The sequence below is a fragment of the Chamaea fasciata genome, unplaced genomic scaffold (genome assembly GCF_029207755.1).
Source record: "Chamaea fasciata isolate MVZ Bird 193981 ecotype frontalis unplaced genomic scaffold, bChaFas1.0.hap1 SCAF_5, whole genome shotgun sequence".
NCBI lineage: Eukaryota > Metazoa > Chordata > Aves > Passeriformes > Sylviidae > Chamaea > Chamaea fasciata.
In genome coordinates this window covers 52,102,174-52,246,352 of record NW_027094090.1, presented here as the reverse complement: position 1 = coordinate 52,246,352, position 144,179 = coordinate 52,102,174, and the positions used below count along the sequence as shown (strand labels likewise).

General features: G+C 41.6%; 1 protein-coding gene and 1 long non-coding RNA gene across 10 annotated transcripts; one reads left to right on the top strand and one right to left on the bottom strand.

Moving 5' to 3' along the window:
• The first annotated feature begins 48,644 nt into the window (after positions 1 to 48,644).
• LOC136290259 (uncharacterized) lies at positions 48,645 to 49,965 on the top strand. The gene is made up of 3 exons (XR_010721062.1): positions 48,645 to 48,807; positions 48,899 to 49,032; positions 49,803 to 49,965. It is a non-coding gene; the product is annotated as an uncharacterized lncRNA (long non-coding RNA).
• A 3,665-nt stretch (positions 49,966 to 53,630) lies between these two features.
• On the bottom strand, positions 53,631 to 126,007 carry SHISAL1 (shisa like 1). Of its 9 annotated transcripts, XR_010720834.1 has the most exons (8): positions 125,356 to 125,559; positions 119,547 to 119,637; positions 92,152 to 92,250; positions 85,956 to 86,169; positions 79,021 to 79,338; positions 72,453 to 72,596; positions 71,478 to 71,629; positions 70,528 to 70,886 (listed from the first exon to the last, which is right to left on the bottom strand). XR_010720834.1 is itself a non-coding variant. In XM_066183663.1 (7 exons), exons 4-7 carry the CDS (start codon positions 92,216 to 92,218, stop codon positions 75,710 to 75,712), a joined length of 615 nt encoding a protein of 204 aa, XP_066039760.1. In that variant the 5' UTR covers positions 92,219 to 92,250; positions 119,547 to 119,637; positions 120,251 to 120,319; positions 125,356 to 125,559; the 3' UTR covers positions 75,681 to 75,709. The 9 variants fall into 9 exon arrangements, 7 of the variants coding, with proteins under 7 accessions (XP_066039764.1, XP_066039762.1, XP_066039761.1 ...); XR_010720835.1 differs by lacking the exon at positions 71,478 to 71,629; XM_066183663.1 differs by lacking the exons at positions 70,528 to 70,886; positions 71,478 to 71,629; positions 72,453 to 72,596 and adding exons at positions 75,681 to 75,725; positions 120,251 to 120,319.
• Between the last annotated feature and the right edge of the window lie 18,172 nt (positions 126,008 to 144,179).

The window sequence follows — 144,179 nt, the reverse complement described above, 5'->3', positions numbered from 1 at the left end:
CCTAACTTTTCTTCATCATCTAGCCATTGCAGTCGTGACAGAAGTGACTCCATGTTTATGTTGCCATAGCCAAATTTTATTACGTGCTATTCTTTTTTATCTTTGGAAGTCCGCATGGTTAATTCTGCTTGGCTGAAGTAGTTTCCACCTGGCTAACTGGCCAGTACCTGCCCATGTCCCCCTCGGTCCAGATCTGCTCCCCAGTGGTCCAGACTGGTCAAGTTATATAATTAAAGTAGTTATTACAATGGCCCAGCCTCGTTACGTTATATAATTAAGGTAATTATTACATTTCAGTTTTAAAATTGTAATTTGGATTAATTATATTTGTAAGGCCTCCAGGCCAGCTGTTAGCCACTACAATCAGGCCCTTTCCCCAAAAATTTGTTGTTTTGATTTCATGGATACTTCACAGGCAACTTTGTACATCAGTTGAAACATATATGGGGTGAGAAGCTGTAACACCTGTACTCTCAGAACAGGCAATATGAAATTACACCACAGGGCAAGAATCGCTCTGAACAGGTGACAGAACTGTCATTATGGACATGTTGCAACCCAGATCTCACGGTCATGCTGAATATTTGTGTCCCCCTAGGAAGAATACATGTGTGGCTGTTTGCCCACAACTTGGGATGTGGGCTGGTGGGGAGTGTGGGATCTGCACACAGATGTGGCCCAGAAGTTCAAACCCTTAATGTGTTACTGTCTCCTGCCAGCCAATGGAGAAGGAGTGACTGGGAGTCTTAAAAAGAAATGAAAAAACATATACATTTTAGGGGCAAGTTTCTTTTTAATGAAATTCAATAGTGATTGACTATTTAATTAGGAAATTAAAACTAATTTGGCTGGAAATAGGATTTTGAGGTGAATTGCTGTAAGACAATGCTTTACAGTGTACTAATCTTCTACTCATTTCTCTTCTGGATTTCTTCTGTTTTGTTAGTGCAACAGAAAACTAAATCTCTTCTGTAGAGAGAAATCACCCAGGCAGTGTGGTTGAAATGTGCCTGGAATCACAATCCCCTATTATATCTGAGCTGATTGTGGTACTTTATCAAATTTCTCATGCAAATAGATATTTTCTCCAATATCTGTTTGAAACAGTCGTTGTGTGATTAACTACAGCATTAACAGTGGCAAAGGCAAAAGGGATACAGACATAACCAAAGCCAGTTCTGCCTGTTTGACCTTGTTTTCTTTGGTGCTCAGCCTCTGAAGTGAAAAAAAAAGTCTTTTTCAGAACCTATTCGCTCTCAAGGGCTTAGGCACTGAGTTTTGTCCAGTTCCTTTCCTACTTTTTGGTAAAATGGTGGAAAAAAAATTCCAAGTGCATCTGTTTCCTTAGCCTGTAAACAGATGAACTTTAAAGGCCTTTCAAAAGGTGTTGGCAATTGGAGTTGCTACTTCTGAAGTTTTTGAGATTTTCCAGGTAACATCAGAAACTGTTTATATTCAGTTCACTTGTGTTGCTTTGTAGATTTCTGATTTCCACATAACTTGAATAACAGTGAGAGGCATTGTTGGCATTCAACAAATGACTGCCTCTTCTCACTGCAGGACTATCTCTCCATCTCCAAAAGGACTCCCTTCTGAGTAGATTTAGGCAGGAAAATGTGCTAAAGCACAGCTTTGGATGCCTCAAACACTTCACTCCCATGCTATGGAATCTTTCCAGCTTGTTGGCGTATGCTCAGTTGTAATCCAGGGAAATCACTGCAGCAGCCAAGGGCATATTTCCACGATGATGCCTTATGCCTGAATGAGGACAATCCTTTGGAGTGCTCTCCGAATCTGCTGTCTTATGGAACCGAGTATTTAAAAATGTGCCATGGAAATAATATCTCGATTTGGCTCTCTTTTCTGACTCACTTCTGCAAAATGGCTGGAAGAATGAAATGTTTGCATGCTGACAGATATTACAATCTAAGAAGCTACAACCTGGGAGCCCCAGGCTTTTCTCCCACTAAATTCTCAGGATCTCCTCAGTTCTGTAATGACTGGTAGAAATCTCAGGCACCTGTGGATCAGCATGGAAGTCATTCTGTGAATCCTGACAGCCATCCAGATGACCCCATTCCTAGTCTGGAAGTTGGGGTGAACAGGACCTTGAATCCATGGCATGCCCTTTATGCAATCTGTGTGTTACCAAACATGGATTTTTAAAATTTATTTATTTATTTATGCATATTTTTTTTACCATACACATACATATGTGCAATACAAATACTTCAGATTGATATTTTTCATCTGAAATCAAGGTCAGTTTTTTCCCCTGACTAATAATTGTGAAAGCAGTGAAATTTTGGAACAGGTGGAGCGTATTGAGCTGTAGAGGTTCAAAGAGAGGCAATGATATTCAACTTGGTAGGAAGCAAGGTTTTTTTAACTTCAGCTTTTAGAGTTGTATATAGCTGTTCTTTCTCTGCCTTTCTTCACACTGAGTCTGTGGTTGCCTGAGGCACTGAAGAAAGTCTGAGTATCAGAAACCTGTTCTGCAGGATGAGGAGGATCCTTTAATGGAGACATCTTGATATAATGCCTCCTTCTTTTACAATTTTGTTGAAAATTGATAATTTTAATTTTTTTAACATCCTGGGAGTTTCTCATTTATCTTTTCCCCATAAAAATCACCAATAGCTTCAAAACCAAACTAGCCAAGACCCTTTATTAGAAATAACAGACTTCATTAGGAAGCTGCAACTAGTTGCAGAGAACAATGTATGCACAAAAAGGTTTAAAACCAAAAACTCCTAAATCTTCAAGGTCAGGGAATGCTATTGTTTAGAAAACTTTCTCAGTTAACACCCTGTCTTTTGCATACAAACTACAGAAAGCTGCCACCATCACATCAGCATTTCCCACTTTTTGTAAAATGTATGGAATCTGGCCTTTTCCATGGCAAAACTCTGAAAGAGCTTAGTTTTCATGGGTTTTGATATTAAACCTGTTGAGTTCTTAGTGTGAAATTATACTTTTATTTAAAAATTGAGTTTGTTTTAAAGGCATTTAAAAGGTCTCTAAATTAGTTATACTGTTATAAAATTAACAGGTTTTTTCCTATCTGAAAGAAATGCTGCCGGTTGATTGGAAATTCATTTTTTATTGTTGAAAAATTTTACACAGCTTTTTTGTGGTTAAACCAAGCCACCCTGTGTATAGAAAACCTAGCTCTGTTAACTAAGTTGCAATAATAGTAATAATAACAACCATACACAAATAGCTTTCCTTGTCCATATGTGTTCCTATCTGATCCCTGGTCCTGTAAAACCAGCTTTTCAGTGGCGATCATTAATTACATCCTCACCTGAGGCTCGGGTATCTGGACTTGCAGATACACTGAGCACAACTGGAAACAAGCTAGGCTGTGTGTGTATCCATTTTTTGATTTGTTCACTGGGTAGAGGCTATTTATTTAAAAATAGGTACAGCACCATTGGTAATAGTGTCATAGAGGCCGTATGTGAAAAGCTAATTGCTCTGGTTTCAGAAGAAATGTATGCAGCAGGCAGTAAAGAGAGATGGGAGCAGAGTGTGCAGAAGGAGGAGGGCTGTCCATGAGGGGTGTCCTGGGTGCAGAGGCCCTTCAAGGCACCCTGTGGAAAACCTGCTTGTGGTCAGATGTTTAAAAAGTGTGTCTTCATGTATATGTGTAAGGGAAATGAATTCAGATCCCCCTCTATGCCTTCAGTCCTACACATCTCAGATGTTGGCTGCCTGCTGCTCTGCCTTGGATATGCTCTGACTTTTAGTATGTTTGTGTGTGTTACCTGAAGTTGAGAGAAAGAAAATCATACTCTAGAATCACAGAATCAGCTGAGATGGAAGGGATGCACAAGGATCATTGAATACTCCTGGCCCTGCCCAGGACATCCCAACAATCCCACACTGCATCCATTGGAGGATTGTCCAAATGCTCCTGGAGCTCTGGCAGCCTTGGGGCTGTGACCATTCCCTGGGGAGCCTGTTCTGTGCCCCACAACCTTCTGGGGGAAGAACCTTCTCCTGACATCCACCCTAACCCTCCCCTGACACAGCTCCAGCCGTTCCCTGGGTCCTGTCCCTGGTCACACAGAGCAGAGATCAGGGCCTGCTGGTCAGCTCCCTCAGGAGGGTGTTGAAGAGCACAATGAGCTCTGGCCTCAGTCTCCTCTTCTCCAGCTGAACAGACCAAATGCCCTCAGCTGCTCCTCACATGGCCTCCCCTCCAGACCCTTCCCCATGCTCTTGGCCTCCTTTGGAAGCTCTTTAACAGTTTAATGTCTTTTTCATATCATGGTGCCCAAAGCTTCTCCAGAACTTGAGGTGAGGGTGCCCCAGCACAGAGCAGAGTGGGACAATCCCCTTCCTGCTGATTGTCTCATTCTTATCCAGCCCAACCCAATCTCCAGATCCCAAACTTCAGATTTGGGATGCACGCAGCCTGGCTGTCCTCCGCCAACAGGCGTGAAGCCTTCCCGAGGTGGGAACACACTTGGTGGCAACAAGCAGATGGTGAGTTTGTTGGCAATTCAGCCCTGGCAACTCTGTCAGACAAAATGGGGCTAAAGCTTTGGTGATTTTTCAGTTCTCATGTCGTAACTCTTCTGCTGATGGAGAAAACAATATGGGATCATGGAAAGCACCTACTGCCCTCTTCCAGCTGCCACCCTCATACAGAAACTAGCAGCTTCTCAAAAAGATTAGCAGAGAAAAACACATTCCTGTTCACAGGCCCACATTTTCTGAAGCAAGTAAATTATCCTGTCTGAAGGTTTTATTCTGAAAAAACATAATCTCCTGTAAGGAAGACATCTAACATCTCTCTAGATGGCTAAAGTGAGGCATGGTTCTGAAAGCAACCACAAGCAGGGCTCTGTGCAGGCATTACTGAGCAATTTCAATAACTGTTGGTATTATCAGCCCTGCCTCCAAAAGAATTGAATACATAATGTGAGATTACAGAATAGCACTGTTATTCAGCTGCTGCTGAGACATGGGGAGAGACTAGTGTTATTACGCATTTAAATTATGGGGCAGGAAGAATAATAATGTGCAAATTAGCTGCATTCTATTATGAGTAATTTTTGCTTTCATTTGCCACTATCATCCCCCAATGCCGACATTGCCTTACTTTTACGATGTTCAAATGGTATATTAAATACCAAATAACATATCGACTCACCTAATTTTCCATGCTAAAAGGCATTAAATGCAGAGAAAGTTTTTGCTTCTGTGAACCTCTGCTGCCCCTTTGTCAACTATTGCTATCAGAAAACATTCACAACGTGCAGCTTGCTTTAAATTTCAGGGCTTTGGGACCATCTATTATTCTTTAGCTTTTCAATTAGAGACAAAGTATTAACTCAGTCTGCAGGTTGTTCTGCCTTCTTGGTAATTCTCACCATATCATTATCGTATAATCATTTTCTGTTTGCCGCATTCCTTATGGCAAAGGGATTTTTTTCCTGGGGATTGTTAAAAAGATTTACTGCTTTGACTGTCACAATGTAGTATTTCTTCTACCAGGCACTTTTTACCTTGTAATGCATCTACAAAGTGTCAGCAGTCACTTCCTTCACTCTCTGGTTATGTTGTCTCTAGCAAACACATTTTCTCATTAATCTCACAGTTAAACCATTATTTTTTTTCTTTTAATATCATGGCAGATAATGTGAGTCCATGTATACACAGTTTGATAATTCCTTAGTTTTTTATTCTAATTTTTCTTTGTAAAGAAGTGTCTTGCTTTTAGAAAATAATAATTAATTTCAGTGGGACCACATAGGCATAAGAACTACTCAACCCAGTTGAGGTTAGCAGCATCTGTTTCCTTATGCTGTAAGTTTTAAAACAAATAAAAAGAGTTAGCTGATGCATATCCTGCACGTCATAAGAGAAAAGAGAGTGCTTTAGATGTTAGTGTGTTTTTCGCAGCTCTGATATTTTGTCCTGAGCATTTTTCTACCCTGCAGCCAGAAGTACCTGAGTGCTGGCAGTGGGTGAGCCCCTCTTAGCCCCAGCTTGCTTCAGATGCTGCACACCTGCTGCACAGCATCTCTCCTCACCTCTGGAGCTGACAGGATTCCATGATGGATCTTTGGATTTCCTTTGCCTCTGCTCCCTCCAATCCAATATCACCCACACAAAAGCTGTGTGCAGCTGCTTGGCCCCTGGCTGGGTTTGTCCCTGCACTCCTCCTCCCTGCCTGCCCTCCCTTGGTGTCAGGAGCTGCTGGGCTCGGGGATGGGGCTGCATCTCTCCGGAAAAAAATAACACCCCAGGGAGCACAGGGGTGTGGAACAATGTCTGTGCTCTGCCCCTCAGCCCACCCTTGGACTGGGACATTGCACTGGTTTGGTGGGGTTTAAAATCGCAGAGTTGCAGCACAGATCAGAGTGTGCACATATCAGAGCTCAGGAATTCTCGCAGGACTCAAAGCATGAAGACGCTGAGCTGAAACTTGCCAGCTCTTCTGTAATTCGAGGTAATGACTTTTAAAAGGCTCTGACCAAGTTTAGAGGCCTCTTTCAACCCAGCTGTCTGTGGGTAGTGCAGCTTTTAAAACGGCTCTGACTTAGGTAAGTCACACTTCTTAGGGGCAACAAAGGAGAAGAAGAATATCTCCTGGTATTTCTTTTATGCATTAGACATAAGACTATAATTAAGGCAGGAAAGTGTTAGCTCAGAGAAATCTGGAATGTAGTTAAGGCAATCTTTTAATGAAAATTGTTTTAGGCTGTGAACAATCCAGGAGTATCTACCTGAAACACTGGATCAGAAGTGATAATGAACTTAATACTTTTTCTTTAAAAAAATGACCTGGATTTAATACTTAATTTTAACTTTATGAATTTCAAAAAATTATATTTTATTGCCCTGGCTATAGTAAGTTCTGTACCAGGATTTTGCTAAATGATCTTCTAAAGAAGGAAATATTTTCCATTCATAAGATGTGCTGCTGCCAGAAGTTTTAGAAATATGCTTCCACCAATGCTTATGCGCTCATGGAGGTACTTTGGTTGGAGTTGCCAGTTTAGAATCTCATTTACAATGTGCTGTGATGATCTGAACTACCTGCTGTTTCTCAGTGTATGTTTTACCAAACAAATGGTTTGCTGCAGCTGTTTGTAGGGTAGGAGAGGGTGTGGGGTGATGCCTGAAAATGTGTGTAACCTCTGAATTCAAGAACAAAGAGTGTAATATCTTTAGTAATGCCACTTTGAAGTTGCTTGCAAAAAACCAAAGAACAAAAACTCTTAACATGAACATTTCCTTTAGTCACCTGCTGAACAAACTTTTTCTCCTTTGGTTTTCACCTGAGGCTGGATGTGAGCATTGCCATACTGCCTATTAATCTGAAGTAAGCAGCAGATGGCTGCCAGTCAGGAGTTATAGTTCAGTACTTTTAGATTTTAATTTCTGTTTCTTCCTTAAGTTCAGTCAGTGTTTGAAAGTCCTACAGGCTGTGTGGTGATACCTGACATTCCCTTCATCAATGGATGTTGTGTTGTCAGAGCTGTGTCTTCTTCTGTCAGTAACAGAAACTCATTTTTGTTACTGCTGTTTGTTTCTTTGGGCCCTGAGGGACCAAACCAATTGAAAAAAGTGAGTTGCATGATGCATTTATGAGTTTTAGTTGCAGTCTAATTATGAGTAGATGTAGGGTAGATTTAGTTTTATGAGTAGTACAGTCTCTAAAAAGAAATTGAGTGGGCATCAGATCACAACCTTTATCCCGAATTGCTGATACCCAAAATCTGGACTATTGGGCAGACTAGAGAGAAAACAGATTGTGGTGGTCAGAGACAGGGTTGCTATTTTGTATGATGTTAGGATGGGCCTCAGTCCTGTACATTGGTATTTTTAAATTAACTTTTTAAATGTGTCCAATAAAGAAAAATCCAGAGCGAAGCCAGGCAGACAGACCTGAGGGCTTTCTAAGAGTAAATGACAATTTTTTAATATATAGATTCCTGAGAGGGAAAAAAATAAATAACACCTGGTGCCAGTCAGGCTTGTGGGATGTAAAGTCCAAAACTTGCCCCTTCAGGAGCACTCCAGATAAACCAAGTAACTTCTCTCAAATTAGGGTAAATTACTGAGATAATGTTTCTCTGTAATGTTCGAATTAGCTTTGGTATATATGTCAGTGTTTCTGTCAGCTTCAGAAGGAACAGGATTGGTATGTATGGAAGTATTTTTGGCAGTTGCTTTGTCATGTTTTGATTTTTTTACTTCTAATCTGTGATCTTATTTCTACTTACACCACTGGAATCCCGTGCTATTTGTTTGAGTAAGGGTGAGTATACCCTTAGAAGAGCTGATACCTGCTGAATTAATAAATCAAGGAGGATAAAATAGAGCCATAATTGGAAACAATCCTGTATGAAAGATCAGTGAGAGCACCAGCCTGAACCCTGGCCTGGAGCCTTTGCACCATCCTGCCTGGGTCAGAGCTGGAGATTTATGGATGCACAAACACATGAAAAAAGCCTCTAGCTTGTTATAGGGAAGGGTTTGGATTTTGACCAAAATATTCTTCCTCTGATGAAGTGATGGTGATATTCTGCACAAGAGAATGAAATGAGCATGGGTTTGGAGCAGCTTCTCCCATTAAGGATTTGCTCCCTCTGTTGAGCTGTGGGTGCTGCCAAGGGGCGTGTCTGTGCTTCCTCCTCAGAAGTGTAAGACGACTCTAAACTGTATCTCATGGTTTTTACACGACTAATGCGTTAATCTCATGTAAATTTGCACTAATGAATATATCTGCACTCCCCCCACCACTATACATTCAGACATCATGCAGGATAAACAAGCCAAATACAGTTATTAGCGTTTTAAATTTGACCATATTGTTAAAATGTCAAAATATTAGCTGGGAAAATTAATTCCTACAATTTAGCATATGGTTTTCCTGAAATGAAATCAAGGGTATCACTCATCTCCCTTCAAGTCCTCCCACAACATTTCTAGGGAAATCTTTTCCAAAAAATTCATTTGAAATACCCTTGTGCATTTTGCTGGCAGGAAGTCAGAAAACAGTTGTATTTCTACATCCCTTTCCTACTTTTCTTCCTAGTGAAAAGTCAAATAGGCAGGAGGATATCTGGGTTGGTGGTGGTACCTCAGCAGTGGCTGGATGATGCCCTCAGACACCTAAAAGCATTTCATGAAGCATAATATTCAGTTTTGTTGTATTTTTGCTGTCGTAGCATTTGGAACAGTCTGCTTCTTTCAAGGCTCTGTTCCAGGACTTGGAGAGCTGAAGGTGAAGTGGCATCCAAAGAGAGTTTCTGGCCCCTCCAGGGTTTGGTTTGTGTCTGGAGGATATATGTGGTGTTGGAGGGGAGATGGATGCTTTTTCCTCCCAGTCAGGAGCGTGAATGGAAGTGTTAGGTGTGAGGAGTTTCTCTGCCTTCCACTGGCACAAGCCACTGCACACACCCACGCCTGGGTCTGTGGGACTAAACAGCTCCTGCCACTGCACTGCTGTGCAGTCTGATGGGGCACTGAAAGAAAGAACTGGGCCTCATTCCTTTTTCATACAGATGCGCTTGGCAGTTCTTAGAGAGCGTTTTTCTCAGAGTACGTAATTTCTTTTTGGGTCAGATGACAAACCCTTTAAAAACTATGTATTCATTTGTTTCTTTTCTGTGCAAATATCACAGCTATTTCAAAGTCCTGAAGGTGTCATAAATATGGATTTTTCTGTGTGTGTCCATCATTTACTGTGATGAGTCAGTATTTTCAGAGGATGTGTCTTGGATAATGCATTAACATATTACAATATTTAAAGTTTTTGCAGGGTTTATGCATGATTTGGGACAATGCCTGTTGCAGGGGACACTTAGTGCGTAACCTTTACTAGACCTGGCACCACTGAACATATTGTATGGCAGCAGCATTGCAACATCGCCAAGCACAGAGGAGTCCCTGTGAGGGGAATAACACGGTGCCAGCTCCATGACAGTTCTCTGGCGTGTGCTTGCTTGCTTGAGCACTGAGCAGAGACAGGGCTCTCACTGATGCTGAAAGGGTTTTTTTTTTGTCCCTGAGCTGCTCTGTTTTCAGATGTACACGATATCAAGGGTCTCTTAACAGCTGGTGGTCCTCACGTGTAGGAGGCTTTCTGGTGCACGCACGTTTTAATGACTAAGGCACTTGAGCTGTGTGGTAAACTTGTCCATGGGGTCATTTTTGTTTCAGAAAACAAATTATCAGAATCTCTTTCAGGAAACACTTCATCACCCTGCTCTCCTGGATTATTTTTATCCTCATCTGTATGTAAGCACAGCTGAAAATAGGGTGCTCCTTGGAGGCTTGCTGTGAGCATCAGAGCAGTCCTAATTGTTCCAGGTAAAAAAGGAAAAGACTGAGGGCTGTTTTGGGGAATGCAGTGAGAGATGTGAAGCAAGTTCTATCCAGGCAGGAAATGGGTGCCATCTCACACCTGTGAGATGCAGAGCTCAGCCTCTGCCAAATTGAATTTACCAGGACCCGAAGGAAAATCATATAAATGAGTGATTTTTATATTGGTATCTAAACATTTATATTCAGTGTGAATACAGTCTTTGTGCCTCTAGATTCCCTTAATATCTATGACTATTACACAGCACCATGCACCTGCTCTTCTGCCCCTGAGAATGAAATGTCCATCCATTTCCCCATAGAACTTTAAAAAACCTACTTTTGTTGGTCACAAACAGCAGGAGCTTTGAGTTGTCTCCTCTTAAAACAGGGGTAATGTTGATAGTAGCACATGTACTTTTTCCTACTCCTCTTTTTGTGTTTCTTCTTGGAGGGTTTTCAAGCCGCCTTTTAACTTTTCTGGGAGTAAGTGATAAGTTAAAGGGTCCAGTGCTGCCATACTGGAAGGCAGTGAGCTGGAGATCCATGCAGAGTTTGAATTAATGACACTTAATTTCAAGGACTGGAAGAAGAGAGTAAAGAATGTCAGCATCCTACTGCTCCTCTGCCTTTACACACTATTACTTCTCTGCTGTAGCTCTGAAACTTTGCCTTCCGAAATCAGGTTTTCACTGGAGAGACAGGCAATGATAAGGAGAGTCCAAAAGTCCAATCAAAACTAAACCACTGCTTGAATGAAAATCATGGCTGAAAAGCATCTGGACAAATTTGTAAATACAATGCTTTGTTTTTTAATAACCATTCAAGGGCAAGGGATGAAAATACTGATTAAAAGAGTATTTTGTTGGACATTTTCTACTCAGTGTGCACAGCAACACCATCTGCTGCTTCGGGTTCACTGTTCTGCAGTTCCTCCAGGAAGGTTTCCTGTGTCCAAGGTCTCTTGGACACGGATTTTCTCATTTTCCTCTTTCTCCTGTATTTGTAACAAGTGATACAGATCTTAATTCCTGAAGGAAGATATTTACACAAAATTCAGTGATATCACCTGAGATACTTCTTTTGAAGAACTTATGGGAAGTGTTGAAAGGTCCCTGAGAAGGAACCTTTCAGGGACAGGCGGCTGAAGAATTAAGAACTCAAACTCCAAACTAATTGGAGCTAATCAACTGACTGTGTGTCTGATAAGCACAAATTACCTGACCCTGTGATTTTTATGGTTCACAAAACTATTTATCTCTACAGAATGGTTTGCACTCGAGAAAAGATGTACGTTCCTTTCCAAAGCCATTACAGCTCATCAGCAAAATTGTTCAGTGGAGTCAGTGGCTGCTCAAAATCCTTGTACAACACTGAGGACTATTGTGTAGCTTCACTGCTGGGGAGGAGCTCCCAGGATGCAAAGAGGTCTTAAATATTGGTGCTCAGGTACAAGGGGGAAGGCAATGTGGGTGTGTTCCTGTGATGTTGTCCTAGAGAGAGCAGGAGCGAGGAGGCAAGAAGGGGTTTTGAAAGAAAATATGCTAGTTGAGCTTCATTTGTTGATTCTGTTGTTATTTAGCATTTCTTTTAGTGGTATAGCCAGAAAAAGTAAGAGTGCATTAATGGAATTGCCTCTGACACAAAGCTGGGAGTATTTCTCTATGTGGGGATGTAAGAGTAGCAGGCATCAGGAAGGATAAGAGCTGTTTGCCCTGATAGAGCAGTAATGCAAAAAGTAACAGGTGTTTGTGGCCTGGCTGAAAATTCTGTGGTATCCAGCTGCTAGAAATATAACATTTTGAAGTAAACCTTGTTTAAGGGTAGTAGAGGAAAAACTGTTCTTGAGACAGATGTTGCAGAGCTACAAAATTATTTACACCATTGCCTGGTAGTAACAGCCTTGATGATTTTGGAAGCACTCCCAGCATTTTCACATTGTCTCAGCTCCACATGTGAACACTGCACTTTGGAGAAGAAATGCAGGTAGGAAAGCTGGATTTTCCTTTGCAGGCCTGTGACAGAGTAAACCAAGAGTAAATTATATGCTTAGGGAGTGTAGCTGTTGAAATCTCTCTCTCTGTCAAGCAGGTCTAAATTATTGTATTCTGAGATGTGTTATTAGCCAAGTTAGTATTGTGTTTTGCCAGAGGGGCAAAGGCACGGCCAAATACTGAAATAAGCTCTGAAAATTCATAAAATTATCCTTCAAAGAATGTGTGATAACATGGAATCCATGATTTCTCAGTAAAACAGTTTTTCAAAATTTTAAATAGTAAAGCAATATCGTGTCTGTCCCCCCCACCCTGTCTGTGCTAAAGAGCATTATTGTTTTTGTAGCATTCCTAAAGAAGTTCAGAAGTTCACTCTCCAGTGCTCTGCATTAAATTAATTTGTTCATCAGGGAAAGCCTTTTAATAAGATGAGTCTCGCTACTTGATAAGTAGCCAGAAGTAGTATCTCCCCTACTTGATAAAAAGAGGAGGAATTTTTGTCTTGTATTTATTTATCAGTCACCATCTTTTATCAACTCCGTGTCATTAAGAAGGAAAAACGTTGAGCTCCTATTGCCCATCTAACACCTTCCAAAGATACTAAGACCTACAGGACTAAAGAAAAACATTAATGTCAACTATCTCTCACTGCTTGGTTAAATAGGGATAGAAAGGGAAATAAGCATAGATGTTATACTGGCTTGAAGATCAGAGCACCGATAGAAAAACCTGGATGACTTGACTTGTTGAACATGAGAAGGGAAAAGCAGAAGGAAAAAAGATTTAAGGTAAGATTAGTTTTATTATTTCTTCTAATTTCTTATGTGCCACTGGGGGCCATTACAGAAGATGGGATCTATTCGTCTTTGCAATGATAGCACCTGTGTGCCAAACATTAGGGAAACCACTCTGAAGTTGCTGTAGTGGACAGGTCTGAGGAAGAAAAAGGTGCATAATGTGGTGCTCAGCTCAGGAACCCTCTGAGTAAGTGCAGTTCAGGTGGGTCAGAAATGTCTGAAAATTGAACTGCAATCTTTGGATGTTTTGTCATGTAGCACCAAGTCCTGTTTGAAGACTCTTGAAAATGTTAAGTTGCTCCAGGGGGCTGCTTCTGCATGTCCTGGAGCTTTGCTTCCCTGGCTACAAAATGAGATGATTTATTTATGCTTTCCTGCTTTCCTATATTTAGACTATAGCAAGGAATATTTTTAACTTTGTGGATTGTTGTGATTGCTGCACTGAGGCCCTGATTGAAGCTGTGATTTCTACATGCCATTGTATTCCAATACTGTAATAATATCAGAGAATTATGGGAGTGATGAGGGGGAATTCCCACATGCTTGGTGTGGAAAGAAAACTGATTTTGGGAAAAATAAAAAAAAAAAAAAAAAAAAGACCTTGACACGTACAAGATGCTGAAGGCTGTGTGCTAATTTTTAAACCAAACCATTTTGTTCAACAGTCAGGTAGATTTAATAACCAAAAGTACAATCTACCAAATCTCTTATATATGGGAGGACCCCACAGACTGGTTCTCTCTGTCAATTCATTTCAGCATTTGGATACCTTATTTAAGATAGGAACCTCCCCCTGAAGGAGTGAACATCTGATCATGGTATTAAAACTGGTTCAATCTAGCTAGAAAGAAACTATTAAAAAGGTGGGGGGAGAAGGGGAAGAAGAGAAATTAGAAAAAAGACAACCCTTGTCCTCTCTGAGCTAGATGCATGAACTCTAAAATTATAATAACTAGGAAAGGTAGAAGACATTCAAATGTTTGTCAAGACTTCCAGTTTTCAGCTTGGTAATGGTGCACCAATCAGCCTTTCCAAATTCAGTAGCACAGGAGACCATCTGGTCTCCACAAAAGGATGTTTTACTTAACTTCCTTGACAGCCTGACCCTTTCCGTATTTTTTCTCTAATCTGTGATATAAATTCTTGTCTGCTAGGACATTTTAGCTCTTTTTCTGAATGCAGGGTGTCACTATGTGTCAATTTTTCCTCCTTCACACGGAGGTGATATAGGGACTAGAGATATTAGGACTTTCTGCACAGCTAAGCTTTCTAAATCTATGACTTTCATCGCATTTTTATCTGACTTCTGTATTTTTTCATCCTCAATAGGACAGCCTAAATGCTATGCCACCATTTTGTGACATTAGCCAATAGGCTATTCAGAATGATGGTTTCAGCACTACTTTTTTTTTTTTCTTTTTTTTTTTTTCTTTTTTCTTTTTTTTTTTCTTTTTTTTTTTTTTTTTTTTTTTTTCTTTTTTTCCTGGCCTGTATCTGCAGGTTATGGCCATTTTTTTAGTTTAAATAGGACATTCTAGTGTGGATGCACTGGGTAAAGTATAACAAGAATGTCTGAATATCCCTTGAGGCCTCCTAAGGAGTGCAGAGATTTTAAAGCTACTGGGAAAGCAAGTTCACAGATTTTCTGTAAGAAACACAAACCCCTCAGTAATTAATCCCGAAACAGAGGTTTTGTTTGAGTGTGTGGGCGAAGCACAGTCTGACCTGCATGTGCTCCCACGTGGGCTGGGTGCCTCCTCTGGGCTGCTGTCACTGTGACCAAGAAAGAGCAAATCCCGATAACCACCCAGCCCCTTGGAGATGAGAGGGAGCACAAAGCCTCCACTCCCACAGGGCCTCTGCACAGTCCTGAGAGGAAAGACATACAGTCCTTGGGTTAAATACTTTATTTTATTTAACATTAATGCTCTGGAAAACACTGTGAGCAACTTCTTGTTTTTTAAAATATGTCGAGTTTGTTTGCCCCATGTAATGGAGCACAGAGATGGCAAGCTTTCATGAAGAGCAGGTTTAGGAGGCTCCTGCTGATGCTGAGCTGGGAGAAAACTTTCCCCTCTCCTTGTGAGCAGCAAGGAAACTCCTCTTCAACTCTGATGGGGATTCTAACCTCTCGCCCTCTCTAACTCAGTGGATTATCTCACCCCTCACACAACTGCTTCTCTGTAATTGTTCACACCAGAAGCAAAAGGAAAAGATCTTGCCACCACTGAGTTTAACCTGCTGTAAACTTAGACCACTGGCAGCTCAGGCAGTTTATCCCCTCATGGCCTGAATGAAGGGAGGGACATTTCAAAGCAAACTGGTTCCACTTCTGCTGCTGGCAGGGGAATCACCCCATCGTTTGCACCAGGCTGGTTGACTCAACTCCTTTAAAGAGTGTGCTTGGATTGCCCTGTACAGGGCTGCAGCTTACAGCATAAGTATACAGAATATGTCATCTACTTTTTTCCCTTACCTAACTGAAGATTACTGATACATATATTCTACACTGTATTTGTTCTGTTTTGTTTGCTCATGCCATTTTCATTTTCTTTCGTAAGAAGATTAGTAGATGGAAAATAATGGAAATTTTCCTTTTTTTTTTAATTATGAGAAGTTGAGCAACACCTGTTGACAAAGGAAACCTGGCTAATGATAATGCCTATGTATCTAGAAAAGAAGAAATCGTATAAGAATTTTGCACCCACCACATACAACAGTGTGGGAAGTTTGCATGAAATGCTTACCTAGGTCAAGGAGGCTTATCAGAATTTCTTCTGAGAGCATGTCTGGCATTTCCCCTGACAGGGAGAGGTGATTTTCAAGTACATCAGGCTGCACGTTATGCAAATTGTGTTTGCTGGTGTTGACAGTCCGCCCACTCCCTTCTGTCTTCTGCCCTGTCCTGTTCCTGTGCTGCAGCTCACTGTGGAGACAAGATGTGCTCTGATAACACCTACAGCCTTTGTTGCTTTCTCCCATGGCTCTTCTGCAGCAACTCTTCTTGCTCTTCAATAAAAAGTGTTTCTAGGATTTTCCTCTAGTCACCAAGCCATCTGCTGCTTTTTAAATGTCCTATTGTCTTTGGATTTCATCACTTTCGTGTGACAACAATGTCGTTATATTCTGGCTCTGTACTGGAGGTGTGCTGCCTGTGGAGTGACAAATATCACTGGCCCCCAAAGAGTTTGCCTGAAAATAACCAAAATGAAGCAAAGAGCTGAAGTCTGATGTGTGTCATCCCTCAAGGGACATTTGAGTTGGGATCAGGACCTATTTCTGACCTCCAGCCCAAGGTACCAAGTCAAGTCTCATAGAAGCTCTCTTCCACTGGGCTGATGTCTGTAAGAGCCCAGTGTTTTTGTTACCTGCCTGGTTTGTGGTTCCTACTATCTCTTCACAAAAAATCAAATTCAGTTTCTTTGACAGCAGTTTGTCCTTCCCTCGTGTGATCAGGAAATGTAACAGTGGTTGCAGTGCAATCTTCAGTCTCTGCTTCAGTTTTAACTGTGCTGCTTTCTCCTCTGCTTCTCTGGGGATGCTTCCATCTGTCTCATCTCAAAGGCACTTTTAAATATTCTTTTTTTTCCTTTACTCTTGGTTACCCTTTGCTTTTTTTATTTTTCCAAATTGACCATGGTACAGAGCCACCCACCACTGTTGGTCTATACCCGTTCATCCCCATTTAGCAATGGAAAAGTAAATGTCAAACACAGTGCTGTAGCAAGGCAGCAGGCTAGTGCTGTTGTCAGTGGTTGTATTTAGAAGTAGATCTGAGATTTTTTTCAAAGGAAAAAACTGTCTCTTGAAGCTGGGCACCCTGTCTCTCTTCTGTAAATACCCGAGCCTATTAATCTCTTACCACGAAATATCTTTTTGTCAGTGCTCTTTGTTGTCTGCCTTTCCATGGCAAAGTCTTTCTGTCCTGCTGTGGTTAATTTGAAGCTCAGTAACAGATCTTTTGGATCTAAATATGCAGAGAACCAGTAGCCTTTAGCTTGCTGAAGCTCCTTAGCTTGCAGATTAGGAGGCGTGTTTAGTCTGGCAAATATCGTCAAAGATAGTGATGTGAGAAAGGGAAACAACTAGAATCACACTTGAAAATGGTTCTAAATATGTAGGGGAAAAAACCCAGCAATGCGTTCTATGTGATTAAAATAAAAAAGAACAGGATGTAATGAAAATAGGATGTGACAGTATGGTCCTCCTGGGAAAAACAGGCTCAGGTGGAAGGACAGGAGGATTTGAGTTCGTGTCTGGACACCAGAGCAGAGTGACTGCACAGGCTGTTTGCAGGAGCTGCAGTGGGTGCTCACAGCTGGGAAGGGCTCTGAGTTACACAGTGGTTTCACTGCCCACAGAGACAGGCTGCACCTTGGGTTATTCCAGACACAGCTGGGTAAGAATTGGCAGGGGTGGTTTTGTTGTGGTACGGCCAGAGTATTACTGATTTTGCAATTCTGCTGGAGCGTAAATGGAGTTAAGGACTTCCGTTGTCATGAGGCTCTTTGCTATTATGTTGAATGGTTCTAATCTTATCAAAAATCAGATTGCTTTTAACTGATTGTGGATATAGTCTCCATGGTTTTGGATGGTTGTTTTTCTTAACCTAACCTTGATTTATCATCGACCTTTTTATTTTGTTTTTCCTTAATTTTTGTAGGGGGAAGGGTTGAGGGTGAAGATTAGCATGGATTTTGAAGCCCAGCTACATATAAAGCTAAATTTTTCCCTGCCACCTGCTTGAACATTTCTTACAGCTCCCATAGGGATTTATTTTATCCAATTACCACAGCTGCTGGGCAAAGCTAATTTTGAGACAGACTCTTGGACTGGGGAGAAAATGCCTCCCATTGAGTCCTTGAAAATCTCTTGGAACATCAAGACAGATAGTCCTGCCAGACCTTGTCTCAGTCCTGATTAGACCCTGCCTCACTTTATCATCTTGTTTGCAGTGAGATCTTCCTTAGAAGGAAGACTAAATCAAACAGCTGCTTTTCTATCAATTTTCATTTGGGAAAGGTAGTGCTGGATACAGATATTTTCAAAATTAAGACCAGAAGATCTGCTTTCAATTCCCAGTTCTGCTTTTCATTCCTTCTGAACTCAGGCAAATCACACATTCTGCTTCCTTTTTTTAAAACCTTTTTTGTTGTTGTTGTTGAGTTTTTGATTTTAACTTTCCCCAGCTTTCTCTTTTATCTGTTTAGGTGCTGTCTTCAACAGTGTGCAATCAGTCCTGTTTCGCAGTGAAAGAGCTGAAGCACTGATGGTCCCCAAGTCATGGATTCTAAAGCGATTTCATTCCCAGTATGATTGAGAGGTGTTTCAAGAGGTGTCAAGGCACCTGGTTCTTCCTGTAATCAGGGGAACATGTTAATAACCTCTCCTATGGGAGCTGAAGAATGACAGTGTGTGAATTGGGTAGAAAGATGTATTCCCAAAGCCTAATACCTCAATTCAAAACTACCTTCAAGGCAGCATGATGGATTGCCAGCAGAATTTAATCTTTAATGAGCTTTTGTCTCTGACTTCATAAAACCTAATGTGGCTTAATATTTTTTATTATATTCGGTTAAAGCACAGCAACCCTTTGAATGAAATTAATATTCAAGATAAGAAGCTAAGGTTTTTTAATTCAAAGTGGTAAAGAAAAGCAGGGGTTTGTTTTCCTTTTTTTATTTTTTTAAATTTTTTATTTTTTTCACTAGAGGTGTAAAGCAATACATGAAACAAATTCCTCTTAAAGCAATAATTTTTATTGCAATTCACTCTCTCCAAATTTGGTTCAAATCATCCCACAACTACCACAATAATTTCTATGACTCTTACATTTGCTGTTGTTGCTACTACTATTATCAAAATTACTTCAAATCAAATGAATATGACATTCTGACCTGCTAGATAGGAAACTCTTTTCTCACCTTTTTAATTCTTTCAGTTTCTGGAGTTTGTAGAAGGGACTTGTGGGGGGGAGGGAGGAAATGGCATCAAATAATCAGGAAATGGAGTGTTTCCCAAAATTCTTCTAAAAATGCTAATCAGCCATTTTGAAAGGTCTCTGAAAGGAGAAATATTAATCAGTGGCTTAAAGGATCAGTCATATACTGCAAACTGCAAAGAGCTGACAGAATGTGATGCACTACAGCAGTGGCTGGTGAGAGTGAGGGGTCTGTGTGTGGAAATACCTGACATGAAGCAAACTAGCAAAGCCCTATGTGCCACATATATTCAGCAGCCCAGGACTCAGTGTATCAGTGCTATTGTGGGGAGAGGTAATTTGTCATGCAGACAAAGAGAGATTTTTTTGAAAGCTTTGCTCCTTGCAGTATGTTCAACAGCTTATATTATATTCATAAGCTGCTGTTCTAATCAGAGTACCTGGGCTGTGAGCTGTTTTGTTATTGCTAATGGAGAACTGTGACAGAAGGAGAGAGAATTGTAAAGCTAACACATTTTCAATAAGTATTGTAATTAAATTCTCCACTATCCCTGTCTTTGTGATGAGGAAAAAAATACTTTTGCCCCTAATTAAATACTAGAATGTGCACGGCTGTTTTCATGATAATGTTCTTTGTTGTAAAGATGAATAATATTTGCGTTTTGATGGAAAAGGAAAACCTCTTCTGAGGTCCAGCCCTTCGCTCTTCAAATTTTATTAAACTTTGTCTCTCAGGGAGTGGATGACATCCTGTCTATTGCTGGTGTGCTACAAGGCACAGAGGCAATTTAAATGGTGACCTTTTAGCCATTCATACTTTGCAGGACCAGCCATTTCAGACTAACACACATTTATCACTCTGATACTAATTTGAGTACTAGCAGAAATATTTTTGACTGAGCAGTAGCTTTTTTGATAACATCTGATGGATGTTAGTCTAATGTTTTATACCTACAAACTATTGAGTAAATTAATGTTTTAGATGGGGAAATAAAAATGAGAGCATGCATGAACATAAGAAAAAGGGAGAGAGAGCTTTTTTTGTGTGAACATACTTTGTAAACAAGTAAAGGGAAAGAGGATTAATTATTCTGCATATCTTTTCTCACTCTAAGACAATCTTCTTTCTGATCCAGCTTTACCAAAAGCAGCTGGTGGAAGCAGACCAGATAGGTAGATCTCATTTCTATAAATATATCAGCTTGTGAATGACTCAGTCTGGGTTTTCCACTCTAATTCTCATTAGTTCTGTCAGAATAATGGCCAAATATTTCATTAGTGCTGTGCAACAGTGCTGGTATAGTGAGGGCTTGCCTTATTGCTGGACATCTCCAGAAAAGCAGAGTATGTTCAGAAAAGGCCAGGAAAAGGGAAGTCACTGAGATTTCATGCCTCACTTGACACCTTCTGCACCAGCCAGTCCACGCAAGCAGGCAGGGAAGGAAACCTGCCACCATCACCTTCTCCAATGCCATTTGCAAAGGGAGTGACAGTGGTAGAGAGTTTTTTGCTAACTGGCAAACCTGTTGCATCACAACTACAATTTTTAAAGATATTTCACAAAATGTAGTAAAATTTCCTATTTGAGAGGCTAAGGGAGCAAATGATTCTTCATTAATAGTGACAGAGTAGATGGGGTGAATTAATTTACAGGAATTATTGAGAGCTTTTAGAGATGCTGCTTTCATGTTGAAGACCTCAGAAAGCCCCACTGATGCCAACCCTTGAGTCAAACTCATTGTAATCCTGATGGTAATCAAATGACAGCATTTACTTCACCATTGCTCCTCACAGGAGCCCAGGTTTTATAAGTGTTCTGTTCAGTGCCTGCAAAGTGTGTGGTAAAGATGGATAGAACATCTTGGTACAGAAGAAGCTGCTTTTAGGAGCCATCTGTGTTTTTATTGATGAGAATGAATTTTAACTAATGAAAATTTCAGTGGTGAATGTTGAGCATATAGAAGAAACTACTCAGTGTGATTAAGTTTTGTGTAATAAGGTAAAAAGAGAGGTGGAAAATCCTGCAGACCATGTGCCTTGAGGTGCAGTTGAGTGGTGGCCTTTTTTTTCTGCCCTCAGTTCTGAAGTGATACTTGCAAAATTTTCAGGTAAGTTTTTCAGAAAAGAGAAAATGTGCTTGAAGGTATGGGTGGTCATATCCTTGCCAGAAGTGAAGTGATCTATGATAGTTATGGTCAGGATTGGCAATTATGTGCTCAAAATCTAGCGACCTAGATTTCTTTTTACAGTGCTGTTTACAAGAGCCCGTTTAAAAAAAAAAAAAAAATCGTGGACAAAGGAAATCCTAATGAGTGATTCTCCTGTATATGAATAACTGTTCTGGAATGGTTGGAGGAAAAAAACCCAAAACATGAGGAAAAGTTTAGGTTTCATAATCTCCATTCTCTGTGAAGGGAATGATGTTTTGATCATATACTCGGGATTCAGGTTCTTCAAACAGATTTGACTTCACTTTCCAAACACAGGGTTTGTGGAAATATCTGCCAGGTGCTGACAACCTGTGCCCACAGCCTGGAAACCTCCACAGGTGAGATCTCAGCTAAGTTAGGGACCCCAAGTACGCATAGCCTTGAGCTGCCCTTCTGCAGGAAATGCATCTCTGCCTTCTGTGGGCATCCAAAATTCTGCCAGGGCACGCCAGACAGCAACCGCTGATTTCCCTGCATCAATTGTCAAAGGATGTGGGTGTTAGACCAGAATCCCATCTTGACTTCCTACCCCTAGAGTGGGGTGATCTGGCTGCCTTCATTTTCCTGGAAATGAAAAAGGAGATCCTTTAATTCCTTTCTTAACCTGGATATAATTTGACAGGAGAGATTAGAAGAAGCTATTTCCCCTCCCCCCCCCCCCCCCGACATTATTTAATTTCATCTGTGATGGCACAACATTATAGAAATAGTAACAAATGCCTATAACTTATTTCAATTTGTTCATGTCATGATATTTTGGTTCCTGGTTATGGTTTGGTTCCTGGATATGACTGCAATAAACTCTTTTCTTGCTCTACATAACCTTCTGTAATTTATTGCTTTATATAAAAAACCCCAACCAACTGGTCTGTTCTGTGTGTTTTTGGATAACTGCAGCTTGTCTGAACATGAGGTAGAAAGGAGTGAAATAAATGTGATTTCCAGCCCTGAACACCTGGAAAATGTTGGATGTTTAAGAAACAGTATGAGGAACTCTTGATTCTTCATCTGAGCCTTTGAGCATGTACATTATTCTAGCTTCCCTTTTCGGGAAATACTAGAGGGAAATGTTAAATGCTTTTTTTTTTTTCCCATTTGAAAGAATGAAAGTCTAAGATATGGTATTTAGGAAAGACATCAGATATACTGAGACAACTACATGAGGGTGCAGGTTTGCTCCATCACATGAGAGATATCCTGGATCCAATCCCTTTGCACATAGCTCTTTTGCACTGTTGTTCTTCTGAGGTGCTGACCACCATCATAGCAGCCAAGAGTTTCATCCATTTTCATAGCAACTGGCTATCCTGAATGTCTTAATTTTCAGTGTGCAAGTATATATGTAATTGGTATGGCAAATTCACAGTCTTTCTACTCTTTGAATTTGCCTGCAGCTGCTGTTTTCTGCCACAGTAATTTGATGTGGTCCTTCACAGGAGACCTTTTCTGAAAGAAGACAAAAATAAAGCTGGAAGGGGGAGGATGTCCAGCAGATATAGCTTTTACTTTTCTTAGCTCTAAATGACAGGGGAAGATGTGTGGAGAGGAAAGAAGTCAATATGTTGAATTAAAATAAATGTGCTTGCACAGGGACCTGGCCACCGGTATCTAAACCCCAGCACTTCAATACTTCAGACTTAAGGGTTTGGATAAACACAATTACCTCCACAAGTCTTAAAAATTATGAGTATTTTGTAGGGGGATTATAACACATCATTAAAGATGAAAGGTTATGTCCAGAGCTAAGTTTTAAATTGCATCCTTAGAGACCAAGAATGACCTTTTAGTGAGCTTTGGGCAGGCAGCGGTATTCAAAAGGTGGATCAGCACGAGGCAGCTGTGCAATGATGCCTCTCATGGAGGGGCAATAGATTATTACTGGGGTCACTTAGAGTTTCATGTCATTCAACTTTGAAATGGTTTTCAATACTCTCATTATCTAGCTTATTCTTCAAAAAGAAAGAAGTACAGAAAGGCTTCTGTTAAAAAACATTATGAAATTGTTAGAGACTGAATATACATATATGTGTTAAGCTAGGTATTTGCTCTGAAGGAACCTGTGCAGCTAATTCTAAATAGTGCCCAGAACTCTTGGTTTTAAACAAATGGCATTTGTATTTCTAGCACCTGTTTTCTTACTTTTTCTCCTTAGCAGGAGGTATCTCCTGGCAGCACTATTTCCCCCAGTAAATCTTTCAGCTTTTCAATTGCCGAATGTCCTTTGCACTACTACCGAAATCGACAGACACGTTGCTTTTGTGTAACTACATAGTTCCCAGACTTACTCAAACACTTCAACCCTTCATCCACACCTTTGCCCACTGCTGCTGGCACTTCTCCTGTGTGAGAAACCCGGGGCTGCCTGGGTTGTGCCAGGCCGTGCTGCAGCGTGGGCCGAGCGCTGCTCCCGCTGGCACTGCTGAGCACCAAGCATAGCTCCCAGCCCCACGAGGGAGGCACGGAATTCCTGCCTTCTGACTCCTTACTGGCACTCAGAATGTTTTTCCCACCTGACAGCATCGAGTTCCTTCCAGGAAAGGCAGACTAACTGCATCTGACTGTGCTGTTCTGCATTCTTCATATACCTAAAGGGTGTCAGGGTTCTGTGATGGAGCAGATTCTATCTAATTTCCATCACATATATCTGCTGGCTCACTCACCACAGTAATTCTGTTGTAGAAATATTTTGCAGGGTGACAGGGAAATTTAGGAGATGACAAGGAAACAGAACTACCCTCTTCTAATATTTTGTTGTGCAAGGATGATTTCCTAGGCCTTAAACTTGGAGGGATTTTCTTCTAATCCTACCTTTATGAATGGCTTCGTTTTCTGCTGTTATAAATTGCCAGAACTTTGGGCAAGACAATGGCATACTATAAATTCTCATGAAGCAACTATCCCTTACAATTCAGAAGTAGAATGATAAATAATTATGGGGAAAATCATGCTCTATAGGGTAAGGATACTACAGTTTTTCAAGCTTTTCAAGCATTTTATACTGAATTTTACAAAGAAAGGCTATGTCTGAGAAGGAGAACCTCCTTACTCATGTATTAGGATGCTCTGAACTGAAAGCCTTACATTTTAAAACCTTCTCCTCATTTTGGGACTTGTGGTTTTAAGTTGGGAATTGTTGATGTGAACAGAGTTGTCAAAACAAAAAGTCCTCACGTGCACATTTTCAGAGCTGACGTTGTGCACTGGCTCAGCTTTGTCTCTAGAGCTTAAGGGCAGCACCTTGACATTTTCAAAGAGGCATCATGAGTGTGGTGAATCTGTTTTCCCCATGTGAACTCTGCATCTATCAGCAACTCTGTGTGCAGACCATTTAGCTGGCTGTTGAACTGTCTTTTTTGTGCCCAATAATGGTGCTTATAATTAGGAGGCATAAATAGAGATGCCCTTTGAAAAATGTGCTTTTCAGCATCAAAGCAATGTGACAAACGGATCCTTTTTTTTTTTTTTCTGTTGCCAAAATGAGCCTGAATCTGGTTATGCTTGCTTGTCATGATGCTTTTTGAGTGCATTTTGCCCAGGAATATGTGTGGCACCTGAATACCTGGAATCGAGGAGATGTGATACATGCCAATATACTGCAATGCTACAGGAAAATAAAGACAGGGAGCAAAGGTGTCTTTCCAAACTGAAATCATATAAAGTGATTCCCAAGGGGCAGTGGAGGGAGGAAATAGTCAAATTAGAGGCAAAACAGAAAGCTGGATAGTCCTGTTTTGAGAAGGTTGCCAGGGGATCTTAACTACCACATGAGGACAGAATCGTGATTTTTCTGTCTCAGACAAAACAATTCCCTATCACTGCTGCCTGCACCAGAAGGTTTTTTTCTTTGGTGATCTCTAGCCAGGATTTAAAAATTCTGACTCTTTCTGAAAGCCTTTATATGGGTCTGTTGAATGTGAGCAGTTTGACATCATCTATTCTTGCATCCACCTGATTTCAACATCTGGTTTCTCACAGGCTCCTCCAATTAAAGATTAACCCTATGTGCTTTTTTTCTGAGGACTGATTTTTCTTGCATTTTTCAAAGGAAAAAACCCTGAATTTCCCATACTTAGGCAATCCCAATTCCTAAAAGTGTCACAACAGAATGTTTAGCAGAGCCTAATATAACCAGAATAAATTTTAAGGCTTAATATTTTTAGGATGTCAGAACTAGAATACAATTGGCTGTTTGTTTTACAATGGTGATTAAATTTATCTTTGCTTTCTAATAGATCTGAGGTTTTTTTAGTTATTAGGAATTTAAAGTGAATTTAAAGTGGCCCTGCTCTTAAGATAAATACGTTAATATTGACCTTGAACTGAGCCAAATAGAGTGAGTCCCAGAATCTGACCCGATCAAGATTACGGTCCTATTTTTATGTTAACTTTGGTTTATGGGACAATGTTCACGTTTTATGGAACTGCTCAAAGCCAGGATGGACAGGACCTGGAGCAACCTGGGATAGTGGAAGGTGTCCCTGTCCATGGCAGGGGGTTGGAACAAGGTGAATTGACCATGGTTAAATTTAACCACTCCATGATTGAATTCTGCTTGGGCAAAGGAGGCCAGTTCCTTATTTGTATCCATCTCTATTTTTATATTATCCAAGGGGTTCTGTTCCACCCCTGCCTGGTTTTTGTTATTGGACAGGGTCAAAGCATTTGCTGGCCTGTGTTGTCGGAGAACACACTGTGTGAGATAGTCACTGAGGGGAGTCATTTATTCAAACGCAGAACATGTAAGGGAAAAAAATTTGGGTGAGCATAAACAGATTTCCAAGGTCCCTTACATGTCTGCAAAAGAGAAAAATGTTCATCATCCAATATCGTGGGCCAAATTTAATGGAATCACAGAATATGCTGAGTTGGAAGGCACCTGCTAGGATCATCAAGTCCAGCTCCTGGCCCTGCACAGACACCCCAATAATCCCACCCTGAGGGAGCGTTGTCCAAACACTTCTGGAGCTCTGGCAGCCTTGGGGCTGTGACCATTCCCTGGGGAGCCTGTTCAGTGCCCCAACACCCCCTGGGGGAAGAACCTTTTCTGGTATCCAGCCTGAACTTCCTGTGACACAGCTCCAGCCATTCCCTGGGTTCTGACCCTGGTCAGGAGAGTGAAGAGATCAAGGATTTCCTTCACAGGGGTGTTGAAGAGCACAGTGAGGTGGCCTCAATCTCTTTTTCTCCAGTTGAACAGACATGTGCCCTCAGTGACTCCTCATAAGGCTGCCCTACAGACCCTTCCCCACCCTCCTGCCCTCCTTTGGACATTTGCCAACAGCTTAATGTGCTTTTTATGTTTTTTGTGCTGTGGCACCCAAAACTGCCCTGGCACTTGAGGTGAGGCTGCCCCAGCCAGAGCAGAGCAGGACAGTCCCTCCCTGGCCTGGCTGGCCATGCTGGGCCTGGTGCCCCCAGGACAGGGATGTCCCTCCTGGCTCCAGGTCACTGCTGGCTCATGTCCAGCTGGACACAGCCTAGAACCCCCAGGTCCCTTCCTGCAGCTGCTCTGCAGCCTCTCATTCCCCAGTCTGTCTGTACAGCCAGGGTGCCCCAAACCACGGGCAGAATCTGGCACTTCCCCCTGTGGAACCCCACAGGCTGGGGACTGCCCAGCCCTGTCATCTGTCCAGGGCTCTCTGCAGGGCCTCTCTGTCCTCGAGGGAGTCAACAGCTCCTCCCATTTTAGTGTCATTGGCCAAATTACTGAATGTTCCTTCAGATCATTAATGAGGGTGTTGAACAGCACAGGGCAGAGGATGGAGCCCTATGGGACCTCACCAGTCACCATTGCCAGTCACTGTCACCACTGTCACTGTCACCCTTTGTGCCTGACCCCTGAGCCATTTGCTCACCCATCACAGGATGTGTTTATCCAGGTGTGGCTGGACAGTTTGTCCAGAAGGATCCTGGGAGAAGCAGTATTGAAAGCTTTGCTGAGGTCCAAAAATGTTACATCTCCTGGCTTTCCTAGATCAACCAGGTTGTAGAAGGAAACCAGGTTTGCTGGTATCCTTGCAGTAAGCTTTACACAAGTTACATGGGGAAAGGGTCTATTACGCAACTTCAAAATCCACTTTTCTTCCTTTAGGTAGGTGTTGGAAGGGTCTGGTCCTTGCTCTGAAGACTTGTCCATCAGATTCAAAATAATTGTGTAAAAATGGTAAAATATGACCCTGAGAGTCATGCTTTACCCTCACACTGGTCCTCTTCCTTAGGTAAATGGTGGACCCATTTTTTTCCTGATCAGAGCCAGTACCTTTTCATTGAGAGAGCTGATTTTTCTGCCTGTGCTTGACTGAATCCCAGTCCTTGAGAGCACCTCTGCCTGCATGGCTTTGCTCCCTGCTTTCTAATTTCAGCCCCTGTGTACAAAGTAATTTCATCCAAGTGATCTTCTGTCAGGTTCAGTCGATTTGATTGTCCATTCCTAAATGCTTTTGCCTCATCGGACTGCCCTGACTTTGTCAGGTAGCTTCAAAAACAGCTTAAATTTGTCTCTCAGTGTTAGCCATACTGCCCTGCTTCTCACACTTGTGACTGGACTACCTACTGGCTGAGACTCTGTAGGAGTGATTCATTTATCCTTTATGCATGGTCATGCTGAGTCATTTCCAAATTAATGCTAATTGCATTACACTGCTATCCCCACAACAATAATTAGTTTTATGATGCTGATGTCCTCCAGTGGGCTAAAAAGTCTTATTTGAGAAGAAAACTCTGGGTTTTTTACCTTCTAACAGTTATGTTCTGTGTTTTCTTGGAGCATATTTAATGTGTGCTGTTTTCCCAGCAACTGGAATGTACGAGAGCTTTCTTGCTTTACCTTTCTTTATTCTAAGGTATTAAAATTTCAATATACTCTTATGGTGCCATGGGCTGAGCCTTTGAGCAATGTTCCTGGCCTGTGCATCCTACAATACAGTGTTCCCTAATTTTGGTGCCTGTTTCTGGAACGTTTTAGAAGTGCACAAATAACCCCGTGACCTCTTTGGTACCCTTTCCCCTTCATCCCTTTGACTCTGGAAAAGATGCCTTTATGGTTTATTAATTTTATTTACTGATCTCTTTCTCTTTCTTCTACAAAGGTTATGCTAAAGTGTATCTTTAAAAAGAAATTAAGTACATTCAGCACATTCAAGTATAAGAGTATTTGCTTTCACCTGAGAAAAGATATTTCTGCAGGAAAGTTTACCTACTTGTCTAGTGGCCAAAATAAGGTGCAGGAGCTGTCACCCTCTGGAGAGCCAAAACAGGGGAAAGGAAAGAGAATGGAGTATCTGCTCCCTGCAGTAAACAGAATTTACAAAAAGATTGGGGCTGCTGTGAAGAGACAGCCCTATGAGGAAAGAAAAGCAACTTTCTATTGGGACACCTAAAGGAAGGAAAAAATGATAAATTACAAACCCGCAGTGCTTGGGAATGGTTAGGGGAGGGACAAAATAGATTAAGTTTGGCTGTGGACCCCAGGAGAGACGCTGCCATTTGTTGCTGTGACATTGGGCAACAGACTAATGCTGCCTCACACAGAATTGCTGTATAATCCTGAAAGAAAAAGGTTTTCTCCAGTTTCACTAGATAGATGCTAAAAAAAAAAAAAAAATCCTGCTGCTCAGCACAGAAATGCTCTGAGAGGGCCTTCCTGAGTGCTGAGGGGGCCTTCCTGAGTGAGACACTTGGCCCAGGGGTGAGGTCTGAAGAGCTGTAGGATCCCTGGTGGCAAGGTGCAGTGCTGTGATAAAATCCAGATGGTACCATCTGGAAGTTCTAGTGTTGAAAGCAAGGCAAAAGTCTTGCTGTTCATAAGGCATGGTTGAACTTGAAGGCTTAAGAAACAAAGCTGAGGAAGTTAATTCTTAGACCCCCACGGACAATTTGGTGTTGCCCACCAGACAACACCTGCAGGCTGTTCTCATTTTGAAGCTGTGAAGGTGCTGTCGCAGCTTCGTCCCTGTCCTAGGAAATGTGTGGTCATACTTTGCTCCCCTGGACAATCTCTGTGCCAAGGGCTCTGCAGGGATACCTTTCAGTGCTGTTTGGATACTCAGTCTCCAGTCCTGGGGCTGGTACTGTCGAGTGGGGTTATGGGGAGCAGGAGGGCTTATGAAGTGGTACTTAACTGTGTAATAACTACCTGAGAGTCAGTTCTCAAATCTCCAGCACATTAATATTTGTACCCACCAATGTCCTGCTTGTTTGTGAATGAAGTCCCTGATCCAATTGATGTCACTAGAGCTGCATTGAACTTGCACATTGGTGACCTTTTTTGTCACCAGACATATGGGGAAGAATAGGATAAAATATGTCTGATAAACATGTTATGTGACAAAGCTGATCTGAGAAAGCTGTGGTTGAACATAGCTGTCATTGACTCAGACATCCTGGATGTTGTTTTCCTTATGAGATAATTACAGGAGTTACAAATGGAGAGAAACGAAGTAATTTTGTCCCTTCCCTGGCAACACAGTGCTCTTATCCCACTCTTTCCTGGTTTTCTGCACATCCACAAGCTCTTAGCCATGGGATATTACTTAGCTAAAATTAATCCTCAACTTTATCCTATCCTTCTGAATGCGGATAAACAACATTTAGCTTTCTAATGGTTTTGGAAATAGATGGATTCTGGTATCATAGAGGGTGGAGGTAATCTGGCATAAAAAAGGAGGGAGTTCTGCCATCACAAGTGATGGAGGGAATGTGGCACCATAGCACAAGGAAAGAGTCTGGGATCACAGAGCTTGGAGGTAATCTTGCATCACAGAGGAAAGATGAGTCTGGCTTCATAGAGGGTGGAGGTAATCAGAGGATGGAGACAGTCTGGCATTGTTGAAGAGTGAAAGGATTCTTCCCCCACAGAGGTAAGAGGATTTCTGCCATCCCAGATGTTCAAGGGAGTGTGGCATCATAGAGGAGGAAAAGAGTCTGGCATCATAAAAGTAGTAGGAGTTTTGGAATCACTGAGGAAGGAAGGATTCTCATCACAGAGGTAAGCAGGGGTCTAGTATCATAAATGAGATGGAAATTGTAGAGTGAAATTGGGTTGCTTTTTGGTTTGTGCACACATTCCCTGGAGACAGAAGAATACCACTCAGTGGGAAACTGAGCCATTATTTTGTTATAAAAAACCCCCACCTGCAATCCTCTCCTGCAGGTGGTGGTGATCAATGATTTTTAAAAGGTGATCAATGATTTTCTCTTTCTGAAAGGGATTGAGTGGCAATCCAGCTGGTTCTGCAGTAACTTCCTGCCTAAATTCAGGGGAGAGACCAGGTGAAGAAGAGCGTTGCCAGAAAGGCTAGAGCTGTGCTCTAAGGGTCTAAGATGCAGTCCTGCAGCCTGGGAAGTGGAGCGTGCATGGAGCCTGTTTGAATCCATGAAGACAAAGTCAAGAGTCACTCACCATGTGTTCATGCCCCATCTTTGCACAGCTGATGTTCTGTGGGCCTCAGCAATTTCTCTGTAGTGTTTCTGGATAGATAGGAGGGGTTGTTCAGAGCCATTGAAATGCAGGGAGCCAGGGGAAATTTTTCTTCTGTCTCTCTGCTCTGCCTTTCCTATTTCTCCTGTTAATCCTTTGTCTTTCCTGCTCCTAACACAGTGAAACAAAACTGGTTTTCCTTTTGTTTCTAGTGATTTTTTCTCTCTTCTTCTTGTGAATTAGCACAATGCGGCAAAATCAGGACTGCAAATCAAGCAAGGATTGGGCTTTGTAAATGGGAAATTAGGTCTATTTTGCTTTAAAAAAAGAGTGAGAACTCTGACCTAAAAAAAAGCTTAGATAAAATTCTCTGAGACCAATGCTTATAGTAGACAGTAATTTCAACTTTCAAGAGCACTCTTCATTCTAAGTAGGGGCTAAATGGAAAATACAGATGAAAGAATTTTATAAATATATTTTAAATCGTACATTCATTTCCTAGTTTTTAACTGGTGCTTAAGCAAAACTTGGTCAACAGCTTTAGCACTAGATTTTCCAATCACTTTTTAAGCAACAACTTCACCATGGAGTATTATTTAGCACAAACTGGCATTACAGAACATCAATTCAATTCTTCCACAGTTTGCTTTCGGTACGCAAACACAGATGTCATGTGACACAGTAATTTTTATTAACACAGTTTAATAAACAGATTTCTCATTTGTGGTTTCTCCTGCATATCCAGCTTGAGATGAGAGAACAAAAATCTTGAATAGAGAGAAAGCCTTAGTGAAGGAGAAGGTCTGCCAGACTTCAGACTGGCTTGACTGAAGGATGGTGCCCATGCAGGCAACCAAAAATCGAGCTGAGCTTCATGCTGGAATGCAAAAGTCTCCCAAGCTTACGTGGAGACGTCATCTCTTAGCTGTCAGTGCTTCAGTGGCAGGCATACCTGACTGCCAAGCTTTGTGCTTTGCAGCCCCTCAGGACTCTTTTGATGGAGGGGAGATGAAGAAAAGAAGTTTGGGAGAAGAGAGCTGTGCTGAAGCGACGGTGACAACTCGGGGGCGCCGTGCTTCCCCCACCACTCACCTTGGCAGCAGCTGATGGCTAATTAACAGATCCTCTTGGTGCTTTGTCTGCCAGCTCTTGTTGCTTTCCTACTCACCCTCACGGTTTCCTTTTAATATATGCCATCCTTCACTTTCCACATGCATACCCTCTTCCTAAAATGATTTAGAAGCTTGCCTCGCCTTGCAAAGCTTCTCTGCCACGGCAGGAGCGTTGCACAACCAGCTGTGTGTCCCTGCCTTTGCAGCCCTCCCTCTGGGCATAGTCACAGCCCCAGAGGTTTGTTTCCTAAGCCAGCCATGAGAGGATGTTTGGAACATACTGAACCTCTCTGATGCCTACACAGCACAACAGGGGAGGGTTTCTCGCTTGCTTCATGAATTGTTTAATTTAAAAAGATGATAGGTTGGTGAGTCTGAATGTATTGGTTGATCAGAGGTTGATGTAGCTGATTCTACTGAAAAAGATACAGGGAACAGGGACATCTTGGTATTCTCCTTCAGGACTGTGCTGTTTCTTTTCCGGGATAGAGCTAACTTTCTTCATAGCACCTAGTATGGGGCTTTGTTTTAGATTTCTGCCAGAAACTGTGTTGACAACACTGGGTTATTTCAGTTTTTGCTGTTACTATAGGAATTTCAAATTTCACATTTTTTTTTTCTTCCCCCCCCCCCCCCCCCCCCAATATTTGCAGCTAGCTTTTAAGGCTTTTGACTCCTTAGTAGGCTATTGATTACATTTCTGCTATTTGCAGTAGTCAGTCAATGAGTCATACACAGTTTTGTAGCTGAGTTAGCCTCCTATTGTATCACTTTGTTTTGATCCCCCTGACCAAGTGGTTTTGATGTGCTTTAGTTTAGGGAGTGGCTGTATTTGGGATTCTGCTGCTTGTTCCTGTTTTTTTTCCTGGCAGAGGTGAAAGAAGTTGGTCACCACCCATCTGGAATTTTAAGATTACTACGGACTGTTGAATTAAACAAGTAACAATTGAGGGAGTACTACTGGCAGAGAATGAACTGCTTCGATTCATATGTAACCAATTTGCAGAGTAGAAGGTTTCCAGCCATCTCAAAAATTAAGTTCAAGGGAGTTGGGGAACACAACACACAACCCTGCAAATTTCTGAGGAAAAGGACTTGAAATCTGTGGTAGAAATTCTTAAATTTATGCAAGGGATTTTATAACACAGCAGTAATCCGTGTAAATAGAAAATAGAACTTGTGGCTCATGTATAAGTGTTTTTGAGGGGCTGTAGAAGCAGACTGGTTTGCTGTTTGCATCATATTGATATTGTACTAATCCACGCTTTAGCCTCCAGCTGGTAGCTTGCTGAAACTAAAAAGGACTTTGTTTTTCTTTGGGCTATAACTGAACCCAGGAGATAGTGGTGCTTGTGTGTCCCACTCACTGTGGCTCAGAGTGAAAGACATCACCACATTTGGAGACCAAAACCACTGATTCCTTGAGACTGGCAAAGACTTCACCAATTCCCTTCTAGCTTTCTGTGCTGAAATGGAGTGTGGCTAGTCTAGGTTGTTCCGTGCATTATAGCGTACATGTTCCTACTGTTAGAGACACTCAGGACCCTGGCAACGTTCTTGAGGTCCCCTAATCCCTTTCACATCTGTTCCTTACAGATTGGTGGCTCTAACCTTCTCCCAAAGCTGGCTGTTGGCTGCCAGGCACTGGGGTGCTGTTGTGGTGTGGTGGGTTGGTCCTGGCTGGATGCCAGGCACCCACCATAGCCCCTCTCTCACTGCTCTCCACATCTGGGCAAGGCAAAGGAAACACAACCAAAGGTTCAAGATTAGGTCTGGGAGAGAGATCTATCAAATACTGTCATGGGCAAAACAGGCTTGAAGTAGAGATATTAATTGAATTTATTACACTGACACAATCAGAGCAAGATAATGAGAAGTAAAATAAAACCTTAGCACCCCACCCCTCCCTCCTTCCCAGCTCTACCTCCTCCCCTAGAGGTGCAGGGAGACAGGGAATGAGAGCTGAAATACTTAGCATTACAGATCTAGACCTACACTGATGCAAGGAGCAAAAAAGTGACTGTGAAAGACCAGATTCCCTCTGCTCTCAAAACATGATGATCTTTTTATATTCATCCAATTGTATGATTTTCAAAAGGAAAACTCTACTAATCAACACAGAAACTTTCTAAAAAGCTTTGAGGCAGACACAGATGCAGAGCAAGGGTCTGACAAAGGAAAAAGATGCTAACGCATAAGGCTTGTCAGCTGTTGCTGATATGCAGAACAGAAGTAATTAACTCTCCATGAATAGTTAAATTTGAGAAGTTAAGAAGTGACTCTGTTCCACAGCCAGTTTAGCAAAATAACTGCATCCTGTGGGCTTTGCCATGAATTTGGAAGTTTTATCTGAATTTGGAAAGCTGGTCCCATAGTTCTAGTCAAGCTGTGCAAATACTCTGAGCACATTTAATATATGTAAATTAAATTAATGTTAAATCACCGTGTCTCTGTGGTAGTGAATAATACAGAAAAAGCAAATGGGATGCACAGCAAAAGGAAGTGATTCAGCTGTCAGACTGCGTGCATGAATATTTCTCTAAACTCTTTGAATGGAGAGATTACTAAAATACAATTTTACTTTAAGGAGCAAATAGTTAATAAATTTTAAAATGATGACATTATTGTGTCTCTGCTTAATCCTGTACTGCTCCAGCTTAAGATTTTAATATTAAAAGTTGATAATTTAATTTTCTAAAATTAGCCTGCCAGGATATGCCTTACATTTTGCTCTTTTATGAATACTTTAGACATTCCAGGCCATAAAAATCAACCCCCAAGCTCGCACTGTAAAGCAAATATTGTTCCCTCCTTGGGCAGAGGAATTACTAATCGAGGTTGGACTATTTTGGTGAAGGAAGTTCCAAACAGTTCAATTTTGCAACAAGGATTACAATCTTGTATTATAATCTTGCATCTCCAAGGTCTTAGAGCAGGGAGGCAGATGTAAAACTGAGGAATTATAAATGCTCTAATGTTGTCAAATTTCAGGTTAAGGGGAAGTGTGGCATTTCAGACGGATACATGTCTCTGGTCCCTCAGACTTTGTTGCACAGGTCAAATTGGCTGGTGGGTGGTGACTGCCGCTCTGGTCACACTGCTGTCAGCGATAGCAAGTGGCTCAGTTTTTGTTTTGGGTTTCTGTCAAACCTTCTTTTTTTTTTTTTTTTTTTTTTCTTAAAACCAATGGCACCAACATTGACACTGATGGACTTTTAATAGGAGTGGGCACAGAGACAAGACTAGGAATGAAAATCATTCTCTTTCGCTGCGTCTTAGAGAAAGTGCATTAAGCCTGTGTTGAATGAAAAAGAAAGTTGTGTCTAGGATAATTTTTAAAATATTGTCTCTTATCAATATTTTACACGAGTTGGGAGGGAATTATTGAAGTGTGCAAATGCTGTTCTAACTGAAGGGCATCAATAATCAAGCCCTGAGGGACTGCGTTCTCTAGAGACCTATTTTTGGTGGTATTCTCTGTTTTAAAGAAAAACTGTTTGACAACAAAAAAACTTAGATAATGTCACGGGTTTTGTAAAGAGCATATTATCCTATTCCATCAGGGTGGAGCAGAATTGCTTATATTTGCTCAAATGGGTCAGTGTCACTTATCAGATGGTGGAGTGCTACTTATCTCTCTTCATTGTTTCACTTCCATGAGAATGTCTGCTGCTAATGGACCATTAAGAGCTCATCAATGACATTACACATTACAGTGCACTATTGTAAGCTGCTCCACACAGGGAAGAGGAGCCAAATCATCTTAGCCTAGATAAAAAAGAGCCACTGTCCCACTAGGTATCCAGTTTTTCCACCGGATCCCTGGAGGAAGACCAGACCCATCTCACCATTACTGGACCCTTTTTCTTCAACGAGACCATCTCTACTCCAACAGAACCACATCTGCCAATCCAGGAGGGCTTACTTTGAACTGCTTCCAACACCCTGACCAACAGGGTGTCAAGTTGTATTTCTGACTCTGTCAGGGTTTTCTAGGATTTCTTGTTTGTTTATTTGTCTGCTTATTCTTCTGTACTACAACATCTGTATTTTTATATCCCTAGTAAAGAACTGCTATACCTATTCCCAAAATCTTTTCCTGACAGCCTTTTAATTGCAAATTTATGATAATTTGGAAAAGGGGGAGAGGGGCTTACATTTTAAGGGAGACTCCAACCCTCCCTGGCAGATACCTGTCTATCTAAACCAAGACAGATAAAAACAAAAACTTTTTCAACAAATAAGAGTGTTTTGTTGAAAAATGTTCATTACTAGAAGGACATAAAATGTCTTTTAATTTATTTAATTTATTATTAAAGGAAAAATGAGTGTCTTGTATTTCACTACACAGAAAGGGAAAAAATGGGGGCTCTACATTTTCTTTATTCCATTTCCCACCTTCTGCCTCCATATTGTCATTTTTCCAGCATAAATCCTCCCCTATCTCACAATGTCTTCTCCCTGCCTGTACTTGAACAGTATTTTCTCTTCAATCCTATCAAGTATGAAATGACTTTTAAAAATATTATCCTACAGTAGTACCTGTAGTCTGCCACAGAAAACAAACCCCAAACCTGAGCAGAAACACCAGCCTGGGTACCATGAGTCACTTGTTGCTTGCTGATTATTTATCAAGTGACCAATGTACATAAAGGAAGTCTTTATGAAAACACAGTCAGTCCGAATTTATGCTGGAATGATTGGCAAGGGGCTTGTATGGAGGTGGGAGCTCCCCTGAAGTCAAGTTCAACCTCAGAAAACAGCAGATGCCTCAGAGTGGTTTATTCAACGGGGTAAGACAGAATACATGAGGGAAGAAGAGCTAAAATGAACTGTTTGATCTGGTAGCACAGCAGAGATTGTCAGAGGAGCTGTTTTCTGTCTGGAAGTGCAGCATCAAGGAGTTCAGGTTTCTGTGGTGATGCCTTGGCCATGGTTAGCAGGAACAGAGGAACTAATTCCAATGGTTCTGGCACATTTCCCTTTAATGTGCTTCGTAACGTTCGCCTTCTGTTCAGGAACAATCACACCAAAAACTCTTAGCATGCAACCATCAAATTATATGGAATGTTCCTCAAGGATATTCTGTGTATTTCAAAGCTGACACTGAAAAACAAAACAGAATCTAAAATCTTTCACGTTTTCTCTTGGGTTTTGGAAGTTTTCTGCACGTTGGATTGTTGGTAAAACAAAAGTATGAGCCCAAGTCTTGAGAAGATTGGTCCTTCCCATGGGAACACAAAAGCTTTGAATGCTCAGCTTTGCTGAGTGCCCATTAGTCATTGCTGATGTCAGGCTGATGCACTTCTCTGTGCAAAATCTCCCTGCCCAGGTGTGCTGGGAGGCCATCCATTTCAGCAGGAAATGCTGTAACATTTTTCTGATTTTGACACAAAAGGTCAGAGCACAAGACATCTGCATGCACCAAGGAAGGCAGTGCTGGTGCTGCCTCTGACATTAACCTCTCCTGAAGTTGGGAGATGGGTCTGGACCCATTTCTGGCATGGGGTAGTGGGAGAGGGGAAAATCAACAACTCATTCAGGCCTGGTGTGTGTCACAGAAACTCTGCTGCTTCCTGGTCTTTGGCATGGCAGTCTCCACAGTGTAATGTGGCCTTAATAAGTAAGATGGTAGGCAAATGGTGTTTGAAACTTCAAAAGCCTACGTGAAAATTTCTAGGTATTTCTTTTGATTTGCCTTTGTCTGAATAGTAAAATATCACTTTTTTTTTTTTTTTTTTTTTTTTTTTTTTTTTTTTTTTTTTTTTTTTTCTCCCAAGCAGTGAAAATATTTCCTTTTCCATGGGGCCCAAAAGTCCATTCCTAGGTAGAGATGCTGCAGGACTCCAGTGGGAGGATCTCTTTCGTTCACCTGAGCGTCAGCAGCACACCTGGAGGCAGCTTTCTCATTGCAGAGCTGCTCATGTGTCAGAGGGTGAGAGGCTGGAGGCACTTTTCCTTTCTCAGGCTTTGAGGTCAGTTTGTATGGGTGGAAAACCACTTCTTTCCATGTGCTTCCACCACCTGCTCATCAAGCCCTCTCTGAGCCTCTTGCTCCAGCTGAATTCAAGGGACCAGGAAGCCCCATGGGGTGCGTGCTGCCTTCCCTGGGAGATGGTGGTGGCACATTTTTTATCTCAGAGATCCACTCTGTGACTGTGGAGGGGAAATGCGTGGGGCATGCAGTGCTGATCTGGCTGCTGAAGACCCTTTGCTTTGAGCTGGTAATGGTCAGGAGACCTTGTTTCTACACTCTCCTTGCTTAGGTGGAATGGAAAATGCTCTGGGGTTTCATTATTTATTTTGTGGATTATACATAACATGAATGGGAAAGCAGTGAGATCCCAGGAGAATCCTCTTTCATTATGATTAAAGCAAAATAGACAAAATTTGAGGTGCTCTGTTACTTTTTTTTTCCCTTTCAGCTACCTAAGTATAGCTGCACTTGAAAGGATTGTGTGATATGAGGGCAAACAACAAATTCTTCCTTTCAGAAATGGGGAAAGATACTTCTTTATTTATATAGTTGGGGCCAGATTGATTCCTTTGATCATGAATTGCAGCCTGTCTGTTACTAGCATTATTTCATACTTCATTTTTTCTCATGTAGTTTCTTTTCCTTTTGATCTCCCTTGGTTACTTCTGCCAGTTGTGCTACGTGAGGGGAATAAGCAAACTTAAGACCTGAATTGGCACTGGAAAAACATATCCCTCTAGCTGGTAAATTTCTCTTCTTGGATGCCTTGCAAGTTTGACCAGGAAGCAAAAGCTTAGTGGTTGTTCTGGACAGTAAAATTAAGAGTTTGTCTGGCATCCATCTGGCACCATCTGCAGAGCATTACCCCTGCACTTGGCTCCTTGTGCTCTGGTGCAAACCGGGCACACAAACCTGCAGTTTCTAAGCTCTCAGGAGCAAATCCCAGGGAAGACTGGCAAACTCAGTCTTCTGAGCCTTTTTCTCATCAGGAGCTCTGGAAGGCTGGAGGCTGCAGTGTAGATTTTCCTTTAACTTAGAGGTTAGGGCAAAAAGCTTAAATGTACCCTTTGTGAAATCCAGACAGGCAAGAAGCTACAGAGACTCCTCTTCCACCACGCTGCTGTGGCAGGTAAACCAAAATACACTGATGTTATTTTGTTTTCTTTTTTTTTTTTTTTTTTTTTTTTTTTTTTTTTTTTTTTTTTTTTTTTATGTCTGTGGCTGGCTGCATTGCTGAATCAGATCCATGTTTTAGCTGTAAAAAGCTCCTTCTTCTTAATTTTTTCCAATAGAGATTAATTCCGGGACACAGAGCTACAAGGCTTTCCCAGGTCAATATGTAAGTATACTGAATACCTTGATTTTTAGAATTTTAAACCTCTTTTTTTGTTTCCCCCTTTCTTTTAATTTCAAAACCACTGAAAATCCCATCTGGAGAGGATTTCTTACCTTCCTACCTAATTGCATTTTACCTCTGTAAGTGACATCAGTAATTTTATTCTACCAAAGAGTCTTTGTTTGGCCCAGCTCACTGAAATGCAACTATTACCCTGTATCTGTTGTGAACATCTCTGTCCTGCCTGTGTCCCTTTGCCTCTACAGCTGTGTGATGGAGTCATGTGTGACAATACTTTGTTACAAATTTGGGAAAACACTGACTGTCATTGACACAGGTAACCCCAAGGAGGCACCAGACTGTGACCAAAGTGGTCCAAGGGCCCTGGTGGGAAGCCTTCAAGAAATTTTCTCACTGGCATTTGGCCCTTTGTTGTCTTCAAACTTCAGGTTAGGCTTAGCTTCCAAGTAACTTATTCCCAGCTTCCCATTTTTGCACCTTTGAGAAAAATTCTGTATAGCTTGCCCATTCTTGTGCATGTTTTGGCTTTGTGGCTGTCTCTTCTCCCTGTGATAGTGACTTTCAAAAGGCATCTCCAACCCTGTAATGAGAATTGATGGACAGCACGAGGTCTGGGCAGCACAGTGGGGATGTGAGGAGTGGAGAGCTGTCAGGAAGTGTAGAGCAGGTTGGCACAGACAGCATCAGCAAACACAAACTGGATTTCTGAAAATAGCAGGGGATCTGAATTGAGGCTCCTCTCTCATGTGAATTTATATTTCTAGACAAAACCAGTATGGGATTATATTTCCCAACCATTGCATTGATTATTTGGCTTGGCACAGATGCTGTTTGGTGTCTGTTGGGGGAAACTTCCATCCCCTATGCTGAATGTTTCCCTCCTGTTTGGTGACTGGCTGATAAACATGGATGGGTGGGTGGATTCTCTGCACCTGGGCAACGGGATTAAGCGGCTTGGAAAGATGGGATGTGGCAAGATTCACTTCTTAAAAGGTGAGTCCTGGGTGGGGGCCACTCAATGATGTTTAAAAACTGTTTAGTGAGACTATATAAAGAGCCAGTGTTAATATATGTAGACTATTGCTCTCTTTTTTCTGCACAAGCCCTGTTAACATCCTGAGTGAAAACGTGACCAGTTCCTTGATGGTGAAGTGTCAGGCAGTGGGATTGTATCATCCCCAGGCTGTCAGGGGGATCAGGTGAATGATGTTGTATAAAAAAGGAATAAATTAGCCGTCCTTTCTTATCCCAGCTACAGAGCTGGGAAGTGGTAAACAACTTTCTGAAGAATCTCAGAGGCCCTGGAGAACATCCCTGGGCAGTGTGTACTGGGCTGGGAGTGTGGAGGTTTCTCCTTGGCTGGGGTTTGGTCTGTGTGGGTCAGGCCGGTCTGTTGGGCTGGGCTTGGTCCTGTTGTGTGCCTTGGGTGTACATGAGGTGACCCACCAAGGTTCCTGCCAGCACTGTGGGTCTGGAACTGCCTGTATTTACACTTCAGCTTGTCTGCCGCATGGGATGTAGACAAGCATCCATGTACTTTTACCAGTACTTTTTATTTCAGTCCAAGGCACTGACTTTATTTGTTCCATTTTGCTTTCTGCTGGAAAACTGTTTGTAAGAAGGGCTTTTTTATTTTATTTTATTTTTTTTCTCCTTGTATTTATTTCCCTTTGGAAGTGAAATGCTATTTAAAGGTGATGTGCTGCTTTCCACATGTAATATACCTGCATTAAAATTTTGGAAATTATGGGCAGAAGGGTTGACTTTGAGCTGTATTTAACAAATTACTCCACAGCCCTCATGAAGTTATGCTATTATAGCAAGTCCTGAGCTGAGAACTCATAAATGCCCCAGGTAATCTGGGCATGCACAGGGTTAGAGGGACAGAGCAGAGGGTTTTGTCTGTGGCCCTTTGAGTACACAAGCTTGTTGGACTCTGTGTTACAGTGGAAACAGAAGAAAGCAAACAGGCCACAATGGGGGCGTGAAATTCTCCTTTAATGCTGTAAGAGGAAGAACCCAACCTTTTTGAGGAAATGTTTTAGACGTTGCAGCTGATCTGTGTTTTGTCATTACTGTTATCATGAGGCAACAGTAATTGATATATCTTTAGCCTGCTGCCTTGCTTTTCTTTATACATGTAACTTAATCTTTAAAGAGCTTTAAATATTGATGCAGTTACACAGTTGAGGAAATAAGGTAATGAAGGGAGGAAGAAGAAAAAGAGTAAGTGAAAATAAAAGAAAGTGAGTGAAAACTGAAGTGGGTGGCAAATAGAGATTTCCATTTCCTAATACTGTCAGCAATCTGGTATGAAAAGATGAAGAAGCTGAGAAGGTGATGATGATCATGAGTTTGTCACAAATGGAAATCCTGGGACCACATGGAGGATGCTGGACAGCAGCAGATTGCAGTGCCTCTCTGCATCTCTCCCAGGTTTTGGGAATCCCACTGATCTGGGGTGCTGCTTCCCATCCAAGTGATTCCAGTGTGCTTCCATGCCGCCAGTAAGCCCTTGGTGGATAGACATGATGGAACCATACCCTGTCAGCTCTGCAGATGTGGACTGTCTCAACCCCTTTCTTGCTTGCCAGCATCTCATTTTCATGATTTGTTGTTTTAACTTTGCAAGTGAGCACCAAATGCAACTCCAAAGTAAGCCACAGAAGGCTCTGTATTTTGCTGGGAAAAAACCCTGATAAAATAAGACAGATGCTGTCATAAAAAATAAAGCAGAGAGTCTGTTAAATAGAGCTTCCCTTGAAGAAAAGGCAAGAATCTCATGCAGCATATATTGAATTTTCTGTGGTTTATTGTGTTTATTTTGACCTGTGAAGCTGCTGAAGCCTCAGCTGGGTGTGTGTGTTGCCGTGAGGTCGCGTGTGTACCCAACACTGCGAAACAGCAGAAGCTGAATTTTTCAAGCAATACTTCAACATCTGCACTCTAGCTTTTTAGAGGAGCCAGATACTGAGTTTTCCGTGCAAAGAAAAACAGTTGAGGAGTATTTGTTTGAACTCAGAGGACCCCAACTATTTTTTTATAAAGATGTGTTTTAGGAGAACAAGCCTGCTTCTTGCAGCCTGCTTCCTTGCAGAAAACCTGCCAAGACAAAATTGCTAGAAGATGTTGTGAGGAGTAGGCCAGTTGCAGGGGAGGGTGCTGCAATGGAAACCCCACAGCTTCAGGGTAGGCTCAGATTTCTGGAAGTAAGAAAAGATGAATCATCAGCCTGGAATTCTTCCTGAGGATGAATTTTACAGAATTTCAGAGGGTGCAGAAGAGCCTTGACAGATTTGGGAGCAGTATCTTGAGGGAGGCTAGAAGATCATGAATACTCTTTTTTTCAGTGGTTTGCTGATACTTGGCCAGACTTTGGCATTGCTGAGAAGGCAATCAATGATTTAATCCATATCAAACCCTCAGGTTTTTGGGTATGTGTGCCTGGTATGTTGCTGAATTGCTGTTCTCTCAAGCAAAAGCAATAGCAACTATTAATGAGCAGAAAAGCAGGAGGTAGAAGTCGTATTGTAGCAGTGATCCAGGAATAGCACCAATATCTGAGCCTCTATTCAACCTGAGTGTCTGTGAGAAAGGGCTTTTTGTGTTTGTTTTTTGGTTCTTGCACTTATTTTCCCTTAGAAGTGAAATGCTAGTTAAAGGTGACTTGCTGCTTTCCACATGCACTGTACCTGCACTGAAATCCAAACAGTATCTTATCATTACTAGTTTTAGCTATGTTGACATGTTATTTTGTCCAAGACATTCACATTTTAATGTCCTTCCTTCTGTTGTTCTCTTTTTTTTTTTCTTTTTTCTTTTTTTTTTTTTAATTGGATTTTTTTTGGTACAGTCTAAAGCACATCTGTTATCTCTTAGCCCTTGTACTTTTACCAGGCCATTTGGAGATGCTTGGATATTGCACTGCCCTGGCACATGTGGGAATGTTTCCCTCTTTGTGTACCATTTTTCAATTGTTCCTTAGGGCTGGTTCGTTTGGATGTGGCAAGGCTTGTGCTTTCACAGGGAAACACCACCAGCCCCCCCACCAAAAGTAAACAGATCGATGTTTTATCGTTGCTCTGATAACTGTTTTTACACATTAGGGGAATATTTCCAGAGCTTCTATGAAGTTTGAATTTCCTGTTCCTTGTCAGCCTTTACATCTCTTTAGAACTGATCATCCTGAAGAATTTTCCTTGTAACTTGATGTCGAAAAAAATCTTTCCTATCTTTATTTAGAAAACACACTAGTAAAAGTTCTGTGTGTGATAACACTTAAGACTGATCTTTTTACAGCTCCACAAAGGAAGGTGATGGAATATACTCATTCATCCTGGTCCTTGCACTAGCTGCTGACTTGAGGAACACCCAGCCTGAAAACTTCTTCAGCTCCAATTAAACTTCCCTTTTAGTGTAACAGATGCACATTTTCTGTGGATCACCACAGACAAGGACTTTAGTATCTTAAGTTATATATATGCTTGCAGTGCTGATCAGAGAACAGCTTGGTTTACTCTGAAAAAAAGCTGAGATATAGGGAGAGCTCCCCCTCCTCACACCAAGTTCAGTATTTGCAGAGACTGTGTGCAAGAATCTATTCTATTTCCATTTTAAGCTTTAGAGGAAAAATTTAATGTGGCACATACAGCCTGAAAGATTGGAGGCTTTTTTTTTTAAAAAATTCATTTTGGAATGTGTCTTTCTGAAACATTTGTGATAGAATAAGGTCCAGCTTCATTTTCATGAGATTCTTTTCTTCCAATTTTGGTAGAATTGAAGCAGCATTTTTCTCTGAAAAAACTTAGTTAAAAAGTTGAATTCTCTTTGATCCCAATGGGCTTGACCTTATTCCCACTACTCAGGCTGGCCACCATTTCTGCACTGCCTTCATTTAACCTCTCACCACACCACAGACTTTCCCCACTGTTCTCTGGTGCTCTTCTGGAAAGTTAACTTTGCTTCTGTTCGTGTTTTTTCCATGGAGTTGGAAAGGAGTCCCTCATAATCTCAAAAAGAAAAACATCACAGGGCCTGTTTGTTGGGGTTTAATTAAACCGAGGAACAATAAAGGTGCTCTAAAAAGCACAGTATTTTTTTTTTTTTTAAGGAAGGGTGATACTTACAAGTGTCAGCTGTGAAATGACAGCAACTTTGCCCTGAAAAAAATCCCATATGGTAACTAAGGAAATGGAAAGCTACAAGTTAAAAATAGTAAGCCAAATACACACAGGTTGTATTTGACAGTGTATCAAGGAATCCAGTAGGACTTGAAAAATACCTTAAAAACTGGCATGTTGAAGCCAGAGCAATGTATGCTCGTTGGTGCAGTCTTGGTTGGCTTTTTCCTCTCTGTTCTTGTTATGGATGTTCATTCTGAACTTCTCAGCTTTCATGTCTGCATTTCCATGATGGTTTGTTTTTTGTTTTGTGGTGTTTTGGTGACGAACTTCTTTAGCAAAACTAGGCTGCTAATAACTAGCTGGGGGTCATAATCCAAAGACCCCCAAAGCACCCCCAGACCTATTCCTGTGGCCTTGCATCAGGAGACTGCACATGATGCAAAGTGATGCAACAGATCCGGATCTTGCAAGAGAGTGTCAAACCTGATCCCCTGGGGAGGTGTCTGGGTGTTCCCACCTGGCCCAAATGTATAATAATCCACTGAACTCTATGTTTTTTTGGGGACCCTCACCGCCAAGAAGACAAGATGGAGAGGATGAATGGGATGCTATTTGGATCCACAGAGAGGTGATATTTTCTACCTAATCTGTCTCAGTCACTATCTCTCTCTCCCCCCACCTCTTTTCGATGTCTCTCTCTCTCTTGGATTTATTGGTAAATAAAATCCAGTGGCACTTTTGGTCTCATTTGTAATTTGATTCAGGCAGAGGCATCTCTGAAAATTTTAGTAACTGGATCTTAACAGCTACGTAGGGGCAGCAATTGCCGAATTAACCTCAGGAATTGGCTGGTGCAACAAGGAGTGATTGAACACATTGAAGTGAAGGTTGTGTTCTTCTGCAGAAGGTTTTAAGGGGTTTGCTGATATGAGGTTAAACCACTGTAGCATTGGTAGCCCCAGTTTCCCCACTGGTGCTATCTCTACATGTACCATGCAGGCAAACCAGCAACTTCAATCTCCCAGGTCTTAATCACTTTAATCTCATTGTCTTCTGAGGAATGCTACAAATCAGCAGAACACCTTTTTTCACCCCATCTCAATTTTTTTTCCCTTAAAAAAAATACAATTTGCTTTATCCTTCCAAAATGAAAGGCAAAGTTGTGGGCATTGTGTTTGAATTAGAATGTTCCTTTTCTTGCTAATGTGTTATTGCCAATATTTGTCTGTTTGTTTGCTGTGTGTTAATTTTTGGATAAAACAGAAATATCCAGAGACAGCTGGATACACATTAATCTTAGCTAAAAGCTTTTCAGCAGATTAACCCTGGAAGGGAAAAATTATGTGAACACAGCTGGTATAAATGATTGTTTTCTGTTTCAAAGAATAAAGCTCTTTATTTGGGGGATTCACGCTGAGAATTACAAAATTATCTCCTCCTGCTTTTTTTCAGACTTGCCTTTATAGGTGTCATGAGAGTAACTTACTGTGTACCTCTATTTCTGTTGAGTTGATGAAATATATTGCCCAAATCGTTCCTGTCCCTCTCCTTGACTACCACTAATTTCTTAGAGATTTTACCTGGAAATTCATTAGACCTAAGACTAAAATCAAAGAGTATGGGACATGTGTATAGTTTGGTGTTTGTGCCACACAACGTTCTTGTTGAGTCCTGTAGTTTCCATCTATTACTGTTTGGTCCTGGAGCAAAGCCAAAGGACTCATGGGGGTATGAGGGGTAACTACTGAGCATCCAGAACCTAAAGAATGAGAAATAAAGAGTCAGAGTTTCATTTTTGAGGCAGAAACTGAAATCAGGAAGAGCAAAGTGACTAAAAAAAACATTTTCGTCTTGGACTCAGAGCAGTCTTTTGCTCTCATGGTGATGTGCAGGTGCAGTTCCTCTGCCACAGAGGAAATACTTTGGGCACAAATCCTTCGGGCATTTCCCACCGCTGACTCTGGAACTGAAACCTGCAGCATGGCCAAGGCTAATAGTAAGCAGAGATCTATGGTGGACAGGTGAACGACTTGCTTGAGTAAAATTGATGGGCACAAGGCAGTTTGCAGCTCTCCCATGACTGCCACATGCTCCAACCTCCCCCTCTCCTGGCACTTGGGACTTTTGCAACTCTTTTGCCTTTGAACCATGCCAGACAGACCCTGCTGTCCGTGTGCTGCTCAAAATCCAAAGCAGAACAAAGCAAAAGTCCAGGGACACCCCCAACTCTGAACTTAAAAGCAAACAACCCCCCTCTGCCCATTGCTTTGATCCTGAATGTTTCCACCTCCTCAATTATGTATTTGTGACTTCTACACTTCAGTCAGCCTCCAGAAAAGCTGCTTGTAGAGGAGGCTGTTACAGAAATTCCAGCTGTCTAGAAAAGGCAGTTTCCACATGCCAGCTGAGGATTCCACGTTCCAGCTGCTGTGGTGCAAGCAAGGAGCAGTGTCTGCAGTGACTGATGGATGCAGCACAGGAATGTCACAGCTGGGCTTGGAGGATTTTGCCTGTGGAAAGGAAGCTGACACCCAAAATGGGGCACACCAAATACAGAGATGACTTAATGACTCCTTTCAAAACTTCCTGATGTGGTGCCAGGGACAGATTTGTATCCAAAGTGTGTGGAAGAGAGATCTGGACAAACATATTTAAATTACTGAAATATTTTTGTTTCTTTTTAAACCAGTGTCTGGCTGCAAATCTGTATGGACTCTATCTTTCTCTGTCATCTTCATCAGGGCACTTGAAAACTTCATAAAAGTTTCCAGGTTGTTTCCTTGCAATGTCAGATTTGGACATATGCCTCTTTTCAGGGACCTGTGCTGGAGTTAGTTTCGTTCCCAGGGGCTGGAATGGGGCTGTGGTTTGGATTTGTGCTGCACACAGGGCTGATAACACAGAGATGTTGCTGTTATTGCTGAGCAGGGATTGCACAGAGCCAAGGCCTCTCCTGCCCCTCAAAGGCTGGGGGTGCCTGGGAGTTTGGGAGGAGAAACAGCCAGGACAGGTAACCCTGACTGACCCAAGGGATGCTCCAGACCCTGTGACATCATGCTGAGTATGTAAAGGGGGAGGAAGAAGGAGGAAGGAGGGGATGTTTGCAGTGATGGCGTTTGTCTTCCCAAATCACTGTTCCAGGGGAAGGGGCCCTGCTCTCCTGGAGGTGCTGAACACCTGCCTGCCCATGGGAAGCAGGGAATTAATTCCTTGTTTTGCTTTGCTTTTGTGTGTGGCTTTTTCTTTCCCTATTAAACTGTCTTTTTTTTCCACCCACGAGTATCCTGCCTTTTATCCCTCCAGTTCTCTCCTCGATCCCACTGGTGGGAGTGACTTTGTGGTGTTTGGTTGCTGGCTGGGGTTAGACCACAACAGGACCTGAGATGGTGAGAGCTGAACTGTGCAGCCCAAGGGCTCAGAGAAAGCTTCTGGCAGCCAAAAACCCCACACCACCTCCAGTTGTGGTCTGGCGTTGGGGTTGTAAAATGTGTCTGGCACATCCCCAATGACAGATTGATTTCTCAGAACATATTGCCAGGCAGATTTGGAGAGAGGATATTTTAGATAAAGGAAGTATTCTGAGATGAACATCCAGGGGTGTTCTGTTGTTTGTTTTCCAACAGTTTATTGAAACACCAAGGATAATGAAATGAAATTAAAACTTTTACTGCCTGTATGACATTGTATTTCCTGTTACGCTAAATGTTTTGATAAGAAATACTGCAGTTGAATTTTAGCACACTCTTTAGCAAGTTTTGGTAGGGACTAAGTGTTGCTGCTAGCTGAGGCTGCTTGTGCCTGAGCTCCCATTGCTTTCTGCTGGAGCTGTGGCCACAGAGACTGGCAGGGAAGGAAATGTCCCTCAGCTTGACAGAGGGTTTATAGAAACTGGATAAGGCCCCACTGTTTTAGAAGTCTTCCCCATTGTTCCTCTATCACCATTATAAGAAATCACTTCAGTTCCTTGGGGAGGGGCATTTCAAGACATTCCTGTAATAACATAAGTTCACAGCAAAATGTTGGCTTTGGTTTCACCATAGGCATTTATTTCCTTTGTGCGTTTCAGTTTATGGAAAACAGGGAAGACAAATTTAGACCATCCATTTTATTCTTTCCTGGGGTTTATTAATCACCAGACAGCAAGCAATACTTCCTGTAGAGTGTGGTTATTATTGCTTTGTTCTTGCTTCTAATATAAATATTTTCGAGATGTCCTTCTAACTGAATATGTTTGCGTTAAATCAGCAGTTCTGTTCTGTTTATTAAAACCAAACTTTTCCTTATTGAGTATTGTTGCAGAATTAATTACCAGCCTGTTACTGAGTTCCTTTCTTTTCCAACAAGGGAGGATTAAAGCGGCAGATGCTGGGAATGCATCAGCCGTGGCAGTTTTCATAAAGCTTTCCCTGAGGACTTGAATTTGCTGTTCTGTTATGTACGTGTCTTGGCCTGGAGATCAGATGAAGGCATTAGAAGAAACCCCTCATATTTACACCCAAGAAATCTCTACTAGGAGGGCCTGAAGAGAAGACTGTGCAAGATTCTGCAGGTTGGGCAATTTTCTTGCTGTCCTCTCTCAGATACAGTAAGAAATAGCCCAACCTTTTGCTTCATACTCTCTTCTCTGAATGCCCTGCAAGTTCCAGGTGTGATGCTGACCTGCTGAAACCTGGCTGCCACCAGATGCATCCTGCCCAGCCTCTCTGATCTGTACCTTGGAGCTACAAAGCACATGGAAACCCATGAGTAGTTCAGCTAAAACCAATGGCTTCAGGTATGCCAGGGTAGGTTTTCTTGGATGAGAAGCTTCTGGGATGAGAAATGCCAAAAAATAAATAAAATCCTGCAGTTGCTTTGTCAAAAGATTCATGTTTTTGCAGATGCCCCTGCCACCCAGTTTTATGTTTTCCTCTTAGTTCTGAAGTTTTCTGTGTGTCTTTCAGTGAGTAGCACTCATTTTCCTATGGCAGCACTGGAGGAATTAATGATGTCAGTTAGACAGGCTTGAGGGGGATGGCCAAGCCAGTGCCTTGAACTGGGACATGGCACAGTGAAGGAGAGCCAGAGTCTCTCAGCCAAGCAGGCTGAAACTTTCTGGGTCTGGGCCAGACCATTCTTCATGCTTGCAGGCACATCCTTGGTATGTGCTCACGTGCCCTGGCTGAGTGGCGGCTCCCTTTGATCCGAGGTGATCTCTGGAAGTTTGACTTTGCCTAGGAAAGGAGCCAGGCTGAGGTGTAAGTCTGCTGCTTGAGTATGTGTAAACAGGGGGTTGGGGTTCCCCCTGGCTTAGGGGCTCACAGTAACCAGGCACAAGGCTTGGCCTTCCTTCAGACCCTGCTATTTTTACCCGACTCTGCTTCAAATTTATTTGCGGCTTGCCAGCTCCCCGAGGTTTGTCTCCTCAATTCACCTCAGCAGCAAAGCCAAAGCCCAACCCTGTGGTGCTAACTGGGTAGGACTGGGGCAGCAGAGTGTGGGTTTGAAACACAGATGGAAAGCTCACACTTAAAAGTGTTTTTAAAAACTGCTTCCTTCCCTTAGGGCATGCAGATGTTCCTGGCTCCCTGGAAAACAGAGGGAAATGCCTCATTGCCTGGTGATGGAGTGAGGCAGAGAGTGGTGGGGCTGGAAAACCACACCTGCAACATGGGGAGACCTTGGCAAAGGGAAGGGCAGTGTTCCAGGGAGTGTGCCCTGGAGGAGAGGACAGCACAAAGGATCCTGGGTCAAACCTTGGGAAGTGGCCGTGCAAAAATCTGCCCATAGCATCAGGTTGCAAGTTTTACACAGCTCTGACAGAATCTTAGAATCTTTTCAGGAACAAGGCTTGGTTCAGAGCATGCTAGACTTCCACTGTGGGCTGGTGTTAGAAATGCATTTGGGAACCTCTAGTGACTACACGGGTATGGGCTGCAGCAGGGAATGGCATTTTGCAGCTGGTTAAGGGAAGAGCACAGTCCAGCCAAAATATTCTTTCTTGAGGTGTCATGAAGAAGTGAAACAGAAAATTTCTGGATTTGCCCAAATTGTCCAGCAAGGAATGTGTGTCTCTGCAGAAGGTTGCTGGAAGCCTTAGTGCTTACAATCTTTCAGCTGAGAAGAAAGGAGGTTCCTTAATACCAGTGGTTCTCCCATGGCTTGCTTTCCTGTTTGAATCCTGGAGATTGGGAGGAGGAGTTGAAAGTGTGATCAGGTAGTCCAAGTATTCCCGACTCTTTTCTGTCATAAAACAGTTCCACATCTGGGCACTCTTTCCGAATGTTTGTGGCTCCCCTTTTGCCGGTGTGATGCTGAAGGACCTGAGGCAAAAGAGCAGGTCCCCAGCCGAGGGCAGCAGTCACTGATGTCCTGACTGAGCACAGACACCTCCCTGCACAGACTGGGACGGCCAGTGCTTTACAAGCTGCTGGTCCTTGTAGAAAAGTCTTTTCTTGCAGAGGGCAGTGAGGCATGGCTGGGTCTCAGGGAGGGTGGGAGCACCTCCAAAAGCATTGCCTGCCATGCTTAGAGCACTCCTTGTTTATGGGCAGTGAGGAGAGAAGGTGTGAAAAGGAAGAATGGTGACTGCAGAGCACAAAGAGAAGTCACCTCCTGTGGCACTGAGTTACAGCCTAGAAACTCCATAAAAATGTGAGTGTGGCTTAAGCAGTGCCTTTTATTTGTGTGACATTTCTGTGTGTAGTATAACAAAACAAAATCTATGAGACTCACAGTATTGCATGATTTCGTTCCTTAGGGTTTGGGACTTTTAAAGTTTTTTATTAGCTGGAGATGATTTCATTAACAAACATCCATGCAGCTACCAAAGAAAAGAGGGAGAGGTTGTGAAATATCTTTGAGCTCCTCTATCTGCATAATAATAGCAGATCCAGTAGAGGGATGCTGTGTCTCCTTGCTAGATAAATTCCCAACTGGCTTCTTCTGGCGGCTGCTGGGAACACATTCACTGAGGGAAATAGGAGGTGGACTATGTGGTTAAAATGATAATGGAGTTTAGACAGCAAAACTCAGCTATCACTGGCTCACTGGAGGTGGCACTTCCTACTGTGCTCCCATCCACCCCAGCAGTGTTTTGCAACATGAATTCTTCCAACAAAAGCCAGGTGTGCTTGAGGAAGGTGGCTTTGCAGGGAACAGTTTGATTACTGCACAGTAATAGTAGTAAGGACGCAATATTTTTAATTCTCAGGACAGCAAATACTGGAGAGCAGAGGAGGTAGGCCTTATGCTGGGAAGCAAAAACCTTGAGGTAAAATGGAACCCAGCTTTTCAGATGTTTCAAAAGTTTCACCTGTTTTCAGTAGCCCTACATGAAAAAATGGCATTTTAAAGCAGCAACTATGAGGCAGTCAAAACAAACAAAACCCACATAATTCACAAAAATGCCTTAAATTAAATCTGTGTAGCTGGCTAATGGGAGAGTATTCTCAATTGTTACCTAGATCAAGCTTTTTGTGTTTGTATTGTTGTCAAAGCCAAGGATTTAAACCAGATTGTCACTGCTAATTCTCACTACAACAGAGCAGCAGGAGTAGCTATTCATACCTAATATATTGGTGTATCCCCCTCATCCCCCCAGTAATTTTATTTTTTTATTATCCAGATTAAATTAATTGTTGGGAATAGCTTGGGTGAGCGACAGAGTTTTGTCTTCTTGGAAACAAAAATCAAATCAGGTCTCTTTTCTCTCCTTGTCCTTCTGTATGTGTGAACAAGCAGCAAATCAACAAGGTCTCTGCTTTCTAGTAAGGATAAACAGTTTAAAGGAACTGGCTGTGATGCTCCTGTTTGTTTTTGACTTGGTGATAACGTCAGCCTGTAAGTCACTATCAGTGTTTTAACATCTTCTATGGAAATTCCAGAGGTACTGCTTGGTATATAAAAGCTGTTCCTGCTGAGCAAAATGTGCTGAATATAATCCTTACTCAACTACTAGATGCACATCATAAAAACAGTTGTAACTTGGTGAGGGAGCTGTAACACACCCAGTCCATTGATTTACATTCTCTTGTACATTTAACTGTTTTCACAATTGCAGGTGCAGTTTGAGAAGGGGACTGGGTTGCAATTATTTGTAATTTTACATATTTATGTATTTTTAAAGCTGCTTTTGTTCTCTTTCTTTCTGCAATATGTTCCATAAATTTTAGCACAGTGGAGTGCAATTGTAGTCTCTTACAGTTGCAAAACCCCTAAGAACTACTGAAGTGTTGCTTTAATGAAAATCACCCTTTTCTACATTAGAGCTGATGTGCTTTGTTATAGAAGCTGCAGAAACGCACTCTGGAACATGAAGTAAGTGACATTACAAAAGATTTCTCATCCTTCCTTTAAAATTTGGCTTTAAAATCTATTTTTGACTGTTTAGGTATATTCCTACAGCACAGTCACTCGTCTGAGGCTAGTGATCTGATGCTGAAGGATAGTTTCTAATGTGAAAAGATACCTGCTGTGTATAAACGCCAGAACTTCAGTTGGATATCAAGCATTTGGGATGGGCCAAAGAGGACAGCAAGTGCTGGACAGGAAAACAGCCAAGGAAAACTAAAGCTTGGGGGCAGCAGGAGAGAGCAAGAACTCTTCCTGTAAAAGAAATCAATGCATCCCAAGAGGTGATGTTGTCAAAAATACTCCCTTTTACTAATGGGAGAGTTGAAATTTCAGCTCAGCACCCTCAGTATTTTGGGAATATTGGCAATGATGCCTCCTAAACAGGTGACAAAGAGACTTGAGAGAGTGTTTAGGAAATCTAAACTTTTCTGGGGAAACTGTCCAGATCCTTCAGCCTGGAAGTGAAGAACAAATGAAATCTCTTTCCCCTGAGAACTGTTGGCCCTGCCTTTTTGTATAGAGCAAACTAAACTGTGTTTGCCTCAGCTGGGGAGGTGAGACAAGTGGGACAGAGTACTTTATGTGTGAAAGTCAAAATGTGGCTTGCTTTCTGCTCAGTTGCAGTTTGGCCTTCCCAGCCTGCCTTGAGTAGTGGAAAGGTTATGTTTATTTCTTAGCAGTCTCTGTTCAGTGCCCCACACTTCCCTCTTAAATATCTGATATTAGCAACTGCTGGAAAAGCGATGCAGACTAAATGGAACACGTATTGATTTATGCAATGGCCTTAGTGTTTTTTTTGTGATGTGGTTTGGCTTCTTGGGGCCTGCGTCTTTCCCCCCTCAGATCTAAATCCATTCTTGGAATACTCTCATTTTACCCTTGTACAGACTATGGAGTTCTGGGGGTTTCTTGCAGATGGAAAGGAACCCACGAGTTTTGAAGCTATTGAAATACTCGGAAGCTCAAATCTCTACAGCTATTCCAGACAGCCTTTGAAACACTAAAGCAAGTTTTATTACAGAGATTGGTTTACGTTACACTCATTTATTAAAACCTAAGGACGTTTTATAAAAACTACTGTATATAAAGACGAGAGCAGTGCAATAGCAGTGTAAAACACATTTTTGGTTTACTTGGCAATCACTTTAGAAAGACAACATGATTCATAATATGAAGTCAGAGAATGCTGCAAAAAATAGGACAGAATTAAACCAGAAACTAGATTAGCAAATCACTGGACACTGGCACGTATTGATTTCAAACATCAAGTGTTATGTAAACAGTATTATCATCAATGTATCAATAAAGAGAAATCACTGCAACCCTAGAATTTCTAGTTAGCTTAATTAGCCTAAAATAGTCTGCTGACTATCAAAATAGACTATTGTACTGTATATATTATCTTCTTAGTAATTTACTACTTTTGTAAAAGGAGGACTAGAAGAAATGCCTGTCTTACAGAAGAGAACTTTTGAGGCTGGGAAAAGGTGTTTCTTCCCAGCCGGTAGTTTGAGGTTTTGTTTTTGTTGCTTTACTTTCCATACACAATCACAGGTGGTGGAACAGAACTGACTTTAGAAAACCATTTTTACTTCACCGCTTCTTCAAGTGGACAGTCCTCATACAGAAATCACAGCTGGAGTAAAACTATAAAAAACAGGTGTCTAAAATAGCTGCTACAATATGCTGAATTATACATTAAGAGGCCAGATTGTTTTCACTCTGTTTTTCGTAAAATCCATAACCAGGGACGAAAGATGGTTAAATTACAACACCAAGTCCTGCACAAGCTTTATAACTTATCTTTTTATGTCCTACGTTATACACAGCAATTACTAAGAAGTTGGACACAGTTCCCAGTGAAACAGAAGAGAGGAAATTATTTGGACAGGAGAAGAGGCTTCTGGAGCAGGGAGGTCACTTATAGCCACTGAGATAGACAGCTGTCATTGTCACAGAGAGGGTATAATGTATGCACTTTTTAAAGTGTTAATTTCAGATCCCTTATTATTCCAAATGTACCAGGATGGACATAGAGGAAAATACATTTTTTTTTAGTCTAGATCATTTCTTTTAGAAAAGGATTGCATTTGAACTGGTCTCTGTGCAGAAATAACTGAAAAGTTCATTGCAGTTTATCTTGTCCACCATAATTTTGATCAAGTAAATGCAGGGGGGTATCAGAGCACAGCTACAGAGGTGGCCGAGGTGTTCAGGTGGCTGTTTGTGTAGCCAGTGCTCTTCTCCAGTGTCCCAACACCAAAGAAGAAGGGCTGACAGAAACGGTGGTAGGGAAATACACAGTGCACTCCTTCCCTTTAATTTAAGGCCCAACTAGCATTAGTCTTATTCAGGATCTTTTATTCTGCCCAAATAGAGAGACTATCAGGTCTAACAACACAACTGATGAAAAATTGTTCGCCAGCTACGACATGGATTTATCCATAAATTAATTGGTAGGCAAAATCAGAATTTCAGCCAGAGAGTATCTACCTTATATTAACTGGCTCTGTATAGAGAATAAAAGAAAACAAACAAACAAAAAGCACATCCATTACAAGGTATACGTGTACTAGAAGTAAAGCATAAAACTGCTCATTAATAACGCACAATTCCCAAAGGGAAAAAAACCCTTACAAAATACAGTAAGTCACACAAACCAGTATCTAATACAAATTCCTTTATGAACATAAGCTTTTTCCAAAGCTCTCTGTGGCAGTCATCACCTCACAATGAAAGTAGGTGCTGGGAGAAGGGAAAAGGACCAAGCAGTTACTGCAGAGCACCACACTGGTTACTGTGGATATTTCTTGGGGTGTCTGCAGGGGTTATGGATCTTGGAGCCAACGAGGAAGTGTGGAGGAGGTGGGATGCTGGCATGGATGGCATCACCTCCAGCTACTCAGTTTGCTTTGCTTTTCTTGGAGAGTTCTTAAGGTGTGACACAGGTGTAACACCCCAGGTGCACTGTGGCAGCTCCCTTAGGTCTCTACAAGCTGGGGGAGGGGGGGTGTGCAGGAGCTTCTGTGATGAGTGAGAGCAGGCCAGGCTTCAAGCTTTCCTGGGACAGGATGGAGTTTAATGCCTACAGGGTGGCACTCCCACCTGTGAATCATGTCTTTCAGGCACTGCCTGCCCTTACTCAGTGATACCCAGCATGTTTAGTTGTTGGTTTACAGAGAAAAGGGGAATGTGCACGTTGGTATGCTAATCAGATTGGGATTTATTTGAAGACTGGGCTTCCACTCCTGTGGTTTCCAGCCTTGTTGGATCCTCCAACACTATTTATTCCTTCATGATTTTAGTCACGTATCATCCTGAACTCCACTAGCCGTGAACTAACTCAAATCACTGGAAGAGTGTCCCCTTTGAGCTCCACAGAAGACTAAAATTCATGCAGCCAAAGAGGTACAAAAGGAACATTTGATTATCCATTAACAAGGTGTTCCCCATGTTGTGGTTACATGCAAAAAAGTATGGTTATTTTAAAGTTACTGAGATTTGCAGGAGAAAATCTTAGACATGAAGGATAAAATTGCCATTATCACAGCTTTGTGTTACAATTTCCAGATGAACTCCTCTGTCTGGCTATCATTGCCAGGATCTCCGTGCAAGTATCTCAAATAACTGAACTTCACAGGATTTGCTCATGTGACTGATACTGATGTGATTTTAAAATAATCCCATCCTGTGGAAAGTTACGTCAACCTATTGTAACTCAGTGACCAAGTGCCCCACACACTGCTGTGGCAGAGTCATTGCCTTCCTGCATTACAAATGGATTCTGAGACTTGCATGGGGTAAACTCTGCAGCCAGCCAGTGGCTGAGGGAATTGGACTATTGCCTTGTAAAGCAAGGGGACAGTGGTATTATTGCTTTTGAAATACACAGTTTGTTGGGTTTTTGTTTTTTTTTTCCTGTTTCTCTTTCAGCTTCAAGGAGTATGGGGGTGGAATGGTGTAGCATCCTAATAAAGTTGCCCTCTTCAAGAACCTGAAATTAAGATGGGCTCGGATGTCTTAGCTGAATCATTGTCAGTGATCTAAAAATGTGCATTATGGTTGAAGTGATTGTAGTCTGACTCAATGCAAGGGCTCTGCTTACCTGTGCAATGCATAGGACAGTATGGTTAACAGTGATGTGGATTGCCAGCATCTACCCTATTGTGACAAAATGTTCACCAGAGAACTTTGGAAAAACTCACATTCAGGATTCTGACACTTAGGCTGAGATTAGGCTCAAATGGCAATTGATGGATGGGGAGGCAAAGAAAAGTTATCTACCAAAGGTTTATCTTGTGGTTGTTTTCCAACTTTGTGTGGATTTGCCAGAGCAACTTAATTTTTTTCCTACTGAGCGTTTTCACAAATGTGATGCTTCCTTTCATAGATAATAGTGTCAGTCTAGAATTAAAATATTGCTTACAGACTACTTTCTCCTGGAGACTCTTTCTATATCATTTGCCTGTAGAAGTTGTTTGAATGATGTCTGTCTTCAGGTGACTTGCTCAGTCTTTCTCTTGTAGTCCTCTCTCCTGCTTATCCATAATTTTTTCAGCTCTTGTAATTTAGTTGATTTTCTTGAAAGCTGCTCCTTGAAGTCTGGTCTTACCTCTCCCATCTTGAGGCACATCAATATAATTTTCTGGAAGACACAAAGCACAAATTGTTTCCATAATGTTTCAGGAGCACCCAACACCAAAGTATTTCCTGTAAAGAGAAACCTGTGGTATTCTCAGCTGCAGATTTAATTTGTGGAGGCAAGAAAGAGGAAGAAATAGCATGAGGAAGAAAGAGGAGGTGTTAAGTGGTCTCTACCTTCCCTTTTTAGTTCTGTTTGGTCTGGTATGACCCCGTGTCTGTTATGGATGGCTGGATTCTCCTTTTCTTTTTTGATTCTGCATCGCCAGGGTGGGAGGATAAGCTTGTTTCTTCCTGGTCATATTAAACTGGTCCTGGCTGCTTACTCTGACTCTTATTCCTTTTCTGTGATGAGAAAATGTGCTTCGATTTCCACATATATATGTAGGTAAATAATATATTGAAGTGCTTTTCTCACAGAAGTGTTTTAAGTACTGCTAAGCTTTCTGCTCGCAGCCTTCTGGACATTTGAGCTGCTTTCAATTTGCTGCTTTAAGTCTTGTGCAGTGCGCAGTGCAACTGGCTGTGTGATCCATCCACAGACAGCTATGGCAGGGCGCAGGGCACTGGGCTGAAGGTCCAGCTAGGGAATGTTTTGAGGCAGACTAAGATCACTGATCATAGTACCAAATTGAAGAAATACATCTGTTTGCTCAAGCAGGTAACAAGTGCAAGATGCTGGGCAGTGCAAGGTGGGCTATGCAGCCACCTGAGCCATACCTAAGCACAGCAGCGTTACCTTAATTCAGATTGAGGTATTTTTCATAGTACTGTCCACCAGGGAGGACCTCCAGACAGAAATATGCAATTTTCTTACAACTCTGAGAGTTTAAGCCTTCACCCAAAACTCAGTCACGTGAGACCTGCCAAGGTTTGACAGCTAATTTCTTTCTAATAATCCAATAGCCCACACTGCCTCATTCATGTTAGAGATACAAAAAAAGATTATGTTGCTTTTGTTCTGTCACTCTCCTTTTTTGATACTGGTAGAAATGCACATTAACACAACATGCAAACCTGCCTCTTGTAAGGAGGCACAGAGATGAAGTTTAAAATGAGTTGTTCATATCTAGAAGAGAGTCTCAGGAGACTTAGCTATAACTAATTAAAAAAAATGCCTGGGGAGAAAGAAACTGAAAAGTTTGAGTGCATTTCATGGCTTGCAGGCACCTCTGTCCTTCACACCACCTTCAGTTATTTCTTCTCACTCTTTTGTAGATTGCCACGTGCGCTTCCCCTCGTGTGAAATGCTTTACTAATCTGCTATCTGCATAATTAAAATCACTTTAGACTTTGACAGGATGCAGTTTCTTTTATTTATCTATCTTTGCTTTTAAATAAGTGTTTAGAGAAGAAGCAGATAGAGCAGGGATTGGTGTGTCCTAGACAGAGTGAAATTTTGAACGTGCCTGACCTATCAGCCAGTTACTCTTCCTCTACCCGAGTGTCCCAAAGTTGCTGCTGGCCAGGTCCTTCTTCAGGTTAATGCAAAATCAAGAGTGTCATCAAGGTGGTATGAAGTGAGAGTTACTTGAGTTCCGGGACCCAAAGACCATAGATAGCAAAGTTCATGAGTATTTGTATGCAGCACCGAAGCTAAAACATCCCTCCTGTGAGTAGCCTGGATTTCCCGCCAATTCTTCTCATCTGTCTAAAGCAATGGGAGAATGAGTGGGAGGATGTGGACAGCAGAGCCAGCAACACACTCAGCTCTGAAAGCCTCTCACAGCAAGTAGGAAACCCTGCATTTTCCAAGCTGGATGAGTCTGGGCAAAATCCATAGCTTCTCCCTGACAGGACAGTTGCTAGGCTAAAAGGTGCTCTTCCCCTACAAAAAATGAGGTGGAGTGTATGATTGATTGATTGATTGATTGATTTATTAACTGGGGACTGGACCAGTAAGGTTTAGAGGCACTGCTTCCGATCATTTTGGAAGAGCAGGATGCCGTAAAAATACCTGCATTTTCCTAAGAAAGGGGAATGCTAATTTCCACGTGCAGGAGTGTTATATTCCAGTCTCCCAACATAGCGTGCTCAGCAACAGAAACCCTGTGTTTGTCACTTTTGGTCACTTCTACAGGGTTTTAATGCCTGAAGCCTGTGCTCCGGAGGTGGCTCAGGTTGCTCCTTTCCCCTGGCAAAGGCTGTTGTCACTGTACTGCACCCCAGGCTGCCACTGCTGCTCAATGAACAGCACTCAGTCAAGCCACATCAATGTGGGGGGGAGCTTCAGACCAGATATTAGGAAGAAGCTCTTCCCTGTGAGAGTGGTGGGGCCCTGGCACAGGTTGCCCAGAGAAGCTGTGGCTGCCCCATCCCTGGAAATGTCCAAGGCCAGGTTGGACAGGGCTTGGAGCAGCCTGGGCTAGTGGAAGGTGTCTCTGCCCATGCAGGGGGTGGAACTGGATAAGCTCTAAGGTTCCTTCCAACCCAAATCATTCTGTGATTCGGTGGTTTTCATTGCCTGTCAAGGCAGCAGCCAACTGAAAGACTGCCTCCTCTTTGACAGCAATAATCGCTTGGTGGCTCAGTTCTGCTGGAATGAAATGCCATCCATTAGTAATGAAGGAATGATTCAGAGCCTCTGGAGGCAAGTTTTTCCACAGATTACTGCAATTTTTCTAACAAATGAGGTAAACAGTTGCCACATTCACCATTACAAGGCCTCTGGTTAAGTTGGTGTTGACATAAAAGTGCCATTGATCAGCACAGTCCCTTCAGGCCTCAGATACACCCTGGACCTACACAAGCTGTGGCTCACAGCTCACACGAAAGAAACCGGCGTCCGCAACTGCTCAGGTTTCACTCTGGCATAAAATGGCACTACACTGATCTGAGCAGGCCTCCTGTGATCTGCATCTGTTGAGGTTCTACTGCAGTGCCTTCCAGTCTGGTCAGTGGGACTGGGAGAAAAGCTTTTGCTCTCTCTAGTCACATGCAGAGCTGGGATGCCAGGCTAACAAACAGCTTTCTGCAATAAGAAGCCCTTGGTGGCTACACTGATTGCTACAGGAAATAGGAATGTGCTCTCCTTCCCCCAGCAAACGAAGGACAAGGGAGGACAAAGCACAGTGCACCAGACTTTGTAAAGGCCTCACTAGATTGAAAGGAAGGACATAAGAAATTAATTGCAGGACAAGCACTAAGTGAAAAGCCATTCAGTTGTCTAAACATATTTCAAACCAGAAAGAAATAGAATATAATCTAATCCCTCTGCCTGTGAAGCCTGCCAAAGAGCAGGGAAATAATTTTCATAGTTTGGCATCTGTAGTCTCCTATGACTGTTATACAGAGCATGTAACATTATATCCAAAATATATACTGAAAGGTTTCTTGGGTTACCAATACTAATTCTTGTAAGTTACAAAATTCCAGAATGAATGCTACTGGTTCAATCTCAATTTGGCCATCTTGTTTGCGTGAAAGAAAGTGGAAAGTCTCAGACTTTTTAGGTGGGGCTCCTCTTTTCCCTTTTTTTTTTTTTTTTTTTTTTTTTTTTTTTTTTTTTGGAAAGAACATCAAAATAGCTGCATGATTAAGGTTTTCCCAATGCAGAGGAAACTTCAACAAGAAGAAAAAATTGTTTCAGGCTGGCTCGATGCTGAAGAGATTGAATGTTCAGGGTTTTTTAAATTGACAAGGAACAACCCAGCATTATGCAGTGGCCCTGGGTGCTGCCATCTTACCATAAAGGAGCATTGGAATCACCTCTATTTTCATCTCCTGGCTGAATTACCTCACTTTTGATGGACCACAAATTCTCATCTGGTCTAGCTGTGAAATGCATCCTGGCACCTGCATGAGGTTCGGATGAGAGAAGGACCTTAAGTGATGGCAAATCAATTTTGTCACAGCCACTGTGTAAAATGACCACCATCACTGATAACCACTGCTAATATTTCTAAATAATAGCTGGCTGAGGGAAGAACAGGTATCTGGTGCTTAAGACTTTAAACAAAAGTCAGGTACTGGAAGTGTTCAACTTGAAAAACAGACTGAAATTCCAACTCAAGTGCTGCTCCTACTACACCTGACAATTCTGCAAAAATTGAGAGAAATGTCAGAATGTTTGAAAGCAAATACCTCAGGATGGTGTTAAGGTTTAAACGGAATAAGTGTGCAATACATGCCTGATTCACCTGAGCTAAACAACGTTGCTTTGCAGGTGGGTGGAAAGCATTTGGATTATTTAGATTTCCCTTGCATTATGCTTAGAGTAGCCTATCTGCTCACGCTGCGACGAGCTAACATTAGCACAGTGTCAGTGAGGTGAGACACAAGGTATGAATGTCACCTGTCAGGCTGTTCTCCCTTCAGCCTAGGAAATGCAGGTGGGAAACAGGCATGTGCTTACTTCCACCAGTTGAATGGCTTGTCTGTGTAATGGGAGCTAATTATCACCTAAGGGCATCGTGTTAAAAGGTGATTGCTGTCAGCTGTCTCAGACATCGGAGCATTGACTGTTTACAATGCATTACTAGAAAGGATTACCAGAAAAAACCAACTTGTGAAGCAGCCCAATTTTAAAGAGGTTTCCATCTGAATAATTTGGTATGAGTGCTGGTAAGTCTGCTTTTTAAATTGCTCACCCATTTTTCTTAAGAATCTCTTACAGACCAGCTGAAGCTTGTGCAACTCCTGTAAGGGCTCAGGGGACATAACCCGAACTGCACACCGCACCCTATCACTTCTGAAAGCTGCTCCCAGTTTTGGGGGAACTTTAGACACTTTGGGAAGATCTTGTGTTCCCAAGAGACAGGCTGGCTTGGACAGAGAGAGTTGCTGGCAGATGTCAGGCTGCTGTCCTGCAGAGGAAGGTTGGTGGGTCAGGGGAGATGCAGGGCTGCCCTCCGTGTCACAGGGACAGATAAGAACTTCAAAGATTTAAACGCCACTGCTGCTTATTTGCCAGATAAATCTGAAACCAACAGTAAGACCTCCTAATTAACAATAGCTGTGTACCCCCCACTGGTGTGCACTCACCCATGAGATTGGGTTATCACACCAGTGGAGGGGCTTTGTTTGCCTCTTTAAATTACTTTTAAATATGATGCCATGGCTACTTTTTTTTTTCTTTCTTTCTTTTTTTTTTGGCTAATATTGAGTTTAGAGATGGTTTTCAGAGGAACACTTTGCCTATAGGATGTGTTTGGGCTTCACACTGGCAGGCTCACTGGTTTGGACTTGTGTCTAGGGCAGTGCTGTGATCTGGAAGCCAGAGAGCTGGGAAACCAACTGAATCTGTCAGGAACTGGTTTTGGTACAGCACTATGGTCACACTACTAAAGAGCTGGCTGCTGTTTTGAGCAGTGAGGCTTAGGATCTGCTTGGATCCAAGGCCTGTCCTACAAATGGGTGCAGGAGCAGATTTGGCACTTGGAGGGAGGCTGGAGAGCTGCTGCAGGCAAGGACTGGCCTCCAGCTCCTTCCCCTGACCTGTGGGCGTTAAAATAGCAGCTGGCTTAACTTTTGTTGTTCATACAGCTGCCTGGCCAGCAGACCAAAGCTAAGAGGGAAAACTGGTTTCCTGTAGAGTCTCTGGAATTTCTATAATTGTGCAAATTAAATACATCTTTTGTCCCATCAGCTGAGTTGGGTGGGAGAGGAATGAAACCACACAGGATACAATTTTCTCTATTTTTTTACTAATGGCCATATTTTACTATACTCACTTGCAAAGAGCAGTGATGTGAAACCAATTGGGTTGCTAACATAAATAAACATAACTTACTGTAAATAATGGTTTCTGAAGTAATCCTATGCTCCTGAAAGTCAAGCATTTTTCGATTAGTAGCAGTGTTTTTCATTTGGTAGTTCCTGAATTGGTTGATACTCCTGAACACTGGTCTGGAAAGTAAAAACATCCAGGAGAATTTCTGAGGTTTGTTTTTATTTTAAATGGAAATATGAAGCATTCAAAGTTTGATTTACAAGTTTTGAATGGAGGAACAGATGAAGGTTTGAGGACATAAATTGAAAGATGATCACTGAGAAGCTGTGTTTTTCCTCAGACTGCAGTCTGACTTTTCATGATCTGAAATGTTTTCTTCTTCCTCTTAAGGTTATTTCAGAGAAATACTCAAAACACCCCAGGCCTTCAAAGGTGTCTTAAAAGGGCAGATGGCCAATTACAAGTAAAACTGAAAATTAGCTGGACTTATTAATTTTGCAGATACTTATGAAACCCTTGTGTCACTACCAGGCTGCCTGAATCAGATGTGTCACCTGAGGCTGAAATTCATCCTGTTGATTGTTTAATTTTCCTGCTAACATGTGGAAGTCCTTAAGTAGCTGATACACCTGAACTGAAATTTCTTTGCATGATTCACAAAATGCCCCCAGCTCTGGTTTTGCTATGTAAACAGTTTGAGCTGCTTTCAAGTTTTTTGAAGACCCCAAGGCATCATAATGCCAAGCTGAATGTGGGTATCATGCAAGGAACTCCAGACTTAGTATTCTACTTGAGACTGTGCTCATTTTCACATCTTTTTCATATAACTGGAGTGACCAAATAGCTTTAATTGCACTCCTGTCATAAAGGAAGATATTTAAAAACACAGGAACTATTGCTAGAGGCAAGAGAGTATTTTTTTGTCTGCTTCTTTAAGGTCCAAGTGTGTTGCTTTGGAAAGGAGATTTATTGCCGTGTGTAGTGTAATTTAATGCCATAGGTACTCCAAGTGGGTTTCATCCCACCTAACTGCAGACTTCAGAATGGTAGGATGGGTTAATTTCCAGAGAGTCACCTCAGGGTCCTGTATTGTCAACAGAAAGCAACTCTGCAGAACTATTTTACTTCTGCAGAGCTACTTTATTCTTCTTAGACAGGCTCCAAAAGAAACTGGTAGTGCAGAAACCTCAGAGGTCCCAAGCCTCACTTAGGAAATGAGAAGCCCCACTGGCCCCAAAAACTGAATTACAAAAATGTGCAGCACTAGTACAGATTTCTCTTAATATCATCTTCACTCTCACACTACCACCTGCAAATATGCAATTTCCTATGTGAATATATGCAACCCTGGTTTACAGTCCAGTACCACGAAGTGGAAGGATTTCTGTAATCTCCTTGTTCTGGTTTCCCTCATGTTTATTCATGACCAGATTTAATGAACATGTATAACAGACCTGTAACATCCTAAAAGATTCTGATGGAAAACCCAAGGCCTGTAGGTATCTCCTCAAACACAGCTACCTCTGGAAAGAGAAGCGGATTCTTATCCTACATCTGCTTCTGCAGTTCTAGATCTTTTTTCCCCCCCATCTCACAAACTCAGTGGCAGGAAAGGTGAGTCCCTGAGGCTCATGACATGCCAAGAGATGTTGCAGGTTCCTGTGGGTGGAGTAAGAGATGGGTGCTCTCTGGAGCAGGGCTTGATCCTCAATTTGTTCTTGATACTGCTGTATCAAGAACAAAACTCTTAAAAAAAAATCTGTGACTTGAACTATTTCTGCATCAGTGGTAAGGACTGAGCTATCTCTGGTTTCAGCTCATCCCAATTTCCCAAAAGCTGGTGTCACCAGCTTTCAAAATCTGTTCCTAGGGAGTGGCTCTGACATATCTCAGATACTCCAATATTCTCTATGTGTGCTGAGCTCTTACACAGCAGTGCCAAACCATTCATCTTAGATCCAGGAGAGCACAGTGGAAAGTACAGGAGGCTTTACAAGAGCACGCCCTTCTGTGTTAAAATTCAGGTACATGATAGGAGAAAAAGGTCTCCTTTTGTGCTGAGTGACAATTTGACTTGAATAGATCCTCTAGAAATGGAAAGTGAGGTTTAAAAAAAAAAAAGTAGTAAAACTTGGCATATGATTTATGATGTAGCTTATTAGGACGCTGCCCTTCCCTGCTTACACAGTCTCCTAATGCACTGCAAATACTGACAGAGATATTTTAAAAACTACAAACGCCAAAATTTTGGTTGAACAGTATTGCTTGATTCAGAAAGAAGAGCAGGTATTTAATTTTTTCAATGAATTTACTTATAAATGAAGGACATAATTTAAAAGGCTGGCTATGCAAGCTATACTCAGTATAGCTCAGAGAATCCTAACTTATGGGGGTAGTCAACTCCAGGTGTTGTAACAGGTCTTTGCAAGTTACAGCTGAGGGTAAATGCAGCTCAGTTATACAGGACAATGTGGTTTGTACCTTGGCATTAATTGAACAGAGAAGTTAGTGAGTAGAGAAGAAATATAGCCAGATGTAAGGAATGCATGTGTTTATTTATGTATGTATACATCTGGCCCACAGTTCCTGTATATAATCTCTGACATTTTTGATACAGGTGTAGCTTTGTTTCTGTGTAAAATTCAAGAATAACCTACTGAGCTAAACAACAGCCCAGGCCAACCTACATCAGGGGAGTATCCTGCTCTTTTTGCCCTGAAATCTTGGCACCAGCAAAATTCAATCTATTAAAATTGCTGCCTAGCATGTCCTGATGTCTGACAGAGGCTAAAACCCAACCACTTTTGTGAAAATTGAACTGCTGAAACACACTGCAAGGGAAAAGGGGTCAGCCAAACATTAGATTGGAATGTTCTGGTGTCATTTGCAGAGCTTTGAAGTACTGACTTTGACTTCTTTAGAGGCCTACAGAAGTCAAGAAAACTGGAAGCCACTGAGATTTCGGGGGACTTATATTAGAAGCAGGACAAGAGTTTCTCCCAGACTCTGTTTGAAAGGAGGTGGCAATGTTGGTTTACAAGGCAGATCAAATGAGTATATTGCTTGAACTGGATCCCAGCTGGATCACTAAGAAATACTCCAGTCTCTTGTTCCCCTGGTAGGAGGGTGGGTGCTGCAGGGACACGGGGGCACAACAGTGGAGGAAAAGGAGGAGGAAGGTGCCCAATTCCTTTGCTGGCCTCCAACAACCAGGGAGCCCTTCTCAGTGCTGGAACTGCTCCTCAGCCTCTGCACTTCATTTGACTCAGGAAGTTACCCCTCCCTTCTTTCTTCCATTTCCATTTCTCTCTCCTGAGCATGAACAATCTTCTGAGACAAGATGCATGTGCTGCTTCCCTCTGCCTTGCCAGAGGCTCAAATTGCTCCAGCTGCACAACCATCTATTTAGGAGGGAGGAATCAGTTTCAGCACTTGAGTTTTGAGCACCAAACCTGTGGTTTAGCTCAGAGTTGCATATTTACTCCAAGCTAAATTAGCTTTTTTATTTACTGCCACACAGTACAGGAGATTATGTCATTTCTGGAAATAAAATGCATATTAATGACATGTGAGAAAAAGTATTTTTTGAAATAGTTACTCCTTTTACCAAGAGCTTTATTTTCTGCTCTCACTTTTCAGTATTAAGAGGGCTAGTCTTCTGAGTCAGAGCTCAAGAGAAAATAAGTAGTAATTACAGTGTTGAGAGCTTTCATTGTAGGATGACACCAGTTATGTTTCCTGCAACTGTTCTTTCTGTGTATGTTTTTCTTTTCACAACTGAATTTGTGGGGCTTTTCTAGCAGCCGGAAAATTTAAACTACTTCTTTTAAAATAAGTTTCTGAAGATACTTCAAAAAACAACACAGAACTGCTTTTTAACATTAACAAAAGTATCAACAGCTATAATCAATAGAGTAAAGCCTTTGAAATTTAATCTGGTTCCTGTTTGGCTTCCTCTTGTAGATCCAGTGTATACTTCCTTGCACATAATCATCCAAGCAATAAATAATTTTTAACTTTGGTTCTTTGCAGTTAGGAGCAGAAGGGCAACACCCACAACACCACCATTGGTTACAGCACTACATACTGGAAGTGATGTTAGAAAGGCAATTTTATACAGAAATGCTTCTTCCCTCTTTCCTCCCTGCCTTTCCCACGTAAAAAAGTGATAGGAGAAATTGAGGTGAGCTGTGACGTGGAAAGAGAAGAGGCCAAGGACTGTGGGCAATTTTAGCAGAGTGCAAAAGGCAAGAAAACAATTTCTTTTCTGTGGTTATCTGAGCTGTGTGGCTGGTTTTACGCAGAAACATGTTTTGACGCCAGTGCTGGAACTGTGACTGGTTTATTATTTTTAAATTGTATCACAGCTGCATCTAGATATGGGTGTTTTGGGGCATCAAATGTCCTCTGGCTGCAATAGGAACTTTGTGCATGGCTCAGTGACAGTGTATGATCCCTGCAGAGAAGTATTTCTTGAGTCACAGAGAAAGAAAAACAGTGCTTGGTTGGTGCCACAGGACTGAGGAATTCCACTTGGTATGGCATGGTTTGAATGACAATTTAAAAAGCAGAGAAAGTTTTTTTGTTGTGTACCATTATGACTGCCAGCTGGTGGGTTATTCTTGTTTTGTTCTATGTTACTTCTCATTATTTGCCCCCCCCCCTTTTTTTTTTTGCATCTGTGTGCACATTTCATATTGTGTATCTATTGTATGCTCATTTTTTATTGACAGAAGTTTAAGCTCCTAAAGAGCTGCCCAGTAATAACTGCATCTATCATGTGTGCACCTTAATGTTAGAGGAAAAGCAGAAAGGCTGTAAGAACTCAGGATGATTAATTCCACAACAGCTTTTACATGCACACACTGTAACAGACCCCATGACCCCATTGCTGGATGCTCTCGTGTCCACTATAATCTCATAGCATTTCCACACAAAAAGTTGGAAGCCTGTTACATATAAAAATAATTTTCACCTCTTCAGTGCTGCTATCACCACTGGCTCTCTGAGCTCACAGAACCTGAGAAATGAGGACCGGGCAGGTGGTGCCAGGATGAGGCTTTGCCCAGAGATTCCCATTCTCTGGAGTGATTATGCAATCACTTCGCAGTCCCGCTGGCATCAGCAGCTATTATGCAGCAGCTGCATAATCAGGCATTTATTGGAAGAGGTGGGGAAGGAAGAAGGCCACATGTTTGTCCCCAGCAGTCCTGAATGGCAGAGGGTGATACAAGTGGAGAAAAGCATTGTGTGAGTTTTGATGTGCAGCTGTTGGTTTGTGTTTTCTGACTGCTCAGTGAGCATGATGCGCTTGTCGTGCTGGGAAAATGTTATGCTTGGGTCACACCAACCCTCTGCAGCTCCAGGCTGGGGCAGAGGGGCTGGAAAGCTGGAAAAGGCCCTGGGGGTGCTGGGGACAGTGGCTGGACAGGAGCCCAGGTGGGCAAGAGCCCAAAGGCACCTGGGCTGTGCCAGCCATGGTGTGGCAGCAGGGCCAGGGCAGTGACTGTCCCCTGTGCTGGACACTGCTGGGGCCACACCTCAGATCCTGTGTCCAGTTCTGGCCCCTCACAAGATAGACATTAAAGGGCTGGAGGAGCAGGAGGGGCTGAGGGGGCTGGGAAGGCCCAGCCTGGCATAAAAAAGGCTCATGGGGGACCTTGTGCTCTTTACCACTATCTAGAAGAAGGCTGATAACAGGTGGGGGTCTGTTTCTTCTCCCAGATAACAACTGATAGGGTAAGAGGAAACAGCCTCAAGCGGCACCAGGGGAAGTTTAGGTTAGATGTTAGAAGAAATTTCTTCTCTGAAAGAGTTGTCAAGCACTGGCAGAGGCTACCCAGGGCAGTGGTAAAATCCTCATGCCTGGAGGGATTTCAAAGCTGTGTGGATGTGGCACTTGGAGACATGGGTTGACAGTACTGGTGGAATGGTTGCACTCAGTGACCTTAAGGGTCTTCCCCAGCCTAATAATTCTAAGAAAACTGATGTTGGTGTGAATCTTCTGGGACTGCAGCCTCACCTGTTCCCCAGATAAATCAGATTTTTGAAGAGCTGTTCTCTTAGGGTCCTCAGGGCAGGTCTAACCTCCCATCCTTCCCACTGTTGCTTACGTTTCACAAGCTCCCTTGCCAGTTTTAAAATCACAAGTAATGGGTGTTCTGCTGCATCTCAAGACATTTCCTTGATCAACTGCCACCTTAAAAAGAAATGCACATTTTGGAGGAGATGAGTCCCACTGGCAAATTTCAGCTGGATAAATGACTTCTAGAAAATCATCTTCCAGCATAATGCCAAAAAAATTAATCAAGTCAGGCTTCCAAGCAGTTTTATCCATCTTAAGATAGGTGGAAAGAATAACCTTCTGGAAATGCCTCTTTCAATGTGTTAGTGAGGATAACTAGTAGATACAGGCCTTTTAGATGGCTAAATTGACTGAGTTTAATCTTGCTCTTTATCACCAGTAAAGATTTGTATAATCTGATCATCCAGGTACTGAATATTTTTCTGTCTTTGTACAGTCCTCTACTATCTGAAATCTTGCCATGAAGAATTTACAGACTGAGCTCAAATTGCCTTTTAATGTTCTCTTAGCCTTGAGCTTCTTAAACTCTTTAGTCTGACAAACTTTCCAGAAATCAGATAAACTCTGCAGCTCTTCCCGAATGCTTCCCATCTGTCACTGGGATTTTTCCTGCTGCAGGCCCTGGGGAAGGTGGCGTTTCCCTCTGGCAATCTCACACTACTCATGAGACAACAGTTCCCCACTTCTAATCGGCATTTCTTCTCTGTGTACTCCAGTATTCTGTTTGTGTCTTTAGCCATCACGTTATGCGGGAAAGTGATAGTGGGGAGTTACCTGTTGTACCACTGGGTATTTCAAACAGTTCTAGGATATTGTCTATCAGCAGTGCCTGCAACAGAGCACTGGAGAGGGAGCTGTACTGCTACTCAAACCAAAATTTTACACAAATTAGAACAATGGCAGCATTGCCAAATATTTTCAGTGTGGCCCTCAGTACCCAGACAAGTTTTCTACTTCCTCTGTCAGATGGGAGCACTAGGAGCTGACTGGCTCACCCAAGCACTGTGCAGATAAACACACCACAACCTACTAAAGACTCACAGACTCCTACAAGAACAGCAGCACTAATTCCAGCTACAGTCAGCAGCCTCAGAGAAAGACAAAGCCAGACAATCCCCTAGTTCATCTTTACTAAGTTTTTTAAAAATTCCAGACCATGTCTGCACTTATTTAACTAGAATAAAGGGAAAAATTTAACTGAGGCAGCTGTTGCCCTCACAGGTGAAATTTATTAGTGTAATGAACATTGGATGATTACGATTCAGAATGGGAAGATGGGGATTATTCCTCACCATCCTAATGCTTAACAAGACTTTTTTTCCTATTACCTCACTTGTCCAACTCCTTCAAAACCTGCCCCTTGCATCCAAGTGTGATTGTTGGACTGCTTCAGGTGTTTCTATTTTTGTTTTGTGTATTGCCAAGGAAAAGACAGGAAGAATTAACCTGAGGCTGAACCAAACTTCTTTTTATTTTTCAATAGCATCTCAATTAGGGTAATATTTTTAACACCCCTACAAAAAAAAAAAATCCCAATTTTTGTCTTCTTTTTTGTTTATGCAAACACTGGGGCTCTTTTTAATTGGGATGCCTATTTTTGTTATGCTCTGAGAGGCTTCAGTGAATATTAAAAAAAAAATATGGATTCAACTCTCAGTCCATCATATAATTTTCTTTAAAATGCCTTAAAATGCAAATTAGGCAGGTGTTCTTCTGGCTGCTGTTAACTTCAGCAGCATGAAAGAAGTTTGGGAGGTTTTTGGTGAGTGAAAGGCTGATCTCTGGCTGCCTTCCACTCACAATTTCTTCAGAATGTTTTTGGTGAAGCTGTGCTGACGACGAGCAGGTAACAGGTGCTGGATTCTGCAGCTCCCTCTGACTCACCACTTCCCTAAGACTGTGAATGCAACAGAAAATTAGTTTGCCTCCATCCTCTGCGTGAGTGACTAAAATTTGTATCACTAATCAACACAGAACATAGTTAATGACTGCTTAATTAATTTTCTGTAATTCCTCAGATGAAGCTCACTGCAGTTCCTTCCCCACGTGACAGCTGCGATTTCCAGCAGACAGGAGGCAGCCTGTGTTCTGTGTGCTCAGCAGAACTCAGCTCAGGGATATGATCAGCTCGTTAACAGACACAATTTCCCTAACTAGGACGACTCCTTTGTGCATGAACTCCTCCCTGATGCACCAGAGCACCAGTTCTTCAGGGAGGAAAATTGTGGGTGGAGCTTGTTCCCTTTCCAGATTTCAGCCCCACAGTCATTTTTCTGCCACGAACTGCTGTGCAAACACCTTCCCATCACTGCCTTTAACATTTACTGTCAAAGGTTCTGTCTCCCCAGTCATTCCACCTGTGAGATTCCGTGGAAGCTAAGTAAAGGATCCCACTACATAGAAACACCAGGAAACAGATAACCCTGTTGGGAAGTGAAGTGAGGTAGCTTATTTCCACTCATAATCACTTTTTAGAAGTCTTTTTTACCTTCCTGTATATTGTGATGGGTGCCAAGTTCCAATCAATTATTCCTCTGCTGTTGCTCTGTGCGGCTACATCGTGTTGTGTTGATTAAACTCATTTCCAAGTTGCTTGAAGCAATGTGCCTCACTTGTTCCATTTTGGGATCATGTTGTCACCTGATGTGGGACTAAAGTTAGCAGTGTTTCTAATTGTGTTCCAGTGGCATGTCATATTCCTGCCATTTCATGTCTTAAGCCAGTTTTATCTCCTCAGCATTGCAAATTTCCGAGAAACTTTCTGTGTGGATTTTAAACTCTTTTCAGAGGTATAGCTTTTTTCTGCAGTGAATTGTAAGTGTCTGTGCATATTTATTTCTGACAGCGTTGATCATGTAACTTCCCCAAAACCTTTCAAGTTCCTGAAAATTGTTTGCTGATTGACATCAGCATTTTCTCATGTCTCAATGAAGAGTATAATGACACAGATTTCAATGCTTCTTGATCTATTTTGCTTTTGAGACTTAAACAGCCAAGACATATCTGGTATCTTGCTAATAATGAAAATCTGTGTCTAATTTCTGGTTCTTTTAAGTTCTTTTCTTTAACTGTTCGGTGAAACATCATTATAAAACCAAGGTCATACAGACATGTTTTAGCACTTTTCTGATGAAATGACTACTGTGGTTGTTTTCATCATGATCTCATTAGGGGACACTGACAATAAAAGTAATGATGTGGTAGATTCCTGACCTCAGCTCTCACTGAAAATAATTGAGATTGGTACCATTTACGGTCCTGCCTTCAGCATTATCATGTAAGTTTCTGATTATTTCATTAATGTATGGTATCCCATAATATGCCATCATTTCACAGAGAAATTTTAGCTTACTTAAAAGATCTTCTGCTACCCCATAGAAGCATTATTTATGACATATGGCTTTTTGTTTAATAATAACTGAAAATAAGAAATAGGTCAGCACAGCATCTTGAGATCTATTACCTGCTCGTTCCTCCTCGACTTTGGGGAGTTACTTGTTTTTCAACATCCAAAATATACATTGGGAGTTCATTTTCCAAGGTGAAAGCAATGGCATCTTACTTCAGAGACTCTTATCTTGTTTTTTCCTCTTCTTCCTTCCCAGTTCTGTTAAAAGCACCAAGTGCACAGACACAGTTGCTCTGCAGGTATTTTAAGTAGTTCTCTGGGGCATAAACTACTGAAATGGGCAATATCCTGTCTATATATTTTTTCATTTTTATTTTTGAAAAGTGCCTTCTTTCAGTTCAGAACAACGAATCACAGTAAATCTCCTACTTAGAAATCCTGTCGCCACTTTGCAGGAAGTCAGGATTGTCTGTTTAGAACATCACCTCCAGCTCCTCAACACCTCCCCTTTTATTCTTTCTACCCCTGGAAATATCTTTGGCTGATGCTAAAGTTTCTCTGTTGTACTTCAGAACCCAAGTGAGGATGTTATTTTATTTTTCTGTGCATATTTAAAATGTGTAAACCGTTACTCAGTTACTATAGAGCATCTCGCACCTAAGAGGATGCCAGGGGTAGGACTTCTGTAATTACCAAAATATTTATGAAGTCTTTTAAAGTTTACTGCCCTCTATTGTGACAGAGGAGATGGAATTGGCTGATACAGTTTGGGATGTCAAACTCCTTCCTGTGTGATGCTACAGTGTTGTGACACTATGCAGTGAAATTGTGGGCTTAATTGGAGTGTTCTGATTTCACATAAATTTTATGCTGCTATCTGCTACTTCAGTAGTGTCATTCCATATCTGTATCATGGAGATGAGATAATGATCTCACTGCAAAAAATTCTATCCTGAAGAGATGAGAAAATTTAAATATGGAAGATGTTCAGATCTGATTTCCAGTAATTTTACTAGATTTCATTTCTCAGCACGAAGAGTTCGTTCAGCAATAGTACTTAGATAACCTTTTAACCACTCACTTTTGGCCTAATTACTATTTTCTCACAACTCATTATCATATTTAACTTAAACTGCTTCAACTGTATAGTCCCTTTAAAAGAAAGATTTTCTTGAAGCTGATGAATGCAAGTCCCAACTCAATGAAAAGGCTGAGAAACAGCTGAAATAGGGAATATCGATCAGCCCACAGGCCACGAATCTGAAGTTAAGAATGCAGAGAAATCAATATGGGGTCTATAATTGATGAGCCAGAGGAAAAGGAGAACACCGCATGAAATTAACAATGTGTACTACCTGTGTATTAACAAAAGACGCAGTTTGTGCATAGCAATGTACACAAAGATTTAGATTGAACTGGACGAAAACCTTGCATATTGGCTTAACTTCACATGCTAAGAGTGAATTTCTAAACACAAGGAAGACAGGAAGCAGGCAGTCAGTAACTTGAATTATTTAAATGCAAATGATGGAACCAAAATCTCCCAATTTTTTGCATGTTGTATCGAGGCAAGCGAGACTCAGAGCACTGCAGATTTTGAGGTGTTTCATTCCAAGCCTGCTGTGTGTTTGTGCTGTTGCTTTCCTGTCCTGATGTGCTGGTTTGGGCTGAGGTAGAGCTAATTTCTGTTTTTACAGATATGCAGTTCCCAGCAAGCAAGGTAAGAATATTTAGAAGAAAATACATTCAGCAGTATCTGTTATTCTAACCCAATATATTCCAAAGGCATTGGAGGCCCACAGATAATGGTAGATTGCAGCCTCACACACCTAATCTTTGTAACCAAACAGATTTTTTCAGGTGATGTCAGTTCCCAGACAGTTCTTTCAAAAAAGCACAATATAAGTATTCAGTTTTATTTCTTTTCGTCTTTTTAAAAACCCCAAACTACTGGTGCTCTGACTTGCCGTATTTAGCCTAACAAGAAAGTCTAGGTAGGGGCTCTAAATAAAAACTGTGCTTGGCCCTATGAAGCAAAATTCTGCATCTTTAAAACAGCATCATCCTATTCCCATTCAGTGAAATAATTCTGCAAATGTAAAGCTGAGATCTTATTTACTTAAAATGGAAGGAAGCAGCTCTTTTTCCCTTGTCTACACTAAATAGTTTGTATCGAGAGCAGCCTGTCCACAAACTCCTGTCACCACAATGGCTCATGATTTTGGTGGACTGCGTGCACAGTGACCCACCCACTGCAGCACCAATGTGCCATGACACAGATTAAGATTGCAGCTCTCACAAGTCACTGAAGGAAACACTGCAGTGATAGTCCACATCCTGTTTCAAAATTTGGTATCAAAACAAATTCTTTCACATGGTCTTTCTAGCCACCAGCAAAATATTTATGTGGTTTTTGTACAGTTACTGTGGACATGCTCAGTTACCTGCTGGCTCCTAAACTCTGCCAGTATTTTAATAGGCTTTATTCTCTCTGGTGCTTTGGTAGTCGTCTGAAGAGGTGTCAAGTAGCAGGTGAATAGCAGCAGGCTAGAAACTATTCTATTTGTTGTCCAAAAGACAAAGTGCCCCAGAGGAATCCACAGCAAAAGTAGATTCCAGCCTTTAATAATGGAAAGTAAAATAGACTTGCCTTTGCTTAATCCATTCCAGCTGTGTAAAGGAAATAACACGGGCTAACCCTGCAGGGCTGCTACCCTTTCCTGATTCTAGAGGAGCAGCAGGTTTCTGAAACCGAGAGTCACAGAGCACGTGTACGATCATAGTGTCTCTGCCTGCTGTTGTGCAGAAAGGCAGGGAACACAGAAGCAAATGTTGGATTTCAAGACAGTATTCCCTGTGATTTGCATCCTTGATGGAGGTGAGCAGGAGTTTAACATCAGCAGAGCAAGGCTGAGGGATCAGGTGTCCCTCTCACACCCAGAACACAACACAGCCATGGAGGACCTGGAGAAACTCTGCCAGGCTGCCCTGGCCCACACCTCCTAGTGTGATCTTCCTCTTTAATCTGACCATTTAAATTGCTATTAATAATTAACAAAATCCCCACAGCTGTGAGAACAAGTTGTTTCAGCAAGTCAGGATTTTGATTCCCCGACCGGCAATATTTCATTTTATCGCCTCCCTGGCTTTCAGCTTTGCTGAGCAGCAGGAATATTCTGCTTGCTGTGGTTCCATCTCCAGCTGTGAAAGCTCGCCCAGCTCGCCAGAGTGCAGGTCCTCCCTCAGGCCAGGGAGTGTGTCAGGGCCCAGCACGGGAGGAGCTCGGCCACCGGCAGGCCCTGACAGCGCTGGGGTTGCAGGAGGGGCCTCCACCATCGCAGCCTTCAGCCCACACAGGCCTCGGGCAGCCCTCAGATGGTTTTCATACTGAAGAAGAAATCAGCATTAGTCGGGCTGCAAAATCCACATGCTACAGGATGAAGCAACGTTTTAGTCCAAATGGGGTTGGATGCTCCTCTGAGATTAATGATTTTCCTTCCTATCCTGGCACAATGCTGCAAGAGCAGCCAGCAGCTTACCTAATGGATTCCAGACCTCTTTACTTGTAATAATGTTATGGCTATACATGGTTCTCTTTGTCTCCAGTAAACAACAAAGTGATCCTCTGTGACAAAACGTCATAGGGATGGTTCTACTCACTCTACACAATTCCTTGCTTGATTTTTCCTTCTGACATACCCAAGTCATTGCCAATTCATAGCACTTCAACTAGGGCAAGGAAAGAAGTGCTGAAAGAAGAAACAGTTATATCATTTTCTTAATCCAGGAAAATCTGAAAACTGCTTCACAAACTACAGGTTAATCCTGACATCCTTCTTGGGACAGTTCCTTACACTCATTTCTCTGCAGTACCCAAGGGAGTTGCAAGAATCACTTTCCTATTATCATGTAGTGTCTTCTAGAATGGGCATATTTTTAACTGCGCTCAGATGAATGTAGTACAGGAAGTTAACAACTTCAACAACATCTGTCATCACGAAAACTTGCAAACTGGTTTGGAAAATGTTTTTAATGTGATTTAAGTTTTTACGCCTGGGGGTATATTCATACCTGTCAGGATTAAAAGGTCTATTCTGCATTTTCAAAATGCTCATCTGTACACATGAACTGTTCTTATGGTATGATATCACCTGTATATATACATACACACACACAGAGACACACAGAGTGTGTTTTGGAGGTGCTAAAGAAAGATGCTTGTTTTCCCTACACACAGAAAAACTGGGATAAGTTTAGTACACGTTAAAATGGCAACATAAGCTGAAAAGTTGATTTTTTTTTTTAGACTGGAAACCTGGTGTGTTACCAAAGCAGGTGTCATAATCTAGAATAATGGAAATTCAGGTAGAAATTTTAAAACTGGTCTTTTAATAGACTCAGTAATTCTAAAAATGGAGATGGAAATTACAGATCCAGTAAGTGTTCACTTCTTCACTGATAGTATGGGTGCATTTTGAGAAGACACTACTGAGGTCATTTATTAAATATAGACTCCAGCAAAAAATCAGACTCTGAATCTAAGCTCAATTTCCGTAGGGCAAAATTATCATATTTTCATCTATATAACCTGCAGATTATCTAACAGAGAAATAAATAGCCAGGCAACCCACTCCCCACTCTTTTAGCAATTGCTGTAGTACACAAATCTGTCATTTTCTGAGGGAGCTGTTTACTCAAAATCCTCTTTTGAATGCTAAACATCTTGCCTGTGATCACCAGTGCCTATTGCTATTTTTTCTGTATCTAACTCAGACTGAATCATCTGTGGTCTTGGTTCATGGGCTCCAAGTCCAGAAAGTTGCAGGTTACAAGAAGGAAAATACGGAAGCTCGTGTAGTGTTTTACAAGCTGAAATACAGGGGAAAACCAGGGTTTTGATAAGGGAGCATCTACTTATTTCTTCCATCGAGCAAGGAAAGGACTAGGGGGGAAAAATAGGAACAATTTTATGGGAGATGAGGGGAGCACAAACAGCTTACTGGGGAAGAAGCGAGTGTTACTGGAGTGACTTATCAATGGTCATCTCCTGCCAACACAGGACAAGGAGCGTATGTGATGTGCTCACCTGATCCTAACATACGTTGTCCGCTTAACGCTTTGGGAAAAGCAAAGAAATAGAACAATGGGAGTCAGTCATGAGAGATGACCAGGAATCAAGCCTTTAAAGAATATTGAATGGTTTCAATTCATAATGTGAGGGCAGACCAATAGCACATAAATTTGCAGATGCAGTTGTTTTTGTACAGGTACACCCATGTATTAAGCCAGGATACTATTACTGTACTACAAATGTAGTTCTTAACATGGCAATTTTAACTGGAGACTGGGAAATCAATGTGCAAATAAGCTGGAAGAATTAGAGGAAAGAAAAAGGAAAGTGAAAAGAAGAGTGCTCAGAACAAAGCACAAGCAAATCTCTCTCTCTTAAGCAGCAGCCTCAGACTCTTCTGTTTGAACATGTGCTGCTGGAATGGTCCTTAAGTCTGATCTGCACTGGATACATCCAGTACTGGCTCCAGTGCCAAGCAACCTCCTCTTTCACTGAATTAACCATCACTTTTCTCTCTATTGCAACAAACCTTCAGCTCTATTTGCTCTAGATTTACACTTAAAATTAAGGGGCAAATGATGAAATCATAGACCATCACTGATATCATCCCATCTGCAACACAGCGATACCCAATGGTTTCAGACCGACATCGGTGCTGAGGCTTCATGTGCTCCACAGCTCCAGGAACTGCTGTCGTCTTCTTCACCCTGCACATTCTTAGATCACTTTGTTTTGCCAAAACTCAGCACTCAGCCTTCTGGAACTCTTCTAAAATACACTGGTGACTCGGTATTCTCTCTGCATCCTTCCAAATCCTAATGTTTTCTTGCCAAGAAAAAAAAGTCCCTGCCTGTCTTGACACCTTTTGCAGAGAAATATTTTACTCAGCTCTCTCCCTTTGCTTTCATTTTCTTTGCAAAACCAGTCCAAAATAATTCAATGTAATTTTGTCCCATGGCTATCTGTGTTTAATTTTTTCTATTTATACTGCAAGTTCTGCTTGTTCCCATGTATCTTGTCTCCCTTTTGGTCTGAGGGGTTTTTTTAGAGGTTTTGTCTTGGTTTCATAGCATTTAACCTTACAGTAGCCTACTTGTGTCACTCTGTCAAACGAGATCAAGCAAAGCTTTTTTGGCTGTGCATATAAAAAACTAACCTGGTTTTTACGTTGTTTCTGTGTCTCATGCCACAAATAGGGAGGATTTGTGACATCTCACATTGAAGCTATTCCAACATCACTATTTATACCGTCTTTTAAAACCAGAGCAACAGATACACATAGCAATTAGTCTTTGAGACCAGACTAAAACTTCTTTTATAATAGTTGATGCAGATTTGTAGTTTATTTGCATGACACAGTAGTAAAACTGTTCAGCACTGAAAGATGGCAGCACCTGTTTCTCCAAGAAAAGGATTAAAAGATGACTTAACAAATTCCAGAGTAAGACATTACTCCTAAGCAGTAATTTGATAAGACAGGTCATGATATAAGTAATTATGTGCTAGAAATGGTGCTGTTCAGCCTGAACCCACAGGCACTTCCAAATACAGGTGATTGTTCACACTCCAAAATAGCAAAACATACATCCCAGCATGTCTCAGCTTACTTACCAGGCAGATGTACTCTGAAAAGACACCAGGGGTGGGCTTAAAGCATCTCCTTTTAAAGTGTGTACTGTCTGTGATGTTCGAGGCTGGGGCTGAGTTTGAGGCTGTGTCTCTGGCTGAGGCTGTGTCTGTCGTGGGTCCTGAGCAGGGTTAATCCATCGGCTCTGTCCCTGTGTCATCCACTTTCCCTGGATTCCCCAGCGAGCCAGGTAGAATTTGCAAATATCATAGTTCATTGAAGAGTAATATAAAAGGTCCAGTATCAGTAAGATCACCACAAAAAAGCCATAGATCCACACTCCTAACAGGGCGCTGTAGTTGCTGTGAAAGGAAGAAAAGGGACATCAAAGAAAGTCATCTCTCAGCAGTGGTCACTGTGTTAGTTCATCAAGGTTGTTTGTTTCATTAATTATATATAGAGGACTGAAACAAAACACTGTTCTAAAGCACGTGCCTTTAAAAATGAGCTATTTTTTCAATATGAATACTGTTATAGGCATGATATTTAGAAACTGAAGCCACCTCTCTTACAAAAATTTTTGTCCTTCTCATCTGTGCATTGGCTTTCCAGAGCAGCTGCTAAAGACCTCTTAATATGGCTGCTATTAAATTTTAGGAAGGAAGAACATTGACAAAAAATCATGTTAGACAATGCACTTCACAGGAAGGAAAATATGTACTACACTGAGATGTATATGTTGGTGTAGTTATGATGTGTATATATAGATAAAGGCCATGAAAATTGTACGGTGCAGAGAGCTGTAAAGCTGTGACAGATGACTAAAGATATTAAAAGAAAGGGGGGGAAAAAATGAGGAAAAAGTGTAAAGGGTCAAAAGATTTGGAGATCAAAAAGGGGAAGAAGTGCTAATGCCCTGCTGGAGAGGAAGTATTATTAAAAGAAAAATGACTGTCAGGTGTAAATGCAGTTTGGATTGGAAACTGTGTGAGTGGGGAGGATGAGATCAGAACTGAGATGGAAAGAAATGTATAAAAATGAGATTGTTAGGTAGAAAGCAAATAAAAGGCTGATCTAGATCCATGAGCTAATGTGGCAGTACATGTACCGGAGATGGTAAAACCAAGAGAAAGCTGAAGGGATGTTAGTAAAAAATGTCATTAGCAAGGCAGTCTCAGACAAAAATTCAAAAGTTATAGGTGGGCAACCCACATCTGCATGGAGCTGAACTTAAAACTGAACACACACCCAACCATGCTCTCCTTTCACAGCCAGTCAGAGAAAGGTGGGGGAAATCATATTTTATCAGGACATTGATCAAAATGGAAGTGCTGCAAGAAGAAAAAAAGGATGAGAAGACATACTACACATGCAAGCCAGAAGGATATTTTGGTACTTTAAAAACATGTCCCCCAGCCTCTCTGGATCAAAAGATTTCAAGTCTCTGCTTTGAACTTACATTTCTATTTAAACTATTGTATGATTCTTCCATTTTATACTTTTAAAAAAATCAGTATTTGAAACAAGAAATCAGAATTTTACTTTCTGTATTGCTACTTGTCAGAACTTCAAGAGACTGATTCTTCCCTTCAGGGAATGATTTTTCCTCTACACAGCTATAATAATGCCATTAGATTAAATGGGGCTCCATTTCAAATGATTAAATAACAAGAGGAAGGTCCAAGCTGTTAATGTCTCCCTTCCTGTATAACTTTAGGACTACAGAAGCCTAGAATTAAAATCAAAAAAAGGAAAGAAATAAGAAAATTTCCAGGAGGACTGGAAGTAGGCAAAATTTAATATTCTGAAACCTTTAACTCCAGAGTCTTTGCCTCTGCTAAAAACTTACATATGCAAGCCTAACTTCACACAACAGGGGGTAGACCTTAGTAAAGCACTAAAATCTGCAGTTCAGGCCCTTGAAAGCAGAACAGGATCTGGTTAATCCAGGCTTCTCAGCAGTGCTGTTCTTGACTTACAGTAGATTTAGTCCTATTGGGGGTAAATTCTTCTATTTTCTGTTAATAGATATAAAAAGCAAGCGCAGGCTGGAAAAGTCAGGAAGAAATGCACTTGGACAAATCCCATTCCTGCTCATCATTAATGCCAACAGGACCCATTTCGCATACAGGTGAGCTGCATTTGACCCACACTAAGACAACTAATTTGTTTCAGCAACAATGTGAGAGGCAAAAACATTCCTTACAGTTAACTCAAAAGAATTTGTTTGCATTTTAAGTATTTCACTTCATCCACCAAAATTTTGATTAGTGAAAATCGGAGCTATTTTGAGTGTTCCAATTTAAAGCAGCACTTCATTAATCCTGCCAATATGTGAGTTATTCATCTGCTCCTCCTAAAAAACATCTGTTTCTCACAAGCACAAAAAAATGAAAGGCTGCTTTATATTAATTAACAGACAATGGGACAACAGCACTATCAAAAATAGTAAGTAGTGTGTTTAGTGCACAGAAGGATATTCCATACGTTGATATCTTCTGCTTCTCCAACTATTAAGGTGGTAGAAAATGTTAATTTTCCTGATGGGTACTAATTAAAATGAAAACTGCCTTGCAATTCAAGAAGATGTCCTCATTAGAAAATAAACAATCTTATTAACACATAATAACAGTAAGGCCAGAAACACAGAAGAGAACTCGGAATCCAAAAACTTCTAGGACTTGCTCTCATTTCAGTGACCTGAATGATTTAATTGTCAAAGTTTATTCTTGCAATCTGTTTTTCCTCTTCTTTTGGGCAGAAGTTCAATTTTCACTAAAACTAAAGTGTGAACAGACTCCAAATTTGCTGGGATTCAAATTATAGGGTTTGTTCCATTACAGGGTGTATCAAGTTGCATCCATCTCATTCATTTATTTTTTGAGACAGATAATGAGCTGGTTATGATTATCCCATATCTTTTTAGTAGGTTTTCTTGGGTTTTATGTGCAGCACATGAGCACATAAAATTCAGGTTTGAAACAAAAAATGGATCTGAACAATTGCAGGCTGAATTCTACAGCCGAAGTTTAAACGTGGGCAGATGGCCATGGAAATGGTTCTACTTAAAAGGGGCCGTTCCTTGGAGTAGTAACAATAAGGGCTGCCCCTAGGAAATGCAAGGTTACACCCGTGGTACTGAGGAAACCAGTACAGTTTTTGCATCTACACTTTAAATGAGATTTCCGCCCCCCCCCAATTTTTCTTTTATAATTATCTCCAGGCCTTTGTCCAATCCTGAGTTTTCCTAAGGAATCTGTTACTGCCGTACCTGACAAATCCTCCCTGTCAAATTACATATTTTTGCAACAGTTGGTAGTGGGATTGATGCGGTTGTTTTTTTTTTTTTTTTTTCTTTCTTGTAAAGATGAGACTCTGAGTGCTATTTAAACAAACACCACCTCTGCAGGGGACACTCAGTACCTGGAGAAAGATGGTGCTATTCTATTCTCACGTTGCTTTGGGTGCCAGTGTTGGAATGAGGTGTGCTAAAGCCATTCCACTCTGACAAACTGGACTAAGAGAGAAGGAAAAACATGGACACACTATAGTATACAGTAACATTGCTCCAGTATCAGACTGAGAACCCCTATCACAGCAGTAGTACTGATAATCCACCAAAATATGCACAACAGAAAACCTGACTATGAAAACTAGATTCAAGTGGATACTATTTTTTAGAATAAGTAAACAATTTCTTAGACAGTTCTAAGGGAAAATACTTTGGATTACAGAGCTTTTCCCATCTGTTAGACATAATTTGAATTTTTGTATTTAATACTAAATGAATTATTCCCATTCCAAAATATTATAGACTGATTAATCTGCATGGTTGCAAAGATAAAATACTCCCATATTTTGCTCTTATACAAACATATAAATATTGTGTTACAGTTATGGAAAAATGTAAATAAATGTGGCTATAGTTGCATTGTGGGACTGGTGAAGACAAATGTGCCTTTTGAGCTGTGCCATATCAAAGAAGTCACAAGTCACTTCATTAACTTTTTCCCTCAACTGTATTATAAAACAAGAACTTTGTTTTGGTGATCACAAAGATGGCTAAGGGGAAAAATAAACCAAATAATAATATTGAAATAAACCAAGCAATAATACTGAATCACTCTTCCCTGAAAACTATAATCCATTTTTTTCAGTTCATTGCTATTCCCATATCTTAAATTATTTTCCCCTGCCACAGTACAATAGGTTTCATCAGATTTTTTTTTCAGTGGTGTGTGAAATTAGATCTAAACAAAGAGCTGACTTTGTCACTGTATACTGAAGCCTGGATGCATTAGAATCCAAATTATCGTGTACAATAAATAAAGTCAGAGCATGAAGTAAGAAGCTTTTTGCAACGTTTTTCATGTAGGCACGCAGGGTTAACTTCTTTCTGCTCCTTCTAAAAATACCAGAAAGTTTTCTACCACTTTCACTGAGCTCAGGGTGAGGAGATCTCTCTCCTGTCTGTCTCACTCCATGGGTGGAGTTTTACGTAGGAAGCAGCATCTCTTCATTTTCCTGGTCCTGACAGATTTATCAGAAGTGATGTTTGAGGAACAAGGCAATACCAGCTCCATTCCTGCACTTCTCTACACCACACCTCCAGAGGCTTTTTACTGTATCCAGTGTGATGTCACATACCTTTGCAGAAGTGAGCAAAAAGTAACAGAAGACCCTAGGAAATCCTGGACTGGATGGTAAATAGTCTGCAGATGGTTCTCAGCCACAAACCTTACCAACAAAAACCACACAGGTACCTCTTGCTCCATCACAACTGAGTAAGGTGACTTTTTAAAAATAGTTCTACATGAAAACTAATAGTATATACCTTTTGCTCTAAATATTTTTATCCAAATGAATGCTGTAGTTCACAGAATACTAAACTCCTTTTCTTTTCAAACTGCTTGCATCACAACAACCCTGTCATATCAAGATCCTTGGATTTATTTCCCTGGGTGTGTGGGCACAGGTGCAGGTCTGGAGGCAGAGAAATGCTCTGTGTCCCAGGGCATCTTTTGCAATCAGCCTGGACTTGTTCCTCTGCCTGGGAAAGGGGCTGGTTGCCCTCTACATTCCAGGTTGCAGGTGAAAGGAAGGGCAGAAGACCCTTACCGGAGTAAGCTCTGGCCATGACTACACTGAGTAGCTGCTGAGACACTGAGAAAAGTCTGAAGCATTGGCTTTCTGCTTGTCTGAACTGCCTTTGATGGTAACATCCCAACCTCTGTGAGACAGGGTGGGTCAGCAGTGCTGGTGCAGGGTTTACCGAACAGCAGGGCAGGAGATAAAACACATTTGCTCTGTGCAGGACAAAGACTGGAAAGGTGTGGGGACAACAGCCTCACATGCCCATTCCTGAGGCTGATTTTACCACTCTAAGTGTGCAGCAGATTCTGGCTCTGTCCGTGACTACCTGCAGAGTCCTTCTGCTCTGAGAGTCCTGTGAGGACCTCTCTGACATCCAGGGCTGCTGAGGGAGCAGGGCCATCCCAGCACACAAAGGGGCAGCACACCCTGGTTTTTTCAGCATGTGTAGAGTACACATTGTGTGGGAGCACTGGGGCTATAAACTCTACCAGGTTGCCTGGAACTATTTATGTTGCCAGATTTGGAGAGCCTCAGGTGAAAGTTGCTGGATTGTCTGGGCTGCACAAAAGGTGGAGAAAGCAGGTGGTCTTTAATGGGCTTGGTACTACAGTATCTTCCCAATGTTCTATGAGATCTGTTCTCATGATCCCAGATGCACTACAAAGCCAAAGAAAGGAAGTTTCACCTGAAGGACATGAACTGAACATGAAGTAACATGAAAGTATAGATCCACATTGATTTAAAGGTATCTTACATGGGTAGAGTCTATTTTTGTCTGTCTTTGCAGGTGATTGATACTTCAACAACCAGTAAATTTAGAGAATGCAACTTCTACATCTATGCAAGACTGAAATTTCTCTGGGCAGGTGTCTGTGAGGAGTGGCTGTTAAGGAAGGCAATGCTTTGCTGACTCCACGAGCTGAGCACAGCTGCACACAGTTAGACCAGCCAGCCATCAGTATCCCAGCACCATCATCTCCTAATAGCCCTGCACCTGCTCCCATAGGGATGAATACAACACACCAATTGACTGCCACCACAGAATACACCAAAATCCTGTTGTAAACAGAAATCCATCCACTGCGATTCCACCTGTCTTTAACCTGCCCCTTCCTTTTCCTGGAGGGGCTGAACACCAGAATAAAATGGCAGGGAAAGCAGATTGATCAGAATTCCATCTTGGGGATTATCCCAAGGGAAATCACAGCAGATCAGTGTGGCCAAAATGTCAATACTAAATAGGAAACTGACCAAAAGGTAAGATTTTGTTCCTGTAAATAGGTATTCAGTAACAATGATCTACTTGCTACCTCCTACTTCTTTATAAAGAAAAAACTTGCTGACATTTATTTTGGGGGATAGCCCTCAGCAGAACATGGAAGTATCCCAGGTAACAGGCAAGGAGACCACACAATATTGGTAAAAAAGCAAATACATTCTGTTCCCCAAGGCTAGTGATTTGTTACAAGAGATTAAGATTCAAACCATCAGGGGCATTTGGGTTGATACGGAAAATGTCAGCTCACTCCCTCTCTCACCCACAAGCAGCTCTGTGGTTTATTTTTACTGATGTACATTTAAACATAGTTTGGATCAAATTAGGGTCAGGGAAAAGACTTTCCTAACTTTTATACGTAACTTTTTATTTGTCACATTTATACGCAACTTTTATTCTCCTCACAATGTTTGCAGCCCACATCAATGCAAAGGAAGCAAAGCTGAAATATTCTTTCTTTTAGGAACTCTGCAACAACAAAAAACCTTTTAGTAATGGTTTTCTGTATATGCAATTATTCTAATTGCTTTCATCATTAAGTGCACCTCAGACTCGGTTATTAGACCAGGAACAGTTTGGTGAAGAGTACTTTAAAACTCATTTACTTACTTATGCATATATCCATCTGCATTCCCTGTTAAGTTCATCTGCATAACAGTCTGAAATTCTGTCTCATTGCAGCAATATTTAAACACTGTGTTGTTATGGTGACAGCAAAAGATGTAAGATTTGTTGTCAGAAAGACGGGGGCAGTGAAAGCCGAAGTGGTAGCGACCTTTGTAGTCCGTGTATGGCTCGCAGACCCGAAAATGCGCGGACAACACTGGAAAACAAAAACAACATTGGCTTTGTCAGTCACTTTTGTTATCTGCATGTTATCAACCCTCATTTTGCAAGGCTAAACAATTGTTGGTTCATTTCTGAAAAACATGAGTAGTTCAGAACTTTCAATGTTTTAACATTTAGTACTTAAAGGTAACAATGTTTAGACTTCTGTTGTGTTTTGAATTTTGTTGCTACCTTGTTTCTGATTACCATTGTTTGCTTTAATGGAAGGGAAGAAATGCCCTCCACGTTAAGAGGCACAAAAGTATTTAGGGAAATGTTTTCATACCACTGTTCTAAACATAGGGATATCCATAACACACAACAATGTTCATGTTTGATTCTTCTGGGGTGACTTAATAAAAACAAAAAGTCTATGTAGAAACTGCAATAAAAGTTTGATGGCACTTGGTTTGCTATTCCTGATTTCTTTTCTCCTTCTCTAAAAGTCAGTCTTTGATAAGGAATATTCTATCAGAAACAGTCATTACAAACAGTATAACAAATCTGAACTTGCAAATAGACAGAACTAATAAAATACAGGTGTTCCTGGAGTTCTTACATTTCTTGTTTAACAAGTTCTCATGTAGAATGTTTATTACAGCTCTGAGAACATTTTTTCTTTTTTACAGTCATGTGTCACACTGATTTCACCGTCACTTTTACTGGGGGAAAAAAGAAGCTGTCCATAGATACCCTTTTATCATCTTAGTTTCCCTGAGCTTTTCAATTGTGCAGAGGGGCAGGATAGAAATCCCTTCCAAAATGGTCGTGAGCAACCATATGCAGCTTCTTGAAAGACTTTCAGGAGTCAATATTTGGTTCCACATTCACAGTTTGTGTTACAGGAAGCCTTACAGCATCATTTAAGAGTACATGTACCCCACAGACACCCCAAAGGGCTTAAGTTCTGAGGAAAGTCAAATGTGGAAGCTGAGTCTGAATCCTCTTAGCAGTGAAATGTTTTTCCTTCGGAGAACTGAGGCTCAGCAGTGCTGTAGGTAGCTGTAGTTCATAAGGTTACAGCAATTAATAAATGATATATTAACTTTGGACTGACAGAATTAACCCTTGTAATTTGGTGCATGAGTTTTCTGTCAGTTTACCAGTACAAGAGGTTATATAGAATGACTTGCACGGATTTAGCTGAACTGCACTGCACCCCTCTGCACAGAGCCCCTGTTGATCTGCAATTGCATCTGTGTACCTTATCTAATCCTCATTTTTTTCTACCTTGCTCAAAAAAAAAAGGCTATTTCTAACACTTTTGTTTGTCAATTATATAAAATATATTAATTTCAAGACAAAGGATTGTGACAGCAGAGATTTTTTTTTATTTGTGTGTAGAGAGGGGGAGCCTAGAACAAAAAACAGAGTACTAAACTGATACTAAGGTAATCTTGTACTGCAGTCTGAGTCAAGAAAGCCCACTCTAAATATTTATATATGCACAAACATACCTGGCATCATTACTTGCACGAAAGAAAAAATCATTTTTGCAGATTAATTCAGTCAGGAACTGAAAGTGCTGGAAGAAAGCCATTTCTAAAGGAATACAGATATTGAGAAAAGTAATTACCTACCTGTTCTTGCCCTACCTGGGAGAACGCATGGGTTCCAAATGTGAGGATGCTATCATCAGTAAAGAAACTTTTTTTAGACTTAGGTTTTCAACAACCTCAGTAACTCTTGTAACAAATCTGCATGTTCAAATTCTGCCACAAAATCCACACAGCATGTAATTGCATGGGAGTGAGTTTGTTTGAACAAGTACTTTGCTGCACCCCTCCTTAACTAAAATAGCAACAATAAGTGTGCCAGGATTGATTATGTTTGGAAAAACCTCAATGTTTGCAGCTGGAAGGGACCTCTGGAGGTCATCTCATGCAAATCCTCTGCTTAGGCAGTGACACCTGTTCCCCAGAACTATGTCCAAATGACTTTTGAGTATCTCCAAGAATGGAGACTCCACATCCTCCACAAGCAACCTGTGGCAGTGCTCAGTGCCCCTGACAGAGGAAAAGCATTTCTGGACTTTTGGACGGATTGCAGTTTGTGTCCATGGCCTCTGGTCCTGTCACTACCACTCAGAGGTTAAGCCTGCTTGTCACTGCCAAAGGTTTGGTGAAACTGCCCATGTGGAAATGTCCCTTGATCCCTACATGTCTCCTCTGCACATTTTAGAAAGAAAACAACCCCCAAACTTCTCTGAGAATGAAAACTAAGGAAAGCATGATTACAGAAGGAAGGGAAAATTAAGACAACACCACGTCCTAGGAGGAGGGACATCTGCAATAAAACAGTCCTAAGCAAATCTTAAAATAGCAAAATGTGTTGGTGATTAAATCAATGCATGATGTGATGACTGAATCCCATTCGGAACTCAGCAGTCAGTGTGTGGTGGGTCAGCCCTGCCGGGCAGCTGAATCACACAGCTGCTTGCTTGCTTACCCCTCCCAGTGGGATGGGCCAGGGAATCAGAAGGGCAGAGAGAAAATTCATGGGTTGAGATAAAAACTGTATAATAAATAAGAAAAAAACCCACAACACCATCAACAAGAAAAAAACCCAAAACACAAGTGATGCTAAAGCACTCACTCACTACCAGCAGACTGATGTCCAGCCAGTCCCTGAGCAATTTTTGGATAAACTCCCACCCCAATTTTATTGCTGAGCATCCATCTCCTGGTATAGAAACCACCTTGGCCAGTCTGGGTCAGCAGTGCCAGCCTGTCACCAGCCACAATAGTGCTGTGGTACCAGTACTGCTTTGGTCGCCGGCCTAAAACACAGCCTTGAGCCCATACCAGCCAGACTCAGCACACAGAGAAAACACTTTCTCAATTTATTGTAATCTGTGTAATTTCAGTTGCTGTCTTTGCTTCTCTGTGGATCAGAGAGCAAATAAACAAAGTGGGACTTATTTTCTTCCAAGTATTTTTTTTTCCTGAAAATAACTTTGCTTAAATCCCCAGGTTTAAAGGACCTTATTTCTATAGAAATACTTCAGATGAAAGTATTGTACCTGTAAAGACCTTAAGTTGTCTGTTGCAAAGGTGCAGCTGTGTCTGAAGTGGAGTTGCAAGTGCAAATCCTCACGCTGTTTTTGAAAACAGTTATTGAGCAGTGGATACAGATGCTCCTCTCTCTGTTCCAACTGATTTCAAGAGAATAGTCTGTCATGCTTCATCATCACAAGACTTACCTACTTCACTCTAAAAACTACACAGCCAGCAAACAACAAACTGTTACTTCTCTATCTGGTCACAGCTAGAGATCTGCCCCTAATGTACATTTTTAATTTAGATACTGAATTTTTAAAGCCCCAAGACACGCTGAATGGCTAGTGTTTATAAGCTTTCCATATGGAACCACAGAAATATTCATATGTATGCATTTTACCACATGTTGATTTGCTGTATGGATGTTCATTTCCTACTTCAAAGAAAAAATGCTGTAATATGCAAATAATCTGATGATTTTTGCTTGTTAATATAAGCCTTGCTGTCAGCACTGATTTTATCAATGTGCTGCAATCCTTTAAATGAGTAAGCATCAACATTTGCAAAGCCAATCTAAGAGTTAGTGGTCACAAAGTCGTTTTTCCAGCATGACTGCACATTGCTCCTCCTTTTATTATGCATTCCTTGTGTGCCCAGTAAAACCAGTAAGTGTTCACAACACCTAAACCATCACTGTGATCTCACTAGCACTGAAATAAAATACCTCCAGTTTCAGTATTCTCAATCCAGAAATTGATTACTAAGACTGTTTATCTTAGTATACCAAAGACTTGGAAGTAAAGTAAGATCTTACAGATGGAATTCTGTAAATCTAGGGCCCTCAAAAGGAGCCTTGCCATTAGATTTTCATTTCAGCTAAGGTTAAAAATGAGGTTTGTATCATTCCAGTGAGAGTAGCTTTGTTTTCCCCCCCCCCCCATCATTCACTGCATACAGCCAGTAGTTTTCCTTTATGGAAACTGATCTATCTTGGACAAAAAAATTACACTGGCTGGCTGAAAAATCATAATAAATTTCCTCCTGTAAAATGTGCTGTGAGTTACCAATGACCTAAACCCGTTCCTATAGATGACAGGCAAAATTCCACAAGGAGGGAGCAGAGTTTGGCTGGCATAAAAGACTTGTGGTGTTTCAAATTAAGCCTGGACTCTACATGCTAATAGAGGACATCAGATAATAGAACACCAATAGCCATGGAGTAACAAATTGATAAGAAACACATTTACAAAGCCAACAGTTATCAAGGATAATAGATAAATTATGTAAGAAGTAAAAGCTGTGTGTAACTGGTTTCAAATAAAAAACATTGCACTTCACAGGCAGTACCTCTAAGAGAGAATATAAAAAAATTATCTGGGTTTGAGGGAATAAACCAGTGGCTGAATCCAGATACTTGCATAAACAGTGCAATCACAGTGTCCCACTCAGCTCCAACACAGGTGTTTATTTGTGTCATCTTGAGGAAAGGGGTTGGAGGAGTGGGATGTCAGGACAGCTCTAACAAAAGTTCCCTATAAACAGTGGCGAAGGTAAAAAAAATTAAAAATCGACAGAAGTGACTGGTGCAGCTGGAACAGTTTTGTGATGTTTGATCCCTGTTTGATCACTTCATTGAAGACTTCTTGATAACTGATTTAACTGCTACACCAGGGAGGTGGATTTTTGAAATTTCTTTAGCCTAGAGGAAGAGAAAGAAGCAGCTCCAGCCCCTGTGCCTGATCCCAGTCCATCAGAGGAGGAGGACAGTTCCATAATCAGGAATGCAGCACCACACATGGGGATTTCAGGGGAAGGGCTCTAAAGAAAAACACTGATTTAACACAAGCAGAGGAGTGCTCTAATTGATAATATTACACCATTGTTAGCAAAAGGTCTGTGTCAGAGCTAAATAATGAACTATCATTAGCAAGAATCAATTTGAACACTGCAAACAAGCAACGAGACTGTGGGCAACAAAACACATGCTTGAACTGACTAGTGAGGATATGAGTATTAATATTTTATGAACATTAAAGACACAGACTCAGTAGTAACAATTTTGACTGGAGCACAAGGATATTTTAAGAAACATGGTGCCTGGTAAAGTTTTAACTCTGGTGGTTGGGGATGTGATGTACTACAAGAGAATAAGGAGCAGTGATTGAAAAAAAAAAACAACCCAGTCTTTTGTATTAAAAACAGCCTCAAGAATGGAAGATAAAAGATACTGAACTAAGAACCAGTAAGACCAAATCTACTTGGACTGCGAGACTTTTGAAATTTTATTTTAAACATTCACTCATGATTTCAAAAAACTCTAATGCCATAAATGACTTCTGATGAACAAATACAACCAATAATCAGAGCAGTCAAGTAATTCTCAGTCTAACAACTGGCACCTTGCCACACAAACCCTTTCAGTGTGCTAATAGCAAACATCTAGAGCAGAACTACCAAGCATCAGGAGAAACATCTCTGGTCCAGTCAATTCTTTAGATTGAGGAAAATTACATCCATTCCAAGTTCAATTCTTCAGGTGCTTTACATTCTCTAGTGTGCACACAGGAAAACACACAGCTGGAACCTGACCTGCTCTGCTCCCAGTGGATGGTTATTTACTAAAATGGACATGGTGTATAGCGATATAGAAAATTTTCTTTTCTTTTAGGCATGCTGAGAAAACAGCATATCCAAAGCAATTAGCTAGTCTTTCAACTTTCCAGTCTGCTTTGTTCTTAAAGTGAATTTTCAATTCCATTTCAAATTCCAGTTTCTAGTTCTTAAATACAAGGAGGCTTCATTTATACTGGAACTAGATGATCTTGAAAGCTCCTTCCAGCCCTAACCATTCTATGATTCTGTGATATTATGCAATTAACAATCATTTGGTCTTGGTTATTTTGTACGAACCCAGTATTAAATTGCAATTATTTTTTTGCTGTGGTACACACCAGTACAAGATAAATTATAAAAGTTACCTGCTGACAAGAGTAATGAGAGCAGAACCATCAGCGCATTCAAGGACTGTTGACCACAACTTGTCATCGTTGGCTTTCATTGGTCCATTAGAGAATTACCTGTTGGACAAGATGTAACATCATGATCAAGTGTCTGTTTCATCTCCTTGCATCGTTCAAATGTTCACTTCCCCAAAAAGATTGGGTAAAATGAGATGGCTTCACACAGCAGGGAAAAAAAATCAGATTTTTTTTTTCTGGACTTAAAAGTGAAATAAATTCTCCTTTTTATGATTAAAATTCCTTTCTCATTTCACCATGGATATGTACAGCTGTTTACATACTTTTCATTAACACAGAGTAGAGCTGAATCATATGAAGTCTTTACTGAATATTCCTATGTCCCCTGTAATCTACATCCAGCAGAACTGTGTTTGTTTTACTTCACAAAACCAGGCTATTGTATGATATGTGTAGGGGCTAGAACAGAATAAACAACAGAAAAATAAATTGGCTGCTTTGAAAGTCAATCTGTTTTACCCCATTAGAGGGTGCAGTCACCCAGAAAGTGGATCAAGCAACTGAGATGGGTTACAAACACTTCAAAAAGCATCTTTTCATCAGCACCAGAGCCTTTCATGGGATTATTATTTGTTGTTTTCCTAGGACAGGGAGTGAGAAGTGATGCAGTTATATCTGACTGGCAGCCCTCCTACAAAGGCTTCCCTTGGTGTTTCCCAGACAAGGGGGAGTCCAAACTCCTCTTCAGGTTGACTCAACACCAGCAGCTGCAGCAGGGACTGTCCCAGGTGTTACCACCAAGGTGAGCAGGAGTTGGGTGCTCTCTGGTCCTGCCATCACTGATAAACCCAACTAACACTGGGTATGGGAGGTTTCCAGCATCCTGGAGTCACACTGACATCAGGGCACAACAAAAGAGGTGATTCTGCCTTTCTGCACAAACCCTGAGTGCAACTGGGCCACAGACAGGAGGGCCCAGAGAGTGCTGCAGTGAGCTGGTGTGGTGGATCCAACTCCTGTGCTGCTAAAATTGTTCTAAGGTGTTTACAAGGCAGCAGCTTGGGGGAAAAAGAAAGGGAAATGGCAATTTCTGTAAAAATTACTCTGCTCCCAACACCTCAAGAGGCACATCTGCCAAATGCTTATGAAATAAATGCTGTATCCTATAAATACTGCATGGTTTACTAGTTGGTGCCTGCTACAACCTACTGAATCAAATTAAAATCCCCAAACAATTGCACCTGCATGTAACAAAAGAGGGAGGGGGTGCAAATTAACACACCATGAGTAGCTGAATTCTGAGTAACAGACGTGGGCATTGGAGGGGAGACACGGTGCTACCTACAAAGTGTTGAGAGGCAAAAGATTTCTAACACAAAATTCTGTCTGCAGCATAAGCAGATTCACCAAGAACTATTTTTGCATATATATCACAAACCTAAAAGTCAGTGTAATTTTTGTACAAGAAATCATAACGGTTCACACTGTTTGCTGCAAGCATAATTAACACCCAAACCACTATATTTCTAGCTTTAAAATAAGCCAGTTCCTCCAGAGGAAAACAATTTGAAACTGTAACACTGTAAAAAGAAAATAGAAGTGCAACAAACTAGGAATGCTAAGTAAGAATATTCCTCCTAAATACTGTTTGAAAAAACTGCCCCCTCTTTTTTTCAGAAGGAATATCATATTAATTAGGAAACTAAGCAGACTTAAAGTTGGAATTGAACAAAACTCAACAGAGTAATAATGAATATAAGCCAGAGGTTGAGAATGTAGGCATTTAATAATGAAAAACAGCTACAAATAATTTGCTATTGCCAATATTGATAGGAACAAAAGGAATTTGATCTTTTCCCGAGTAAACTAAAGCTGCAGGAATTCTGGTAGTGATTCATTACTAAGGGAAAACTTGGCCTTCAGAACAGTTAATTAAAAAGAGATCAATAAGCACTCCTGTTGTGTATATGGGATGACAAAGATGTTTGGTATAGCTGAGACTATTAAATATTTCCATATCAAGAATAATTCAGGATGACATTAATGAGTTGATACTCAGGTTTGTAATTTGATATTTGCAATTCTGTGTAATTTGTACCTGTTTATTTCAATAGAGCTGGCTGGGGGACATCTATATCTATATCTATATCTATATCTATATCTATATCTATATCTATATCTATATCTATATCTATATCTATATCTATATCTATATCTATATCTATATCTATATCTATCTATATCTATATCTACATCTATATCTATATCTATATCTGTATCTATATCTATCATTTTTTTAGTTTGTTGGAAAACAACAGCAACTTTTCAGGTCCTCTGAAGAGGACCTGAAGAAACATAAGAACATTTTTAGAAGTAAATGAGATAACCCAGGTAATCACAAGCTTGTGAGTGTGATGTCGATCCAGACAAAATTAATGGCATGGTTAATATGCATTCCAATTAATAAAAAATTAAGGAGATAAATATAATTAACGTGATCACTATGGGCTTATGGCAAAGTTAATTTTATTTCTCTCAGGGCTGTTGACCAAAGTAGCTTAAAGATAATGTAGGAGATGCCTGTAGCATGCAATTTGAGCAGGCTGTGCGAATGCTGAAAGAAGGCTTCTGATCAGTTGTGGAAGAATAATTCAGTCTGGAAATCAGGTCTTGGAATGTACAATCCGGTTAGTAACTGAGTACAGCCTCACTGCTAATTTCTTAAACAGCACTAAAGGTACAGATCTAGAAGCTTTTCAGGAAGGGAAAATTTTTTCAATTATATCCAACAGAATGGGCAGCAATGAAACTGGCATTTTAATCCAAATCATGCAATGTTTGTATTTTATTGAATATCAGCTGGGAGGATCAGCGAGGGGGACTAGACAGTGAGAGCTGCACATCAAGAGCCAGCAGAGTGACAGGATCTGTGTAAATGAATACATACACACACCCAGATATATATATTAGAGACAGTAGGGAAATGCTCCAGTTTTATAACTTAATAAGCAATAATTTTATGGCCTCGGTGATCATTACACAGAGTAAGACCATTTTTCAGCAGTCAGAAATACAAATAACTGTTTACTCCTTGACTGTTTTGAGTTTATTGCATGTCACTGTCTGCCTAAAGCCATCGTACTTCATGCAGTACCATGGTGACATCTCTGAGCTCTTAGAGCCCAAGCAGCCACTGGAAGAGAGGTGCAGGACAACAGGTGATATGCTACAAGGAAGAGCTAAAATCATACACAGTATTTCCTGATGTCAGGCCACAGAATAGAGAGGGCAGAAGCATTGTAATTAGCAGTGATCTAGATAAATAAATTACCATTTATTATTGTTATTAATTAAAGATTGATGGAATGTAAAATAAGAGAATTACATCTGAAGGACAGAGAAAAGGGAGGTATCACCGTAGTCTCTTTTTTTGTTTTTTTTTTTTGCATAGAATTTGAGGGCCTAGAGGCTGTGTGATTATGTTTTCCTTCTAGTTCAGAAAGCCAGCAATTAGAAGGGTGGTTTAACACACCAGTTTTCATTTTAAATACACCATTCTAAGCTTATTTGTGGTCACTGTGGAGGTAAGGATGATGCCCATCCTTTTCCGCCTCCTTTAAGATTCATACCCTCACACCACCTCCTCCCTCCTGCTGGCAATCACAAGTATCTCTGCAGCTAACCCAGAAAGCAGACAAAAGGAATGGTTGAGGAATCACATTTTTAGAGGCTTTTTTCCACTGTTTTTCCAAATCTTGTCTTTTTTCTCCCCTCTCACTATTCATTATTACTACCACTATGATGATGATGATGATGATGATGATGATGATGATGATGATGATGATGATGCAAGCAGCTGCATGGCACGTAGTTGCAGGCTGGCGTTAAACCATGACATGTGTTTAATCTGGAATAGAAGAAATGGTCCTCACTCATGGTTTCTGCTACCTTCTCTTGAATACTCTGTCCAGAATATTGCTTTCCCTTGCAGAAGATGCAGCCATGCATGACCCAAAGAGAGCAACACTCAAAGGAAATGTGCTGTAATGTTATGATCAAGAGGACCTTAGAAATGTATGAGCTCATTATGCCAGATTTTACTTTTCTGTGACATTTTAGCTCTCACTCTGTTCCTACCTACACTGCTTTGGTTAGCCTCATAGTTTTATCTAGCTGTCTTTTCTTGAAGGGAATCAGTGAATCACTGCAAAGAAAAGCTGCCAAGAGAAACAACCATTTCATGAGGAAAGATTCTGAGAAAGGAATTATTTTCCCCTGACTTTGAAGGAAAGGAAAAGTTATGTTTAGTGTGAAAAACAATGCACATTTTGCATTTTTTGGTTATAAAGAAACACAAAAGAAGCTTGAGCAAGAGAATTTATTAAACACATCAGCACCGCCTCACAAGTTTTCTCTCTGCCTCGAACAGAAAATAGGGCCATTTCAGGAGATCATTTAATTCCTTTGTCCTGCCTGTAGGATAAAAACATCTAAACCATGCTTAGCAGAAATTCACAGGATTCCCACCACGAGTATTTTTCTAACTTTCTCAGGCAATTCCCTAGAGTGTTTCTCTACCCTACAAAGGTTTTCCTATGCGCATCCTGCAGCTCCTTTGCTTTGCTTTAAGCCCTCTCTATCAGATTTACCTACAGACACACTGGTTACACCTCTTTGCATCAATCTTTTAATTAATGCATACAAGAAGTGCTATCATATCTTCACTCAGCCTTTTCTTAGGCTAGCAGCTTACACCTTTTGCAATCTTTCCTTAAAAAACATCCTTGTTACACCTTCTATGCTCCCTCCTTTACCTGCCTCTATCCTTTATAGCAAGGTTGTGCAAGTAACTTCAGCATCATTTTGTTTTCAGTGCTTTGTATTTTCTTAGTGCCCTGAAAGTCCTAACAAACATCCCAAGAGCTGCCAGTTCTTCCAAGAGAAAAAAAACCACAGCATTACCAAAGTGCAGAGAGCCACGGAGCCTCTGCTAATTCTCAGTTACTCAAAGGACTCACAGGTTGAATCCCTATTAAAGCAAGAGAGGCACATCTACTCACAGACAAAACTACACGGGTAAAAATGCACCAGGGCTACATGAGAGACAATGCTGGTGCATTGTGGCAGAAGTAGGGGATGAGTAACAAGGCCAGAGCATGCTTGAGAAAGCTGTTTAAAATTAGATGGAAAAGAAAAGGCTGTGATCCAAACCTAACTCCTAGTCCAGCTCTGTTCACTTCTCACATTAAAGGGGGCTTAAAAATGCATCCAGTATGTGCTCATGAATGCCATTACAATGAAATTACAGGCTTATTACAAAGCAAGCAATGTAACTGGCATGAAAGAAAACCTGATTATTAAGAAAACATGTGGTTTCACACTGCAGCAACCCCAACAAAATGTTTATGGAGAACAGATACTAAGTTTCAATTGACAGTTGTCTTGAAACCACCTATGAAAAGGAGCTGCTGGTAGAAAACCTTCTGGATTATGATGCAGCACTAACATTACTCAGTGCCTCTTTCCTAAAAACATCTCACTCCACATATGCTGGAATTCAAGCATGTGTGAGTCCCTACCCAACTGCAGATAAAGCCTTTGCACTCAGCTTTAGTACTGCTGAAGGCGAGCAAATGTATTTTACGCTACCTAGGCCACAGAATTCTTCCCCCTTGTTTTATGAATTTTGTAACTGAAAATATTAACTGCTTTGTTTTATTTCACCCTCCTGTTACATTATTTCCCACAGCTGTTCTCCAAACAGTTATGAAGAGACAACAAGCATGAATCCTAAAAAAATAAGCTCTGAAGTACACCCTGAAGACCATCCCGTGAACTCCAAGTTGCTATTAACAGGATGGGGCCAGAAACCTGCACATGCCACAAGTGTCAGCTGTCAAAGCCACTCAGTCCTCTCCTTGCACCTCTCTTTTACCCTTTCCCCTTTGCACTAATACATTTATTTGGTCACTGGGAGCTGTCCCACAGCCACATCCTGGGAGACACATCATAAACATCCAAGTTGGAAATGAGTTTTAGCAGTTCCCACTCTAGGCACAATGCACAGTAGAGTCCGATACAGAAGTTAAAAGGTCCTTTTATTACAAAAGAATTCACTTTAGAAACTCAGTGGTGCATTCAGACCTTATTACCACGAAGTTTAATTGATGGGAAAGTTCCACAAGAGAGCACAAACTATTTATTTACAGCCAAATTCTAAACTGTCTCCGTAGCAAATCTAAAGATATTAAAGATAACACCATAATGTAGCTGTAGTGCAAATAAGTGATCCATTACTTACTTGCATTTGGTAGAATAAACGTTTAATTTCTTAGATTCATTGTTGATTAAGGTCAGAAAATTTAAGACTGTTGTCTGTCCTACAACTGGCCTTACACTGTATACATTAGACATCATTTTGGGGAAAAATACATAAATTACTTTGTGGAGACAGTCACCTTTGTAAAAATACCAGCTGCACTTGTGATGATTTACTGACACTGATAACTAACTTCAACTACAAGTTAGTGGCAACTTTCTCACTTGTCTTTAAGCAAGATTCATTCTGTGTCAAGAGCTGCAGTGCTCCCTAATGCTCTGAAACCACTGGTTTTTATATCAGGTTTTTTATGAAGGAAACCAGAGGTTGCCAAGCAGAAGGAGAGAAAGTATGCAGAGCAACAGAAAAGTGACTTTCAACAATTTATCTTTTCCTTCTTTTTTTTTTAAGCATGGAATTTTTGGACCTGAAAAACCAGGTAAAACAAAGCTGTGCTGCTGGTGAGACTAAAATATTTGTATTTTTTCATTTGCATGTACTTTATCAGCCTAAGCATAGGCAGCTGATAAAGGTTTTTTGTAGTCATCCAGAACCCTTATTTTTATTGAAATAACTCAGTTCAGATGTACACCTGGATTATTGAGTCAGATGAGGGAGTTTTGCACAACCCAACATCTATGATCTGTGGGAGCTCAACCGAATGCTTTGTTAATGAATTCATAAATCTCCCAGGGTGAGACTATCAAGCTGTGCTATCAATCTAGGAAAACTGAATTTTCACTCTGAAATTATGAATGGTCTTGGTCTCCCATGAGGCAGGAACGATAAGGAAATATACACAGTTGTGTAATAATATTCTAAGAGAATTTAAGAAAGTGATGGGATACATTTTTAAGTGATTACAAATCTCTACTGTTAATCAGGTTTCAGTTTTTGAAGAAACGCAAGGCTCTCCTCCGGGGAAACTTCTGCTTGTGTTTTTTGAGTTACTTTCAATAGGGAACCAGAGCAAATGTGCTTTAATTTAAAATATTACCAAGTCTTAAATTAATAACACAATTTCTACTAGTTTATGTGAAACAGTTTGTCCAAGTAATTTTAAGGATGTTACTAAGAAATAAAATGAGTTTTGATGGTAAGATTAGAGGTTTTACAAAAGCCAAGTTTTAGGAAACTCCCAGATCTAATCCCTCATTCTGCTTTACAGTATAGCTCTAAAACTTGCCAATGTGTGTACCTGTAAAAAGGGCAGTAAACCTGGCTAGTGTATTTTTAATATCCATTTGAGAAAAAAGTAATATATCAGCAGTTTATCTAGTGAGAAATGTGAGCACATTTTTGGTTTCCCCAATATGCTGTCAGCTGTATATCCACAGAAAGCAGAAACTACCTATAGTCTCTCTGGGAACTTTTTTGATACGTTTTCTTTTCAAAATGGCCTCTTCTGAAAAATAAACCTTCCAGTGCAAAGTCTGTAACACCTATATTTTATTTAATTCTCACATTCTTCAACATCAATTATCAACATCTGTATCTCATCAGATATGCTTCTAACCTTCTGTCACTCTGGGTCTACAGACATTTTCAAATGTTATTTTGTTCAAAAGTGAAAAAATATGAGGAGCAAGTTAAACAAAAAATGAAGTCAATTCAGAAAAGCATTAATTTGATCACATCAAAGGAAATCAGAATTCTCATAAATACTTTTTTTCTCTTTCCATCAGCTTATGAAAGTATGTTTCCTTTTTTGAATACAAATTACTACTCCATTCCTTTACAATATCATTAAACATTTCAAAATGCAAAAAAACCCTCTTCTTTTTTTCCCTCATGAGGATCATTTAACCATGCCAACACAAAGTGTAGCTTATCTGACATGGATGGACCTGCTCTACAAGTATTGTGGCAACATTATTCCAACTTTCCTAAGGATAACACCTCAATGTGCAAAAGGCAGGACTTCTTAATTTTTAAAAGCTGAAACTAGTCCCTCAAGAGGAAAATAACTCTGAATTCCTGCAAACATTTTGGTCAAGTCTTCCTCACCCTCTTGTTAAAGAAAATAATGAAAAACATCCAGTGGACTAAACTGAGAAATCAGAGAATCAAGATGAAAGGGACCCACAAGCATCAGCAAGTTCAACTCCGAAAGAATTTAGCTCTCCTCTTAAAACATCTGCAAATGTTTCACACACTGAAATGTTTCTCAGTAACATCACAAATGAAGGTTGTTCCTAAAGCAGACTCTAACAGGAAGAGGAGCTGTCACTGCACCAACTAAGGAAAAAGGAAACTGTGTGGGAGCCTTAACCAAGGACTGCTGGAAAGAAAAAAAAATGCACAGTAGAAGTGGGAGTAACTTCCTTTTCACCTCTTCTTTTGCCTCATTCTGACTGAACAACCAGCCTCACACTGCAGGAGAAAATGGCATTTTTAACTGCTGCACACATAAAAACAATAAAAAGCTGGTTTTAAGGGCAGTTCATGGCTGTACTACTGCAACTGTCCTAGCTCTCAGCTATTCTAATTAAAACCCCTGAATTTTCAACCCCAAGAACACTGAATTGTTAACAAAAGCCTAATTTTGAAAGTAACAAGGCAGAGAAGCCAAGGAAAATGCTAGTGAATCCTTTGTCCTCTCCTCCTAAGCAGAAATACCTGCAGGACAAAAGAAAGGACAATTTTTAGCAGCCAGAACAGCAGGTGTGGAGGTTGCCAAGCAGAAGGAGATAAAGCATGCAGAGCAACAGAAAAGTGGCTTTCAACAATTTATCTTTTTCTTCTCTTTTTAAGCATGCAATTTTTGGACCTGAAAAACCAGGTAAAACAAAGCTGTGCTGCTGGTGGTGATATCACAGGGCCCCAAGCTTTGTTTCACACCCTTTGCTTTGCACGAAGTAAAAGCTGCTCATTTTATGCCCAGCTTGGGATGTCTGCAGATTTTATGCTGTGCACAGAGGTGGGTGTGAGAGGAGCCACATCCCAAGGCTTGTAGAGAATTCCACAGAAATTTTGATTCTTGGCCTCCCATGGATCAAGCATCAAACACCCCTCTCCTCACTGAGCCAAATGGAATGTATCAGAAGCCTGACATAGAAGCCACAGTTGTCTAATATTTGTTGATAAGCTCAGTGGGCAAGTTTACATCCCTTACACAGAGCATAATCTAGGGTGTTCCAGCTACTACAGTCAACACCACATTTTGGCTCCAAACAGTCCCATCCCTAAAACTTGCCTCCATCTGAAACACTTCTCATTAATAAATGTATAACTACAGCAATACACAGAGAAAAATTTTCCAGAACTTTCTGAAATGGTTCTTCTGAAAGCAAAAAGTGACATGCAATTCCCACCTTCCCTAGAGAAAACCACCAAGAGAACCTCTGAAGTCCAAATATTGGGTAAGTAAGGGTGAAAGTATAGCACTCATCACATATGTAACACAGCAAAGCTATTTACCAGCAAGCACTACTGCAGTCATGCAGTCTGTTCCTCGTCACAGATATTTTGGAGTCCAAACAAATAGAGGAAAAAAAAAAAAAAGAAAGAAAAAAAGACAAGTGGAGGGGTGGCACTATTTCTAGTTTACAGAAAGGATGCTGATGCTCAGAGCAGTTACAGTCATAAAGAAGGAATACAATAGACTTTAGGACTGTGCATCAAGTTTGTAGACCTAACACTTTAAACAGGAAACATTGATTTAAAAAGCCATGTGGAAAATGATCAGGGTAGGAAAAAAGAACTTCACCTATGAGAATACAAACTCACTTGATGTTTAAAAGATTTTCATGGAGTTTATGTACAGAAGAGAGCATGGCTTGGGAATTCTGCTGCACCCTATTTAGTAATGGTCAACTCTCAAGTCGTAAAGCTGAGATGTGGTGGTTACAGGTTGATTACAACTTTCTGACAGGAACCAGATGCCAGCCATTGCATCTTTGAGATGCACTTACAAAGTCTCTGACCCAAAGAACTCAAAATTTAATTATGCCTCTGTATAATTAAACACACACCTCAACTTAATTAAAGATTGTGGTGAAAGGATACAGGGATACCAACATCACTTTAAACCATCCTTGCTGATAACAAGCTTAGATATCTCTGAAGGATCACACTTAATCTCCACATTCAGATAGTGAGGAACAGCTCAATGCTGTAATGAAGCAAAATAAGAATGTAGAGTTTTAAATAAAAAGAATTATTTTAAAAATTAGATGCTTTGTTTCTGGAAATTTTAGCTCAACAACTGCTTTTCCTCTCAGCAGTAACACTATATTACATGCATTACCTCATCAAAGACAAAATAAAAAAGCCTTTACTCATACAGGGATCAGTTTCTCACATTCTCCTAATGACCCACTCTTTGGGGTATTTTAGCAACATGAAATTAGTTACATTTGGTAAGCAGCAGCTTTATTACCATATAACACGGACAGTTTAGCTTTATTCCTTTCAATGGGGAACACAGGAAGCTGATCATAAAAAAGAAACCCCAAAAAATCAACCAACCAACCAAAAAAAAAAAAAACCTCAAACAAAACAAAAACTAAAACAACAACAACAAAAACCCCCAACCAACCAACAAAACCCCAAAACAAAAAAACAAAACAAAACAAAAATCCCAAAACCAAAAAACCAAAGCTGGAACTACAGCATCCAAGGCAAGAAGGGACCAACATGCTTGCAAATTTTATGAACAGAGTGTTATTTTAATCCTGGTATCTCAAGGCATTTTCAAGGTCTGTTCCCAAAATATTATGCCTATAGTAACAACACTTCTGTTAGCCTCTTGTCTAATAAAAATCTAATTCTTCTGGCAGCTGCCACAGATGGTCATTCTGCAATCTTTTTCTTTTCACCAACCAAAGGCCTTCAATGCCCACTTTGTATTATAGTTATCAGTATGGAGGAAGTCACATAGCCCAGACAATCAATTCTGTGTCTTGGCACAGTAAACTACATCCAAAATATACTGAATGGTGAAATCCTTAAACCTTCAATGTAACTGAACTGAATCTAATGAAGAGCAGAGAGGCTTTTAATATTTAAAATTAATCCCTTTCAGTTAAAGGTAACAAACCAGAATTCCCCACATAGAAAGGCCTGATATGGAGAAAGAAGGATTGAAATCTGCCTTCCTTATTTTACTTGGAATGACAACTCACAGAGACATCTCTGGACAATTCTGGGGGAAAGACAGCTATTATTTTAAGAGGCAAATTATAGAAATATTTAATTTCTTTCTCATATAAATGATAAAGAAACTGAATGACAGCATAATGGGAAACAGAGTTGTCCAAGTAAGTGGATGGTAGCCAGATAAGCTGATTCTGTTCCTTCCCATCTTCTACTTCTTTCAGCTGCTTGTATCATTATTTAGTCCCTCCAGCAGAAATGATGTGAATAGAAACAATCAGATCTGAAAACCCCTTTCCATTGCTGAGTTTTATTCTGGATAATTATTTTACTAAAAATCAAATTCAGCAGTCCATTCCTCAGCTTCCTTGGTAATCAACTGTCTTCTACACTAATAAACATATTGCTCTGGTTTGTGGCATTTCAGCAAAGGTCATATGTCAGCCTCTTTTCTCCTTGTTGTCCTTTTTTTTTTCTCTTCAAACAAACCCTTATATTGAGTAAACCACTTATCCATGAATCCTCATGTTTTAATATCTGGGCTTTAACATCAGTTACAAGGGTAGGCACAGACTGGAGCATGGTTTGGTGTAATTTCTATCAGGAAATCACCATCTAGGATTACTGTCCTTTTCAGGAACCATAACACTGGCAAAGGAGGCTTTTCCAAGGGCTCTTGAAGAGCTGTTGGAGCTACTGTAGATCCTTAGTGAAACCTCAAGTCAAACAAACTTCTGAAAGAATTGTCAGTAAATTCTACTTTAGGAACATAATCTGGATTTGCCATTACAGCAAAATGTAGCAAAATAAACACAGTCCTCCTAAGAAGGTTTAACCAATACAAGGTCTCTCATGCAAAGACATAATTCATTTTTATTTAGCATCTTATCCATTCTGCACTAATACAATGCAGAAATTTGATTGTCCTGCCCACAAGAGTGAAAGCTTAGGAAAAAGCATTGTAAGCTTACCAACTAAAGGAAGTCATCTGCCCAAAAAATGGTTTACGTAGTTTTCAGAGGCCAGAATAACATCTTATTCCATGTGCATGTGACTCAAAGCATTAGACTCATCACAGGAACTGCAACAGGGCTTTTTGGCTGGCAGAATTACACCTTAAAACTTCTAGAACTTTAGTTTATCATCCTTGTTTTCTGCTGACTGGTAGAACTATCAGATGGCTGCACTCTAGTTCAGTAGTTTAGAAGACCGTATCAGTCCAGTCTTCCTGCAGAACTGATTTCCAAATATGAGGCCATGTGGAGAAGTTTGTCTTAATGATTAATTTGTCTTAATGATTAATTTCTTCTACATTCCTCTAACAAGGCTAAAAATGTAAAATTATCATCATGGATATCTTTTACTTCAATGACTTCTATTGATCAGCTTCAAATAAATAGTAAATGCTACTGGACCAGATTAACATTCTCTTATTCTTGCTTTACAAAAGGGCTGATTTGCCCTTGCTGTATCACTACTTTTGCATCCCACTTCCCAAAAAAGTTTAATTTCTCAGTGTCTTCCTCTTTGGGACAAGCCTTGTATTACTTGTCCTGTGAGAAATATGGGAGAAACTCAATAGTCTTTGAAAAGGAAAGTAAGATTGGATCATAATCCTTATGTCAAAGAAGCACTTAGAAAATGAAATATTGAAACACCAATTAATATGAAGAAGCAAGGAAATATTTTACATTAAAGTGATATTTACACATAGGTTAAAAATAGTGTTTTCTTTGAGAAGGTCCATCACACTAGGTCAGAAACCTTATCAACTAGAAACACTATCCAGTGAGTAAGAAAGTCAGTTAAAAGGAGGCCTTCTTCTTAACCTGATGTATTTCTAGCTAAGAAATCTCGCACAATGCTTCTCCACAATGCTTTTCTGTCATACCTTTTTTTCCCCCCCAGTGCAGTCTTTACCTCAATTGTGTACTGAAAATGCCAAACCAAAGGGCAAACCTGCAATTTCATCATTCTGGAAAGCTCTAAGCATAGCAGCTTCTGAAGGCCATTTTGAACAATGAATTTCCAAAGCAAGTCATGCAATTAATCATCTTCCTTGTATTACAAGGTAATGAACAGTAATTGGGAAGGCCTTTCTAAATTACAGAAATATCTCTCAGTCAGAAGAAAACTCACCTTGAAGTACAGCACTGATTAAAAAACAATTCAAGAAAAATCACACTTAGGGAAACACTTCTCACTTAATCAAGCCTTTAGCTTGAAACTGCAACACTTCGAGTACCAAATTCCAGGTCACGCATCCCAGCAAGGCTCATAACCAGGCTTGGCATCTGCGCTGTGCCTGCCTTCCAAACTCCCCCCTTGTCAAAAAGGGGCTCTGCAAATGAAGAGGGCTGTAAAATATGCTCAGAGAGGAGAGCAAGATTCATGTGGAGAAGTGGTAACCTTCCTCAGGGAAGTCGAGAGGTGTCAACCAGAGCTGAAACATCACAGTGTGCTGAGAATCCCTGTTGCACATGAAAGAGTGAGCCTGTTTGTTTCTCCAGCATGAAAACACCTGGAATCTTCAAACAGATGAAGCCAACCATCAAGAAATCCAGAAGGCATGGTTTCTTCAAGCAAGCAGAAAGGAAAACTGGCCAGGAATGAAGACAAATAAGACAATTAAAGGTGACTTGGTTGGTGCTGCTGGGCAGGGCTGGCACAGCATCCAACATTCCCCCAGGAGTGGGCTGGGGGTGGGCAAGGTCCCTCCAGGGGACACAGCCAGGTCAGTGGCCCAGACTGACGAAAGGGATATTCCAGACTATGCGGCATTTATTCATACAAAACCTAAGAAAAGGAGGAGGAAGGGGGAGCATTGATTATTCACCATTAACAACACTGGAGCCCTGCTTCCCTTGGATGTTGTTTGCTGATGGGAAAGAGAGAATAAAACCTTCAGGATTTTTCCTTTGCTTGTGCACATCCAATCTTGGTCTTCACTTTAATAAACTGCTTTATCTCATCTTCCTTGCTTTCCATCACATTTTCTCTACCCTGTCCAGCTGAGGAGTGATAGAGCAGCTTGGGGAGCACCCACCATACAGATATTGGGTTTGCCTGGCAAAGTTCTGGCAGTGGGGGTCTACAGGGCCAGAAGCCTCCTCCTGTCCAGCAGAGCCAATGCCAGCCCAGACCTGCCACTGATCAAGGCCAAGCTCAGCAGAGATGGTGGCAATGCCTTGGGGATAATGGATTTAAGACCAAAAATAAAAAAAATAAAATAAAAAAAAAAAAAAAAAAAAAAAAAAAAAAAAAGTTCTTGCACACCTGTAATTGGGTACAGAGAAGAGTGGGCTGAGATGTGATGAACTGCCCATAACCCTCATTCCCACCTCCCTGTGCTGCTGGGAGGGGAAAAGGGAGAGAATCAGAATTAATCCTGGGAAGGAGGGAGCGGTGTGGGGCAGGTGTTTTCAAGATTGGTTTTACTTCTCATTATCCTGTTCTTTGTCCATAAATTCAATCCATCCCCCCAAGTCGAGTCTGGCTGTGACAGTGATGTGGGAGGGATCTCTCCCTGCCCCTATCTGAACTCCAGAGCCTTTTCTCTCCTATGCCCAGCTAAGAGAGGCAGTGACAGAGAGGCTTTGATGGGTGCCTGGCATCCAGACAGGTAAAACCACACAAGGCCAGTACAGCAATACATTGACTTTTGAAGGTCTCTGACTGGCTGCGAACTGCCTGAAATACAAAACAAAGAGATGCACTTAAAGAAGAGACCTGTGGGGATATCAGCCCAATGAGCTAGAAACAAGCAATTTCAACTGAACCATCTCAATTGCAACTTTGTAATGCAGTCAGTTCAGGAGAATGTCCATGTGAAGGACAAACAAAGCATCTGCAACCAAACCAATCATTTTAAAAATTCAGGGCAGTAGTATGGGTCTGACCACCCACAGACATCTTCAAACTTGCCCTATGAAGTGATCAGCATGGTTTTGAAAGCAAATACTACCATTAAAAAGGGAGATGTCCCACAGAAGGAGAGGTTTCAGAGAATATCAATGCTTGAAAGCGGTGCCACCCAACCTGAGTCGAGTGTTTATTTTGTTGTTTGTCTTAGAGGTGGAAGGGAACAAGACCCAACTGAGCTCAGCCTTCTTCCAAACAGGAGCACATCAGTGGCTCTCTGAGGCTACTCACAGGGAGCAAACACCAGAACCACCACGAATACTTAAGTGGATATTTCTATTTTGGTCTCACAACCAGGGAAAAGCAGCTAGATTATCCAGCTTTTCTCCAGTCAGGAAAGCAGTTGCATTGTATTTCAATTTGCCTTTGCATTTGGAGCATGAAAAACATTCTGGAGAGGTTTGTTGTGCCTGAAGGGGAAGAAATAATTATGAGCATTAAGTATTTATATTGCACCATATATATATTAATGTCACCTATTTTTACCACTAAAAGCCAGACTAAAGCATTTTTGCTTTTAATAAAATTTGTTATTGAAAATAAAAACTCTATGTACATTCTGTATAATTTATATTGTTCTACCATGCAAACATATGGCTCAGATTGCTCATTCATATGAAGATAAATATGTTTATTCTCCCACTGACTCAGTGCTATAAGAAACTTAATTCACTCAAAAGTTACCCATAATATAACTCAAAAAAATGAGTATTTAAATCCTTCAGAGCCTTTTCACTGGGATAAGATAATCCAATAATTAAAGAGTGCTGCTTTTCATCAGCAAAATCAGCAGTTTTACAACAAAAAAAATAACTACTGATGCAAACATTAGTATTTTCTTCACTGTTACAATTATGACTCAATTTGAACGTGTGCGTACAGGTAATTTCCATATATTTAAGCCCAGTCTGCAGACAGCACCCAACAGCCTAGAGTGGTACTTTATTATTCAGCTCTGCACTGGCTAAAAATTCTATCCAGTAGCTCAGCGCTCCAAAAGCAACCAACAATTTGGATCTGAAGTGTGCTAATCAGTGTAACAGATTTATCCAATAACTACCACAGTGCTGTCATGCCACTGCAGGCACACCCTCCTCCCCTGTACAAGAACAGCACTGGCACAGGATTGCAATCCTTGAGCATCAGAACAATCCCCTCTGTTCTCTGCAGAGTAAGAACCAGAATGCAAAAAAATTCAAAGATTCTCCTACTCTTAATGGTCTTGGACCTCTTTGATGTCTCATTTTTCTAAGGTGTAGCTTTTTAAACATAAATATTACTCTGCCAATAATTACAAGCAGTATGATTTGAGCTCAAACACAAGTTTTACTTCTGGAGAACAAGTGATGTGCAACTGATTTCCTTCATTATTTGAAAGATTTCTGTAGCGTTTCCAGATAATGTATTTTCATGCATCCAATCTAAGCAACAAGAAATATTCTTGGATTTTTTTCCATTGGAAGTATTTCTGAAGGGTTTTAAAAACTGACAGGTAAATTCAGAGTGCCTTAACAAAAAGACTCCCCATGTACAGCAGCTTGACTTTAGCCCTTTGGATTTTGCAAAGTTATCACTGTATTAGTCCTTTTGGTCAAACCAGAAGGATTCTGTATTGGACAAAGGCAGAACACTTCATGGAAGCAACACCTGGGAACAGAAACTGATTCCAAAGATTTTGAAATATTCCCAGGTTTAACTGAATTACAGAAAACTTGCCTCTGAAAGTTTCTTCCTCCACTGTACTTCATACTGACATGAAAATGGCATTTTAGACTTTTATGCTTTAACTGTCCTCAGCTGCTTGTACAAGAACGATTGAAAAGGATGGGATATATGTGATAAATCCGACACGATACATGGGATTTGATACCTCTGACATGAATCACATGACACACATAACATCATATCGTATGACACATGACATCTTCGATACAACAATATGATTACAAAAATCATATATTGTATAATTACTCATGGTAAATACAATATGTGCTACATGGACAATATATGTGATCAATATGAAACATTATTAATAATGGCATATATATATATATATGATATATGGCATATATATATGAGATATAACAGGATGGGGGGGTTTTTTGAGAGATTCTCATAAGAACAGACTAAGCTCACTTGTTTTCTGCATTTTTTGTGCATTTGAAGAAGGAGCAGGTCTAGAAAAAAAAGATGAGTCACAACCTTGTGCAGCCCTGGACCCTGAAGGATCAGGAAAGCAATGATTTTCCTTACCACAATACCCACTTCATGTCCAGTGAAAACCTGGAACATCATCAAAATTCTCCACTTAATAGGTGGACTTTCTGCAATCTGCCTGGATTAAGCTACATTGTCTCAAGACATTATATGTGACAAATCTCATTTTCAAACCTACTACAGTATGTTTTAAAAGCTATTCCAAAAGCCCTTTTACTGCCTTTCAGTAAAAATCACCTATTAACTATGCTGAATCATGGCACACTATATAAATGGAAGCAAGACTCTAATAAAAGATAGGCTATTAATAAAAATGAGGAGTGGGAAGATGGATCAACAACTGAGAAGGCCGCTTAGCAACGATAAGAGTGCAGGAATGAAAAGGATGCTGCACACAGGAAGCAAATTTATGCAAAACACAGGCTGGAGTACAATTGAACAAGTATCTGCCTTTGAGTAATAAAAGAGCATTTCTTTCACATGTTTAGGAAAACGTACTTAGTTAAAAAACATTAGCACTTACTACTGGTAACTGGACTACCAGGTATGGGGCAAATATTTTTGTACACTGTCAAGGTTAAAAAGAGTCTTCTATCCTAAACGTACTTTGAAATTAAAACCAGCCATGCAGAATGAAAATTCAAAGCATGTTCCAATTATTTGAAGACTCAATGTAGCTAAGGAAGAACGTAACTGAAAACAGGAGGAAGGGTGGTATTTTTTTATTTCATAATAATCACCATATAATGCTTTATAATTGAGACAAGTTTTAAGTTGCTTTACAAATGGCTTGGAAAGAATTCCTTGAGTACTTGGAACAGCATCAGTTTTGTTGCCCAGACTCTCAGGTCCAAACAACTGATGTCTGCTTTGTTTTAGCCCACATCTGTTCAATAGGCACAACACAATGGGCACCTCTGTGTGATTTTTACCAATATATCCCCTCTCCCCAGTCTCTCATCTCCAGAGAACTCAAAGAACAATCAATGACAACAAGTTACCAGTTTTAAGAAACTTAAAATAAAGAAACAAACTATTAATATAGTTCATGAATCACTAGTTAAACAATGCTGCACATACCTGGGAAGGGCCTTATTTGAAATGTCAGCCTTGCTATTGTTAGGCAGCAGTGAATACACAAGGCTCGAGTTTTCTGGGCACTAGAGCTCTGTTGTCTCATTTTCTTTCCTTGTCCAAGATCAACTTAATCAAAAGGATGGCTGAGTATTTATCTAATACTTGACACTAATAAGAGAGGGATGGTGGGAACAAGACTTCAGGATAAGCTCACATTGCCCAAAGCAGGAGCTGCCTACTGGCCCGTGCTGCTGGATTGATCACATGTGGTCACTCTTGTTTCCCATCTCCAGACGCAGCCCTCTGAAGAGCCCAGCTCTGGGGGACAGACTGCTGTGCCCTGTGCTTCACTTCCAAAATCAAGTACAGAATGGTATTCTAAGAAGAGAAACAAAGCTAACTAAACCACACCAAAATTACACCAGGAGAAGAAATCTACTGTCCACTCAAGGCCTCCTGTAGGAGAGAGGTGAGTTAGGGTCCCTAAGCAGAACTCCCCAGGCAGATACTCAGACATTCCTGTGATGTATGTCACCTATCTTTAGGAACTTCCTGCAGCACACAGATCTGTATCTATACTCAGGTCAGTGGAGAGGGGCTTTGCACATGCAAATCAATATGAACATCTCCTTTCGGAAGGCAAAGAAGATGCTGCTGACTCCACTGGGTGGAGAGAACTCCATTGTGCATGACAACATCAAGTCCAAAGAGTCACATCTGATCTACCAGTGCTGGGCACCAGCTAAGGGCGAGGCAGCTTTAGGAAACTTTGTTTCTGGCAGCAGTTGATTGTCTTTTAGTCAAATGTGACAGAGAGGGCCAACTACAGGCTGTCCTCATCCTAAGAGATAAATAATGAATACTGCACTGACAAGAGACCAGGAAAATGCAGGAAGACCACTGGAAGACCACTGCAGCCTTGAACTTTCTTGAGGAAATGAGGATGTGCCAAGTGAAGAAAATCCAACTATACACAGTGGACAAAACCCGTGCAAACTGCAAAGAACCCAGATTGTTACAAGCAAAAGAAATCTGATGCTGAAAGTTGCCCATGGACCTCTGGCAAACTGAGAGCACAACTTCCTGCCATGTGAAGGACAGACACAGAGACTACGAGAGGATTACTTTACTTAACAAGAGCATATAAGAACCAGAGCTTACATAACATTGCTGAGAACCATGTCAGCAGGAGAATTAATTCAAAAGTATTCTACTTCAGAGTTACGCACAAGGTTTTAGGAGAAGATAAGCAAGACTATCAGCCTGAAATTAGACAGGCTGCTTATTACATTTGTGTTTGGCATACCCAAGTCAGCATAGTTAGCCAAATCATGACCTCCAAACTCAAAGGAAAAGTATTGCACGAAAAAAAAGTTAAACTGAGGTTCAAGAGCACTTTGCTTTTGCCATGGCAGAATACAGAATAAAATGCTTAAGTAAATGAACCGAGAATGGTGTAGCACATAATGGAGGAGGAATTACCCATCACTGAGATTACCTGGTTGGTCACTAGACAGGCCATTCCTACATATATCAAATTACTAACCCAGGGTCCAAGGACAGTATTAACATGATAAAGAACAGATCTCAAAACTCCAAGCACTCAGCAGTCTGTGCCTTAAGACAAAGACCAGAGGTTCTTTTTTCATATAGCTGTTGGAATAACCTGTACAACAAAGAGTGAATGCCCCTACAGCACCAAAGGAGGTGGAACTTAGATACTGACTGAAATGAACTAATCAAATATGTAAGAAGAGAATGTGGGGGAAAAACCTGGAGAGATAAATGACTCCATGTATTTCCTGTATCTTAAGACAGCACAGGGTTATGTATAAAGCTGTTGGAAATTCAGAATACCTTTATGGTACCCATTAAGGAAATGTATGCTGTAGATTACTTTCCCAGCATAGAAGGCAAATAAAGGAAAAGCATAGATATTTTGATTATATAAAAGGTTAACATTAGTAAAGCTTATGTCTTAACCTAAAAGAAATGGCGTGACTAAACATGAGTCTGAACAGTTCCAGAAAGAACTAGAATTCACAAAGTAAATCAAAGAAAGAAGATAAATTCCCTAAAACTTAAAACAACATTAATACCACATCTGCAAATGGAGGCACCTCAAAGTGTTCAGGTGACCACAAAGACGCTACAACAAATGGCTATTGCAAAATCAACTCTATTTCCTTCAGTATCAGATCTGAGTTGCTATTGTTTGTTGTTTATAATGCTCAGTGATTGTTCTGTCTCCTCAAGATAAACTCATTTGAAAACTATCTAGATAGCAGCCTTCAACTGGCTAAGCACAGTTTGTGACTCCACAACAAACCAAATTCTTTTACAACACCAGTAACTGAAACTTGCTTTCCCAAAGAGTGCTGATTACCCATCCTCTAGCCAAGGTAAGGACACTAGGAGGGAAAATCCCTCAACATCTGGTGGCTCACTGAAAGCATGGCTAGTTTCCACATGGATAAAACCTATGGTTTATAAGGGAAGGAAGATTTGACAACCTCAGAGGTTTCCTTCTTGTTTGGTGAGGAGACACATCTTAAGAATTCTTTATACGAGGAACCCAACTACTGCATCCCTGAGAAAACACAGTTTTAAAGCAGTCTGAATAAACACTGGGAATCTGATCACGTTGAAGATCCCTTCTCTCATCACCAATGAGCCAATTCCTACTGCTGACCAAAACACTGCACAGAGAGCAAAAACCAGAAGCCATTTCTGCAACAGAAACTTTAAATCTGTACAAGAAACACAGCACAACGCCACAGTGGAAAAGAGCTTTAGTGCAGCCGCCTGAGAAAAGCCAAACATCTCCAGAACCCTGATGATCAGAGTGCATGTAAGGATCAATGTCTCCAATGTTAGTGGGTCATGTACCACACTGCCATCCTGCCATCAGGATGCTGTTTCTAGGTTAAGGGATTTCCAGTAAAGACCAACCTCTACCTCTTTTTTTTTTGTGATTCCAGGTCTCTTTTCCTGCCCTTGGTCCTGAAAACGGGTGAAGCAGAGTTTCCACATTCCCATTGTTACTCTGTCAAGCTTTGCCCATTCAGTCCTTCAAAGACTCAGAAGGCAAAGAACGGCACAAGCTTAGCAGAATTTTTTGACCAAACTCATTTCAGAGAATTCAGGAGTTCCAGTTCCTCAAAACTACATCAAGTCCCAAGACACACGTTCCCTTACACTGAGCTGACTCCGTCCTCAAAGCATCCACAGCTTGGAGAATACTTCCTTGCCTTCACCCAGAAATCATTCTAACAGGATCCATCCAGGATCTCACTGAGGAACTGGGGGATAAAATGGTAAATGAAACTCATGCTGGTAAACACAAAGTAATGCAGGGAAATCCCTTTCCCTCAGCACTGGGCGGGCGACTGCATCTTAGAGAGATAGGAAAGCTAAAATGAAATTATGCACATCAATTCTATGCAGATAGTGATTTAGTACTCAGTAGCAGATAGAATGTCAGAAGCTGATGAGAAAAAAAGGGGGGGGGGGAAAGAAAAGCTCATTATATCATGGTATGATTTCTCTACATCTCTAGAGCTGGGAAGGGATCAGGAATGACAAGGATAGTAAGATGTAAAATGTTTTCTGTATGCAAAGCATTTGAACAGACTAGGAAGATTCAGCTGGGAAAGAATTTGATAAAAATCTACAAAAATTCACAAGCAGCATTAACAAACTGAATAGACAGCAATCCTGCATCCCTTCTCATAACACAAGAATTACCAGATAGCACTTTGAAAAACAACAAAAGGAGGTGGTTTTACCACACAGCATGCAGTTTAACTGTTCTCTTTATGACAGAAGCTTGCTTATCTTTCAAGAATAATTACACAAATTCTATGGATAAAAACTCCCACCAACAGCTATTAAACAAAATTGTGACTCTGCTGCCAGACAGAATGTACCTGTGAGGCAGCCAGCCAGAAGCTGAGGGTATACCTGGAGAAATACAATTTCTTTATACTTAGATAATAAAATACCTAGCCCAGCCAACAGTAACAAGCTAGAAGGATGCTTAACCTGACCCAAACATTCACTCTCACACCCTTCTGCTGTCTCCTGTGCCCAATCCAAGAGTCACACCAGTCATTAAATTATTTCTAGGAAAGCAGCTACTACTCCCTTTCACTTCCCTGTCACAATGAAACAGAAATGAGATCTCACTTTTCTTTTCTTTTTAAAGAACCTAACATTGTATAGATATTTATGCCTTACTGTATCCTGCTGATCACTTGTGTTTCAACAGCTTTACTCTCTGTTGTACTGTGCTTTACATGGTGTAAAGCAACAAAAGGTTTCTGTTCTGGTGACCTTCAGCTTTGACCAAAAGTTGCCACATCACACATCAACACTAAAAAAGCCAGACCGTGCAGAAGAATTTATTTTTTAAAGATTTTTATTTATTGAATTTAATTTATTTTAGTTTCTTTTATTTTATTTTTAGAAGAATCAATTTTTTAAATTTTATGTGGCACTTCACTACTTCTGTCTTAAAGCAATGTGTTCTTCAGGCATTATTTCATCCTTCTGATGTGCCAGAACTGCTCCTCACTGCCTGTATCATTACATTTGCAGAGATCATTCACTCTTGTGACGGAACAAACTTCAGGTTTAGGTGCTGGTTTATGTATTTTTAAGGCATTGGCCTTTATGTTTAGCCTTGTGGGAAATTCTGGATCTCATTCACAGGGGAAGGAAGGCCAGAGAATCTGCCATCCCAATTAATTCCCACTGCATCCACTGTCATTTTGTACCTCAAAATTCAGGCTCTGAATTTTTGAATTCTTGCTATGAAGACTTGCTGTGTCACTTTGTTTTTGGTTTACCATTACATTTATTATTAGCAGTAGCAAGCAGTAGAACACACAGCTCACTTTACTGGGTCTGCTTTGCTACTCATAGCTAGAAAACTCAATTTTGGTTGCATCCTTCTTCCTGCTCCCCCAAATAAATAAAAGCCATCATTCTGATGGATTGCACCCAACTTGGATACAGAAACAACCTGCAAGATAATTCCACCTTACAACCCAAGAGGTTTTTATCACAAAACACTCTACACTTACTGAAAGAGGATTAAAAAAAATTGTGATTCTGCCATGAGTGGACCCATTACGGGCTTAAGAACTGAAGATACCAAATTCCTTGAGGACCATGTCTTTGTTTACAAGAAAAGGACATATGTAATCGACTCCCTTCAACAAAGCCTTGGAGGTTTTTTAGTGGTTTCCTGAACTCTTCAAACTCTAAGTCTCTGTCTGGTCAATCATGGAAAATGTTCTTGTGCAAGAGGATAGGATTTCTGAGGGCTTGCAATGATGATGGATCCAGAAACAAACTGATCATATCTCTGCTCAGCATCTCAATTCACAGGAAAAAAACATGTTCTGGTCGAGGGCCACTCTGTGCCAGATACAGATTCTCCATAAGGGCTATGCAACTGACAGGCGTTTTTTGTTGTTGTTGTTGTTGTTTTGGCAGCTGAATTGGAAGAAAATTAGAAAAGAAATTAACGTTTAAATGGGCTAAACATTTGTTTGGTTTTGATGCTTGAAAGTAAAACACCAGAACATTTACTTCATACCAGGCAGAAGGGAAAAGGAAAAGAAGAAGGAAAGAGGAATTAGGCTTATGCAACAGGAATATGATTTTCCGAGTTCTGATCAGTACTGCCTGACACAGAATCATTGCCACTGGCCCCAGCACCACTTCCCACAGAAGACACAATGAGGAAGAACAACCCAACAAATACTTTTGAGATTGAAGCCTGGCTCATTTTGGAAGTTTGTGGGCAGCTGCTGGACAGCCAGCCCATGCCAGCAGTAAACTGCAAAACCAGGTCAATCCCAATCTTGGTAACTAAAGCAAATTACAAGATTTCCATTTGCCTGCCTAAGCCCACCTGAAAAAGAATGTAAGGGCTGACAACGCAGAACAGGGAAGGCAGAGCAAATTCAGCAACTAAGGAGAAATCTTCGCTTTGATCATGGTGAGTGATCGCACTACAGTCTCATTTACATTATTTATTTCATACAGGGTTTTTAATTGTTTGATGTAATATGCAGGAGGTAGCAAAAACAATGCTTGCTTTTTATGCCTGATTTTCAAAAAAGACAGTAACATAAACACATCCTGCTTAAGAAAAGTGTTGACTTCCTTGAGAATATTGGTTGTCTTTTATCTTTTCTTGAAAAGCAACCAGCATCAAGAACTCTGACTGGGGCTTTCTATGACACAGGCACAGTACAGGGGGCTTGTGAAAACCATGGTGGGAGCTCTGGCTTGAGGCTTTAAGGTTGCTCTATAATTACCATTGGTTTAAGACTACTGGATTAAATTTCAGTGATCAAAAGAGAAAAATAATGCCCTAAATGTTTCAAACTGTGAAGCCTTGTGAACATGTTTATTCTGTATTTCATTTCCATCACTGCAGTAAGTTTGGAGCAGAGTTACTGATGTTCAACACAAAGGAATAAATTGTATTCTTAATAGTTCTCAGTCACTTGAACTCATGTTCATGCTACTGAAAATTTCCCACTGCAGTCCAAACTCAGAAGGTTCAGGGAGAAGCTAGGTGGAGTTAGGGAATAATAATAAAGGTTAAGAAGTGAACCAAAATTTGCCATAAGCATTAACCTTCTTGCAGCTCTCATCACAGAGAGAGCAGGCCAATAGAGAAGCACAAAATGAACACATGTAATACAAATTAATTGTAAGGAAAGCTATGTGTGCATGTAGATCCATATTTACTTCTTTTTGTCCAATAGATTCTAGGAAGGAAAAAAAAAGACAACTTCAGATTCTGGCCTCAGGGCTTAAATGACTACTGATGGATACAACTTTCCCTGCAATTAACGTGTTATTATGAGAAAGAAGAGACTGTCTAACAAAGACTGAATTAATGGACTGGATGGCACAAAACTGTGGAAATCTAATCAGAGAAACAGGAAGTGGAAGGGGCTGACAGGGACCTCCAGAGATCATCCAGCCCAACCCCCCTGCTCAAGAGTCACCTGGAGCAAGTACCACAGGACTGCATCCAGGTAGGTTTGGAATCTCTCCGAGAAGGAGACTGCACAGCCTCTCTGTGAAGCCAGTCCCAGTGCTCTGTCACCCTCACACACTCATAAGCTCTTGACTTGTTCTTTCCCCTCTCTTTGGCAGAGCTCAACACATTCCAGTTGCTGTCTCACATAAACAGCAGCTCAGCCACCTTGCCTTGCTGCCCTGGCTTTCCCAGAAGGAATGTTGCCATCCATGACTGTATTCCCACCATGTCTCTGTGGCTGCAATGAGATAAAGAGCAGAAAGACAAAAGTAGCACCACTGCTGCCAATTCCCTTCCTCATTAATTTCTCATTGTTGTATTTAGCTTACTGCCCAAGAGTGCATCCCAATTCCAGCAGAGGGGACGCAGCAAGGGCTTACTTTCACAATAGCAGCCCTCAGACACATGGGGCTTGACCCTGCTCCCATTCAAATAAACAGGAAAGCCTTGAAAAGTTATTTCATATTAAAGAAATGTTAGAGCCCTCTTCAGTAATTCTTCACTTGTGTCCTTCTACTCTTAAATAAAGGCAAATTATTGCAAGACAAGCTCATAATTTATCAATATCGTTCTATGTATGAGGCTCCTAAAATGCAATTATCACCAGCAATGTACAATATGAGCTGGTTTCTTATGTAAAATTTGTTTCTGAGGTAAACTCTCTGGAGTTTCAAGGAGCTGCCTTTGACCAACCCTAGCTGAGAGATGAACAGTGAAAAGGAAGCAGGGAAATGGGAAGAAGAGTGACAGGGCCTGATCTTTGCAGCAGAGGTGAGCTCAGTGGTTTGTGCACCCTGCTGCTCTTCCAGCAGTGGAACTTCCTGTCAAAAACCACAGAGTTGCAGCATTACAGCACCAAGGCCATGGGACCCTTTTCATTTGCCACCTGCCCTGAAGGGGCTGTGGGACAGGATGTGGCTCAGTGCCATTGCACTGGCCGATGTCCCTGCACCACAGCAATCCCTCTGCCAGCCCCTGACACTATTACCCACAAGAATTCACAGACTTGCCCATACAGGGATGAGGGGGGCTGCAACATGAATAATTAACAAATCTCCAACGTGTGTGTGTAGAATCTCCTCACAGAGCTGGCTCCAGCGACTGTTCACTTCCTGGCTGGAGCCCAGGTTTCCAAATCCCTGCCAACACTATTTCTAAAAATGAATTTCCAGCAATATCTTAATCAACAAAATGTTGCTACATCACAACACTTTACACCAGAATCACAATGAATTACTCTTAAAACTCCACACAATTAAAAAGGGATATGAGCATTATACTGAACGTGCCTCTGAAAAATGGTTTCAGTACTGAGAGCAGCCATTCACTGATTTCTGCTGTGACTTTTGCATTCCAGCCCTAGCTATCAGTGAGACTGCCTGTCTCCCAAGAAGCCAGATACTGAGCCAGTGTTTTAATCAGGTCAGGGCTCCTTCACCACTAATCTATAAGGGGAATTTAACTGATAATATGAATGCTAGAAAAATTAATGTCTTGTTTTCACGACAAAATAGAAATGAAACGCATCCTGTGAAGACGTTTTTCAGTGTCCATTAATTTCCATTCACACATGCTTGACAACTCCCTGCTTTGGTATAAAAAGTTTTTCAGGACTATGAAATTTTGGGCTACAGCTTTCAGATAAACCATTCAAGCAGTCTTGCATTCAGGCTCTGCATTTTGGGGTATTTGTACCTTCAGAAACAGAAATGTTTTGTATCTTGAGGATAGGAAGCTTGGTCCATTATCTTGGCAGCTTTCTGTTCAATGAGATGCAATGGTCATACTGAAAAAAAAACAAGTAATGAACAAAGAATCCAAACTTAACTCTGGATTTTAATGCATAGCGAACACTTATATTTGCCATTCAAGATAAGGTGTCTGAAGTGGATGCAATTTCCTTGGAAAAGTTTATCTCTCTAGACTTCTGTCTATGTTTTCAAATGTTAAAATAGTAATAAACTGAAAAGTCACATAAGGGGAAAGCATGTATGCTACATGCTTTACAAGACAAAGTTTTTTTAAATTTTAGTAAGTATACTAACAATTGCGCAGGGGAGTAAATAAAAAAGAATTTAACAAAGATTGATGCTGTTAAGACATCACAGGGGAAAAAAATGCATTTTCACAAACATTCACCACGAAAACAAACCCGTCCAAGATGGGAAGATAATCAGAGAAATGATACTCTACCACAAGCTGAAAACTGAGGCTCTCATGTATAGGAATGCAACATAAATGGCAAAAGCACTAATCTGGATCTTCCCACCACTTCCTTCCACCCTGACAGCTCTATTTGCACAGAGCAGTCCCTTTCGAGTGGCAAAATTAATGAAATACATGGATTTGGGAAGGGAAGGAATCAAAGATATCTATGAGTTACATTTGGAAACTCTTACCTCCAACAGGCTTTAGGTGATTCATTTTAACCCCTCTTAAAGAAAAAGCCTATAACTGGAAAAGATTCGCTGTTGTGAAACAGCAACACAGGAATGTCAGTAAAATGAGGGCTGGAACATCTCCACTTTAAAAAAAGAACATCCAAATAAAGAAGAAGAAAAAAAGTTTTAGCTAGGAATCAGTCTGGCTAGAGTACGACAACTCAGAGCAGCAGAATTGCATTCCAAACTTTTCCTTGGTAACTTCCAAGAGGGCATTTTGCTCCTTCAGGTAAATTAAAATCTTTTCTGCTTGATGAAGCAAATGCTTAGTGCAACAGCTACTACATCACACCTCACTGCTCCTCGAGTTCCACTCCTGATATGACCTAAGGGGCTCAAACGGCCTCCACGAGAATAAATAAGATTTTATCAGTAACATGCTGAAGCCTCAGTTGTTTCTCTGGGCAGAATGAGAGTGAATAATCCTTGACAGTGCTGCCAGGAATGCCCTGAGATTTGCTGCTTGCAGTGCTTGGTCTGCAGAGATGTTACTGCAAAGAGCTCTGAGGTGAAGCTCAGAACAATGCTTCATGTCCTGTGTTATGCGAGTCTGGTTCTTTATTAGGAAGTTTCTTTCCAGCTACTGAAGTATGTTTAGGAATACATCTTGTTCCTATGGAAATCAGTGAGAATTCTGCCCTTGCCTCCAAATAGAGCAGGAACAGACTCCCTGTCTGCAACATCAGACATCTTGGCATTAAGTGAGAAAATTGGGAGGGCCTGCTAAGCTTCAATGGTGTGGAAAGGTCAGCCTACAAATCAAGAGACTCCCACAGGAGAAGCAGGAGGGCTGCAGCACATGCAGAGGGAAGGCCTCTCCCTGCCTTATCCCCAGAGAAAATCCCAAATCCACTCCGGGGCTCCTTCCCCCTGCCAGCTGAAGAGAAGAGGCAGAGCAGCAGCAGCAGCAGCATCTCATGTCTGAGGCGCTGCTGAACCCCACCACTCCTCTGAGCAATACAGATATGGGAGGAACTTGAATTTTGAAGTAATTTGAACTGACACCTCTATTTTACAAGTAGAAAACACACCCAGGTCCAAAACTTGCAAAATTACTTGGGAGTTTGAGCATGCGAATTTGCATGTGTGCAATCAGGCATCTCAGAGACAGGGGAGAGGCATACCTCCAGAATGCATTTTTTAAAACACAGATTTCTTTGGGTTGTTTCAAACTTGGGCCTTAAAAGCCTGAATAGTTTTGAAATTATTATACATGGTTCATCAAAAATATGGGGAGTACATAAAAGGTCAGAAAGGTGCTTTTCCACATCTCCATGTTAAAGAAGTTTCATTTTTTAAAAGAATAAAAGAACAGAAACAGGAGAGTTTTACTGGTATGCAAAAATATATTTTTTATCTTAAGTTTGGCCATTAAATTCTGATGAAAAGCAGAAGTCTACCATATATAAGAGCTATCACTTTGAAAGTCAGTTTTTCATCTGCAAATCTTTCATACAAAACAATCCTGCCTAAATTTAAAAGACTGGTTTATCAGAAGTATTCATTATTAGGATGATTTTCAAATGAAGATCAAACTAAAAACCCTGTAGCTAAATCAAGTACACAGCCATTTAAGTATAAACACTTTACAGTAGCTTATGAAGAACGTAACTGAGCTTCCAACTGGAATAAGAGAAACATCTCCCATACCTTCCTAACACCGTTACTTGCTCCTGTCAAATGAGGTTGTGCATTTTATAAGCTCAAAAAGTATACCTGGAAAATCACCTGCACAATCTTCTCCTAAAAACACAGAAAGAAAATTTAAAAATTCACTTTGGATATTTCATGCTGGTCTCTGCCCTTTCACGAGCCCCTTGCTGCCAATATGCCTATTTTACATGCATAATGGCCTTATTTTTCCATCCAAAACACCAGTACATTCAACCTGACAGCAAAAAGGAAAAGTAGCGATGAGCCATTCTTTATTTTCAAGTCCTTGGGAGTACAGATCTGGAAACTTTTTCTCTGAAATCTGTTTCCTTCAAATATATTCAGCAAAATGAATGTTGAGGAACTAGCACTGGAAGTAACTCCTCCAGATCTTCACCCTAATCTCCAAAAATCTCACTGGTGTACAGATGCCAGTGACCAAGGACTGAGACAGAAAAAAATGTTGGCTGCCATTTGTTACTGTGCTGCACTAACATTTTGCTGTTTTCCCAGAGATCTCTCTAGGCACAATATAGCACGGAGCAAAACTCTACACGCCAAATAAGCAACACTGAATTAAGATGATTAATGGGGGTAGGGAAAAGTTAAAATAGAAGGGGAAAGCGGCATGTCCAGAGTGGATCAGTTACAAAGAAAGGAGCTCAACAACCTCCTCTAAATACTGGTCCAGTATCTTATTCATCCCAGGTGTGGAACTTCCAACACCAGAGAAACAAAGAATATTAAATCTATTTCCACATGACAGTAAAGTTTGAGTAATAGGCTGGTTGAGCAATTTGAGGTATCTGGAATATGAACACCATTAGAAGCATTTTTGTCTATAAAACCAGGGTACATTATATCCAAGTTACTTTGGTATAATGTTGAGTCAAACACAATGCAAACCAATATCATTATCCATATCTGAGATTTAGCCTTCATATCTATGTACTTTTTTCCCCACTCCCTCAAACAAAAGCTCTTTATCAGTGACAGCTTTAAGTACTCAGATGTCTTCTCACAACCTTAAGTGATTATTGTTCTGAAAACATCTATGAAAGTGATAAGGGCTTGTTACAAATTATCTTTCTTGCTGCTTGTTATCAGTCTTAAAAAATAAAATTCAGAAATTATTTTCCCCCTCGTGGCACCTAGGGTCTGAAAAATGAACTGGAATATCTGTTGCTTTTACTACCACCAATAATAAAAGTCTGAGCTTTACAGAGGATGTAAAGCACAGACTAAAACCTGTATCACTTTCTCTCTACTTGTATTGACCGTGCAGCACTAAGTAGTAAAATTTTAATTATTCAGCACGGAAATGCAAGTCAATGACATCCAAAGGAGACACGATAACAACTAAGATCTCTGTTCTTTTCTTCCTTTCTATTCATGGGATTTCATAAAGTTGCTTCACTGGTAACTATGGGCTGGTGATGGTCCTCAACTCACAAGAAGTATTTTCAGACAGGTAAGTCACTACTGAGATGCTAAAAAACAGAATACAAAAGTCAAGGTCACAGGCCTTAGGGGTATTTCAATAAAAATACCTTTAAGCTGTTTCAGTAAAAGTTTGAAGTGTGATTTCCCTACTCTAATGCATTTGGAATGAGGCAGATGTTTTAGCACTTTGTTGGACTGAGCTGAGGATAGACTCTTTCTCACAACATGAAAGAGACAGTTATTTTACAACAGTTTATTCACTCAGAGTGTTTCAAGAAAGAAGAAAGAATGTATGTTTCATACAGAAGTTCCCCTACTATTATAACTTCCTACTCCTGTAATCTGAAACAGTCACAACTGAATGTCTCTCGGGCGGTATTTCAGAACTGAATATTCTAAAACTATTCTAAAATATTCCTTACACACTCCCAATGCTTCTCAACACAACACTACACATTAAACTGTCTCTTGCAAAACCATGAAAATTTGCAGGAGAGTTTCAGATGTTTAACCTAACATATAGTTAGGTTAAAAGTGTGTGTTTGCTCATTCTCTCTAAAAAAAGCTTTTAAGTTCCTTTCAGGTTGCAATGGTAAGGCAAGTGATCAAGACTGTCATTCAGTTTCACAGCATTTTCTTTCCTTACTCGAGCACCTTCTCACTGGAGGTGTACTCTTTCTAACAGAGGATATTCCTACAAATTTCAGAATGCTAAGACTCTTGTTTTTACCTGATTCTGATAAAGTTAACCCAGAAAAGCAGTTTAAAATGGCATTAGAACCAGTTTTCAGTTAGATGGTAACAGTTCACATCTTCTGAAGACCAGCAGGACTGTGCTATGTTAAAGACAGGAGTTAAAAAGGAGGATTTTTACCTCTATCATTAGGGAAAAGGAATGTATAATATATGCTCACTTCTCCTAACAGAGGACAATACACTCATATACTAGGTTTTAAGAGTACTCCATCCTAGATAAAGTGTTTTGCTTGATTAGCTGAGAGCAAGTGAGCTAAGTGAGCAAGTGAGCCACATTTTCTTTTGTTGAGAAGAGTGGGGCAGGAAGAAGTTAAGGAGACCTGTCAAGGTCACACCACAGCACGATGACAAAGTTACAGAGGAAGTCACCACTGATTCCCAGCTCAGCTGTAGCGGAGACTGCAACACGAAGCTCCTCAAAGGGTTCTGTGCTGCCAAATGACACACAAGCAAAAAGATAAGTAACATCACAGTTTCAAGCACTAACACGTCCTCAGGAGTACTTTGAACACGAGGCAGGTCAGACCACGTCTTAGTCTGAGCTTTATAGCTAAACGAGGTAATACAGCAGAGCAAGTACTCAGAAACCTTGTATAACTCTCACACTTGCTTAATCACATCCATGTATCGTTAATTAAGTCAGGGGAAATCGTTGAGCGTTGGAGGAAAAGCGAAGCGGGGCTACAAGATCACTCAGGGTTTATTTACTTGTTTTTGCTCCCGGTGACAAAACACGGTGCTAGTACGAATATGAAAAGAGAGAAAATAGGGCAAATAAATAACCCCGAAGGCTCCGAGAGGGGTCCCGTTGTCATGGAAACAAGTCGCCGCTAATGAGCTTTCCACGGCATGAGTGATTAATACCCGAGCCCCGCAAATAAATATTGATTCCGAACCCAAACAGACGCAGAGGCAGCCGCCGGGTCGGGGCGAGCAGCAGCGCAGCGCGCACAGCCGCGGCTCCCTGCGCACAAAGGGACCGCACAAAGTTTCCCAAGCGCTGCTGCCACCGCGCTGCGCGGGGGAGCGACGGCGGCCACACCGCGGGCCGGGCCGGGGGCTCTGCCCCGCTCCTGGAGCCGGGCACGGTGCCCGCAGGTACCGGCAGCGCACGGAGCAGCGCAGTCCGCGACCGACCCCCGCCCGGCCGCGCATAGACAAGACAGACGCGCATAGACAAGACAGACGCGCACAGACACACCGCCCCTCACCTTGGGCTAAGTCGCTGCCCGCGCACAGCCACTTTTCCCGATAGTTGCACGGCGAATCCACGAAGGAGAGCGCGGCTCCGGGATGTGGCCGGGGACGGCAGCGGTGGCACCTCCGACCTCGGGGAGCAGAGCACGGTGCTTCAGCCGGCGAGAGGGGGAACGAGGCACCGATACACAAAAGCTGCTACCACCTCCTTCCCCGGCTCCCCCATCCCCTCCTGTCCCCGCCCGCTTCTCCACCTTCTCTCTTCCTCCCCCCGCCCCCGCTCCAACCAGCTGCTCTCGCTCCACCTGGACCGGCTCTCCAGGTGCCTCCCCGCTCCCACACGCGTCCCCTACAGCAGCCCGAGCTCCGCGGCGGCTGGTCCGCCTCTCGCCGCGCTGGCTCCGCTGTCCCGCACGGAAACTTCCCCGGCCCCCGGCGCTCCTGTCCTGTACGGAACGGGCTGCTCGCCTCGGCCGGGGACATCGCAGCGCGGAGCCCTGTCCCGGCTCGGGGACAGGAAGAGCCGCCCGGAGGTGGCCACTCACCTCAGGAAAGCCCGGCGGCGCCCTCCGGGAATGGGGGTGGACGCGGCGCTGGCAGCATCACCGACGGAGGTGAACCCCGGCGGGGGCGCGGGGCGCTCGCCCTGCCTTCTCCCTGTCCTGCTCCTCCTGCGGGTCTCTCCCGGGGAGGGACGCGCCTCCCTGGCGCTGCCGGCACTGCCGGGCCGCCTCTGCGGTGGCCGCCGCCCGCCCTCCTGAGCTGGGGGGAGGATAGATGAGGGAGGGAGGGGGCGCCGGCAGGGCGGGTGCGGCCGGAGCGGAGCCGTGCGGTGCCGCTCTGCGGTGCACAAGGATCGGCTTCCCCCGGGCAGGCTGAGCTCTGTCACCAGCGAGCGGGCGGCTGGGCCAGGAGGCGACAGTGCAGCGGCTTCCCCAGGGCTCCCAGCCAAGCGCTGGTCCCTGCCCGGCTACGACCCGGGTCCGCTCCCCTCTTCCTCTTCTTCCCCCTTCCCGCACCCCGCCCTCCCCTCCCCAGTGGTTACGAGGGCACCGGGGATTAAGTGTACGTTCAATTCTAAGAGCATTATATTAATAAATGGCGGTTCGGTGAATTTCAATTACTCTGCGAGCATCCATCCGGCAGCCTGATAAGAAGCAATCCCCTCCAGGCACGGTTTAATCGGAGGGATCAGAGCGCGGGCGCCGCGTCCTGCGGTGCCTCCGGCGGGGCTTGCCCGGGGAGCCGCGGCCGAACGCCCACTTGCTGTGGGGTTCCTTAGGAAAATTCCTTACGGGAGAGCCCGGCCCGGCCCGGCCCGGGGAGGTGGTGCGCGCACAGCTGGCGACGGGTGGGACGGAGGTAGCACCCGGGAGAACCCGGGCCTCCGCCTGGGAACAGCCCCAGCGTTTGTCCCACGTCTCACTAGAGAGAGACTACACCAGCCCGGGCTAGGCAGGGGCTGGCCGTGCAGCCGGAGTTTAGACGCGTGAGGACGTGCACGCTTTTCGAGCAGTGGAAATCTGTCTTTCACTCGGCGTGACGCCAGCGGACACACGGACAGGCAGCGCGGTGTGAGTCCTCCTGGCTCCTTAGAGCCATTCTCGAGCTCACCTGCGCACCCGGCGGCCCCTCGCTGCTGCAGCAGCACACCCGCGGCTCCAAGACAAAGACTAAAGCAACTCTGGGATGGGAACAGGAGGATGGACACTGATTCGAGGGATCAGCCCTCAAAAAATGGCTAAAGCTTCCCTTTCTCCCCCTCCTTCCTTTTGCATCACACCTCCGGAGCCCAACAGGTGGCTGTGACCTCAGAGAAGTTCTAAGCTAATCTCAGTAATGTCTATAAATGACCTCTCTCATGAATTCACATTACAAGAAAAAAAGATTTTTCATTTACATTTTAATGCATAAATCATGCAAAGCAGGGAGCTCCAGACACTGTTGCGAGAGTGATGACTCATGCCCACCACATGTACATTATTTATTGTCTGAAGATGGGACCGTGTTTAAATTAGGATGCTTGATAACCTAATCTGGATGTTCTGAACTGCTTCCCTATAATTATGTTCTGGAGAAAGTAAAGCATCATTTCTTAACCCTAGTCTCTGTCCCTGACACATTTTAATTCAGAGTCTTGTGTGGAACTACATGTTTTGAATTTCCTAGCAGGTGGAGTGCTCTTTCTGCACAGGCACTGCATGTGGAAAGGAACGATCCCAGATGTACTTCTCAGATCAGGCAGGAAAGTAAACTATGGCTTTCTGCACGTTGGCAGATAAAAACTGTGAGTTCAACAATTTTGAACAGAAATGAAGATACCCTGTCAGCTCGTGCCAGTTTCTCATACTGGGATGTCTCATTACACGACTATGTTAAACTAGGCTTCACCATCCCATCGGGATTAATTCTGTTGCAGACACCAAAAAAAACCCTCCTTATGGCTAGATAGGCTGCTGTTATTTTTTCATAAAATAATTACAGAGCAAAGAAATGGTGGACCACGAGTTCTTCTATTTCCTTCTTACAATCCTGTACTATTGCTGATTTCTCCATTTCACTAAACCTTGAGAGTGTAAAGGGCAATAAGCTGTTCTGTTCTCTGTTCTTCATTTGTTTTTTCTTTTTATTTTCACGCAGATGGTATCAAGGAAGCTCTTCCCACACATACACAAAGATTCAAAGCCATTCCTGTGAGGAACTCAGGCTTCAGCTACTTCTTTTGTTCTGTGCTTCTCTTTCTGTAAGAGTGACACACTCTCACCCTCACCCATTTCATTGTTGTGAGTGACCAAAGGAAAAGCTATGGCCAGAGTCTCCTCTAAATATGACACAAACAATTCTGTGGTACTCATGCCTATTTTGTGAGGAGCAGACATTTTCCAGTGGATAAGTGTGTGAGGGGAAAGATCAGGATGGAGGATGTTTATTCTTAGTATTTTGGCGGAAAGAGAGAAATGCTGGATTTTTAATGGTTTGAACTTTCAATTGGCTTTTGGTCAGATCCCAAACCCACAGGGCTGAAATGCAGCAAACAGTAATAGGAAAATGCAAATTAGCACAAGAAATTAAAATTAAATCCCGATCAATGATTCTGTCATCCCATGCTAGTGCCAGATGCAGCAACCAAATGCTTGTGTCCCAACAGCCTCATCATCATCTGCTTGATGTTGTGTGGCTCTTTTTGCAGTAAATTGCAAAATAAAATAAAACCAATTTTATATTTTAACGAGTCTGTAGATACTTTCTATTTTTTAAAACATCTACAAGTCTTCCTGTTCTGGTACTCCTGTCTCATAAAATAAAAGCAATTTAAAATTATGATTTCTGCCATGGTGTAAACTTCAAGTACTTGCCTTGGTGTGGAGGGTGACACCAAACAGAAGATGGGTGATTTAACTATCACTCTTGCCCAAAAGAGTGCTGGAATTGGAGTTAGGATTCAATATCACTGAGTGTGGCAGTGTTCCCAATCAAGCCTGTACTGCTTCAAGGTTTCAAAGTGAAAGCTCTATATAAAAATACCAAAGATGGTTAGAATCCAAGAAGTGATCATTTGCTTAATGTGATGTAGAGACACCTTAAACAGGAACCCTATTTGGGCCTTGGGATGATCCCACAGTAAATAGTAAAATAATGAAAAATAACATAAAGCTCTTATCCAAAGAATCTTTTTTTTTTCTCTTTTCTGAAGTTAGAGAAAGGCGCTATTTTTTAAGTTCACAACATCTGAGCAGCTAATTTGCTATTTTAGCCCTTACAGGCCAGCTCTGCTGGCTCACGTAAACTACCTTTGCTCCCAGGGAACATCCCACTGACTGCAGCAAGGACAAGTTCACACCCCAGGCTTTACAGTACAGATTCTGGTGAGTTATACATGAAGATAAGCATGTATCTTAGCCGTTGTGGGTCTGACCCCAAATTTCTCAGGTATTCATCACTAAAGGTGAAAAGCCACAAGCCTTACTTTTCCATCCTGGGAATTCCATGCACTTTCATCCTCTGTATGAGGATGAAAAACTTCACGTTTAACATAAAGTTTTTCCTTGGCAACATCAGGAAATCTTGATAATGCATTATATCACAGAAGTACAGCATGTCAGTATCAGATTCATTTTTGAAAATGCTAATTTACTCTCTAGCATTCTTAATAGTTTTCATTGGACTCTTAGGGTATGAAATGCACTGTTTCCACACAGTGTTTGGAAAATTCTACGAGCAAGACAGTGCTTCAAATATTGTTTCAGTCATCTTTCATAACTCATCTTTAAAGATCACCTAGGGGGAACCTGCATGGATTTTCCTTTGTGAGGGACTCACATGCTGACAAGGTGCATTAGATCCCTCCAGATGACAAGTGTTGGCATCCAGAGTGAATTAACAATCCAAGTGCTGACTGCAAAAAGGGCAGTCCAAACTCAGGTGGTTTGGACATGGCCCTGGCTACCACATGGTCACTGGAGATTGCCAAAGATGGTTTTCCAAAGCTAAATGTCAAAGAAATGACTCGGGGACAGGCCTTACTGTTGCTGTCCAGGCTGTATATGTGTATATAAATGTATGTATGTTTCATTTTTAGGAAAATAATTATACTAAAAAAGTGGATCAGAACCAAGAACCTTGGCATATACTTCTATAAACATTCCTGAAGCTGTGAGTTTGAAAAGGATTACCTATAACGTAAATACTTGAGTATTGTTTCAATTAGCTAGAGTTTCCAGAAAGAAAAAAAAAAAAAAAAAGGGAAAGTAACAGAGGCAAAACAATAGTTAATTATAACAGTGTAAGGACACTTATCTGTGTGATTTGTGCACTCATATAGGTACATATACATAAATATACATTTTCAAGTCCACATCCAGGGGAGTAGAGTGGGTCACAATATTACACAGTGCAGATGCCACTCCATGCTAGCTGATGGTAAGGGTTTGTACTGGTCGATCCACCCCAGAACACACACAAATGTGTAGGATTTGCATTAAACCTGTTATCCTAGAGGGAAGGACATTCATTCCTCCTCCCACAGAGCAGCCTATCGTGAATTCACAATGCTCTTTCCTCCACCTGATTCCCAAGCAAGGCAGACTGCAGCACCTCTCTCCCCCTCAAATTCACTTCAGGCAACTGCTGCTCAGAAGGGCAAGAGAGGAAGGGAGCTGTTTTTGTTTCAGCAAATCAAAAATACTGGTTGCTTCTGTGTGTAGACAGTGGGTTCTGCTACAGTGGCTGTTTAATGACATTTAAAACACATTCACACTTGTCACAGAAATATTACACAGCTTGTGGATTGTCCCTCCCTAGCTCAGCAGGGCCATCCCTCTCCTCACTCTCCTTTAGCTGCTTTTTGCTTTTTCCCTGTGTCTGACTGCCCAGGAGAAAATGTGTGATTGCTGCCAAAAGGTTGACAGACCCGTGCTGTTAGGCTGTGTGACCATGCACTTGTAAAGCAGAGAGGGGAGAGCTGGAGCAGCCTTCCAGTCTGACATTAGAAGCAAAGGTGCCTCCGCAGTTCTCTGAAAAAACACAAACCATCCTTCTGAGTCATTCTGTGCACAGCAGAGGAGTTATCAGTTCCAAAAGAGTCTGAGTTGGATGGGACTGGATAACTTTGTGTTGGTGAAGAGAGGAGGGAGGAAGTGGAAAGAAAGGAAGAACGAAAGAGGATTTGGCTCTGCAAAATGCAAGTAGATCTTTGTGGCCACGATGTCCAGCCAAAGCCTCCAGTTATAAAAGAAAGAGATACAGCTCGATGCAGTATTTGGACTTGGATGTGGAATGCTTAATAAGAGAAAAAAGTGGTGGAAGAACAATTGCAAGTAGATTTATGCGAACCAAATGGGAAGTGTGAAGAGAAAAGAGAGCAAATTCTGGGGCAAGTTTTATGTTCTCCACAATTTACGGTTTAAATTATTGTACAATACATATCAGCTAATAGTCTTTCCACAAGTTCAATTTTGTCATTGTTCACTTTTTGTTCTGATCATTACACAGGTTTGGATTGTTAAACAGTGGCTACATTTCATTCCAAATATGGTTGCACTTCAGGGGAGGGATTGTTACTGCTGAGTTGTGTCAATTTTTAAAGGAGTCTGAGATCCTTAACATGGAAAAAGCTATGCAGACATGCAATGACTAAATTTTACTGTAAGATATTAACCAAAGCAGGGAAGAGAGCCAGCAGGGTGAGTTTTCATGTACTTACAGCACAAGGTTCTTGGGAATATTTTTTTTTTCTCCCTTCCTGTGTATTTGACAAGTGGAACATGTTTTGGTTTAGCTACCCACAACATAAACACAAAAATATCTGGTCTCCCAGATGTGCTGCAGAACATATTATCAAGTACTTTAAGGTTCTCCAAATGAGCAGGAATTTGTATTGTTGTGTTCTGCTTACTAGAAACCAGCAGGAACTTTTCCATGACCAACTCTCCATCACCACCAGCTCACATTGGGGGGTTTTTGCAGGGTGGTACACGAGAGACACATGGGACTGACTCATGTTCATGTTTGTCAGCATAAATGAAATTTTCAGGAAAGATTGGTTGGAAGTTTGCTGGGAATATAAGTTAGCTTTTGGTTCCCTGGTCTCTTTTCAGTCCTCGTACGGGATGTTTAAGAATCTGGTGCAATGAGGGAGGAAAGGAAGGCTGATTTTCAATGAGTCAGAAAAGGTTTTATTTTGATGGGCGCACAGAATGAGATTTCTCTCTAATCCTCCATGTAATTCATTGGCGTAATCTCTTTGTAGGCACATCATATTAATCCTTGCTATTACAGGGAGGACCTCAAACATGGGAAGTTTCAAAACATGCTGCTGCATGGAATAGGCCAAGATCTTGGATCTCCCTACTCTTTATACTATAATGAAGATTAACATTGTTTATGCCTCAGCAGTTCACTGGAAATAGTCCTTCAAGTTAGCATGTGTTGGAGGTTGAGTTTGTTCCTTCTTTCTCTGGGGAATTTTTTCCCCACGGGTTGCCAAGGGGACCGGGTGTTGGATACTTGAGAGTGCTTGGCTGAAACAAAGAGGTGGACAAAAGGTGGAAGGGGGAGATAACGCAGGTAAAAGACACAGCTTGAGGCAGCTGCGTGCTTTTCTGCTTCCGGCGTTCGGGAGACGCGTGTCGGCCGCTCCTCGAGGATCTCAGCCGCCGCAAAGCACGCCGAGCAGAAGCTGGGCCACTTTTCTGCCTCGCCTTCGAGCTGCTTCGGCGCTGCTCCTCTTGCTGCAGCGTGACCCTGCACTCCCTGCGCTGCCGAGACATCCTGCCCCTGCCTGCCGGGACACCCTGCCATCCCAGCGACCAGCCCGGGACTTTTCCACTGTTCCAGCTTGGTGCTCTGAGGATCCTGCAGGGACACCGAAACCAAACTGCCCTGGGTTTTGTGAAACAAAGCCCTCAAAGTTCTTGGTACTGTTGTCGTTTGTCATTAATGCTGTAGTTGTTTGGTGGGGGGGGAGTTTTTTTTTGTGTTTGTTTGCTTTGTATTACATACTAATAAAAAACTGCTATTCCTATTCCTATTTCCCAAATCTTTGCCAAAGAGCCTCTAATTGTAATTTTACCTAGCAGATACCTGTCTTCCTAAACCAAGACAGATTTTGGCGCCCAATGTGGGGCTTGAGGGCACTGAGAAAAGAAAAGAGAAGAGAAATAGCAGTTCTTAACTAACCTAGTACTTTCTTTTGTGTGCGTTGGATATAAAAACCTCATTAGGCTGCATCATGTGGTCTAACTTAGCCTGGTTTGGGTGGCATGTGGTTGTGGCTGTATTCCTTCCATTTGCAGGCCCTTATCTAAACATGGGCCCTATAACAAAGGCTACTGTGACTGTCATCCAGTTTATTTTATGGCTTAATAAAGTGAAGAACTCATGGATTTTTAATTTCCTCTGGAAGGCAGGCACATAGATTCAGAGCTATCGTACACTAACTGTGTGTTTTTGGAGTTACTTTAACAATGGTACCTACTGTGAAGAAATGACACCGGGGGAAGTTTCTTTTTCCCAACCCTTTACCCATCTCTTTGGGTCTGCCCCACCAGTTTTTGAAGGGTTTAAATCCTCTCTGAATGCTAATGATATCATACAATGGCTGGTGCTGCTAATAGGCATATTCTATTTAGCATTCAGAGATAAGGGAAGATTGACCTGGATAACCACCCTGATACCTACCCCACAGAATAGGGATGATACCCCAGAGCCTGACTCTGCCCCACAGCCTGCCTCAGAAAGGACTCACCCGGATTGGGTTGAGGTTCTAGTAAAAGAAATACATGAGATGGGCCAGATGCTAAAAAAGTACATTTCCCCAGCTCATAAAAAACCCTCCCCCTGCCCCGAGAAGGCAGAGACTGATGGTGCAGCAGTGGAACCCACAGACGTTACAACTGTCCAGGTTCCAGCTGAACCACAAGGGCAGCCACAGCCAGCAGCAGTCGCCCCTGTGGAAACAAAGAAGTGTAAAGTGAAATCGTCAGATCCTGATATTAAAAGTAAAAAAGGAGAGTCCTCACAGTCCACAAAAGAGCCACAGGTTAAGATCATCACTGAGTCCCTGACATATGAAAGTCTACGTAATCTGCAAAAAGATATTGCACGACGAAGACGTGAGGCTTATACAGCCTGGCTACTTCGAGTCTGAGACCTTATAAGTACAGGTGTGCAACTAAATAGTGCTGAAGCAAGGAATTTAAGACCCTTGACCCAGGACTCAGGTATAAATCAAGTATTTGTAAAAGAGCAAAGGCCCCTTCCCCTTTGGGAACAACTTCTAATGAGTGTGAGAGAGAGATTTGTCCACAAAGACAGAATGCAAGAGCACAACAATAGAATGCGATGAAAGACCCTTGAGAAAAAAATCCAACAGTTGAGAGAAGTGGCAGTATTGGAAGTACTTTTTGAGAAGACCAAACAGCATGATAATGACCCCGACAAGGTTAAATGCACAGAGCACATATTGTAGAATCTGGCAACTCATAGACCATCCCAATACGCCACATTCATCGCAACAATTAATACCAAAAATAACCGAGAGACAGTAAGTTCTGTTGCCAACAAGCTCAGAAATTATGAAAGTATGATCAGTAGCCCAATGCAAGCTCATGTCTCTGCGGTGGTGAAGGAACTCAAAGAGGAGATGAGAGAAATGAGAGAGGAGATGAGAAGGAACAGTTCCCATGTAGCACCGGTGCAAGTCACAAGCCCCAGAATCAGAGCCCAACATCTCCCAGCGAGAGAGAGAGGGTACACCCCTCGAGCTGACCTGTGGTTTTATCTGCGGGACCATGAGAAGGACATAGGAGCGTGGCATGGGAAACCTACTTCTGTCCTGGCAGCACGGGTACGTGAGCTCAAAAAGAGAAACGCTAACAGAAAAAGTTCCACTAAAATGAAAGTAGCCTCAGCCTCCCATGAGCAAGCTGCCAGGTATTACGGAGGTGGGAATGCTGTGTCAGATTCCCTCGAAAAAACCTCTACCATGTATGTCCAAGAAGAGAATAATAACCAATGCTAGAGGGGCCCTGTCTCTAGCCAGGAAGAGGCACGGAAAAATCGGGTTTTTTAGACTGTGTGGATTCGATGGCCTGGCACATCAGAGCCACAAAAATATGAAGCTTTAGTAGATACTAGGTCGCAGTGTACTCTAATGCCATCAAGACATGTGGGGGCAGAACCGATTTCCATTGCCGGGGTGACGGGGGGATCACAAAAACTGACTCTAGTTGAAGCCGAAGTGAGCCTGACCGGGAAGGAATAGCAGAAACTTCCGATTGTGACCGGCCCAGAAGCTCCATGTATTCTGAGCATAGACTTCCTCAGGAATGAATATTATAAAAACCCTAAAAGACTCAGATGGGCTTTTAGAATAGCTGCTGTGGAAACAGAGAACATTAAGCAGTTGAACACCTTGCCGAGACTATCAGAAAACCCATCTGCAGTAGGACTCCTGAAAGTAAAAGAACAACAAGTACCTGTTGCCACCTCAACGGTGCACCGTCGGCAGTATCGGACAAATCGAAACGCCGTGATCCCCATCCACAAGATGATCCGTAAGCTAGAGAGCCAAAGAGTAGTCAGCAAAACCCACTCACCCTTCAACAGCCCCATCTGGCCTGTGCGCAAGTCTGATAGAAAATAGAGACTGACTGTGGACTATCGTGCACTGAATGAAGTGACTCCACCGCTGAGCGCTGCTGTGCCGGACATACTAAAACTTCAGTACGAGCTAGAGTCCAAGGCAGCGAGGTGGTATGCCACTATTGACATTGCTAATGCATTTTTTTCCATTCCTCTGGCTGCAGAATGCAAGCCTCAGTTTGCTTTCACCTGGAGGGGCGTGCAGTACACCTGAAACCGGCTGCCCCAAGGGTGAAAACACAGCCCCACCATCTGCCATAGGCTGATCCAGGCTGCACTGGAAAAAAGTGAGGCTCCAGAACATCTACAGTACATCGATGACATCATTATGTGAGGAAAGACTGCAGCTGAAGTATTCGAGAAAAGAAAGAAGATCATCCAAATTTTGCTGAAAGCCGGGTTTGCCATCAAAAAGAGCAAAGTCAAGGAACCTGCCAAAGAGATCCAGTTCCTGGGAGTAAAGTGGCAAAATAGACGGCGGCAGATCCCCACTGAAGTCATTGATAAGATCACAGCAATGTCTCCACCGACCAGCAAAAAAGAAACACAAGCTTTCCTAAGAGCCATAAGTTTTTAGAAGATGCACATTCCTGAGTACAGTCAGATCGTGAGCCCTCTCTACCTGGTTACCCGCAAGAAGAACAATTTCCACTGAAGCCCTGAACAACAACAAGCCTTTGCCCAGATCAAGCAAGAGATTGCTCATGCAGTAGCCCTTAGCCCAGTCAGGACGGGACCAAATGTGAAGAATGTGCTTTATTCTGCAGCCGAGAACAACGGTTTGTCCTAGAGCCTTTGGCAGAAGGTGCCAGGGGAGACCCGAGGCCGACCACTAAGATTCTGGAGTCGAAATTACAAAAAATCTAAAGCCAACTACACTCCCACAGAGAAGGAGATCTTGGCCGCCTATGAAAGAGTTCAAGCCGCCTCAGAAGTGATTGGCACAGAAGCACAACTCCTCTTGGCACCCCGACTACCAGTGCTGGGGTGGATGTTTAAAAGAAAGGCTCCCTCCACGCACCATGCCACCGATGCCACATAGAGCAAATGGACTGCCCTCATCACACAGCGTGCCCGTATTAGAAACCCAAATCGCCCTGGGATTTTTGAGATAATTACAAACTGGCCAGAAAGAAAAAACTTCAGTTTCACGGACGAAAAAGAACAAGTACAAGTGACACGAGCTGAAGAAGCTCCTCCGTACAACCAACTGCCAGCAGAAAAAACACACTACGCTCTTTTCACTGATAGTTCCTGTCGCATCGTGGAAATGAACCGTAAGTGAAAAGCAGCCGTATAAAACCCCACACGACAGGTTGCAAAAGCCACTGAAAAAGACGGAGAATCAAGTCAGCTTGCTAAACTCAAAGCTGTTCAATTATACCTTGACATTGCTGAAAGAAAGAAGTAGCCAAAGCTCTACCTCTACACTAATTCGTAGATAGTAGCCAATGCTCTGTAAGGCTAGCTAGAAAGGTAGAAAAAAACCAACTGGCAGCGTAGAGGAAAACCAATCTGGGCTGCTGATGAATGGAAAGACGTTGCCACTCGTGTAAAAAAGCTGCCTGTGAAAGTCCGCCATATAGATGCCCATGTTCCCAAGAGTCGGGCTAATGAGGAACACCAAAACAACAAGCAGGTAGATCAGGCTGCCAAGATAGAAGTGTCAAAGATAGATTTAGATTAGCAACACAAAGAAGAGTTGTTCCTAACCCGATAGGCCCATGATGCCTCGGGTCATCAAGGCAAAGATGCCACCTATAAGTAAGCCCGAGACCGAAGGGTGAATTTAACCATGGACAGTATTTCTCAGGTTATCCATGACTGTGAGACATGTGCTGCAATCAAGCAAGCCAAGCAGGTGAAGCCCTTATAGTATAGTAGGCAGTAGTCCAAATATAAATATGGAAAAGCCTGGCAGATTGACTACATCACCCTTCCCCAAACCCGCCAGGGCAAGCGTTATGTGCTAACCATAGTGGAAGCCACCACTGGATAGTTAGAGACCTACCCTGTGCCTCATGCTACTGCCCAAAACACCATCCTAGGCCTAGAAAAACAAGTCCTGTGGAGACATGGCACCCCTGAGAGAATCAAGTCAGACAATGGGACTCATTTCAAGAATAGTCTTATAAGCACCTGGGCTAGAGAACATGGCATTGAGTGGGTGTACCATATTCCTTATCATGCACCAACGGCCGGGAAAGTTGAACAGTGCAATGGCCTGCTTAAAACTACCTTAAAAGCACTGGGTGGGGGAACCTTTAAGAATTAGAATACTAATTTAGCAAAGGCCACCTGGTTGGTGAACACTCGAGGTTCCACCAACCGAGCAAGTCCTGCCCAATCTGAGCCCTTGCAAAAAACAGACAGAAATAAAGTTCCAGTAGTACACATAAGAAGTATGCTAAGAAAAACTGTTTAGATTAATCCTGCCTCCAGCAAAAACAATCCCATCCGTGGGGTTGTCTTCGCTCAGGGACCAGGTTGCACCTGGTGAGTGATGCAAAAGGATAAAAAGACCCAATGCATACCTCAAGGGGACCTTGTTTTGAGGTGAACTACCCATGACAATGTGGCTGCATCCATATTTGCATATATATATATGTATTTTTAATAGTTAAAACTCAATGTAATATGTTTGTATGGGAAAAAAATTCGGGGTGGATAATGTTGAAAGTTAAGTTTGTTCCTTCTTTCTCTGGGGAATTTTTTCCCCACGAGTTGCCAAGAAGACCGAGTGTTGGATACTTGAGAGTGCTTGGCTGAAACAAAGAGGTGAACAAAAAGTAGAAGAGGGAGATAACGCAGGTAAAAGACACAGCTTGAGGCAGCTGCGTGCTTTTCTGCTTCCGGCGTTCGAGAGACGCGTGTCGGCCGCTCCTGGAAGATCTCAGCCGCCGCAAAGCACGCCGAGCAGAAGCTGGGCCACTTTTCTGCCTCGCCTTCGAGCTGCTTCGGCGCTGCTCCTCTTGCTGCAGCGTGACCCTGCACTCCCTGCGCTGCCGAGACATCCTGCCCCTGCCTGCCGGGACACCCTGCCATCCCAGCGACCAGCCCGGGACTTTTCCACTGTTCCAGCTTGGTGCTCTGAGGATCCTGCAGGGACACCGAAACCAAACTGCCCTGGGTTTTGTGAAACAAAGCCCTCAAGGTTCTTGGTACTGTTGTCGTTTGTCATTAATGCTGTAGTTGTTTGGTGGGGGGGGAGTTTTTTTTTGTGTTTGTTTGCTTTGTATTACATACTAATAAAAAACTGCTATTCCTATTCCTATTTCCCAAATCTTTGCCAAAGAGCCTCTAATTGTAATTTTACCTAGCAGATACCTGTCTTCCTAAACCAAGACAGCATGCATAGAAAAAAAAAAAAGGAAGAAGCAATAAAAATGAGAGAAAGTATTTGAATTAAGAAACATACCTGCCAGTGTAACATTGAGCCATACCAGCAAAGGGATTTTTCTCCTGTGTGGGAATGAACAGCAGAAGTTTGGTGAAAGGGGTTTTAATGTCAGGGGAACCCAGAGACTGAAGCACAGTTTGCAGAGTTGCTTATGATTTCCTTTATATTCAACTCCATGGGTCCTGTCAGTGCAGAACAGACACACACAAGAGAAAATAACCTACAAACCATAATGTAAATAGGTTTCTCTTGCACAATATTCTGTGGTCACAAGTTTTAGATTGCCCTCCTTGGGCTAGGATTTGCAGACAGTAAATGTGCCTTTATTGTTGTATGGGCATGGCTTGTAATCAAAATCCCCTCTATATTAATGAGTGATTACATCCAGAGCAGGATTCCATCCTCCTGCTTAGAATTTCTTCGTGATGGACTGGGAAAAAAAATTTCTAACACCGCTGGCAACTTCTTCTCCTGCCTGAAATGGGAGCTGGGATAGCCACTTCCCCCCTGATGGCATGTTCCTCCCTCACTGTACTGCTGTATCCTCCCTTCTACACTTCACTTGTATATTTTCTCCTTTGCAAAAACGGACACACCAATCACGGCCAGACTGGAGGTCACAAATTTACATATCCTCCTAAATCATCTCTGTCCATAACCGTGAAGTTATTTAAGCGTCAGAGTAACACTGCTCCATATCCTTGAGGATCTGGGTCAGAGATGTATTAGAAAATGTTATCTTCACTTTGAAGTCCAACTTCAATACAAATCTGGTTGCTTCCTTCTGCTCCTTCTCTTCCTGTTTATTTATACCAGAAACCTTTTTGCTAGTGAAAGAAACAGAAATAGGTTACTTGGTATCTCAGTCCCTTAACCACGAATTTTTGGGCTACTCTTTATCCTGAGGTAAATAATATCTTTTTAGGGGTGGCACACCTATGTTAAGACATCACAAATCACTGGCAGAAAATGAAGGGATTGTAAGTGAGACTTCTAAAATGAAGGTGTTTTTCTGTGCAAACCTAATAGGGTGTTGTGGTTCTGCTGTGCCTTGCTAAAGGATGGTTGCAAACCTATGGTGTTCTCTGAGGCAGGGCTGGTGAAATTCATTTTCAGGATGAAATACATTAAAGAATATCATTGTCTGCAAGTAGTAGGCATCAGCCATTTGATGTCATCATATTAAGCTTGCAATTCCATAATCTTCATCAAAATAGAAGACTGTTCTGCATGTTGCTTCTTGGGGAAATTTCGCTTTCTCTTGGATAAAGTATTTCTTTTCCCTTTTCAACAAATAACACACATGGAATCGTAAAGGATTAAACAGAAACCAGTGGTTCATGGAATCACAGGATCATTTAAGTTGGAAAAGACCTCAAAGATCATTGGGTCCAACTTTGAGCCATCACCCTCCTGTGACATGTGAAAAGGGGATATTACCTCAATCCTTGGTGTTTGTCTGTCAGCACCCAAGAAAGCCAAGACCCTTTGTGCCAGACCAGTCCCATCTCATTTTGGGGACCTCTTCCCTGAACAGTCCTGCTGGATCAGAGGGTGCTTGGACTGACTTATTCAAGGACACACACCAAGAACATCCCTTTCAGCAGATGCTGTGGATGCAGTTTGTGGCTGTGGGAATCATCATGGGATAGCTTTTTGGGCATTCTAACTACATTTCATGCAGGAAGCAGCAGCTGTATTTTACGCTATTGTCCTAGGTTGAAGTATATTCTATCTCCATCTTCATGAACTGTTGAAACCAGGTGAGGCAGTGCTCCCTGCCTCCTCCACTCTGGCTTATCTTCTGTTAATGGGCCCATCAGCACCTTGCCACATGACTCACAGATAACCTCCTCCTGGACTACCTCCTGTTAATGGGCCCATCAGGCCTTATCACATGACTCACCATCCCATTGTGAGATGCTCCACCCAGAGGGAGGAACCAAGCATTCCAACCTGGATATAAGCTGAGACTCTGAACACCAGAGCAGCACTTACCTACTGAACTCCCAGAGGACAAGAGCTACTGCTGGATCTTCAGACCCATTATTTCTACAGGATCACTGCTTCAACAGAACCACTCTGCTTGAACTGCCATCACCATAGGGTGTCAAGTTGTATTCTGTCTTTGTCAGTGTTCTTGTACTACTGCATTTATTGATTTCTTTTAATTTTTTCCCTGTAGAATTATAATTCTGACTTACGATCTCCCACTGGTTTGATTTCAAACTAGTACACCTATAATTTCTATACTCTTACAGACTGTGTTAGAATGTGAATAGAGTTTCTCAGCTTCCTCTGACTTTACTTCCTGCCATCTTTTCACACCTTATCAACCAGCCCAGAGCACTGAGTGCCATGTCCAGTCGTTCCTTGAACACCTCTGGGGAAGGGGACCCAAACACCTCTCCGGGCAGCCCCTGTCAGTGCTGGACAATCTTTTCAGTGAAGAAATTGTTCCTGATGTCCAACCTGAACCTCCCCTGGCACAACTGGAGGCTGTGTTCTCTCGTCCTGTCCTAGTCATAAGGATCGCAGGGTTCCTGTGTAATGTATGTGCATAATTAGAGGGCTGGAAGTCATTTATGCCAATCACAGTGACCATGGTTGCTTCTTACCCAAATGCTTGGTAGCAATTACATATCAGGGCTTCCAAATCCTGTTGCACAGACTCTCACACTGAAGCCCTTTCAGGGCAGCCAGGGAATGCTACCAGCCTTACTGGTCATTTCCACAGGAATTCTGGACGTTCTCTTGTGACGAAAACATTTGCAAAGAAAAGGAGTAAATTAGAAGAAGTCACGAATATTTTCACAACTGTTTCTCAGTTTTGAAGGTAATGCTCAAGAATATCTCCTCACCCCATTCCCCACATGTCAGGGCCTTGTCCCAGCCTCCTGAGGATCTGAAATTAAAGAGAGGAATTGCAGAGAGTCCAGGTGGATCATAATATTAATATTATCATTGAATACTACTACTTATTTTTATTATTAGCATCATCATCATTATTATTGTCTTTATTTTACACACTTCCAGTAATTTTTCTGACTCCTGTATTTTGCTAGTACTCCTGTGTTTAAAAGGATATTGTTTAATCAGAAGCTGTCACTTCTTTCATTATAATAGCAATATATGCTCTACAAAGCTGTGTAAACAAGGCACGCTCACATTCTAATACAGTGTTTCCACATCCCATTTATTTGCAGTATTCTTAAGAATCTTGTAAGAGCTGTTTAAACTGTCTCTAGTCTCCTCTGCAGAAGAATCACCTTTGGCTGGATTTCTGCTGCTATGGAAGCCAGCCTGGCCACATTTTCTTGGGCTCTTCTCTTTTTTTAGGGATGGGAACTGTATCTACCTGTTCATTTTTGCTTCACAATGGTAGGTTAAAAAATAATCATACATAATTTTGTGCTTTTTCCTTCGTGGCCAAGACTTGCACAAAGTTTGAATGGAATGGGCAGAGCTGCTAACAGAAATACTGACTCACTTGGCAGTGACTGCTGTGGTTGGAATCAGCCAGGGATGGACCTGAACTTGTTCAAGTGGCAAACAATAAGATACGTCTTAGTAGCAGATTCTAAGAAGCCTGCACATGACCAGAAACTATATCCAACTGTCGCCACCTTTTAAGCACATGCAGTTGTGGCAAATCTTGCAGTCTTCACACAGAGAAAATTGCCACTAGAATTAACAGGAATTTGTGTGAAACAAGGATTGAATAAGTGCAGACTCGCAGCCCAGCCCGACAAGTCTTTTCTCATGACAGCATCCAATTAAAATTAATGAAGTAACTTGTTCAAGGATCACCCAGGGAAATGATGGGAGAAGCAGGGGTAGAACACAGATTACATGAGTCAGTGCCAAGTTCCCTGATGTTAAAAATTCAAAAGTACTTAGAAGACAGAAATGCTTAAGAATACTGAGAAATGAGAACCATTAGTTGAAGTGGCTTCCAGGCAATCTGTCTGGGGTGATAAATTTACATATTTATCCCGACCAGGATATAAACCCTGCAATATTTCTCACCTCTCTCCCATCTAATTGGGTATTATAGTCAAAATGTAAGAGTATCTTATCTTTTGTCAAGGAAAATAATTATGTCTTAATATCCCTGGTGGACTTCATCTATGTTTTCTTTCACTACTCAAATTTCAGCTCACCCTTGACTTTTCAGAGCAGCCCAGACATTTCAACTGCAGCTGTCTGTGCCTGATTTTACCCCTTACCCAGTTCAAACCAGAAAATTATATTCTGTCTGTGACCATGCCTCCTCCTTTCTCTAGCTTACCCTCTCCACTGGAAGCAGCTGAAGGGAGGTAACATCCCTTTACAGACCGGCTGAGAAAGCAGCTCTTAAATCAATTTATCATCAACTGTGATGTTAGAGTGGCATGAGGGGAATGGGAAGGGTGTAAGGATTTGGCCTGCTACTTTTAAAATAAACAAGTTTGTTTGCATGTGTTGCAGGTGCCACTTGGGAGTGAGTAGAAACAGGAAGAGTTTCAGAAATCTAATTTGCTTTTCATTGTGTATGCTGTTTGATTACCTTGTACCATTCTTTCTGTCTGCAATAGAAACAGTGACTTCCCATCATTTTCATTTAAGCTCTCTCTCTGGCACTCACGCACCAATATAACATTTGAATTGCAAATACTGGAAGAATTTATTGAAGGTAGTGACTTCCTCTGGATTTTATGTGTACGTGTGTCTATATCTTCCTAATGTTTTCAGTTGCTGTGAGGGCTTAATCTGTTTTTCAGGTGCCTTTTAACTAGCTTTGTGTCCGTGAGTGAGGAAGAAAGGAGGGAGCAGTACATTTAATGTACTTCCCTGGAAAACAGTTCAATCACAGTTTTTGAAAGAAGCGTCTGAATATTGTGCAAGACCTCCAGTGTGTTCTCAAAGATAGTTCCCCTTGACTGGGCACTCAGAGCAACCTTGTCTGACACCCATGCAATTTTAATTATTAAATGAATTCAAGAGGAAGATTCTACAATGAAATTGCATCCTCTCCTATTTTTCCAGCTGCCTGCCCTTCTCCCAGCATACCTAACTCAAAAAGAGGAGATTGCCTGCTGTGGTCCATTACACTCCAAAAAGAACAAGAAAGAGTGTCTGAATGAAAAGTATCAACCATGTCAACACAAGTCCACAAACACTATCCAAATCCCTGAACCCCAGAATGCAATATCCTTTCTTCAGCATCCAACTGCTCGTGGGAATGGTACAAAAGGAAAAACAAAACAAAAAAAAACCCTCAGAGAACAAATTCACACAGGCAACTGATAAAGG

Excerpts from the sequence above, each read along its gene's own strand:
- SHISAL1 (XM_066183665.1), bottom strand. The coding sequence starts at position 92,218 with ATGACAAGTTGTGGTCAACAGTCCTTGAATGCGCTGATGGTTCTGCTC. Across the intron at positions 86,170-92,151 it reads CTCATTACTCTTGTCAGCAG|TGTTGTCCGCGCATTTTCGG; the intron begins GTAACTTTTATA and ends TTTGTTTTCCAG. Across the intron at positions 79,339-85,955 it reads GCAGATGGATATATGCATAA|CAACTACAGCGCCCTGTTAG; the intron begins GTAAGTAAATGA and ends TTCCTTTCACAG.